General features: G+C 37.2%; 3 protein-coding genes across 5 annotated transcripts; all 3 read left to right on the top strand.

Moving 5' to 3' along the window:
* Positions 1-66,338: 66,338 nt before the first annotated feature.
* On the top strand, positions 66,339-70,267 carry LOC149205818 (putative 12-oxophytodienoate reductase 11). Of its 2 annotated transcripts, XM_089395169.1 has the most exons (6): positions 66,339-66,518; positions 66,613-66,753; positions 66,877-67,007; positions 67,270-67,449; positions 67,612-68,037; positions 69,913-70,267. In XM_089395169.1, exons 1-6 carry the CDS (start codon positions 66,424-66,426, stop codon positions 70,005-70,007), a joined length of 1,068 nt encoding a protein of 355 aa, XP_089251295.1. In that variant the 5' UTR covers positions 66,339-66,423; the 3' UTR covers positions 70,008-70,267. The 2 variants fall into 2 exon arrangements, with proteins under 2 accessions (XP_089251295.1, XP_089251294.1); XM_089395168.1 differs by lacking the exon at positions 69,913-70,267 and having other exon boundaries at positions 67,612-68,996.
* A 486-nt stretch (positions 70,268-70,753) lies between these two features.
* On the top strand, positions 70,754-131,474 carry LOC149205817 (putative 12-oxophytodienoate reductase 11). 2 transcript variants are annotated; one of them, XM_089395166.1, is made up of 6 exons: positions 70,754-71,165; positions 71,260-71,400; positions 71,524-71,654; positions 71,917-72,096; positions 72,259-72,687; positions 131,089-131,474. In XM_089395166.1, the coding sequence occupies exons 1-6, from the start codon at positions 71,071-71,073 to the stop codon at positions 131,181-131,183; spliced, it is 1,071 nt and encodes a 356-aa protein (XP_089251292.1). In that variant the 5' UTR covers positions 70,754-71,070; the 3' UTR covers positions 131,184-131,474. The 2 variants fall into 2 exon arrangements, with proteins under 2 accessions (XP_089251292.1, XP_089251291.1); XM_089395165.1 differs by lacking the exon at positions 131,089-131,474 and having other exon boundaries at positions 70,755-71,165; positions 72,259-73,107.
* A 683-nt stretch (positions 131,475-132,157) lies between these two features.
* On the top strand, positions 132,158-134,515 carry LOC149205816 (putative 12-oxophytodienoate reductase 11). Its single transcript, XM_089395167.1, has 5 exons — positions 132,158-132,337; positions 132,432-132,572; positions 132,696-132,826; positions 133,089-133,268; positions 133,431-134,515. The coding sequence occupies exons 1-5, from the start codon at positions 132,243-132,245 to the stop codon at positions 134,015-134,017; spliced, it is 1,134 nt and encodes a 377-aa protein (XP_089251293.1). The 5' UTR covers positions 132,158-132,242; the 3' UTR covers positions 134,018-134,515.
* Positions 134,516-144,179: the final 9,664 nt, after the last annotated feature.

The following is a 144,179-nucleotide window of genomic DNA, read 5'->3' as shown; positions in this document are numbered from 1 at the left end:
GCATGATTAGGGCCTACCCCTTCACTTGTGGGCGGAGGCATGCAATACTGCAATATATGTGCAGAACTGTTGTCCTCACAAGATACTTGGCATGAGTACACCCGATGAGGCTTATTCTGGTAAGAGGCTTGATATTTCCCATTTGAGGATTTTTGGTTCTCTTGTTTACATGCATGTGACGAAGGATGCCAGGAAGAAGCTGGAGTCGACCGCAGAGGTTGGGATATTTTTGGGGTACACTGATACGCCCCACAACTATCGTTTGTATTTTCCAGACAGTCGCAAGACAGTTGTGCGACGGGATATCAAATTTCAGGAGGAGAAAGGCATGAAGTGTTTGCTTGAGAGGGAGCCATACTTGCATGCAGATGAGGAGCTATTAGTTCCTAAGGATGAGCTTCAGGATGTGGATCAGCCACAAGATGAAGTTCATGGAGTGGAAGAGACCACTCATGCAGCGCCAACCATCAGAGGGCGAAAGCGCACTACAGAAGCTAAGCGACCGGCTCAAGATGCAGAGAAGGTTGTAGGACCACCTACACCACAGCGCAGACAGAGATAGTCACCTAATCGGTACACTGGATACATGGCTCTTGTGAGCAAATGTATCATGACTGAGCCATCCTCTTTCGAGGAAGCTGTGGAGGATCCTGCATGGGTAGATGCCATGGTGGAAGAGTATGATTTGATTGTCAAAAATAGTGCATGGGAGATTGTCCCAAGACCGGAAGGGAAATTAGTGGTGGGTTCGAGATGGATCTACAAAGTGAAGCAGGCAGCTGACGGGAGTGTGGAGAAGTACAAGGCAAGATTTGTTGCTAGAGGCTTCTCACAGATAGAGGGGATCGATTATGAGGAGACCTTTGCACTTGTTGCAAGGTATTCTTCCATACGAACGATTCTTGCTCTCTCAGCGCAGATGGGGTGGCACATCCATCAGATGGATGTGAAGACTGTGTTCCTCAATGGAGTCATTGAGGAGGAGGTGTACATAGAGTAGCTCGAAGTTTTCGAGATCTTCAACAGTGAGTCACATGTGTGCAGGCTCAAGAGAGCGTTGTATGGGTTGAAACAAGCACCTCGTGCTTGGTACACACGGATAAACAGTTATTTCACCAGACTTGGATTCTCCAAGAGTTTGGCGGATCCTAACCTATACCAGATTGTGGTGGAGGGTAAGTTGTTGATCATTGTACTTTATGTAGATGATTTGATTTTGACGAGAGATGAGATGTTGATACTTTCATGCAAGGAGGATCTTGCTAGAGAGTTTGAGATGAAGGACTTGGGCCTCCTTCATTATTTCCTGGGATCGGAAATTTGGCAGCGCAGTGATGGACTATTTGTTTCTCAGGGTAAGTATGCCCGGGAGATACTAGAGAAGTTCAACATGCATGGTTGCAAGCCTATTGATACTCCTCTTCCTGGAGGTTGGAGGAAGGAGGATGCTACTTCAGCAGAGGTAGTGGATGCCACTGTTTATCGATAGTTGGTAGGGTCGCTTATGTATCTGGTCAATACACAACCCGATATTTGCTATGCTGTTAACCAGCTTTCACAAGCTATGGTTAAGCGAACCAAGCTCTTCTGGAAGGCAGGCAAGCATGTATTGCGTTATCTCAGAGGCACATCGGAATATGGATTGTGGTACAGAGAGGAGGATGAGGTGAAGCTATGTGGCTTCACAGATGCAGATTGGGCAGGGAGCCTAACAGAAAGAAAGAGCACATCTAGAGGGATCTTTAGTATCGGGTTGAAAACAGTTTCTTGGTACAGCAGGAAGCAGAGATTTGTGGCACTCAGTTCAGCAGAGGTCGAGTATATGGCAACAAGTTTGGCTACATGCGAGGCTATATGGTCACACTTGGAGCCTACTGTGATTTATTGTGATAACTAGACTGCATTAAACTCTCGGTTAATCCAGTATTTCATGATAGATCCAAGCACATCAACATCAGGTACCATCATATCAGAGATTGTGTGCAGCAGATAATCATGTTACTTTCATACATTCCCACAGAGGATCAGGATGTTGATATCTTGACGAAGGCTCTCACCAGGAGAAAATTCGAATACCACAGAGGCAGGATAGGGGTTGCAGATAATCCATATCTTGTTGAGAGGGAGTGTTGAAAATGCAACAAGATGATGGAGCTTAGTGAAAATAATTCGCCTTCACTAAGTGGGCCTGCAGGCTATTTTTGGCGCAAAGTCTATTTTTAGACATATGGATCATGGTCTATGAGTTGCAGGATGCTATTTATGGATGATTTATCATGTTGGTAAAAATAGACGGACCTCTATTTTTAGACATATGGGCAGAGTCTATTTTTAGATTGCCAGTCAAAAAATAGAACAGTCGAATATTATTAGCTCTTAGTAATATTTGGACTATAAACATTATCTTATCCTCTTGCAGCACTTCAGTTTGAGCTACGGATGTGGCACATGCAACTGCCAGAAGGAAATACGCTTTTCCTATGGGTTAGTTGAGTTATTGCATAATGGACTTCAGTTAGAACTCAAGTGATTGAGTTTGGTGGAGTTGATTGAGGAGTTGATGGAGTTGTGTTCAGTTTGACTTAGTTGAACTAGTTGTATTTAGTCTAACTACCAAATACACTAGTGATGAGTGATGTGAATTAATTATTAATTAATTCACTAATTATTAACTCATAAATCAACTAAATAATACATCAGTTAACTCAGTGCATGGACAGTTCAGTGGAGACAAGTGTTAGAGGTGGTGAAAGGGTGAGACTACTATCAGTTGTGACTATAGCTGTGCATGAGATTTGCACAATCATTGATTGAGATTTCCAATGAGGATTGCGCAGCACAAGCCAAGGGAATTTGAACTTGGATCTGATCCATTCTCAACTTGGATTGCGCATTAGAGGCAGGCAAACAGTGGAGGAGATTTGAACCTGTGACTTGTTCAGATCTGAGCTAGTTTGTGTGTAGCATGTGGAGATAGTACTGAGTACTTGTGAGGAGTATTGTACTATGTATTGTTACATGTTCTCTATCATTATAATATAGAGATAGTTGGGGGTTTTCAGCTGTATGCTTTCCCCATTACAAACTGTGTTGATATGTGTGATTGATGTTTCACTGTGCACATGCGATTGTTTTTTTTTTAATTCCGCAAATTAATGATCAATGGTAGAGGAGGTTATGTATTATGCATGCATTCCGAAAATAGTGTATAATCAGGATAATCTCTGTGAATAAGTGTTACATTATTCAAATTTCTACACTAGACCCCTGAGAAGAAGCTCAAAGTTTACTTCCACTGTAGAGTGTTATCAGAAGCAAGCTTCAGAGGCATCTATGAAAATTTGGTTGAACACTTCTTTACAGTCATCTTTCACATGATATTTGAGATTGATCCTCCTTGCATGAATGATCAAGTAAAGGAGTCACTTTGTGATATTGCGAACCAGTTTGCAACTCCTTAGGGTACATACATCAGGTGCTTCAATTGTCATATATCCCCTCATCTTATGTCACGATATGTGACCAACAAGGTGGTCATGAATAAATAGCAAATCAATTGGACAAGGGATTATCATGGATTCTTCGCAGGGGAAAGAAATCCCCTTGGCCTATCTTTCCATTGAGGATCAGACTGTATGAGTTAAAGAGCCACAAGGCAAAACCAACAAATATATAGAAGTTGGATTGCCAATTTTTTGTTACTAAATGCTTTCATGGATATGATCCTAGGCTAATTTTTAGGCAACATTGTCAAAGGATCAGTCATAATACGGGGTACTCATTGATGTCCATAGTAGAATATGAGAAGATAAAGAATTGGTACAATGCCAACATGAAGACACATCCAACAATGGAGATTAGTTCACCCCACGATCCACCAGCTCAAGACTTTCAAGTGTAGGAGGAGGAGGAGATAACACCTCAAGCAAATAAAGTAGCTCCCAAGAAAAGGATCAGGTATTCCTTGACAGATGACAACAACAAGAAATGAAAAGTTGATACTTTAAAATTAGGAGATATTCAAGCAGAGTAGGTGAGGAGAGAAGCAAAAGAAGAAGATAGGAAGAGTCAGCGGGATGAGTTGTTGGAGAAGAAACAAGAAGAAGAAGAAGAAGAGAAGAGGAGGATAGAAGAAGAACAATAGAGGTAGTCCCAGGAGGAAGAAGTAGCATAAATATTGGAAGGAGAACAATTGAATCAAGAGCTGGAAGAGGAATTGTTCGAGGAAGAAGATACTAGCCAACTAATGGAGGAATAGCTAGGTACTCCAGTAGATACAATGGTTTTTGGCTTCGTGTTCCACTATTGGATACAATGTTTCATCCATGTAACAATGCACTTGGGATATTGCACTTATAATCAGAAGCTTAATGATCCGACACTTCTTCATACATGTATCGTAGATGTAGTTTGACTATTCTGGTTATGTTTATGGTATATGTTGCTTTATTTACACACTAAGTTAATGAACTAATTTATTTCTTAGCTATGGCTATTATTGAATGAGTGTTGTTATGCTTTAAGGATTGTTGTTTATCATGTGGACTAATCTACATGTATTCAACAAGTCTTTATTTTTATCCCCGGATCCCCCTTTAGGATAGTACTATTACTTTTCTAACTGGTGGCTCATTCCTCTCACCTACCATGGAAATCTCCCTCGTATGCCTTACATTGGGTGTCTCACAAAGCTCACATTCTTGCTTCCCCAAATTAGTGTGTGTTATCTTGTGTTGATTGATAACCAAGACATATCTTTAAATCATTCCAATGGTGGTTGGACTGTATGACCGAATAGGACTCCTACACCAAACGGTGTGAGGTCTAATTGGGACTTCACATCGGGGAGATCCCCTTACAATGTTGGCTGCATCCAGCACCATCAACATAGGGAAAAATGACAAGTTGAGCCTGTGAAGTCTGTTTGAGTCTCTTACTTTTAATGGCTTCATCCCAAATCATTATCTTGAGGTGTTTTTTTAAAGCTTTAAATATTTCAATCCCCGCAAACTTTTTACATAACTTGTCGCATTTTAAATTCGATAGCAAGGGTATGGAAATCATCTTTGATTAGTGATGGAATTCATTCAATTTTTTTCAAGTGTCATTTATTCTGAAAAAATCCTCGCGCGGTTGTTCACCCTTACATTGAATGGTTTTCTGAAGCAATGGTGCTCCTTTCTACCCACTGCTTTCATCAAATCTTTCATGCATTTGGTTAATGATATTCATCGCGTATGTAACAAATACAAATATCAAGATGTTTTTAATGAAATCGATCAACTTAGAATGGAACCCAATGAATCTCTTGAGGACTTCGCTAATCGATTCCTTCATCTTTGTTACGAATTCCTAGACAAGGATGTGGACTAACAATTCTTGGATGAGAAATTTTGTTTCTTAGTCCAAATGTCTAGGAAATATTTTGAATCTGATTCACCATGTCCTTCTGACCCAAAATAATTTCAACATCCTGAGGAAGAACTCGACTTGCCTTTTGTTCCATGTCCTACTCCTTTTGATGTTTCGTGTTTTGAACCTCACTCGATCTTTCAATCGAAAGGTCAATTAGCAGATGAAGAATTGATTTTTCTCTCTCATCTTTCCCTTGGTTGTGATTCATTTGACCTTATCAATCAACCACCTTTTGATCTTGATATTCTACAAGTCAATCTCCCCCATGTTAATCAAGTTGAACTCTTGGATGACCATGACCCCGATGATTTCCTTTTCTCTGAATTACATTGTCATTATTATTCAAGTAATATGGATGAATCTTTGTTCTTACATGAAGATTTGTATTTGCAACAATTCCAAATGGAGTTTGATGAAATTATCTACAACTTTTTACAGGTATATCTCTGTTTGATCAATAAAATAATATGTTTATCCTTGAATATTTTTGCAGTAATCTTGAAAAATATATCCTCTATTGAAACTCGTCATTTAAATTGTTATCAATTATCAAGTTTTCTTGGCTATAACAGAAAACTCCTTAAGGTAACCTTTTGAAACCGAGCTTGTAAATTGAAGGCTAGCCCCTTCAATCCATTGAGGGCTCTCTCTGACAACCTAATCACTAAGCTTATTGTATAAATTCCCACTGCAGATCACCTGCTAATGCAATAGACTAAAGAAAAATACTTGATATACTTTTACAACCAATTTAGCGGAAGCTTAATCGAACATGAGCAACATCAACAAGAACACATATAACTAACAAGAAGGAATCAATCACACATAACACAGAAGATATAACCCGGGGAAAGCCTCAGCCTAAAACCCCAACTCTGTATTATCATACAAGTGGAAATATAGCCAGTACTACAAAAGAATCAGCTCAAAAGCTATCTTGCTCTCTCTGCAATACCTACGCTGCTCATAGACAGTCAAAGGCCTCTATCTAACCTCTGGCCTGCCCTCCAAGTCTCCTATTTCTTTGCGCAATTCTGATTGGGGTCTAGTGCAGCCACTTGTGTGAATTGACCTCTTCACACACTCACTAACCTCTGAACCAACTACGCAGTCCTGAAGGAGATAAATCCTTATCATGGATGAGCTTCCTTTATAGGAAAAATATTCATCCAACTGATAGTACACTGTTCCTTCTTTGATCTCAACTGGGTCTCTGTCTGAACTGACATGCATGAGTTATTCATGAGAGAATCTTCAGTTATCTGAAGTACAACAGTTATATGCTAGCATGATTTGACTAATTGAACTTACTTAATTTAAATAAATTGTTTAAATCAAATATAATTGGACTTGACTCAGTTAATTGAGCCAACTAGTTACTACTCAAATTAGAACTCATCCTTATCTCTTTAACTGATGGATAAATTCCTCAATTAATGGAGAAATTGTTGCATGTCATCACATAGACTTCATGTTTGATTTTTCACAACTAATTAACTCATGGTGAATTAATTAATTTATTTTCAAATAGCCGTTAAGTTCAAATTCGAATTTTACTTCCTATTTTTAGTCCATGGACTGTCTAAAACAGGAATCCATCCTGAACTGCTAAAAATAGAATGTTATTTTTAGCACTTCCATTTTTCATTCCCTGTTGCTCAATCCAACACTCGTACCCAAACTGCTATTTTTAGTAGTGTTATTTTTAGCACTTCTATTTTTAGCATTTCTTGTTGCCATTTTCAACACTCCCTCTCAACAAGAAAGGCTTCAACTCGAACCCGATCCTGTACCTATGGAATGTTCTGCATGCAACACTCCTACCAAGTGTGGTTGCTCCAGCAACTCTAGGAACAAAAAAAACTCCCAACTGACCTCTCTGTTGGGCTAGAAACATACTCTGATGCTGAAGCTCTACATGCTGCTGACAAGTGCTCCCTCTCTGACCTCTGAGTTGCTGCAACACTCCATGCATCTCGCACCGTTGTACACCACTCTGTGCCATCCTACACTGGTGCAACACTCTTGTGCCTCTCGCATTGTTGCAACCTGCTAGCTCTACACAGTCCTGGGACTCTTGCACTGTAGATCTCTTTGCCACTCCATCTGCATCTTTCTCTATCCAATCAGCCAGTCCTGCTACTCCTCATCGGGGCTCCTGTAGCAAAGTAAAATCAAAGAGGTTGGGTACCTCAAGGATCCTGCCCCCATATCAGCCTCCGTGGGACGATCACCCCACATTGCCCCACCACCTACCAGGAAGTATGGCTGCATGTGATCCCTCTACCCACCTGGCTCGAAGTTTCCCCTACTGGAGGTCTCTGCATGACTAGATGTCTCTACTCGATCTCCTCTCACCTTCACCTGTTGTGGTTGCTCCACAACCTCCTGAAGCTGCTTCACCAATCGTGGCTCCTCCACAATCATCTGAGACTTCTTTTGGCGCTGCATGTTGAGAGGTAATATGCTCTCCCTCTCAACCACCAAGTATCCATCAGTTGCCTTGCTCCTCAAGGCTTCGCATGCATCTTGAAACTCAAGAGCATACAGGTTCTTGACCTGTGAACTGATCTGCTTCACCTGTCTAGTGATGATGTGCCTAAGGAAAACCTTTCCCTTCCTGAAGACTACATCATAGCCTCTGTCTTCCAACATCGCGATCGACACCAAGTTTCTCTTCAGTCCTGGTACATACTTGACATCGGTCAAGGTAAGGCAAGCTCCATGCTCCCTCTGAAAAATAACGGTGCCTACACCTGAGACACTGTACTTTTCTTCATTACCCATTGCTATGAGTATCTAGAGATCTTTCTCCTCCAAAGTATTGAACAAACTCTTATCGTCGGTCATGTGGAAAGAAGCTCCACTGTCAAGAAACCAACCACTTCCCACCATGGATGAAACCATGCATGCGAACAGTGTGAAATCAAACTCGAACTGTGAGGCTAGTGCCTCACCTTTAGATCCTTCCACGGATCCCTTCTTAGATTTCCTCAGTGGACAATTTGTAGCAAAATGGCCCACCTCATGACAATGAAAGCATCACACTTTCGATTTATCAAAATTCTTCCCATCATGGGAAGAACTGGATTCGGAAAGAGAACCCTTCTCCTTCCCCTTCTTCGCCTTACTCGCTAAGGCATAGTTTTGTTCATCCTCCATGGATGAAGAACCATCTCTGGTGCTTCTTCTTATCTCCTCCTGCATCAAATCCGACCAAAGTCGTTCCCAATCTGGCAGTTTCACTGTTCCATTAACTGAGTCCTGGTAGCTATGCCATCTCTTAGGAAGACCGAGGAGTGTAAGACTCACCATGTCATCATCAGTTGTCATGATCCCTACACTTCCAAGCTCATCCCTGCATGAGGTGAGCTTGTTCAGATACATAGAGATCGTGTCACCCTTTTCACACTAGATCTTTTGAAGTTTATCCTTCAGTGCCAGCTTCCTCTGATCATTGCTATTTTGATAAAGATCTTTCAATGTTTTCCACATCGAAAACGGAGTCTCCTTCCCATGGAGGCTCGAGACAATGTGATCTCGAACTCCCTCCAGGAGGATTCTCCTTGCTCTAGCCACACATTTCTTCCATTGCGCCAGTTCAGTAGCATCAGTCGACTTGGGGACTTCGTGATCAATGAAGTCCTTTAGACCGTTATCCTCTAATACTGCTTCCATGCGATCCTTCCAGGCTATATAATTTGAACTGCCATCAAGGGAATATTCGAGTCTTAAACCATTGAATGCCATAGGTGAAATAGAGATGTGATAAGAACTCGATTTCTATATTCAGGATCACAAACTTCAAACTTATCCCTTCTTGTATACTGTTCTTCCTTGATCACCTTTGCTCTGATACCGTGTAGAATTTTTCTACAAATCAGCTACCTCTGATACCATGTAGAATTTTTCTACAAATCAGCTACCTCTGATACCATGTAGAAATTCCCACTGTAGATCACCTGATAATGCAATAGACTAAAGCAAAATACTTGATCTACTTCTACAACCAATTTAGCGGAATCTTAATTGAACATGAACAACATCAATAAGAACACATAAAACTGATAAGAAGGAATCGATCACACATAACACAAAAGATATAACCTGGGGAAAGCCTCAACCTAAAACCCCAACTCTGTATTATCACACAAGTGGAAATATAGCTAGTATTACAAAAGAATCAGCTCAAAAGCTATCTTGCTCTCTCTGCAATACCTCTGCTGCTCATAGACAGTAAAAGGCCTCTACCTAACCTCTAGCCTGCCCTCCAAGCCTCCTATTTCTTTGCACAATTCTGATTGGGGTGTAGTGCAGCCACTTGTGTGAATTGGCCTCTTCACACACTCACTAACCTCTAATCCAACTACGCAGTCCTGAAGGAGATAAATCCTTATCATGGATGAGCTTCCTTTATGGGAAAAATATTCATCCAACTGATAGTGCGTTGTCCCTTCTTTGATCTCAACTGGGTCTCTGTCTGAATTGACATGCATGAGTTATTCATGAGAGAATCTTCAGTTATCTAAAGTATAACAGTTATATGCTAGCATGCATTAACTAACTGAACTTACTTAATTTAAACAAATTGTTTAAATCAAATATAACTGGACTTGACTCAGTTAACTGAGCCAACTAATTACTACTCAAATTAGAACTCATCCTTATCTCTTTAACTGATGGATAAATTCCTCAATCAATGGAGAAATTGTTGCATGTCCTCACATAGACTTCATGTTTGATTTTTCACAACTAATTAACTCATGGTGAATTAATTAATTTATTTTCAAACAGCTGTTAAGTTCAAATTTGAATTTTACTTCCTATTTTTAGTCCAGGGACTGACTAAAATAGGAATCCATCATGAACTGCTAATAGAATGCTATTTTTAGCACTTCCATTTTTCATTCCCTGTTGCTCAATCCAGCACTAGTACCCAAACTGCTATTTTTAGCACTTCTATTTTTAGCATTTCTTGTTGCCATTTTCAACACTTACCAACTAGTTGTGTCTTCACACAATGGCTAGATCTTCGGTAGGTTTTTTTGGATTTTGAGTGTGGTGTTTGGGATGAATCAATTAATACATTGGGTATTGGGGTCAACAAATCAATTTTCAGATGTAGCTACCAAGATCTTGATTGTATGAATCAAGAGGGCCTGATGCAGGATATATGATAAATTGTAGACATATCAAACATCATACGAATGGTAGTAGAAAAAGAAAACAGTCCGCTATAGTAGGGCATGGAACATGAATCTTGCACGCTTTAGGAAAAATAGTGTAGATGCCTAAATCATATGAAGTATAGCATTAAACTAATGAATTATGTCACATAATCTCATTTAAACACCAGAAGATGACAAATAAATGATATCACATAGAAAGTAAACTATCACAGAAGAAAAATGACTAAGCATGCCATCACATCTTTGTAACATCAACATAACATTTTATTCCTCTTTGCACTTGAAAGATGAATATTTTGATCACACACACATCGAACGAATACTTTGTTTCAAAGGCCAACCCTTCTTCCTGCTTTTTTTCATTCATTATATAGGGAAAATACATAAATCTAAGATCCACAATGTTTGGGAAAGTATTAATTACAACAACCATCCAGATCCAGAAGAAATGGATCTGAAAAACCTCTTCACCCATATTTAGTATGATCCCCAATTCGAATTTTATGAGGTGGCTTTCAGCTGTTCATTTGGCATTTTTATAGGAAACAAATTTCGAAAAAATAGGCAAATTTATGAAAAATAGGCCTCAAAGAGGAATTCATATCTCCCAAACCTTGAGATTTACGTAAAACACAAAAGAGGTTTTCTTAAATCATCTCATTCCTCACAAAATCCTCTTTCATATTTGGAAAATTAATCTTCATATTCTCAAAAACCGCTCTCAAAGTTGATGGCTAAAATAGGAAATAATTAGATATTTAAATCATGAAAAAAAGGTTGCAAATATTCCTTCATATCCTTCAAACATGCTAGCTGGGTAAAAAATTAGAGAGGATTTTTTAAATTGGTATGTTACCAACGATTTTTATTTTGGTTTTTACAAATTCATCTCCATATGTTCGGAAACTGCAATTGAAAATAGTGACTAAATTAGGAAAATATCAGAATTATAAAATCTGGAAAAATATGCCTCAATGATTCCTCTGTAATTTCCAAACCATGATGTTTGGGTAAAATCTGAAGAAGGTTTTTATAAATCATCTCATTCCCAGCAAAACCACCTTTTTATTTTTTGAAATTCAGCACCACCTGTTTGAAATGTGTGTTTGAACATAGTGACTAAAATAGGAAAAATGTTGGAGACTGTCATTTTAGGGCAAACTGTCGTTTTAGGGTTTAATTTAAAATACCTCTCTTAGGATTGAAAACTCTGCCAAATTCCATATCAAGGTTGAATAAGGGTAAATATTCTTGAAAAATGGTTTGGGCACTTGAAAATCAGTTTGGAAACTCATATTTTCAAAATTTCATAGCGCTGCTATAGCCATTTGATAGGCTCTGATTTGCAACAAAACTTAGGGAAAGCTTAGATATAACTTAAATAAACTCCTTTGAAATATTTCTAATATTTATGTCACCCTTCCATAATAATAATAATAATATTAAAAATTAAAATAATAATAATAATAATAATATATATATATATATATATATATATATATATATATATATATATATATATATATATATATATATATATATAATCATAAGTCATTACATAACCCCTTGCACAATGAACTAATCATAAGCCATTACATAACCCCTTGCACAATGAGCTAATGACCATAACCTTTGGACTTTTAGGAAAGGTACAAACTTGTTGCTAACAATTGGCTCCAATGGGGATATTGTCTCCCTAGGAGGTAGTAAGAACACATAAACCCTATGCCTGAACCATTGGGTCGGTCCCAAGTTTTACCCTGCAATTCGTAACTTGATTTGTAACTGAAACCAAACTGAAATCCATGTTGTACACTACTACAAACTAAAAAACTTACGAAACTGAACTCAAAACTTTCTGAAAGAAATGCTTGCCCGTACAATCTTATTGCACACCCCTATCTACTCTTATCTACTGAAAGTATCTGCTCAATTAGATGATACAAAATTTCCAGTGCAACCAAGCAAGGAGATGACCACTCGCTGGAATTTTGCTCACACCTTCTTTGAGAAGACAAAAAATATTTGAAAGTGGCAACTCACTTTGATACTTGAATCCATAGTCTATAAATATCACAAAATCTACCCTCACTGATGTTCCCAGTAAGGTGGCAAAATAATCTTGAAAAGAATGCAAACTCACCTCTTCTTGATGAGCAATAAGAGGAAGAAAATCTCCATTCATAATTGCTTCTTGTTCTAGTTTTATACCTTGATTGTTAACATCATTCTCAAAAAACATGGCAGCAATATGCTCATTATTCACATAAAAAAAAAAAAAAAAATGTACATTCTTGAACATGTTCAAATATGACAGCCACATCATGCTCATTGAAAACATTCAAAATTAACCTTTTTGTGATTCAATGAGAGTTGTTTTGGCCCTTAAAAATTTATGAGTTTGTCAATTACAAAGGCATAAAATTATAGATAACTTCAGTGTCATTCAAGGTGTTTAAATCATCCTGCTTTGATTTAGTTTCTCCTTCTAGTTCTAGGTGACTATAATCATGAAATGGTTCACGGCTTAAGGTTTCCATACATGCATTTTCAAAAATCGGATTTTCACAAGTTTCTTCGTGATACAAAATCTCAGAAAATGAATGAGTCGAAAAAACAATTTGAATTATTCTTCTCATATTTTTGACTGTATAAAGATTAATAATGTTGCAAATCTTCATGGTATGTAACTTGACTGTCAAGACGTATAATTGTTTCACCTCCATCAATTTCAAGAGAAGGATCATAAATTTTTGATCTAAGATCTTGATATATTTTACTTCCAGCCAAGGAAGAAACTAGTGTTTGTTGTTGGGATGAAAATGCATAAATGGATTCCATAATTTCCTCATCCATACACTCTTCATTACCATAAAAATCTTCAAAAAATGAATGAAGTCTTCACAATATTTACAACAATTTCCAAACAACAATAAGGAAGGGTAACTTTCTTTATAATATTCAAAGAATATTGTGTGGAAATCCTTCAGAGAATGCAAGCTACCAGGTTGCAGTTTTCATACCATGATCTTGCATCTTCTTCCAGGGTAGCCATAAACATCTTCATCAAACAATTTTCATGAAACTTAACCCCAAGCTTATGTACATGCATATGAAATTTAATCAAATGAAGTGCAACATACTCCCCATTTTGATCTCTAAATTTTGGCAAATATGATTGTTAATTTATGCACGGAATGTGATTTGGAAAACCTAGTATATGTTCACAATTCATCGAAGCATACCTTTTCATCTTGACTAATTAGGCCATTGGATATGCAATTATGCTCTGGATTCATTGGACAGTGGAGTCACCATTCATGTTTCGAGTTCAACATCGTTTGACAATGGAGTTTCTGTGGAAAATTTGAACCTTGGATTCTTGAAAATTGATTCACCAGAGCAAATTAACAACCAATTGTGTCTAAATTTGTGCTTTCCCCAATGAATCAGATCTAATCAATAAGAATAATTCTCGGGAAAATGAATCATTTGTATCCCCAATATGGTTGCTAAGATGTTATCACTCAGCAAGCTTTCTTGGCTATAACAAAAAACTCCCTACGATAACCTTTTCAAACCAAGCTTGTAGATTGAAGGCTAGCCCTTTCAATCCAGAGAGGGCTCTCTTTGACAACCTAATCACTAATCCTAGAAGCTAGTTGTGCCTTCACACAATGGCTAGATATTAGGTAGTGTTTTTGGATTTTGAGTGTGGTAGTTGGGATGAAGTAATTAATCCATTGGGCAATGGGGTCAACAAATCAAGTTTCAGATGTAGCTACCAAGATCTTAACTATATGAATCAAGTTCTACCTGCTGCTGACAAGTGCTCCCTCTATGACCTCTGAGTTGCTGCAATACTCCATGCATCTCGCACCGTTGCACACCTCTCTGTTCCATCCTACACTGGTGCAACACTCTTGTGCCTCTCGCATTGTTGCAACCTGCTAGCTCTACATAGGCCTGGGACTCCTGCACTGTAGATCTCTCTGCCACTCCATCTGCATCCGTCTCTACCCAATTAGCCAGTCCTGCTACTCCTCATCGGGGCTCCTGTAGCAAAGTCGAATCAAAGAGGTTGGGTACCTCAAGAATCTTGCCCCCATATCAGCCTCCGTGGGACGATCACTCCACATCGCCCCACCTCCTACCTGGAAGTATGGCTGCATGTGATCCCTCTACCCACCTAGCTCGAAGTTTCCCCTACTGGAAGTCTCTGCATGAGTAGATGTCTCTACTTGATCTCCTCTCAGCTTCACCTGTTGTGGTTGCTCCACAACCTCCTGAAGCTGCTTCACCAATCATGGCTCCTCCACAATCATCTGAGACTTCTTCTGGCACTGCATGTTGAGAGGTAATATGCTCTCCCTCTAAACCACCAAGTATCCATCAGTTGCCTTGCTCCTCAAGGCTTTGGATACATCTTGAACCTCAAGGGCATACAGGTTCTTGACCCGTGAACCGATCCGCTTCACCTGTCTAGTGATGATGTTTCTAAGGAAAACCTTTCCCTTACTGAAGACTACATCATAGCCTCTGTCTTCCAGCATCGTGATCGACACCAAGTTTCTCTTCAGTCCTGGTACATACTTGACATCGGTCAAGGTAAGGCGAGCTCCATGCTCCCTCTGAAAAATAACGGTGCCTACACCTGAGACACTATACTTTTCATCATTACCCATCGCTATGAGTATCTGGAGATCTTTCTCCTGCAAAGTACTGAACAAACTCTTGTCATCGGTCATGTGGAAAGAAGCTCCACTGTCAAGAAACCAACCACTTCCCACCATGGATGAAAACATGCATGTGAACAGTGTGAAATCCAACTCGAACTGTGAGGCTAGTGCCTCACCTTTAGATCCTTCAACAGATCCCTTCTTAGATTCCCTCAGTGGACAATTTGTAGCAAAATGGCCCACCTCATGACAATGAAAGCATCGCACTTTCGATTTATCAAAATTCTTCCCACCATGGGAAGAACTGGATTCGGAAAGAGAACCCTTCTCCTTCCCCTTCTTTGCCTTACTCGTTAAGGCATAGTTTTCTTCATCCTCCATGGATGAAGAACCATCTCTGGTGCTTCTTCTTATCTCCTCCCGCATCAAATCCGACCAAAGTTGTTCCCAATCTGGCAGTTTCTCTCTTCCATTAACTGAGTCCTGGTAGCTATGCTAGCTCTTAGGAAGACTGAGGAGTGTGAGAATCACCATGTCATCATCAACTGTCATGATCCCTACACTTCCAAGCTCATCCCTGCATGAGGTGAGCTTGTTCAGATACATAGAGATCGTGTCACCCTTTTCACACTAGATCTTTCGAAGTTTCTTCTTCAGTGCCAGCTTCCTCTGATCATTGCTATTTTGATAAATATCTTTCAATGTTTTCGACATCGAAAACGGAGTCTCCTTCCCATGGAGGCTCGAGACAATGTGATCTCGAACTCCCTCCAGGAGGATTCTCCTTGCTCTAGCCACACATTTCTTCCATTACACCAGTTCAGTAGCATCAGTCGACTTGGGGACTTCTTGATCAATGAAGTCCTTTAGACCGTTATCCTCTAATACTGCTTCCATGCGATCCTTCCAGGCTATATAATTTGAACTGCCATCAAGGGAATATTCGAGTCTTAAACCATTGAATGCCATAGGTGAAATAGAGATGTGATAAGAACTCGATTTCTATATTCAGGAATCACAAACTTCAAACTTCTCCCTTCTTGTATACTGTTCTTCCTTGATCACCTTTGCTCTGATACCGTGTAGAATTTTTCTACAAATCAGCTACCTCTGATACCATGTAGAAATTCCCACTGTAGATCACCTGATAATGCAATAGACTAAAGCAAAATACTTGATCTACTTCTACAACCAATTTAGCGGAAGCTTAATCAAACATGAGCAACATCAATAAGAACACATATAACTGATAAGAAGGAATCAATCACACATAACACAAAAGATATAACCTGGGGAAAGCCTCAGCCTAAAACCCCAACTCTGTATTATCACACAAGTGGAAATATAGCCAGTATTACAAAAGAATCAACTCAAAAGCTATCCTGCTCTCTCTGCAATACCTCTGCTGCTCATAGACAGTAAAAGGCCTCTATCTAACCTCTGGCTTGCCCTCCAAGCCTCCTATTTCTTTGCGCAATTTTTATTGGGGTCCAGTGCAGCCACTTGTGTGAATTGGCCTCTTCACACACTCACTAACCTCTGATCCAACTACGCAGTCCTGAAGGAGATAAATCCTTATCATGGATGAGCTTCCTTTATAGGAAAAATATTCATCCAACAAATAGTACGATGTCCCTTCTTTGAACTCAACTGGGTCTCTGTTTCTAAACTGACATGCATGAGTTATTCATGAGAGAATCTTCAGTTATCTAAAGTACAACAGTTATATGCTAGCATGCATTAACTAACTAAACTTACTTAATTTAAACAAATTGTTTAAATCAAATATAACTGGACTTGACTCAGTTAACTGAGCCAACTAATTACTACTCAAATTAGAACTCATCCTTATCTCTTTAACTGATGGATAAATTCCTCAATCAATGGAGAAATTGTTGCATGTCCTCACATAGACTTCATGTTTGATTTTTCACAACTAATTAACTCATGGTGAATTAATTAATTTATTTTCAAACAGCTGTTAAGTTCAAATTTGAATTTTACTTCCTATTTTTAGTTCAGGGACTGACTAAAATAGGAATCCATCCTGAACTGCTAAAAATAGAATGCTATTTTTAGCATTTCCATTTGTCATTCCCTGTTGCTCAATCCAGCACTAGTACCCAAACTGCTATTTTTAGCATTTATTGTTGCCATTTTCAACACTTATCAACTAGTTGTGTCTTCACACAATGGCTAGATCTTCGGTAGGTTTTTTTGGATTTTGAGTGTGGTGTTTGGGATGAATTAAATAATACATTGGGTATTGGGGTCAACAAATCAATTTTCAGATGTAGCTACCAAGATCTTGATTGTATGAATCAATAGGGACTGATGCAGGATATATGACAAATTGTATACATATCAAACATCATACCAATGGTAGTAGAAAAAGAAAATAGTCCACTATATTAGGGCATGGAACATGAATCTTGCACGCTTTAGGAAAAATAGTGTAGATGCCTAAATCATATGAACCAGAGGATTAAACTAATGAATTATGTCACATAATCTCATTTAAACACCAGAAGATGACAAATAAATGATATCACATAGAAAGTAAACTATCACAAAAGAAAAATGACTGAGCATGCCATCACAGGAATCTTTGTAACATGAACATAATATTTTATTCCTCTTTGCACTTGAAAGATGAATATTTTGATCACACACACAACAAACGAATACTTTGTTTCAAAGGCCAACCCTTCTTCCTTCTTTTTTTCATTCATTATATAGGGAAAATACATAAATCTAAGATCCACAACTTTTGGGAAAGTATTAATTACAATAACCATCCAGATCCAAAAGAAATGGATCTAAAAACCCTCTTAACCCATATTTAGTATGATCCCCAATTCGAATTTTATGAGGTGGCTTTCAGTTGTTCATTTGGCATTTTTATAGGAAACAAAATTTCAAAAAATTGGCAAATTTATGAAAAATAGGCCTCAAAGAGGAATTCATATCTCCCAAACCTTGAGATTTACATAAAATACAAAATAGGTTTTCTTAAATCATCTCATTCCTCACAAAATCCTCTTTCATATTTGGAAAATTCATCTTCATATTCTCAAAAACCGTTCTCAAAGTTGATGGCTAAAATAGGAAATAATTAGATATTTAAATCATGAAAAATAGGTTGCAAATATTCCTTCATATCCTTCAAACAAGCTAGCTGGGTAAAAAATTAAGAGAGGATTTTTTAAATTGGTATGTTACCAAAAATTTTTATTTTGGTTTTTACAAATTCATCTCCATATGTTCGGAAACTGCAATTGAAAATAGTGACTAAAATAGGAAAATATCAGAATTACAAAATCTGGAAAAATATGTCTCAATGATTCCTCTGTAATTTCCAAACCATGATGTTTGGGTAAGATCTGAAGAAGCTTTTTATAAACCATCTCATTCCCAACAAAACCACTTTTTTATTTTTTGAAATTCAGCACCACCTGTTTGAAATGTGTGTTTGAACATAGTGACTAAAACAAGAAAAATGTTGGAGACTGTCATTTTAGGGCAAATTGTCGTTTTAGGGTTTAATTTAAAATACCTCTCTTAGTATTGAAAACTCTGCCAAATTCCATATCAAGGTTGAATAAGGGTAAATATTCTTGAAAAATGGTTTGGGCACTTGAAAATCAGTTTGGAAACTCATATTTTCAAAATTTCATAGCGCTAGCTATAGCCATTCGATAGGATCTGATTTGCAGCAAAACTTAGGGAAAGCTTAGATATAACTTAAATAAACTCTTTTGAAATATTTCTAATATTTATGTCACCCTTCCATAAAATAATAATAATAATAATAATAATATTAAAAATTAATATATATATATATATATATATATATATATATATATATATATATATATATATATAAAATCATAATTCATTACATAACCCCTTGCACAATGAGCTAATGACCATAACCTTTGGACTTTTAGGAAAGGTACAAACTTGTTGCTAACAACTGGATCCAATGGGGATATTGTCTCCCTGGGAGGTAGTAAAGAACACATAAACCCTATGCCTAAACCATTGGGTCGGTCCCAAGTTTTACCCTGCAATTTGTAACATGATTTGCAACTGAAACCAAACTGAAATCCATGTTGTACACTACTACAAACTAAAAAACTTACGAAACTGAACTCAAAACTTTCTGAAAGAAATGCTTGCCCATACAATCTTATTGCACACCCCTATCTACTCTTATCTACTGAAAGTATCTGCTCAATTAGATGATACAAAATTTCCAGTGCAACCAAGCAAGGAGATGACCACTTGCTGGAATTTTGCTCACACCTTCTTTGAGAAGACAAAAAATATTAGAAAGTGGCAACTCACTTTGATACTTGAATCCATAGTCTATAAATATCACAAAATCTGCCCTCACTGATGTTCCTAATAGGTTGGCAAAATAATCTTGAAAAGCATGCAAACTCACCTCTTCTTGATGAGCAATAAGAGGAAGAAAATCTCCATTCATAATTGCTTCTTGTTCTATTTTTATACCTTGATTGTTAACATCATTCTCAAAAAACATGGCAACAATATGCTCATTATTCACATAAAAAAAAAAAAAAAAATAAAAAAAAATAAATAAAAATAAAAAATAAATTTGTACATTCTTGAACATGTTCAAATATGACAGCCACATCATGTTCATTGAAAACATTCAAAATTAACCTTTCTTGTGATTCAATGAGACTGTTGTCTTGGCCCTTAAAAATTTATGAGTTTGTCAATTCCAAAGGCGTAAAATTATAGATAACTTCAGTGTCATTCAAGGTGTTTAAAACATCCTGCTTTGATTTAGTTTCTCCTTGTAGTTCTAGGTGACTATAATCATGAAATGGTTCACGGCTTAAGGTTTCCATACATGCATTTTCAAAAATTGGATTTTCACAAGTTTCTTCATGATACAAAATCTCAGAAAATGAATGAGTTGAAAAAACAATTTGAATTATTCTTCTCATATTTTTGACTGTATAAATATTGATAATGTTGCAAATCTTCATGGGATGTAACTTGACTGTCAAGATGTATAATTGTTTCATCTCCATCAATTTCAAGGGAAGGATCATAAATTTCAGATCTAAGATCTTGATATATTTTACTTTCAGCCAAGGAAGAAACTAGTGTTTGTTGTTGGGATGAAAATGCATAAAGGGATTCCATAATTTCCTCATCCATACACTCCTCATTACCATACAAATCTTCAAAAAATTGAATGAAGTCTTCACAATATTTACAACAATTTCCAAACAACAATAAGGAAGGGTAACTTTCTTTATAATATTCAAAGAATGTTGTGTGGAAATCCTTCAGAGAATACAAGCTACCAGGTTGTAGTCTTTCATACCATGATCTTGCATCTTCTTCCAGGGTAGCCATAAACATCTTCATCAAACAATCTTCATGAAACTTAACCCCAAGCTTATGTACATGCATATGAAATTTAATCAAATGAAGTGCAACATAATCCCCATTTTGATCTCTAAATTTTGGCAAATATGATTGTTAATTTATGCACGGAATGTGATTTGGAAAACCTAGTATATGTTCACAATTCATCGAAGCATACCTTGTCATCTTGACTAATTAGGCCATTGGATATGCAATCATGCTCTGGATTCATCGGACAGTGGAGTCACCATTCATGTTTCGAGTTCAAAATCGTTTGACAATGGAGTTTCTATGGAAAATTTGAACCTTGGATTCTTGAAAATTGATTCGCTGGAGCAAATTAACAGCCAATTTTGTCTAAATTTGTGCTTTCCCCAAGGAATCAGATCTAATCAATAACAATAATTCTCGGGAAAATGAATCATTTGTATCCCCAATATGGTCGCTAAGATGTTATCACTCAGCAAGTTTTCTTCGCTATAACAAAAAACTCCCTACGATAACCTTATGAAACCAAACTTGTAGATTGAAGGCTAGCCCTTTCAATCCAGAGAGGGATCTCTTTGACAACCTAATCACTAATCCTAGAAACTAGTTGTGCCTTCACACAATGGCTAGATATTAGGTAGTGTTTTTGGATTTTGAGTGTGGTAGTTGGGATGAAGAAATTAATCCATTGGGCAATGGGGTCAACAAATCAAGTTTTAGATGTAGCTACCAAGATCTTAACTATATGAATCAAGAGGGATAGAGGCGGGATAGATGACAAACTGTAGACATATCAAACATCATATGAATGGTAGTATAAAAATAAAACAATCCACTATAGCATGGCATGAATACTTAATCTTGCAAGCTTTAGGAGAAATAGTACAGATGTCTAAATCATATGAACCAGAGCATTAAACTAATGAATTATGTCACATAATCTCATTTAAACACAAGAAGATAACAAATAAATGATATCACGTAGAAAGGAAACTATCACAGAAGGAAACTGACAGAGCATACCATCACAGGAATCTTTGCATCTTGAACATAAAATCCTAATCCTCATGGCACTTAAAAGATGAATAATTTGATCACAAACATAACAAAAGAATACTTTGTTTCAAAGTCCAACCCTTCTTCGTTCTTTTTCATTTATTATATAGGAAAAATACATAAATATGAGATCCACATTGTTTGGGAAAGTATTAATTTCAATAACCATCAAGATGCAAAAGAAATGGATCTGAAAAACATCTTCACCCATATTTAGTATGATCCCCAATTCGAATTTGATGAGGTGGCTTTTAGTTATTCACTTGGCATTTTTATAAGAAACAAAATTTCGAAAAAATTGGCAAATTTATGAAAAATAGGCTTCAAAGAGGCATTCATATATCCCGAATTGTGATAGATGTTTAAAAAATGAAAGAGGTTTTTTTAAATCTGCTCATTCCCCACAAAACCTCTTTCATATTTGGAAAATTTATCTTCATCTTCTAGAAAACCACGCCCAAAGTGAATGACTAAAACAGTAAATAATTAAATATTTAAATCCTGAAAAATAGGCTGTAAATATTCCTTCATATCCTTCAAACCATGCTATCTGGGTAAAACATGAAAGAGGCTTTTTAAAACTGGTATGTTACAACCAACAACCTATTTTTGTTTTTACAAATTCATCTCCGTATGTTCGAAAACTGCATTTGAAAATAGTGACTAAAATAGGAAAATTACAAAATCTGGAAAAATGTGCCTCAAGGATTCCTCGTAATTTCCAAACCATAATGTCTAGGTAAAATATGAAGTATGTTTTTGTAAATCATCTCTTTCCAAACAAAAACCTATTGTTTTTTTAAATTCAACACCACCTGTTTGAAATGTGTGTTTGCACATAGTGACTAAAACAGGAAAAATGTTGGAAACTACCATTTTCGGGCAAACTACTCCTTTAGTGTTTGATTTAAAATATCTCTCTTATGCTTGAAAACTCTGACAAATGTCATATCAAGGTTTAATAAGGGTAAATATTCTTGAAAAATGGTTTGGGCACTTGAAAAACAGTTTGGAAACTCATATTTTCAAAATTTTGTAGCATGCTACGAAATATTTTCATAGTGCTAGTTGTAGGCATTCGGTAGGCTCCAATTTGCTAAAAAACTTAGGGAAAACTTAGATATAACTTAAATAAAATATTTTGAAATATTTTTAAGCTTTTTGTCACCCTTCCATTAAAAAAAAAAAAAAGAACAAAGAAAGAAAGAAAGTTTAAATAAATAAATCAAAATAAAAATAAAAATAAAAATAAATAAATAAAAGAATAGGCCATTACATAACCCCTTGCACAATGAACTGATAATCATAGCCTTTGGACATTTAGGAAAGGTACAAACTTGGTGCTAACATAAATGTCGACTCTTGTTTTGATAAGAAACTGACGTGTTTTCCTTGATTGGTTATCAATCTTGTCAGGGTTCAAAGCTAAGTCAAGTGAGTAGGGAACTTCAGCCTATGCTGATGATTATGCCAGGTTCCTATCATCATGATGATATTTGTGATTTTGGTCAGCTCATGATTCTTTTGCATAGTTTTATCATTCAAGTCATCATATGGGATGTTGACTCTCTCTTGAGGGGTGCTTATTTTATCCACATAAAATTATTCAACTTCCAGGGGAGGAAATTTAATTTGACTATCGAACTTCCACTGTTACACTCCATCTTAAGCAAGTTTGTAATCTGCAATGAACTTTTTTCATCTTCCATCAAAGAATCTGACGTGCACAACAATTTGGATTGTGGACAACCTGATAATAATGATTATGGCATGGATCTGTCTTTGCTCAGTCTTTCCTGTTTATCTTTTCCCAAAGGTTGTTTCCATGATCCCATTGCAGACCCACTAGAAGTCTCTTTCCAGTTTGGACCCATGTCTCGTGGCTTGTATTGCACTCTCTTCGCAAAGTCTTGTATGGACATGGATTGGGTAGTTTTTGTTGTTGTGGAGTTTATTGCTTGAAAGAGAAATTAAGTGTAATACACCATTGTGGTTGCACTTCCTATTTATGTCGGTCAGTGCAGATGTTTGCACGGTTTCTCTTGTTCACTGCACTACTTTCTGTTTTGATTCTCCACAATCATATCTTTTGGTCCAAAGGTCAGGAGCAGATTTTATGGATGCATTGGAAATTTCACTTTACATGACCCAACCCTACATTGTCTAGGTTAGGTTAGGATAGGTTGCATGTAGTTAGATGCACTGCATTCTTGTTGAGTGTTTTGGTCTTTCATGTTTCGACTTCATTCTTTTGGTTTCCTTTGTTTTGAATAAAGTCGGTTTTGAGCTTCAAGATGATATGGCTAATGTTTGTTAATATAAAGTTGTAGTAACACACAACGCTTGTCTTATCTATTACCCTCTTCCTTGATTTGGTTTATCTCTTTTGAGTCGATGCTTTTTCGATGGAAAATACAATCCTTTAGTTAGGAAGTTGTAAGCAAAACATTAAGCCCGCATCCATTTAGCATTCTCCTTCCTATGCTCAGTCCTGTTATGAATAATGTGTTCTTTCTTATCTATCTTTGTAGAGTAAGATAAGGAGAGAAATTTTAGTGAACAAACCATCAGAGGTCTAAACTTGTCTCTTAAGGAGAAACCTCCTTAGATCTCAATAAGTCAGGATGTCTCTTCCACCAATTGAAAAATAATAAGTGCCTATGCATAGTTCTATTAAAAAATAAAAGAAAATAAATGGTGAAAGAATAGAAAGGCTTCTTGTTATAGCTCTGATACCACTTGTTATAGATCTGATCTTCAAATATAAGATAATGCAAATAAACCCAAGAAATAACAAGATCTGAATAGATAGAAATGATTCTTTATTGATATCAAAACCCTTAAGGTAGGGCAACACCATACATTCACTCCTTAAGGAAGGAGAATACTCCACAAGCCATATGCCTGTTCATACAATAATCCTTAACATCCCTCAATCTGGATTATCTAGCATCTATATAGGCCTCATACATACAATACCATGGGTCATTACCATGGTTCCCTCAATACCATCTATATAATAACATGGGCCCATTACATTATTACTAACTACTTGTGGTCCCTTACATGATACGGGTTAACCACCTTATTTATTACTATGGCCCATCCCATTATTCCATTATTCCCTTGGGTACCTCCCTTTGTACCCCATATTATCCCCCCTAGGTATACTACATTCCACCCCCCTTAACATGTTTCGTCCCTGAAACATGGGAAGAACACAAATAATAAGATCTACTCAAAAGAGTAGTCCACTGGTACCATGCACGTGCATCTAGCCATCCAAGAGAAAGGTGAACCCTTGATCCAGCTGGTGCCTCGCTCGCTTGAGATGGAAGTTGACCGTGGCGGCTCTTCTGTGTTGATGTGTAGTAGGTGGATCGCCGCTCCTTTCTATCTATCATGTGGGGGTTGTTGTCCTTGTGGCTAATTCATTGCCATCTTGTTGGTTGTTTTCTTGCGGGGTGATGTGGGTGGTGATATGCTGAAGTTTTAACCAACAATGGAGCCTGAGTGGTATCTGGTACATGTTGTGGTGCCTGTTGTTGTTTCTTATCTTCCAATATTACTTCAACCACTGAGTCCTCATCTGATGTATCAGTACCTGTAACCTTTTCTGCTTCAACCTCTGTTTGTGTTTGATTGTCGATCATCAAAGGCTCATCATCTGATGTGTAAGTGTCATTAGAGCTTTGTGCTTCTGCCTCCATAGTCTCTGCTTGGGTCTTAATGGAAATATCCTGCAATGTAATTTTCTTCTTTTTATACCAGAGCTTCAGGAATTTCTTCTGCACATTAATATTGACAGTACCCACAGATTCCATCCAAGGATATCCCAAAAAAACATCCATGGTATCCATATTTGAAGTATAAAAATCACTATGCAACACATATTTATCCATAGAAAGCTTAAAATCCTTATAAACTTGAACATCTTCATCATCAACCTATGTGTTTTCAATGTGTTTTGTTGGAACTTGCAATTTTTTTGCCAAATTAACATTGATAAAATTATACTTGCAATTAGGATTTATAGACACAATGATCTTCTCCTTCTGAATCGATCCATGAACCTACAATAAGGAGATACCTGCAATAATTAATTAAAATAAACAAATAATTAAAATTTATACAATTAAAACAATTATAGAATCAATATAATTACAACAATTAAAATTAAAATAAATAACAATTAAAATTAAGATTAATAATTAAAAGAATTATAATTAAAATAAGAAATAATTATAATTAAAATAAGGAATATTAAAATTAAATTAAAATAATTGAAATAGAAATAATTAATTAAAATTAAATTAAAATAATTATATAAATTAGAAAATTAAAACAAATATAATTAGTATAACCATAAACCTAAAAGTAAAAAAGAATAATTAAATTAATTATATATGTCGGCTAAGCATCTCTATATATATAATTGGAAAAATAAGACCAGTCTTTCAATATTTTTTTCAGATCCTGAAGATGAACCATCATTGCTGGTTCGAAACGTCGATGAAAAAGAATCCTTATGCGATGGATCCGGAAGATAATCTAAACAGAAAATAACCCTTTAGGTTTCTTGGTTTCCTTCTTTCTTGCAAAAATAAAATCTTTGCTAGGTTGTGTGCCTATCCGTCTGAGCTTAGTAAGAGGTCCCAAAAAATTATATTTAGGTTTAAAGCAGTCACAAATAGATTTTGCGAACATATGCCAAGTAATTGTCTTTGGATAGCATTTAGAATGCCCCTACCACCGTTGCCATGTTTCTTGGTTCAAGTAAAGGTTTCCCAAACTTAGTTTAGTTCCATCATCTACAATGCGCTCCAGAAAGAAATATTCTTCCATTAGTGCTACCCATATTTCTGGATCAGAGCCATCAAATTTTTATATCTTCCTCAAATTCTAATCTAGGCCCGCCATCACAAAAAAATTTGAAAAAAGAGCTGATTTTAAATCAACGATATCTCCCTCATCCGGACTCCAATTCGACTGATTTTTTTTTTTTTTTTTTTTTGGGTATTTTTTCACAAATAATCGAGATCTACAATTAGATTCTGCATATTTTGCACCAGAACATACAGATCTGTGCCACAAACTTGCTGCCCCAAAAAATGTCTACAACAGCACTAATTTTTAAATCAACGAAATCTCCTTCCTCTGGACTCCGATTCGACCGATTTTTTTTTCCAACTTGGGTATTTTTTCACAAAAAATCTAGATCTGCAATTAGATTTTGCATATTTTCCCCCAAATCATATAGATCTGATATGCAAATTCGCCGCCCCAAAAAATGTATGCAACACCACTGATTTTTAGATCAGCGATATCTCCTTCATCCAGACTCCGATTTGGCCGTTTTTTTTTGAACTTGGGTATTTTTTCACAAAGAATCCAGATCTGCAATTATATTTTGCAAATTTTGCCCCAAATCATACAGATTTGATCTGCAAATTCGTTGCCTCGAAAAATGTCTACAACACCACTGATTTTTAGATCAACGATATCTCCTTCATCTAGACTCTGATTTGGCCGATTTTTTTTTGAACTTGGGTATTTTTTCACAAAGAATCCAGATCTACAATTAGATTTTGCATATTTTGCCCCAAAACGTACAGATCTGATCTGCAAACTTGCCGCCCCAGAAAGTTCCTGCAAAAAATTAAAAAAAAAATCTCCACTTTTGCCCAAGAAAGTGCTATGATACCATTTTTTATAGCTCTGATACCACTTGTTATGGATCTGATATGAAAATATAAGACAATGTAAATAAATCCAAGAATAATAAGATCTGAAAATATAATATAACAGAAATAAACCCAAGAATAACAAGATATAAATAGATAGAAATGCTTCTTTATTGATCAAACCCTTAAGGTAGGGCAACACCATACATTCACTCTTTAAGGAAGGGGAACACTCCACAAGCCATATGCTTGTTCATACAATAATCCTTGACATCTCCCAATGGGGAGTCTCTAACCTCTATATAGGCATCATACATACAATACCATGGGTCATTACCATGGTTCCCTCAATACCATCTATCTAATACCATGGGCACATTACATTATTACTAACTACTTGTGGTCCCTTATATGATACGGGTTAACCACCTTATTTATTACTATGGCCCATCCCATTATTCCCTTGGGTACCTCCCTTTGTACCCCATATTATCCCCCCTAGTTATACTACACTTCTTGCGCAAGGAGGTGAAGCGAGTGGCTTCGTTGGGGTATTGTCCAGGCTCGCTAGCAGCGAAGCAATGTTTTTGTTCCTTAAACAAATTTGTCAGGGTGCTATCTAGGCCTGCTGGCAGTAGATCAATTCCAGAGAAGTAAAAATCACACTCTAATTTCCTTTAATTCGCCATGTTATATTACCCTTACTTACATCGACAAGATTATGATACGACTTGCTATATTGTTGTGTTGCGTCGAGTAATGGAACAGGGAAGACTATATCTTTAACTGGGAACGAATGGGGAGCTAAGGTAACCCACTAATCGAATCAATACTTCCTGAAGAAATGATACTTTGTGCTTACAACAAAACCATTTCAGAGAAGTTGGGGTTCTCCCAATGTGTTTCCAAGTGTTGTCATTGCGACAACGACCCTCCAAAACTTTTTCCTATGTCAATTTTGGATCCTACAATAACTTATGTTTAAAGCCCCCTTGAGTCATTATGTTGTTTGATTTGTCATCTACGTGTTTTCTCCTAGTGTCACATCCTCCTAATTTGATGTTTCCTAAGCGTCGTCACCTAACAATTAGAAGCGCTTGAGTTCATTAGTCCATGGTTAGGTGAACTCGTGATCTTTCTTGACTTAGAAACTTGCCTTATCACCACGCACACACTTGAAAAAACACTCAAAAGCATGAAAATGAAAACAAAAGCAAGAAAAACACTCAGAAAAGCTAAAGTGTACTCCAAGTTGATGGAGACATGTGCTCAACTTGAGCGCACTCCTTCGAGCCAAAGAAGTGCGCCCTCCTTGAGCGCACTCCATGTTGAACAAGTGTGCCCTCCATGGGTGCACTCCTTCGTGACAAAGGCATGCACCCTCTCTGGATGCATGCATGTGCCATCTAGTTGCATGTGGGCACACTCCTAGAAAATACGAACCCACTTAACTTCCCTTATCTAATCCTTTCATGTGACGACAAGTGGCACTTATACATGAATAAATTTTTCATGTAAACTTCTTTAAATCAACTCAGATAATCATTCTTCTTGCATAATAATTCCATATAAGTTAGGCGCATATCTCGGAATCAGGAGTCTCTTCATCAACCAGTGTAGCAAGTCAGTTTTGAATGACAAATATCTTCATTGTATTCCATGATTTCACTGTCATTCTTGTTGTTGATTCTTTGTTTTTTTGGTTTGTTTGTTGGCGTTTATGTTGAATCTTCATGTTGTAAGTGTTAATCTGTTGCCGCATGCAGAAACTCTTCATATTCTTGAAACCTTTCATCTTCCACCTTGGATGCAACAACGACTATAAAGCCTTATAGATCTTTCTTTTCCTCATCCTAGCATCAAATCTTGTTGTTCAAACTTGCTTCTGAGCTTCCAACAGGTAGAGCACACTTCTTAAGTTCGACGCCCAATCAGCCTCGAAAATTGCACCCTGTTTAATCAAGTTGTTATGAAACCAGCTCACAAAAAGATAGAAAAGATAGATCAACGCCTTAGAAATCAGCCTCTTCGAGGGGGAAACCTCCTTTACATTACAAAAATGAACAATTCTTGGATGGTACAAATGACAAGACCTCCTTTCTATATATAGGATTCTAAGGGGTCATAATGTAACGAGAGTTAGCATAACAATAATAATGTAAGGGCACAACAATAACAATAGTTGGCTTCTATGAGGCACAATAATAACAATATGGGGACTACATGGGCACAACAATATAATAAGGGGGTTGCACTAATAACAATAAGGGGTTACGCTAGTAGTATAGGGACCTAACATGCCCCTCTCCTTCAAAAGGTGTTGTCCTCAATGCTTGAGTAGTTATGGATGCTTCTGTATAAAATTCTCGTCCTCCCATGTCGAATATTCAACGGGTAAGTTCTTCCACTTGATGAGATACTCTGAACTTGATAGATTTCGTAGTTGTCGGGTTATTGTTTCCGTGACTGCTTTAGGTTCCAATATGAGTTTTCCTTCCTCGTCAAGTTCCAACAATATTGTTTGAACTGGGAGCTTGTCACCTATAAACTTCTTTAAGCATGAAACATGGAAAACTGTGGGCACTCGGGAAGATGCAGGAAGCTCCAATTTGTATGCCATAGTACCCATCTTTTGCAGTGCCTTGTAAGGACCATGGTACTTTGGTGATAATTTATTATCCTTCTTAGCTTGCTTGAGGGGCATTTTTTGTATGGTTGTATTCGTAAAAATACCCAGTTGTCTATATCAAAACTTCTTTCGCTGTGATGTTGCAAAGTGAGGTTATCCTTTAAGAGTTGGAGAACTTGTTGTTGTTGAGGGTCTACCTTAACACCTTAATGAGATATAATATGACCCAAGTATTCCACCTCTTGTACTCCAAAGAAACATTTGGAGGTTTTTGCATATAATTGTTTCTCGTCCAATAGTATGAGCACTCTATCAACATGTTGAACATGATCCTTCCAACACTTGTTGTATATTAATATATCATCAAAAAATACTAACACAATTTTTTTAAGGAAGGGTTTGAAAATGGAATTCATCAAACCTTGGAATGTAGAAGGTGCATTGGTAAGGCCAAAAGGCATGACCAAAAATTCATAATGACCCTCATGAGTTCTAAATGTTGTTTTCGGAATGTCTTCAGTATTCATTCTAATTTGATGATATCCTGCATGAAGGTCCAACTTGCTGAAGTAAATTTCTCCATGTAATCGTTCAAATAATTTATCAATGAGAGGAATGGGAAATCTATCTTTATTAGTGAGCTTGTTGAGCTCTCTATAATCTAGACACATGCGCCATGATCCATCCTTCTTGTGCACGAATACTACTGGAGCAGAAAAATAACTTTGACTAGGTTGAATTATACCAGCCTCTAGCATTTCTGCAACCATGCGTTTAATTTCACCTTTTTGTGCAAAGGGATATCTGTAAGGCCTAATGTTTGGAGGTGTTAGCCTCCTATACCAATAGGTTTTCATTTCTCATGATTGACAGTGGAAGTGCCAAAAAATGTTCATCTTCCGTGCTACTAAGGTTCCATTTTTGTGAAAGAAAACATACAGTTAAAAAATGTAAAGAGGGTATGCCTTAAAAGAATAATCAAAAGGCAAGAAAATGAACTGGTCAAAGAAAAAATAAATGAAATGAACCCCAAATAAAGACCGTGAAAGTGGCTAATCCAAAATGCCACTGCTACTTTGATGGGTGGTCCAACAGCTCAAGCTGGGCCACTCCATGTTTTAAATTGCATGTTGTAGACTAGAAAGGAAGTACCTGCTCAAACAGTTCAAGCTTGACAGATGACTAGGTGGATAGAGAAAGGAAGGAGCCCAACTGCTTAATCTGGGCCCTTGGAAGTTATAAGGGCAGATTTAGATAGGAGGACAGCAAAAAGAAAAGAGAATTATCAGGGTTTGCAAGGCTAAGTGCACCCATCCAAAGGAAGAAAGAATGTTAGGCATATTAGGCAGGGTAGGCAGTTGAAGGTTGCAGAATACAAGATCTAAGCATATGACATGAGAAAACTCACATCTGATCTCAACAGCAGGAGAAAGGCAAGAGAAATGGCCTATTTGGCAAGCTACCATACCATCACTAACTTCCCTCATCCCCTTCAAAAGTTTCTTACTAACATCCCCTTGAGGACTGCAGGATCTGCCTAAACAGTCCTCCTTACATCTACCATTTGTAGATATCATGTCAAGTTGTGACTTCTCTCTCTGAAAAGAAGCCACATTTCCTGTGTAAAATCATTCTTCACTCCCATCTGCTTCTAAATCTAAGTTTACTCATTAAACTTAGCTCTCTATTCCTCTCTCACATCCCCAATTCATATTAATTTCTAATTTTACTATATAAATCCCTAAGTGCTACCCCTCCCCCTACTATTATAGCATTCTATGCAAAGAACCCAGAAAATGTATAAATATCCCCTCCCTTTAGCACTATAGCTAATTAGCACTTATATGGGAGACATTAGTCCATCAGGGACTATAGTCAACCCTTACTTGGGAATTACTCTAACCCCTGGTTAGAATAATAGCCTACACTAAACCCTCTCCTACCCTTTTTTCCGAAAATACATATGAAAACCCCTTCCCCCCGCTCAAACCTAATGATAAATATTTGGTTGAAACCCCGACATATTAACCCACATATGTTTAAAACCCATTAAAACCCCCTAACCAAAGTTTTTGACCCCGCCATATTAAATATTATTTAATTGTCTGGCGGTCCCCACCCAAACTTGCACGCTGGGTCGGGGCGCCCGCCAGCCGCCGATCTTCTGATGTCCCCGATCCAAAGGTGGGCGGTCATTCTCCCCTGTGGACTTGCTGCGCTTTAGCGTCCGGGGAGCAGGTGGTTTTGCTCCCGTACGCTGGACGCGTGGCGGCCCCCGGGGTTGTTTGGAGCCCCTCTCCCCTTTACCGCCTTTTTCCAATAGCAGTGCGGGGAGACCAGAAACCGCTCTCCCGCAAACCGCCTCCCCTGTCATGTCACTCCCGCGTCATGATGACGTCAGGCCCAAGGCCCCCACCACCTTGCCACCTCGCCCTCCACGCCATCTCGTCGCCCCCGCGCCCCTCCACCGTGTCCCGCCATGCTGGCCTCCAACTCAGCACCCACGTCATCATCCGTACCCAGGCCCGCTGATGATGTAATGCTGACGTCATCGGCGGAAAAGCGCCAAAAACCCATATTTGCCAAATTTTGCCGTTATAAACGCGAAAATCAACTGTTTTTGTCATTTTCGATGGAAAGAAAGAGAGCCGTTTGACTCGTTTACTCCGAAAATTTGCCTCCACTCGTCAATTCAACTGCATTCTCCGTCCATCGCTCAACCCGGTAGCTCTCGACGTTAATTATCCAGGTATTTGCCAAAATTTACCCATTTGCCAGTGTTCTTGCCATTTTTCTGCAAAATTCTCCACTAAATACCTGGTAAATCCTAAATTAAACACTGGCATTCAGTAAATGCTGGCCCAAAACAATCCACATTGTCCCCTTGTTCAAAATTCACTGTTGAACAATCATTTTCGGCCTTAATTTGCAATTTACCCTCCAAACTGCCCGACATTGTTCCCTTTTGCCGAGTACATAATTGAAGAACTACATTTCACCAGCTCATAGTCCTTCCCCCCCTCTGCAATTTATCCTCACTGTTCATAATCCTTGTGAATTTACCACAGCAAAGCAGAGGCAAGTCTGTTCAATCTACTTAATCCTCATTGAAGATATATTTGGCATCACCTACATTCAGTCTGCCACCTGACTTCTGAAAAGATTTACAAGCTATTACCTTTACATTGTTACATTCAGAAACTGCATTTCAAAGATAACACTTGAGGACTATACAATGGCTGCACCTGCACCCACAGCTCTCAGTGTTGCCCCCATGAATCCACCTAACAAAGAGCTTGAGGCCATGCCTCTTGCTGACAGAGACTACCTCATCCAAGACCTTATGGGTGACAGGAACCATTTGCAGACCTTCCGGGAATTGAGGGACAACTATTTGAGCAACAATGACACATATGGGATATGGGAATCCAATCTGCCTCATTACTTTCTCCCATCTGTTAACATTTTTCCAGAAATCATCCGCTTATGTGCTGAGAATTATGATCCAAATCACAGAGCTGTCAAGTCTCCATCTGGGAGCATACTCTTCCACATTAATGCTGAATCCATCAACCGGATGCTCAACTTCAAACAAACTCAGCTGCTGTATCCCTTCTCCATGAACTATCTACTGGATATAGGTGCCAAGCTTTCCGCTGCTGACATTGAGAAGATCACCAGGACATTTATCAGAGCTAACTGCCAACCCACAGGGCCACCTCCTTTCTTGCATGTCTATTTTACTGATGTAGGCCAACTTCTGGTTGACATGATTTCCTATGTGTTGGGCTATAAAACCAGTGAGTTCATTGATGAGACAGTGTTGGTGTTATTAGCTGCTTACAGCCCAGGCCAACCTCCTGCCTACAAATATAACTTTGCTAAATTCATAGCCAACAAGATACATGACCAACTTTTCAAATTGGACAGGGAGGGTATATTCAAATATTCATCATACATCTACCACTTGTTCATGTATTATCAATCCGAGGCCTTTCAATGCCCTATCAAGAAGCTGGATTCTAGAGGAGAAAGAAGGTCTGTCGTTTTCTGGTCATCAGTTTTCCACCAAGTCCAAGATTCACCATATTCATACTGTGAATTTATTGATCAATTTGTCTACCCGGTCTCTTGCCTATTGATGAGGTCCCCTCCTCCCAGAGTGTCATTTGAAATCCAAAAAACTCTGCAGCTGTCCAAAAATTATAAAATAGGTGATTGGTACCTATACCAAAATCATACAGTCATCAGAATTTATGGCTGCGAGCTCTGTCCATATAGGCTCCCGAGATATGTACCAATGAGACTGTTTGCCTTGGAGTACTATAGGCAGCTTATTAACTCTGACCTCACCCACTTTCATAGTGCCAAGAAGAAAGCCCACCTCAAGTTCAAACACCACCTGGGCCCCTTTATCATGAACAAAAAAGAGGGATGGCAAGAGGCTGAGCAAATCCTCAGAGATAAATATAAGCTATCAAGAAGCTTCTGGTGGGTCCCTTATGACCCTGAAGGCTTCATCAGTGCTAGAAGAGTCAAGTACAGGCTACTAGGCTATGAGCACTGTAAAATTCCACAATTTGAGCAGTATGCTAATCAGCAAGAATGGTTGCAAGACACATTAGTTGAGGAACTAACTCAAGAAGAAATAATGCAAAGAAATGTCAAGGATTTGGAAAAAACTCTTGACTTAGATTCTGTGCAGCAGGTAATTTTCAAGCAGCCGCATCCAGTTGGAGAAGGAACCTCAACTACTACAACTGCACCAGCCACCCAGGCGCCATCTACAGCAGCATCAGGCACAGATAAGGGCAAGGGAATAATGGGGGCTGAAGAAGAGATAGTAAAAGAAAAGCCTGCCTCCTCAATTGGGCAGCAACAAGAGCAAACCCCTCCACCACAAACAGAACCACCAGCAGTGCCTGCATTGTAGACCCCTGCACATGAGGAAAGGGGCAAGAAACGAGACAGAGAAGAGTCCACTCCTGCTAGTGGATCCTTCCAGCTACCGGAAGCCAAGAGGCAAAAGGTTGACTCCCCAGTCATAGAAGAAATAAGTGAAGAAGTTATTGAAAGTCCAAGGAAGGAAGGAGGAGACAGTCAGCAAACGGCTACAAGCTCTTTTCAGCAAGAGCAGGGATTACAGCTTGGCATGGAGGTGTCCTCCTCCACTCAGCAGAGCAAGAAGCCTTCAAGCACCAAGGCTTCCTTCAAAGAGATAAAAGCACAAAATGAGCTGTTGAGAGTGGAGGTATACAAGCAATTCCTCAAGGCAACACCAGCTAAGCAAGAGAGGCTGATGTCAGTGTATGACATACAAGAGGAAAAGATAATCCTCAACCACTTCAAACCCAAGGTGCCGCAGCCTCACTCAGCTGCAGATTTTGTAAAAACAAAGCTGGAAGTCATGGCAAAGGACATTCACCCCATGGACCAGATAGAGCTGCACAAACAAACGGGGGAAATGGTCTATGCCACCTTGGTAGACAGGGCCACAATGGCCCATGAATTGAAAGAGTCGCTGAAGAACACCAACATTCAGTTAGATTTTGAGAGAATGTCCTCCACGGCCAAGGACAACAGGATTAAGACACTGGAGGACATCATCATGGACCTAGGACATGATCCTAAGGACCCAAAGGGTGTGAGGGCCCTCATGAAAAAGAAGGAAGATGATATTGCTGCATTGAAGAAAAGGCTGAAACTGCTTCCTACTGAGCACCCCCAAACAGCAGAACTGCAAAAGGAAAAAGAGTCTGAAGATCAGCTTGATCTAATAATGCAGCTGAATCAAAAAGTCATTGATCTAGAGAAGGAGCTAGAAGAGGCACTGCAAGACAAACAGGGAGAATCAACCTCCCAACCTCCTCAAACTACCTCAACCACTGCCACCACTACAGAGGCAGCAGTAACCCCTGCAACAACTACAGCAACAACAGAAGCAGCAACAACAACAACAACAGCTCCTGACTCTAGCTTAAACATGGATGATTTGACAAAGGCTATCAAAGAGCTGGAACTTCAGGCAACCGAGATCAAGCAGGCCAAGGAAAAATTGGCAGAACTAGAGGCCAAATATGACAAATCAAAGATGACTGTAGCAGAGCAGTCTAGAGAAATTAAGGCCCTCAAAGACAAAATAAAGGCCTTAGAAAAGGAGCTCAAACTTGAAAATACTCTGGCAGAAATAAAGAGAATTTTGTGGGCCCGGATTGACTACTCCCTTACTAGACAATGGAAGTCAATCAAGACAGTGCATGAACAAATGGAATTGATTGGCCAAGCACAAATTGAGATCCAGAAAGCCAGAACAGTACTAGGGAACAGGCCTGAGCAGGCCAACAGAATGATAAATTTTCTCAACAATCAGACTAAGGAGGAGCTGGCAGCCCTGAACATCATTAACAGAACAGATGCTGTCCTTACAGCTAAAAAAGTGCTCACCCTCAGAAATTTTGCACAAACTATAGAAAGAAAATGTCATGAAATGCAGGCTGAAGTGGATGAATACAAGCTCAAAATGGGAGCACTACAAGAAAAGGGATTGCCCAGCCTATTAACTAGCACAGGAAGACTACTCCCCCGTGAGCAATATGCTACCAGGATGACAAATTTTATTGAAAATCAAATCATTGCATCCGCCAGTACTTCTGAGGAAACAGGGCCTCCAACAAGGCAGGGCCTCTATGATAAGCTTGAAAATCTGTTTTTTATTGAATATGAGATCAATCACCTATTTGAGGTTCCTCCAAATTTCTATAGGTATACAGAGGCAGATGAAACCCTGGTAAAAATACGAAGACACCAACTGCCCAAAGAGGATTGGTGGCAGGAAATGCTGCAAATTTTGCCTCAGTAATTTCAATTGATCAATCCTAGTCAGCTTCAACCCAGTCAGAGGCAAAAAGCAGAATCTGGACCGCATACAAGGCAGCTGAAAAGGGTGACTCAGCATGAAGACAGCGACAGCAAGCCAAAACACAGGAAATGCGCAAATTTTGGGCAGCACGACTTCAGCCGACTCCATCGGTCACAAAGTCAAAATTCTCTGACCATTTTGGACAGCTAATACACTAAGAAGTTACTACAACATTTACTTTCTCAGCTGCAACGCTCCAGGAGTTGGCACGATATTAATGAGCCATTAACTCACCAGCTAGATATTTTCTGATGTAAATTTTGTATATATACCTCCCCTGGCAACGTATTTGGGGTTGGTGATTTTCACTCTAAGGCAAATGTATTGTATATTTTCAGATAATCTAATACAAAAAGCTGGAAAAGCTCAGTGTTTCTCGGATGCTTGATGTCTCAATGATGCTCTGCGTGCTGTTGTAGAATTCCTGTGCTGTCTAATGGAACAATAAGTCTTCTTAATCTATGTTTCATATTCCTATGTTTGTTTGAATCATATGCATGTTTCACCAATCTAATAATAGAGAAAAAGAATAGTATAGGATATGTTTGTATACACCCTGTATTCAATCTCTCTTGTTGAAATGTTTTCTTCAGAATTAATCATGAACATGAATTCTTAATTGCTCATGTTTGTATCAATTCTGTATATATGAATGTTATGTAGGAATTCTTCAGTGCTCCTAATTAATATTCCCACTGTTCTCCATATTGTTGGCATTTTGGCACAGGTGTGGCACTACGGTACAGGTGTTGTCCTTGATGGAAACTCTCTTTGATGACAGATCTCAGTCCAAACTACAAGAATGAAGATCAATTTCATATACGCAGGTTCATTAAGCCCAAGTTGCGTATACACGCTGGTACGCTATATACTAAGTCACGGATACGCAGTCTCGCTATATACGAAGTCGCGTATACACGCAGTTTCATGAACAGAAAAGAGCGTACATGTCGAGAAGCTTCCCTTTGGTCCGTGGTAGTTATTCCTCGGTACTTGAGCCTATGTTTTTGGACCAAGGTATCTCGACAGTCGTGTTGATCCCGAGTTTTGAAGTTGATGGTATTGTATTACTATGGTTTTGGACCGTGGTATTGAGAAGGGCCTAAGACTATATAAGGAGAAGAAGATCATTAGGCAATTGTATCGAAAAAGTCTTGAATATCTAATGAAGAAAGAGTTCTAGTATGCAGGTTCTGGGTTGATGATACATTGCTTGATCTGAGCTAAGGAGAGATCACACCGGTTGATGGAAGACTAGATCTAAGGATAGATCGGGATCAAATTGTTTGAAATGAACTATCTTTATATGGTTGATTATGCATATTTTTAGATCTGCATACTGACGCAATGTTATGTTCTGGGTATGACTGATGTCTGGTACAGGTGCAAGTTATGAGAAATTATTTTTAGATCTGTACGCAGGTTGTCTTTGGTAAAAGCGCGTGTATACGCGGGTTGGTTTCATTGAAGTAGCGTATATCTTTTGAAGCTTAATTTTTGGGGTTGCAGTTGGGTCTGATTGTTATTGCAGAGTTCTGTAGTCTGCTCTGTGTTCTGGTGACTGGGTGTTGACAGGGTTTCAGTGGTTCAGTGATTCAAAGATTGATGATGCTAGTATTGGTTGTTTTGTGCTTCAATGATTTGTTATGAAAAGTGAATGAATCGTGGTCTTCAGATTGTAATGTTGTGCTTCAGGAGTATCCAGTCTGAAAATTGATGAAAAGTGGTACCTGAAGGAAAGAAGATTGTAGGCCAGCACCTACGTACTAGTATCTTAGCTAGTACAAGAGCAAAGGGGGTTGGAGCTCCCTTCCAGGAGAATTTGGAAAACAAGAGAAGGTTGTAGCCTTCTGCAGGTTGTAGCCTGCGTACTGGTATAAGGCTGCACCAGTACAAAAGATTGTAAACTGAAGTTTCTTATTAAAGAAAGATAGAGACGACTTGCAGCAGGTGGTTTTCACCCACATTGGGTTTCCACCTTATATCATGGTGTTCATATGTGTGGCTTTTGTGTGATGATCTGTTCTGTTATACTGCACCTGTTTACTTTTAATATGGTTAATAATGTCCTGATGCATTTACCGAAGATAAACTAACTGAATCATAAGATTTCTGGTTATACGCTGGTTGCTTTAGACACAGTAGCGTGTACACGCTGGTTCACTTAACTGAAGTAGCGTATATATTTCTGAGTATTGAAAAAGTTTTATTGATCTGATAATACTGATTCACCCCCCCCCTCTCAGTATTATTTCCAACAATTGGTATCAGAGTAGGTCCTTCAGAGAAGCTTGATCGCTTGAAGGTAGATCGTTCATCATGAGCAACTACGAGAGAGAAGCATCAATCAGGCCACCGGTTTTTGATGGGACAAACTTCAATTATTGGAAGGTAAGAGTTACTGCCTATCTTCAATCTCTTGGTACAGAAGTTTGGGACATCGTAGAGACAGGCTACACTTTTCCTTCAGCTACTCCTACAGATCCATCCGAGAAAAAGAAATATGAAACAAATGCGAAAGCAGTCAGTACTCTATTAGGATGTATATCCCAATCGAAATTCATGAAGGTAATGCACTATAAATCCGCAAAAGAAATATGGGACAAAATTGTCACAAGCTATGAAGGAGACGAACAGGTAAAGCGTGCTAAACTTCAAACTCTCAGGATTAAGTATGAGACTCTCAGAATGTATAATGATGAAAGTGTGGCTAACTATTTCCCTAGGGTAGATGAGATTGTTAATTGCATGAAAAACTTGGGTGAAGAAATAAAAGAGGCTATTGTGGTTGAAAAGGTTCTAAGATCATTGTCCCCCAAATTTGAATCTAAAGTGTCTGCAATAGAAGAAAAGGAAAATCTACGAATTATTACTATGTCTCAGCTTCACGGAATTCTAACTGCTTATGAAATGAGAAAAGGAGGTCCATCAGACAGAAGAGAAGCTGCTTTCAAGGCTTCAGGCAAAGAAGATTATTATGAAGCAAGTCACGTGCCAGAAGATGAAGAAGAAGAATCAAATTTTGTCAGAAATCTTCAAAGGGGTTCTGGAAGGTTCAGAGGTAAGTTACCTTTTAAATGCTTTGCTTGTGGAAGAGTAGGTCATTATGCTGCCAAATGTCCTCACAAAGATAAGAATGACAAGGGAAAGGAACCTGTTAAATGGAACAAGAAACATAATGAAAAGAAGAAAAGCTATTACACTCATGAAGATAGTGATGGTCTTTCAAATAGTGACGAAGATGAACAGGGTAATAGATATAAACTTTTAATGGCTTTTGAAGATGATGACTACATGGATGCTATAGATGTAGAAGGCTTTTGTGAAGAAATGAATAATCTCAAAATTTGCTTAGAAGAGAAAAATGCTATTATTGATTCTCTACAATGTCAACTGGCGGAAAAGGAAAAACATCTTGAAAAATTGGAATGTGAGATTGTTTGTCTTAGAAAGGAGATTGAGAAAACAAAAGTGATTAATCTTAAATTTGTTAAAGGATCTGAAACCTTGGATGAGATTATCAAGGTGCAGCGTTCTCCTCTGATCAAGACAGGTCTGGGATATAATGGAGAAACATCTCAAGCTTCTACCTCTAAAAGTTATCTTGATGCAGCAAGGAGGAGCGAGCAAAGACCAAATAAAAGTCATCAGGTGAATCAGGGACAGTTTACCTCAAGAACAAATAAAGACTATCAAGAAATTCGGGGACAAGCTGCCTTAAGGACAAACAAAAGCTACAATCAGCCACAGGTAAAATCTTCCCAATTTTCCCCAAGAATGGATGTCAATAGAAGCTACAATCGGTTGGATGATAGAGCTGATTATCGCAAAAATTTATTTAATGGCCAATGTTTTTCTTGCCATAACTTCGGTCACAAAGCAGCTCAATGTGTTGCCTACAAGACAATCATGACTAGAGAAGCTCAAAAGCAAAGAAGTATGACTGGAACCATGAAAAGGACTTATAACAACTTTTCGGTTCTTGAAAATGAAGTTGAATGCTCTATTTGTAATAACTTTGGTCATGAAGACTCTGAATGCAGGAGCAGGTTCTGGAAGACAACTCAGAAGGAACAAACCTCAAATGTCAGAACATGGAGAATAAAGGAACCGCAACCAGAAAGATGTGGGATAGCCTTTTATGCAGAAGGTCAAGAAAGTCTATGGTACATTGACAGCGGATGTTCGAAGCATATGACAGGGGACAAAGAAAAACTTGAATCATATACCGCATTAGAAAAGGGAAAGAAAGTTTCTTTTGGAAACGATATCTCTACAGCCATAAAAGGAAAAGGCGTTGCTCCGTTGAAAGAGAAGGTCAAAGATGGAAATGTTTTGTATGTTGATGGATTGAAGCATAATCTTCTGAGTGTCAGTCAGATGTGTGATCAAGGAACAGAGGTAATATTTAGATCAAATGGATGTTGTGTTCGTGATCTTGATACAGGTGAAACAATGATCAAAGGAAGAAGGACTCCAAATAATCTATACATATTTGAAGAAAGACAACAACAATGCTATTTGAGCAAGGATGATGAACACTGGCTATGGCATCGGAGGTTGGGGCATCTAAGATTTCCACAAATAAGGAAAGCATGCAAATATCAGGCAGTTCGTGATCTTCCAGATATCAAAATTCCAGACAACACCATATGCAAATCATGTCAGTTTGGAAAGCAAACCAGAACTAATTTTCCTGAGAAGGAAGGATCAACTAGCATGCCTCTTGAGCTAGTACATACAGATACATGTGGTCCATTCAGAAAAAGAACACCTCGAGGAGAAGAATATTTGATATTATTCATTGACGATTTCTCCAGGTTTGTCTGGTTAGGACTTATGAAGCACAAAGATGAAGCATTCGAAAAATTCAAATCCTTCAAAGCCTTGGCTGAAAATGAATCAGGACACAAAATTAAGTGCCTCAGATCTGACAGAGGTGGGGAGTTTACCTCGAATGAATTTTTCGATTTCCGTGAAGAACATGGGATAAGAAGAGAATTATCTACAGCTAGAACTCCTCAGCAAAATGGAGTTGTGGAAAGAATGAAAAGAACAATCCAACAAATGGCTCGTGCTATGCTTGATGAATCAGGTACTCCCACAACTTTCTGGGGTGAAGCTGCACATGCTGCGGTTATTATTCTCAACAAAACAAATGTCCGAGTAAACAGCACTCAAACTCCTCATGAGCTCTGGTGTGGTAAGACTCCTTCGGTGAAGCACTTCAAAATCTTTGGGAGCAAATGTTATATTAAGAATACTGATGAGAAACTTGGCAAACTTGAACCAAGAGCAGATGAAGGCATTCTTCTTGGTTATTCTCCACATAGCAAAGCATACAAGTGCTACAATAAAAGACTTGGCAGAATTGTTGACAGCATTGATGTTGTGGTTGATGAGAAGGGATACATTCCTAGGCAAGTTCATCATGAAGACATCGAAGAAGATGAAGGCTACCCTCAAAGACAGAATGATGAAGAAGAACCTCAAGAAGAAGAAGAACCTCAAGAAGAACCAGAGGAGCAGACAAGAATAGAAGAAAAGACTCCATCCAGATATGTTCAGAAGAATCATCCAGAATCTCAGATTGTGGGGCAGAAAGAAGCAGGAGTACAAACAAGAAGAACAATTGCAGAAGCTTCAAGCTATTTGGCATTACTCTCTTCCACTGAACCACAAAATATGAAAGAAGCATGCAAAGATGAATGTTGGGTCAAAGCAATGGATGAAGAGCTTGAGCAGATCGAAAAGAACAACACTTGGGAATTGGTTCCTAGACCAAAAGATAAGAATGTCATAGGGACAAAATGGGTCTTCAAAAATAAATTGAATGAAAATGGAGAAGTAATTAGAAACAAGGCCAGACTTGTTTGTAAAGGGTATGCGCAGCAAGAAGGAATAGATTTTAAAGAGACCTTTGCTCCTGTTGCAAGACTTGAGGCCATCTGAATGTTCCTTGCTCTCTCAAGCTTTCAAAACTTCAAGGTATTTCAAATGGACGTGAAATCAGCCTTTCTGAATGGAGACTTAGAAGAAGAAGTATATATTGAGCAACCAGATGGTTTCATCCTTGGGAATGATCCAAACCTTGTATGCAGATTGAAAAAGGCTCTCTATGGTCTCAAACAAGCTCCAAGGGCTTGGTACTATCGTTTGGACAAATATCTTCACCAACAAGGTTTTTCAAAAGGATCAGCAGATAGCAATCTCTATATGAAAGTTGAAAATAACAAATTGCTAATACTTATTGTGTATGTAGATGATATTATCTTTGGCAGCAATGAAGAGGCTATGAGTCAAAACTTTGCCTTGGTTATGCAGAAAGAATTTGAAATGTCATTACTTGGAGAATTGACATACTTTCTTGGATTGCAAATCCAACAAAATGAAGGAGGTATTTTCTTGTCTCAAACTAAGTACCTCAAGCAGATCTTGAAGAAGTATGGCATGGAAGATTCAAAGCCAGTGTGTACCCCCATGGTTACAGGATGCAGCCTCAGTGCAAATGATGAATCAGCAGCAGTTCACCAACCAACTTATAGATCCATGATTGGGAGTTTGCTTTATTTGACAGGTACCCGACCAGATATTATGCATGCAGTAGGAATTGTTGGAAGATTTCAAGCCAACCCAAAGGAAACTCATCTTCAAGCAGTCAAAAGAATCTTCAAGTATCTTCAAGGGACTCAAAACTATGGCTTATGGTATCCTAGAGATACAGATCTCACTCTTCATGCGTACACAGATGCAGATTGGGCAGGAAGTGTGGATGACAGGAAAAGCACAAGTGGTGGTGCTTTATTCATGGGTTCCAGATTAGTATCTTGGTTCAACAAGAAACATAGTTCGATTGCTTTATCTACAGCTGAAGCAGAATATGTGGTTGCGGCATCTTGTTGCACACAACTTCTTTGGATGATGCAGACCTTGCAGGATTTTCAAATCACTTGCACTCCACCTGTCTCTATCTTATGTGATAATACAAGTGCAATCAGCATTTCAAAGAATCCAGTCATGCATTCAAAGACCAAGCACATACCAATCAAGTATCACTTCCTCCGGGAACAAGTGCTTGAACAAAAGGTCAAGTTGGAGTATGTTTCTTCTAAAGAACAAGTTGCTGATATTCTCACAAAACCACTGCCCAGGGAGACTTTTGAATATCTCAGACAAAAGCTGGGAGTAGTTGATGCTTCATCCTGCTGTTGAAGCTTGTCTGTTCTAAAGAAAAGTTGGTATATGTGAGTTGTGTAAGGGATATCCGTGTACATACGCTGATTTATGCAGGTGAAGTCGCGTATATGGAGTTCTGAACAGCAAGGGCAGATTCTGGTTGGAGAAGGTCTGAGATGGGTATGCCAGAGTCCTTCAGGCACAGTTTCAGGGGGAGCAGCTTAAAGCATTGTTGGCATTTAGATGCTTTTGGTTCTAGTTCACAACTGTTGGTGGTTTCAGGAGAAGGAAATCTTGGTTGCTGATCTAAAAGATGATTATCAGATGCTGTTGGTGACTTTCATAAGTCTTGGTCTAGATTTTTTCGTCTCTATGTCATGTATCTCTTTTGTGATATCTCTTCTATGGTGTCAAGGTCATGTAACGGCCTATGTTGGTTTCCCCACTATGCCTGGGATGAATGATGTAATGTAATTGGTTGTTATATGTAAATTTCTGATGTATCCCCTCTTGGTTGGGAGTATGGATGTATGTATTGAGTCTTTTGGTGATAGGAAGGTCCTTTATGATGTATAAGTCTTGGTTCTTTTTGAAGAACATCTTTTGCAGATCTTGCCTACAGTTAGGGGGAGCATGTTCAGCACAACAGAGCAGAGATATCAGCATGTTCACAGGGGGAGCACAACCCTTTGCCCTTGATGACAAAGGGTGAGAATGATTCTAAGGATCTTGGGGTTGCCATCAAGTCCAAAGGGGGAAATTGTTGGCATTTTGGCACAGGTGTGGCACTACGGTACATGTGTTGTCCTTGATGGCAACTCTCTTTGATGACAGATCTCAGTCCAGACTACAAGAATGAAGAGAAATTTCATATACGCAGGTTCATTAAGCCCAAGTTGCGTATACACGCTGGTACGCTATATACTAAGTCGCGGATACGTAGTCTCGTTATATAGGAAGTCGCGTATACACACAGTTTCATGAACAGAAAAGAGCGTACATGTCGAGAAGCTTCCCTTTGGTCCGTGGTAGTTAGTCCTCGGTACTTGAGCCTATGTTTTTGGACCAAGGTATCTCGACAGTCGTGTTGATCCCGAGTTTTGAAGTTGATGGTATTGTATTACTATGGTTTTGGACCGTGGTATTGAGAAGGGCCTAAGACTATATAAGGAGAATAAGATCATTAGGCAATTGTATCGAAAAAGTCTTGAATATCTAATGAAGAAAGAGATCTAGTATGCAGGTTCTGGGTTGATGATACATTGCTTGATCTGAGCTAAGGAGAGATCACACCAGTTGATGGAAGACTAGATCTAAGGATAGATCGGGATCAAATTGTTTGAAATGAACTATCTTTATATGGTTGATTATGCGTATTTTTAGATCTGCATATTGACGCAATGTTATGTTCTGGGTATGACTGATGTCTGGTACGGGTGCAAGTTATGAGAAATTATTTTTAGATCTGTACGCAGGTTGTCTTTGGTAAAAGCGCGTGTATACGCGGGTTGGTTTCATTGAAGTAGCGTATATCTTTTGAAGCTTAATTTTTGGGGTTGCAGTTGGGTCTGATTGTTATTGCAGAGTTCTGTAGTCTGCTCTGTGTTCTGGTGACTGGGTGTTGACAGGGTTTCAGTGGTTCAGTGATTCAAAGATTGATGATGCTAGTATTGGTTGTTTTGTGCTTCAATGATTTGTTATGAAAAGTGAATGAATCGTGGTCTTCAGATTGTAATGTTGTGCTTCAGGAGTATCCAGTCTGAAAATTGATGAAAAGTGGTACCTGAAGGAAAGAAGATTGTAGGCCAGCACCTACGTACTAGTATCTTAGCTAGTACAAGAGCAAAGGGGGTTGGAGCTCCCTTCTAGGAGAATTTGGAAAATGAGAGAAGGTTGTAGCATTCTGCAGGTTGTAGCCTGCGTACTGGTATAAGGCTGCACCAGTACAAAAGATTGTAAACTGAAGTTTCTTATTAAAGAAAGATAGAGACGACTTGCAGCAGGTGGTTTTCACCCACATTGGGTTTCCACCTTATATCATGGTGTTCATGTGTGTGGCTTTTGTGTGATGATCTGTTCTGTTATACTGCACCTGTTTACTTTTAATATGGTTAATAATGTCCTGATGCATTTACCGAAGATAAACTAACTGAATCATAAGATTTCTGGTTATACGCTGGTTGCTTTAGACACAGTAGCGTGTACACGCTGGTTCACTTAACTGAAGTAGCGTATATATTTCTGAGTATTGAAAAAGTTTTATTGATCTGATAATACTGATTCACCCCCCCCCCCTCTCAGTATTATTTCCAACACATATCCGCTTACTGAAAGATCCTTAGCTGCCTTTCACGCCCTGATTCCATCACATCCATTTACAGATTTAAAAAATTGTTCCTTGGACACTTATCTGGCTCTGTAGCATCACTATTGTATCAACACAGACATATCAAGCAATTAAACATCATTGACTCCATGCCCAATGGCCTAGATCACCCTGTAAACATACATCTGTTTTGACTGAAATCATCATCCAGCAAAATCCAAAACAAAACCTTGAGCATCATAACTAGCCTAAAATATTATACAAACAAAGTTAAATCATAAAGAGAGAGCCCTCTCTGGTCATAGGTAGGCTAGAACCTGTGACCCAAAGATTGGTTAGTGGTTACCTCGGCCGTATTCCCTTGGGAGTCAAAGGGAACAACCTGAGTGTTAACATAAATGGCGACTCCACTGGGGACCAGAGCGTATTTTGCAACAGCTGTCTATCTTTAGACAGTGGTTCCAAAAACTTGAACGGTTCCTTAAAAAACAGTTCTGAAAATATTCTCAAAAATACCAAAAGCAGGTTCAGAAGCTGGCTCCTAAAAAGAGAACTAGGCACACCAGGTCAAATCCTGACCCAAATCCCCCACCTGTTTTCGATAATCCAAATTTGATCCATAAAACTCTTAGGAACCAGAAGGAACCAGAACAATCTCCTGAATCTAGCCCTGAGGCAGTTCAGCAAAGTTTTATTCCAACCCCTGCTAAACCATCAGTCCACCTTCATACAACTCATTCTTCCCCCTCTTCATCATCCACTTCACAAAACATATTGTCTACACCCAATACACAAACTGCTGTTGCTGTCCCTGTTGTTCCAGTTGTTCCCTTTCTACCAGTTGCCCCACTTATCCCCCCAAATATGGCTAATCGTTATGCTCCCCTTCAGTTACCTGGTAATCCTGGGGCCATGCCTCAGGACTACCAAAGTAAGATCACTTACTTTGATGGAACCAATACATACACTGCCTTACAACATACCAAGAAAATGCAAGATTACTTTGAAAATTATGAGATAGATGATGATGATGTTAGAATGAAGATTTTCGTGCAAAGTCTGACAGGTGAAGTAAGAACTTGGTTCAGGGCACTGGCTGCAAATTCTATAGCTGATTCGGGTGCCCTTTATCAGTCCTTCCTGAACAGATGGGAAAAGAAAAAGGACCCTCTACACATTTTATCTGAATATGACACCATAAGGAGAGGCCCTCAAGAAACTGTCTTGGACTATTGCACTAGGTTCAACACTATCTATAATGCCATTCCTCAAAATCTTAGGCCTCCACCTGATTTAGCATTGATTAAGTTCCCTGATGGGTTTGATGCTGATATGGCATATCAACTAAGAGAAAGAGCCCCTGCAACCCTAGCAGACATGCAAAACATAGATGTAAGTGTAGAGGCAAATCTGATTGCTAAGAGAAACCGGGCAAGGACTGAAAGAAGAACTACTTTCAAAGAAGAACCCTCATCATTTGAGCAAAATCTAGATGCAATCATCAAAGGGATGGACAGACTTGGAGACAGGCTGGAAACCATAGAAAGAAAATCATCATGGGAAGGTCAAACAAGCAATATTAGAAACCCAAACTTTAGAAAGAATCAAAATCCCAATGTTGGAAAGACTGATCCTGACCAGCATGTCAGACCTCCTTTCCAAGAAAACTATGTTGAGGCTTCCACATCTAGTGAACGTAATAAGGATCCTCACATCAACCTAATGGGTTTGGACAGTGAAAATCAAGTCTTTTTGACACAAGAAGACCAAGAGGTTTACAATCACAATCAATTCCACACTAAGTCAGGAGAATCATTTGATTTCAGAGAAGGTTATGATGCAGCTGTGTATGAGGTACACAAACAGTACAAACTAAGGACAAGAACAATAGATGTACCTGAACCTCTTAAAAAGGATAATAAGCAACCAAAAAGAGTCAATGATAAGAGTACTCCCCCACAATTAGCTGGCAATTCAAACCCAAGCACCACAGAAGTTACTGTGGAGGATATTTCAGAGCATCAGACATCTGAAAACCAGCCAGCCTCACCCCAACCAGCAAAAGTAAAGTCAGATAATACCCTTGGAAGCAAACATGGTACCAATTTTACTCAAGATAATATCAACCATGAACAAAAGATCATTGATAACTCAGCTGAAAAGGAAAAATCTGTTGCACTTAATGCCAAAATTCAATTGGAAAAACCTTTTAACCTGGAAACCGAAATAAGTAAACTAAAGATATCAGTCCCTCTTTCGGAATTGGCTAAACATGAGGTATACAGGCAACAGATTAACAAGTCACTCCAAGTGTCAGACAATAAAGATGCGGTGAATGTCCTAGATGACCAACCTGAGTTGCTATTCGGACCTGAGGTTAATGGAAAAACAGAAAATGGAGGGGTTCCACCCTTTTATGTAAGTCTAAACATTCATGACAAGGTCCTACATAACGCAATGTTCGATTCTGGGGCCTCACACAACTTAATGCCCAAATCTGTAATGGAAAAACTCGACCTAGACATCACAAGACCTTACAAAGATCTATTCTCATTTGATTCAAGCCAAGTCAGGTGCTTAGGATTGATTAAAGACTTATGTGTTTCCCTGGTTCAATACCCAACCAAAACTATCTTGATGGATGTAGTAGTAGCTGACATACCCCCTAAGTATGGCATGCTCTTGTCCAGATCCTGGGGGGCCAAACTCCAAGGATCTTTGCAATTGGATATGTCCTATGCAACTATCTCAGTCTTTGGGCAGCCAAAGAGATTATACCGTGAAACTTTGATGAAATATGTGGTAAGCAGTCAAGAGAAGCCCCAAAATTTCCCAATCTATTCAATACACTCTGACATGGATTCATTTATTCTCTACAATGCCGACATCTGCAACAAAGCTTATTCTGAACTATTAATGACAGTAGAGACAGAAAAATTAAATGAACAATATGCTCCACAAGACCAAAGAACTGTAGGCATAACCGAGGTAACAACTGAACACAATGTATCAACCAATCTGCAGGAAACAAATCTGCCCATGATCCAACTCACTAAAAATCTCAATTCAAATCTTGATCATGAAACCTTATGGTATTTAGAATTTGATGGCTCTGTAAACAAGTTAGGAGCTGGGGCAGGAGTGTGGATTCACAATATGCATAATGACCAGGCTGAGGGTCATGCATACAGGTTAAACTTCCGATGTACAAATAACATGGCTGAGTATGAAGCCCTTTTGCTAGGTCTCAAACTTATTAAAAATTTGGGGGCAACCAAAATTTCAATCTTAGGGGATTCAGATCTAATCATACAACAAATTAAAGGAAACTTTACCACAAATGATCTGAGGTTGAGAGCATATAAGGGAGTAGCTATTCAACTACTTGAGAGCTTCTCACAAACACAGTTAACTAAAATTTCCAGAGAACTCAATCTACATGCTCACAGCTTGGCAACTTTTGCCAGCACTTGTAAGTTGCCTTTCAAAACCAATCATACATTTACTGCTGAAATCAAACACAGACCTTCAGTTCCGGATAACATCAAGAATTGGCAAGTCTTCGAGAGTAACACTCAGATAAATAACTTCCTCACTTTAAAGGAAGAATTTTCCGGCATGAACATTGACACTAGCACTAAAGATGATCAACCACAGGCATGCACAATTACACAGGAAATATCAGCTGAAACAGCTGATCTAGTTTTACATCCTACCACTTTTGACAAGGAAACTATACGGGAGTTGAAACAACCAGATGGAGAGGAAATGGCTGAAACAGAAGCAGAGGTAATTGAGCTAAAGGATAATTTTCTGCCCACAGGTTTAACCCCTTTGGAGGATCTGTTCGATTCAAATGATATCTCAAGAAAACCAAAAATGCAACCATTGAATGCTGAAATAGAAGATTGTAACATTGGGACTCCTGAAAATCCCAAAATGGTTAAGTTGTCCAAGGCATTACCACCTGAGCAGAAACTGAAATACATTGAGTTATTCAAAGAGTTTCAAGATGTCTTTGCCTGGAGCTATGAGGACCTTAAATCTTATGATACATCAGTTATACAGCACATTATACCTTTAAAAGAAAACCAAAAGAGTTTCAAACAAAAACTCAGGAGAGTCAATCCGGTCCTCCTCCCCCTCATTGAAAAAGAGGTTAAACGTATGTATGAAGCAGGAACCATTACCCCAATCAGATTCTCAGAATGGATTTCAAACCTAGTGCCTACTAGAAAAAAGACAGGAGAAATCAGACTGTGTGTTGACCTAAGAAATTTGAACAAAGTCTCTCTCAAGGACCATTACCCCTTACCAAAAATGGATCATATCTTGCAAAGGGTAGTGGGGGCCGCTAGGATCTCTTTACTAGATGGTTTCTCAGGATTCAATCAGATTCTAGTGCACCCGGATGATCAAGACAAAACTGCCTTCACAACACCTTGGGGAACATTCAAATATGTCAAAATGCCTTTTGGGCTTAAAAATGCAGGGGCCACATTCCAAAGAGCAATGGATATTGCCTTCGCCAAGGAAATTCATGATTTCCTAGTTGTCTATCTTGATGATCTCACTGCCTTTTCAAAATCAGATCAAGAACACTTAGAACACTTGAGGCAGGTTTTCACAATTTGTAGAAAGTATGGCATATCTTTGAACCCAAAGAAGTCACTGTTTGGGCTGGAGGAAGGTAAACTCCTGGGGCATATAATCTCAAAAGATGGTATTAGGATTGATCCTGACAGAATTCAAGCTATCCTACAAGTACCACATCCAAGAAACATCAAAGAACTACAAAGCTTTCTAGGAAAAATTAACTTCTTGAGGAGGTTCATTCCCAATTTGGCTGAACTCATAAGACTGTTAAACAATATGCTGAAAAAGGATTCCAAGGTCAAATGGACCATGGAAGCTAGACAAGCCTTTGAGGATATCAAAAGGGCATTGACAAACACACCAGTCCTAACAAGCCCTAGATTTGATCAAGACTTTATCATTTTTTCTTTTGCATCTGAGCATACAATTGCTGTTGTTCTGCTACAAAAAGATGACCAGGGCTATGAAAAACCCATTGCATTTTTTAGCAGAGCCCTTAGGGATGCTCCCTTGAAATATCAGATCATGGAAAAACAAGCCTATGCATTGGTAAAATCCATCAAGGACTTCAGAATCTATATCCTGTACTCTCATATAATTGCCTATGTTCCTAATGCAGTGGTCAAAGACATTCTAACCCAAGAAGGAATTGAAGGCAAGAGGGGCAAGTGGATTGCCAATATCTTAGAATATGACATTGAGATTAAACCTACCAAACTGATAAAAGGACAAGGCCTAGCCAAACTGATGACTGAAACCAATTTTCAAGCCCTTGACATCAATGAACTGGACGACGAACAGGAGATGGCGACTCCACAGATCAATCAAGCCTTTATGCAATCTCCATGGTATGCTGATATATGTTTTGTATTATTAAACCTGCAAGCTCCTCCAGGGTTGTCCAGAACCAAGAAAAGATTCTTGAAAATGAAAACATCAAAGTTTTGTATTATTGACAGTGTTTTGTTTTGGAGAAATCATTAAGGGATCTTACTCAATTGCTTAACATTAGAAGAAACTGACAATGTCCTCAAAGAATTTCATGCAGGTGACTGTGGAGGACACTTATACTGGAAGTCCACAGCTGATAAAATCCTAAGGGTTGGATTTTATTGGCCCTCCTTGTTTGCTGATGTGAAGAAATTTGTAATGTCTTGTCACAAATGCCAAATTTTTGAGGGCAAGAGAAAGCTATTGCCTTTACCACTCAAACCAGTTTCAACTGAGAGACCATTCCAGCAATGGGGTTTAGACTTCATTGGTGAAATTCACCCTCCATCCTCTGGCCAGCATAGGTGGATTCTCACTGCCACAGACTATTTTACCAAATGGATAGAAGCCATCCCTTGTAGGCAAGCCAATGACTCCATTATTATACAATTCCTAGAAACCAACATCTTGTCCAGGTTTGGCTGTCCAGATAAAATTATTACAGACAATGCTGCTGCTTTCAAATCCAAAAAAATGATCAACTTTTGTCACAAGTATCACATGACCCTGGGTCATTCCACTGCCTACTATCCTCAAGGTAATGGCCTAGCTGAGTCTTCCAATAAAAGTCTCATCAATATCATTAAGAATGTTTTGGAAGAAAACAAAAAGAATTGGCATAAGAAGTTGGTCAATGCATTGTGGGCAGACAGACTAACCACCAAGAGATCAATTGGCATAAGTCCATATGAACTGGTCTATGGGCTAGAAGCAAAGTTTCCTTCATCTCTAGGAATTCCTGTGATCAAATTGCTGCAAGAAATGCAAGCTAAGCCCAATGACCTCAAAGACAAAATAAAGGCCTTAGAAAAGGAGCTCAAACTTGAAAATACTCTGGCAGAAATAAAGAGAATTTTGTGGGCCCAGATTGACTACTCCCTTACTAGACAATGGAAGTCAATCAAGACAGTGCATGAACAAATGGAATTGATTGGCCAAGCACAAATTGAGATCCAGAAAGCCAGAACAGTACTAGGGAACAGGCCTGAGTAGGCCAACAGAATGATAAATTTTCTCAACAATCAGACTAAGGAGGAGCTGGCAACCCTGAACATCATTAACAGAACAGATGCTGTCCTTACAGCTAAAAAATTGCTCACCCTCAGAAATTTTGCACAAACTGTAGAAAGAAAATGTCATGAAATGCAGGCTGAGGTGGATGAATACAAGCTCAAAATGGGAGCACTGCAAGAAAAGGGATTGCCCAGCCTATTAACTAGCACAGGAAGACTGCTCCCCCGTGAGCAATATGCTACCAGGATGACAAATTTTATTGAAAATCAAATCACTGCATCCGCCAGTACTTCTGAGGAAACAGGGCCTCCAACAGGGCAGGGCCTCTATGATAAGCTTGAAAATCTGTTTTTTATTGAACATGAGATCAATCACCTATTTGAGGTTCCTCCAAATTTCTATAGGTATACAGAGGCAGATGAAACCCTGGTAAAAATACGAAGACACCAACTGCCCAAAGAGGATTGGTGGCAGGCAATGCTGCAAATTTTGCCTCAGTAATTTCAATTGATCAATCCTAGTCAGCTTCAACCCAGTCAGAGGCAAAAAGCAGAATCTGGACCGCATACAAGGCAGCTGAAACGGGTGACTCAGCATGAAGACAGCGACAGCAAGCCAAAACATAGGAAATGCACAAATTTTGGGCAGCACGGCTTCAGCCGACTCCATCGGTCACAAAGTCAACATTCTCTGACCATTTTGGACAGCTAATACACTAAGAAGTTACTACAGCATTTACTTTCTCAGCTGCAATGCTCCAGGAGTTGGCACGATATTAATGAGCCATTAACTCACCAGTTAGATATTTTCTGATGTAAATTTTGTATATATACCTCCCCTGGCAACGTATTTGGGGTTGGTGATTTTCACTCTAAGGCAAATGTATTGTATATTTTCAGATATTCTAATACAAAAAGCTGGAAAAGCTCAGTGTTTCTCGGATGCTTGATGTCTCTATGCTCTGCGTGCTGTTGCAGAATTCCTGTGCTGTCTAATGGAACAATAAGTCTTCTTAATCTATGTTTCATATTCCTATGTTTGTTTGAATCATATGCATGTTTCACCAATCTAATAATAGAGAAAAAGAATAGTACAGGATATGTTTGTATACACCCTGTATTCAATCTCTGTTGTTGAAATGTTTTCTTCAGAATTAATCATGAACATGAATTCTTAATTGCTCATGTTTGTATCAATTCTGTATATATGAATGTTATGCAGGAATTCTTCAGTGCTCCTAATTAATATTCTCACTGTTCTCCATATCAGCTTACTGAAAGATCCTTAGCTGCCTTTCACGCCCTGATTCCATCACATCCATTTACAGATTTAAAAAATTGTTCCTTGGACACTTATCTGGCTCTGTAGCATCACTATTGTATCAACACAGACATATCAAGCAATTAAACATCATTGACTCCATGCCCAATGGCCTAGATCACCCTGTAAACATACATCTGTTTTGATTGAAATCATCATCCAGCAAAATCCAAAACAAAACCTTGAGCATCATAACTAGCCTAAAATATTATACAAACAAAGTTAAATCATAAAGAGAGAGCCCTCTCTGGTCATAGGTAGGCTAGAACCTGTGACCCAAAGATTGGTTAGTGGTTACCTCGGCCGTATTCCCTTGGGAGTCAAAGGGAACAACCTGAGTGTTAACAGGAGGAACACTTCCTGGAAAATGAATAGCATGATCATGATCACAAATAGGTGGGAGACCTTTGGGAGTCTCAAATACCTTGGAATGATTGTCCAAGACTTTTTGCAGATTTGGATAAATAGATGATTTCGACGTGGGAACCTCTAGTGAACATAATTGTGCAATTACACCACGTTGTTCTTCCTTTAGAAGCTTTGTCATGATGTTAGAGTTGATTATCTTTCCTAGTTTCCCCAAATATTGTAGCCGTTGGTCTCCTAGTACAACATCAGCACCACCCATTGGAATGGAAAGCATTGGACTATTCAAAAGATATTCTCCCATGGATAGCTTGATATTATGACACTTTCCAAAGCAATTTATGGTTCCTCCACTTGCAACCGTCAATTGACCCTTTTGTGTTGGATATAGGAAGCAATTCAATTCCTTGGCTATCTTACAATAAATAAAATTATGGGTACTACCCGAATCAATCAACACTATTACCTTTTTCTTCTTGATATGTCCTTCTATATTTATAGTTTGAGGAGTGGTAATTCTGGCCAATGCATTACAAGATATGGTCAGATTTATTTCTTCTTTCTCTGGGTTGGTTCCTTGTGAGTATGCTTTTCTTTTGACGTTTCTTGATCCTTTTCTTCCTGATATTCATTGCTTGAACCTTCTTGTTCTTGATATGTCCTTCTATTTTGAGAGTTTGGGGAGTGGTAATTCCAGCCAATGCAATACAAGATATGGTCGGATTCATTTGTTATTTCTCTAGGGTTGGTTCTCGGTGTATATCCTCTTCTTTTGACATTTCTTGATCCTTTTCTTCCTCCTCTTCACAATCTATGTAAAATAGTTTCTTCTCAACACACTTATCGCCTTTAATGTATCTATCACAATTGTAACAAATTCCTTTTACTCTTTTTTCTTCCAAGTGTTGTAGTGTCAACTTTGTAGGTTGTGGAAGGCTAGGAGAAACAACACTTCCACATTTATAGTTGTGAGGGGTAGACTTCCTTGTTGCCATAATTTTTCTTTCTACTTTTCTTGCCAATATGTATGCCTTCTCCAATGAATCAAGTTCCCGAAGGTGAACCTCATGTTGGATATTATCTATTAAAGTCCCTATGAAGACATCAATCCTCTGCTTCTCTGGAATATCATTTACCCTTATATTCAATTTTTGAAAGTCCTCAATGTGCTCTGCCATTGAACCCTTTTGTTTGAGATTTAAAGAAGGTGTTGCTCTTTGTATCCTCATAATGTGCTATCATTTCCTACGTGAAAATTGACCACGTGACAAGTGGTTTACGAGAAAAAAGCCCTTTATACCATAAAAATTGATTCGGTTCTAAATATAAATATGAAATACATACCTTTTGTAATAGATTCACCTCATGTAGATCAAAATATTGCTCCATCTGTAGTATCTAATTTACCGGATCTTTGTCATCAAACTTCCTCATATCGTCTTTTCTTGATTTTAGGAGATCGATCTTGAAACAACTGTAACTCTGTAATTTTGGATCTCCAGGGTCTGAAATTGTGACTTGCAGTAGCCCTCTACGTCCTCTTTCCAATTCCACTAGTTTGATTGAAATTGGATTCTCCAAAAAAGAGTTATGCCCAATCTCCCAAGATGACTTGCTTATAAACTTTTTCAATAGAGCGAACTTGTACAAAGTGCCAAGTGTTACTGTTTCAACCTTCGGACCTAAAAACAATACAAAGAAAAGTACAGTGCATCCTCTTTCTGTAGCTTCTATCGAAATTTCAATCTGATGTTTAGAGAGAAAGTTATGATGATTTTCCCAAGGTCACCTGTTTAGAATGTAATTCAGGAGTCTACAAAAACCCTAACCTCCTCAGATCATGTCTCTGAAAATATAGCGGGAAAAGATATGAAATTCAAACTCGAGGTTCATAAAGATGTTGGATCAAACGGGTTTTTTTTAAGCTTCTGACACATCGTAGAAAAAACGTTATAGAGAAAATTTCACAATGACTTGTTTGGAGGAGCAAAACCCTAGAATCCAAAGCTCTGATACCAAATGTTATGAAACCAGATCACAAAAAGATAGAAAAGATAGATCAACACCTTAGAAATCAGCCTCTTCGAGGGGGAAAACTCCTTGACATTACAAAAATGAATAATTCTTGGATGACACAAATGACAAGACCTCCTTTCTATATATAGGAGTCTAAGGGGTCATAATGTAGTGAGAGCCGACATAACAATAATAATGTAAGGGCACAACAATACAAATAGTTGGCTTCTATGGGGCACAATAATAACAATATGGGGACTACATGGGCACAACAAAATAATAGGGGGTTTGCACTAATAGCAATAAGGGGTTACACTAGTAGTATAGGGACCTAACACAAGTTTTCCTCTAGAGTGTACTTCTTCACCACAAAGAACTACACCCTTTATATTTTTTCATGTTTCATCATCTATGATGTCTCTTTTTACGTGATTTATAAGTATTGCAACATAAGTAGGTTGTTTTAAGCTAATATTGTCACTATGAGTGTGTTACCCCAAACAAGTGTTCATGCTACGGGTATTACCACCTTGTCGTCATCTGTTGCAACCATGTTGCCTCACAAAGTGACCTCCAAAGAATCTTCAGAAGCAAGTGCTAATGAAATTGTAGAAGATACAACGCCAAATATTCCCATATATGCAGATACACAATGCTTAATTGATAAGGCTACAAAGGTCACATGGAGCAAGATTTACAACACAAACATGCAAGAAAGGTTTACTAAGAACTTAGAATATTTTCATGCATACATCAACTTCAAGAAGTCCATAATGCAAATGATCGCATGTAGATTCCTAGTCATGCCATGTGTAGAGGTGATTGAGTTGATCATTACACATATGGATGACTCTCACCTTGTTCTACACAATGAGAGTAGCGATCAACTCACTACCTATTCTGGTGAAGACATGCAGACATATTATAAGATGTTTAAGCCCAATGAATATGAAAATGAAAACTTCTACACAAGATGGGCAACCCTTGACACTAGTGACATCATCAAATCATGGTGTCGAGAACGTGCCAAGTTTCACCATCGCCCATCCGCAATCTATACGACAAAGATTCTCAAAGACATATATCAGTACTTGATAGCTATGTATTTTTGGTTGTGTGGACGTAAGAACGTTGAGGTGTTTGAAGATAATTGGATATACACACTCAATATAGTGGTGAACCATGGTAGAACTTTCAATTGGGAGGATATCTTACCATTTGAGTTGCAACGTCAATTGGGGCAGGAAAAAGCATCTTTATGGGCGAACCAGGCATATGAATTTTACATGTTTTCATTTCTCTTAGACAGAATTTGTGCACAGTATGTGTTCCCAAGAATGAACTGGAATTGGACCCCTAAGGAGAAGTTCCCATTTTAATTCCACTATAGAGTGTTATCAAAAGCAAGCTTCAGAGGTGTATACGAAAAATTGGATAAACACTTCTTTGCAGTCATCTTTCACATGATATTTGATATCGATCCTCCTTGTGTGACTGATTAGGTAAAGGAATCACTTTATGATATCACAAACTGGTTTTCAGCTCCAAAGAGTACATTCGTCAGGTGCTTCGGTTGTCAGATATCCCCTCATCTTATGCCGCGATATGTGACCAACAAGGTGGTCATGCAAGTAGTAGAAAATCAGTTGGACAAGGAGTTATTAAGGATTATTCACAGGAAGAAGAAAACCCCTTGACCTATCTTTCCATTGAGGATCATATTGTATGAGTTAAAGAGCCACAAGGCGACAACAATAGAGATATAAGATTTGGACAACCTACATTTTGTTACTAAATACTTTCATGGATATGATCCCAAGCGAATTTTCAGGCAACATTGTCAAAGGATTGGTCACATTACAGGGTACTCATCGATGTCCACAACAGAAGATGAGAAGATTAAAAACTGGTACAATGCCAATATAAAGATACATTTATCAATGGAGACAAGTACACCCCACGATCCACCAACTTAACACTTGTAAGTGCAGGAGGAGGAGATAACACCTCAAGCAAAGAAAGTATATCCCAAGAAAAGGATCAGGTATTCCTCGATAGGTGAGAGCAGCAAGAAATGGAAATTCAGTCCTTTAAACTCAGGAGCTATTCAAGCAGAGCAGGAGAGGAGAGAAGCAGAGGAAGAAGAGAGGAAGAGTCACCAGGATGAGTTGTTGGAGAAGAAACAAGCAAAAGAAGAAGAAGATAAGAAGAGGATAAAATAAGAACAACAGAGGCAGTCCTAGGAGGAAGAAGTAGCACAAAGATTGGAAGAAAAATGGTTTACTCAAGAGTTGGAAGATGAACAATTCGAGGAAGAAGATACCATCTAGCCAATGGAGGAAGAGTTAGCTACTCTAGGAGAACATCCTCTCATAGGTGGTCATCTTCCATTTGGAGAGATGGGGATCACACCTCCTCTAGTAGACAAAGTCATGTATGTATGCAGTGTAACGTTCGATCAGCTGAAGAAGAGGATCATGCAATAGAGGCATAAATATTTCTCAAAGGATCCCCATAATCTAGTCTTAGTGTCTACAGAGAAGGTAATAATTGCCAACGCCAGAAGGAACGCTAGGGCGTTCATGGTGGTAAATTTTGCATTTGCTACAACGACATAAGATAACTATGAGTACTTGTTGAACCAGAATGTCAGGCTGAGAAGAAAACTTGCCGCAGTGAAGCAACAAGAAAAACATCTTGTGGCAGAGAATCAACGACTGCCATCAAATAACTTCAACACTAAAGAATGACAATCAATCATTCTAGGGCCAATGGAGGACACCATTATGCGACTATATGATGAGATGATACTTATACAACAGGTTATGGCTCCTCTCATTAGCATTCAGAACAATGCACAGGAAGTGTTGAAACTCCTGATGATAGAAAATAGAGCATTTGATTAGATGCAGGAGTGGACTGCCAAATATCCAGATGCTCCACAACACTTGTAAAAAAAGGACAAGATTGTGGCAGAAAAAGACAGAGTTCAATTGATATTCCACCTATAGAATTAATCGCATCTTGGAGCATAGTCAGTTAGCACTATGGTTGCATTTAATCAACTAGATAATGGGTTATAGTCTCTAACACAAAAACATGGGATGCTCGCCATTGGATCTCTTGAATCAATCAGAGGAAAAGAAGTCATATTCCAGGAAATCAGAGAATATATTGAACAAATCAAACAGGCAACAAAACAGGAAGGATTGGAGGTTACCAAAGACATTATTCTACAGTATGCCTTTGTGCCAGTCAAAGTGAACATGAAGCTCTCATGGCTATGGAATATTGTACAGTTGAGCTCCAAGAACATACTGAAGGAAGCACTGGAGGTGAAGATGTGCTACAAAGGGGACTTGGTAGTTCAGGTCGAAGCCATCTCACAAGAGTTCAGAGCATGGCACACTTACATTACAAGTGAACTCCATGAAGAAGCAAATTATTTATCCATTTGATGAGTCTTTGTCCCATTGTAAGTTTTGTCTTATTATTCCATCATCTTATTTGTAAATTGTATTATGTAATAAGTGATATGTAAGGAAGTCCAAGGGACGCGTGGAATATGAATAGCCACACATGGAATGTAATAAGTCATGTATAGAATATGAATATTCATATAATTATAAGAGTCATGAGTAAGCTCAAAGGTCATGATATTTGTTATAAATAGCTCCTCATAACTCAATTAAAGGGATTTTTGGAAGGCTTAGATTCTAGATGTCTTGCCTTGGCTTCTCTTGCAAGACATAGGAGTTAGATCATTCTTTGGAGAAACAAGTTGTGGCTTCATCTTCCACTATCTAATACAATGTTTCATCCATGTAATAGTGTACTTGGGATCTGTCACTTATAATCAAAAGCTCAATGAGTTTGCACTTCATCACACATGTATCATAGATGTAGTTGGACTATTATGGTTATGTTTATGGTATATGTTGCTTTATTTACATACTAAGCTAATGAAATAATTTGTTGCTTGGCTATGGCTATGGCTATTATTGAATGAGTGTTGTTATGCTTTAACGATTGTTGTTTATTATGTGCACCGATCTGTAGGTATTCAACAGGTCTTTCTTTTGTATCCCTGGGTCCCCTTTAGGATAGTACTATTACTTTTTTAACCAGTGGCTCGTTCCTCTCACTCGTCGTGGAATTATCCCTTGTATACCTTACATTGGATGTCTCACAAAGCTCACATTCTTGATGCCCCAAAGTAGCGTGTGTTCTCGTGTGTTGGTTGATAACCAAGGCATATCTTTAAATCTTTCCAAGGTGGTTGGATCGTATGACCGGATGGGACTCCTACACCAAATGGTGTGAGGTCTAATTGAGACGTTACATCGGGGAGATCCCCATACAATGTTGGTGGCATCCAGCATTGTCAACACTTCCATTATTAGATCCTTTGTTATGTTTTCTACTTCCATTTCATCTTGTAATATCTCCATTTGCTTCTTCAACTCCTCCTCTTGATTTAGATAAATATAGTTATTCTTGGCCCATTCTTTTAATATTTCTTCAATGCTCCAAGCTTATGTTCCCATATATATATGGGGGATTAAATAATCCCTTTGTTTCATTATCTAGTAATTATATCCATAGCGACTTGCTTTTAAAGCCATAAAGAATTAAACCTAAATGGGATAGGACAATAATACATGGTTTCTTCTCTCTGAAGCACAATAGGTTGATGATATAAAGTCAACAAAGGGAGAATTCTAGAGTAAATAGAATGTTTGTTTAGGGGGAAATCACTTTTAATTAGGAAGTGTTCTAGGTGTGGAATGAAGTATCCCAAGTCAATCCTTCAATGCATCCAGGTGTAAATTCTTACAATCAAATTGATTTCCACCATATCCTATATGAAGACTAAGTCCTCTAATTTTTCCATGAATGGATCCCTAAGAAATTCCCTCCCTTTTTCCTTATGACTCAACATGATATTGAAGTCCCTAGCGATTGTGTTATTTTGGAAGCATTCTAACAACATTCTTCCCCTCTATGCACCATTGATGTATAGACATTTATGATATTGATTTTTTATCCAATTTGTTGACTAGTGGAACTTGTTGGGATCTAATGTTGAGCTTGACAAAAGAAGTCAAGATGAAAAATAAGACTTTCCATATTGTACATGTAACACCCAGTCATTAATCCCCACAGATATTGTATTTAATTATGTTAATCATGCCTATGGAAGCAAGTAAATGTAAATGGGTCAGAGATCTGGAACAATTGTATGATACATTAATTAATATATTTCCAAATTTTAAGAGGGTATGGGGGGGAAAAAACACAGGTACTGATTCCTGGTAGGAGAGTTTTCTTAAGGAGAAAGTTGTAAGGTGGAATTGGGAAGTTTCCTATCTTTTTGAATTGGGAATTTTCCTATGATTTTTCCTGATTTGGTATTTGAACTTCCCAAACTACCAGCAATTACGAGGAATGGGGGAAGTGGTACCAAACTTCCATGAGGGTATGGGCCATGTACCTCCTTTTTGGATAATTCATATGCTCATGTAACATAAGGAAGGTAACCAAATTTTAGAAGGTGGACAACATATGGGTAGAAGAGAGAGTTCTAAATGCAAGGGGAGAGAGATAGAGAGAGAGTGGAGCAATGCGTGTGTGCAAAGAACACAAGGCGGAGAGGAGAACAAACCCAAGAGTGTCTAATAGAGTGGTACTGAATGGTAGGAAGCTAGAGAGAATAAAACCTATAAGAATATGGTAAAATGTGTGAAGTAAATGGGATTTGATTAGGACATTAGTGTGGAAACCTTAATTATGAGTGAGGGGAAATAAGAATTGCTAGGATATTATGCTTGAGGCGATAAATATAATGCAAGAGGGAAGTGTTGAGGGAAATATTAAGCCAAGCAACATCCTTCTAGGCTTTGACATGGAGCCATACATAGCAGGTTTTGGGCTAGAAAAGCTACTGGACACTGCCAATGTCAAGTATAGTAGCTCTGCTATCCACCTAAGGAACCTTGAAGGTATATTTTCAGGGAGCAAACGATGAGAGGTTGTATCCTCCATGGTCACTCTAGAAATCCTTATAAACCCATGTAAATATGGTCTTTGATTAATATAAAACCTTAAGTTACAAAATCTCTCTCTCTCTCTCTCTCTCTCTCTCTCTATATATATATATATATATATATATATATATATATATATATATATATGTATGTATGTCTCATTGATAACAAAAAATGTATATATTATTTAGACGTATCTTTCTCTCAATTATAAAATCTCTTAGATTTTTAGCCAATCTTGCTTTAAATTATAAAAAATTGTGAAATATTGGCCAATCTTTTGTTAAAATATTATACCTTATAAATAATAGGAAAATATTTTCTACTAAAATATAATTTGCTCATTTTCCACACTAGGGAAAATATGCCTACATGCCTACTTTTCATCATCTAATAGGTTTTTATGATGCACTCCTGCAAATCTATTTGTTTGTTTTGATCCCTTTTACAACAAAGGTCATGTATGTGTTAATCTAACCTCCACTTCCCTCAATCTTGGGAGATATCAATGTGTTCACTCTCACTTCATGAATATCAACTCTAGTAATTAAATTACATCCATATCCTTGAGAGCTTGTGTTATCCATGTTGATGTAATTAGATGTAGCCTTAAACCTATTTATTTAAGGAGAAGCACCATTAGGAAATTTTAGGAAGCTTCTCTCAAGAGTAGTAAGTTCCCACAAATTCTTTTTTATTATTATTTTTGAATAAGAATTGATGTTTATCTTCTTTTTTTATTTAGTGACCTTATCTTCTTTAGCACATCTCTAAACATACTTAACTACTCTCTAAAATATCTTAATATGTTGTTAACATGAAATCTATATAGGATTCTTTATAAAAGTTGTTACTACACTTTTCCCAAGCTACCTTATCCTGTTCATTAGCAAGCATCTCTTTTGTAACATTGAGTCATTTGTGGAAGAATTTTCCTCTGTCTTTCTTTCTTTGATATTAAGTTTTTTCTACTGATTGGAGATCATATTACATGATGCATGATTAACAAATGCTTCTTATTAATACGAAAAATACACTGGAGATATAAAAGACTTAAGACACATGATAAATGAAGAGTTTGGTTTTATTTATCTAGATCACAATATCATGCATATGAAAATTATTTCACCATTTGAAAAACTTATTATTTCTTTATCCACTCACTATATGAGTTCCATTGGGAATGTAGAGCCTTACAACAATAATATATTAGTGCAATTTTCAAAATTTCATATAATCTACTAATTATTAGCGCTAAACTCTTTATAAATGAAGTTGAAACACTAAAAAACGGTGCTTGCCTTTTAATTTAAAAGAGAATTATCATGGTAAATTGGTATAAGAATATTAGTAGAAAAAATCACCTAGTCATAAACCTAAATATTGGCAAAGGCTAATTCTTCATGTGGCATAATCAATTAACCATGTGATCTTGCTACATGATGCAAAAAAAATGACCCATGGATCCTAATACTTTTTAGGGTTCTTTTTCAATTCAATAGACTTTTCTTCTTCTTCTTTCTGAGATGGTAAAGATAATGACTCAAGAATGACTCTAAGCTTACTAGATAACCAAATTCTCAGCATACCTTGCAATTTCCACACTAGCCACTTACAGATTTTCAATCAATGTTTAGATAATAAATAATGGATGGGCATAAAAAAAACATAAACATTAACACCAAAAATAATAATAATCACATGAACCTACTGAGAAAGTGGAAACACATAAGATATCATCTTCACATTGGATACTTTGGAGAAAGGCAATCTTGAGTACCATGATCAAATAAAGAAACACGGAAACACATAAGATATCATCTTCACATTGGATACTTTGGAGAAAGGAAATCTTGAGTACCACGATCAAATAAAGAAACACGGGAGAAGTGAGTGTTAATTTTTAAAATTTTGATATAAACATTGGTTTTCAAGAGAGATTGCAATTAACAATGTACAAATTACTGAATAAATAATTACCAATTAAACTTTTAAGTCACGTTTTAAAGGTGCAATTAAGTTGAGCTTTCATCTTGTCATTCAATTGATGGACACTGAATATTAAATATAACATAAATATATAGGAGTAGCATGTGAGTGTCAGTTTTATAAAGAAGATTCTTTTTATTATTAATAAAAATATAGATAGTCAGTTTCATTTTAAAGGGTTATAAATATGAGTTATAAATACAAGACTTAAAAGGTTGTAAATATGAGTTATTAATTGTTTTTACTCAAAACCTCATAAATAGCAATTTAGCAATTTCTTTTTAATTGAGTGACTCAAATTCATGTTTCTTTAGGTTGAAGATAAACCCACTAAAGTGGAAAAAACTCTGATGCTAATAATTAGAGGGATTTTCATCATGGGGTGATAAGAAATTTAATATTCCAAGAAGAGGAGGCAGTAGTAGATTCTAAATAAATTAGAAATGCAACAACATAAATGTTTGCAACGAATTTAGAGAGATCCACCATGTTGAATAATGCACACACTACATGGATGATGGATTTCCGCAATGCAGCAACATAAATGTTTGCAACGAATTTAGAGAGATCCACCTTGTTGAATAATGCACACACTACATGGATGATGGACTTCGGCACTTTATACTGCGTTTTCTTTGCAACATCTAATGCAAATGCTAGTAATATAAATTACACAAATTTACCTATCCAATTACAATAAGTTTATATAAATGAGTGAATAATTGACTAAAGAATTTCAATTCTAAAGCACATTGACTTGAGTTCCCAAAATCGTTAATTCAAACATGCTGCGAAAGAGCCTCTCATCAATTCATCTCGATCTATAATCAAACGTCCATCTTGTGAGATGACGCATGATCAAGTTAATTTAGAATGAAACTTCTGTAATTTGAAACGACTTGATGCCAATGATTCAATGTACCATATCAAAATTTCTAGAAGCTCCTGGTACAATGTACCTAGTCACACCTAATCAAAATTTCTAGAAGCTCCTTGTACAATGTACCTAGTCACACCGAATCAAAATTTCTAGAAGCTACTTCTACAATGTACCTAATCACAAGCTACGCGGGGCTAACAACATTTCGCCAGAGTCTGACTTTTCAACCAAAACATGGTTTACAACTTTACATGGTTGTCAAATATGTTTGTATGGTTAATCCTTCCGCTTTGAAAAATCAGCAGTGACGCACCCGCAGCGTAAAGTATTTGAATTCCACATCAATAGCAATCATACTCCCGAGTATGCCGTTTCATTTTCTTGTAAAAAGGACCATAACCTCTTAAAAACAGTTGGAATTTGGAATGCAACTGTAAATTGTTTTTCAAATGAAAGCGACTACTTGATTACTGTTCGTCACCCATGACGTAGTCACATCGAAACACATATTGGAATGCAACTCTAAATTGTTTTTCAAATGAAAGCGACTGCTTGATTAATGTTCATCACCCATGACGTAGTCACATCGAAACCCATATAAGCCCATAGAGGCAGTACAGTAAGAATCTATCAATCGTTCGTCCGCATCGTTCGGCCTATTTCTCCAAATTGATTGATCTCATTCGCTTATATTCTACAGAAAAAAAAGGGAGAGTAACGACACGAACTACAATGGCAGGGGAACAAAACACAGAAGAAAATCAATCAAAGCAGCCGATCCCACTGATAACACCTTATCAGTTGGGTCCCTTTACCTTGTCTCACAGGTATCAATCTTTTGCTGTCCCTTTTCTCATTTCCTATTGTACTCGTTTTGACAACATAGGTTGAGTTTGCTAATACTGGAGAGGGGTTTCGCAGGGTGGTTTTGGCACCGTTAACAAGAGTGAGATCCTACAATTACATACCACAACCCCATGCAATCCTATACTATTCCCAGAGAACCAGCCCTGGAGGTCTTCTCATTGCAGAAGCTAGTGGTGTTTCCGACTCTGCCCAAGGGTGAGCTAACATTTTCTCTCAAATACCCACATTCTTGGTTATAATAAGCCAAGTGCTTGTTATGAGACATTTTTTATTAGAAGACCAAATGATGATGACCATGATGTGGTGTGCAACTGACAGGTACCCGGATACCCCTGGAATTTGGACAGAGGAGCAGGTGGAGGCCTGGAAACCCATTGTCAATGCTGTCCATGAGAAAGGAGGTGTTTTCTTCTGTCAGATTTGGCACACTGGAAGGGTTTCCCATGTGGGTGAGTATCTATGTTTTTCATTGCATTGCTATCCATTAATTCCTTTCATGTACCCACTTGACAGATCTGTGCGGATTGGGTTCTGTCGATTTGTTTCCAAACCATGATTCCCAATATAATGCCACTGTTTGTTGGCTTCATTTGGGTAGTGACAACTCTTAGTTCTTACCCTAATAAATTTGCATTAGGTCAGTTTTTGTTTGAAAAATTGCTGTGTCAGCTACATTGAATTAAGATGGTTTAGTGGTTCTATGAAATGCAGATTATCAACCCAATGGCCAGGCACCCTTTTCCTCAACAGATCGAAAATTATCTGGACAGCTTGTCTTACCCAATGGCAAAGATTTTGCGGATTATTCCACTCCTCGAGCTCTGAAAATTGAGGAGATTCCACAGATTATTAATGAATTTCGTCTTGCCGCCAGAAATGTTATCAAAGCAGGTAACAGTTCTTAAAGAAATCGCAAATTTGGCATTTACATATTTGCACACATATTACATAGGCTACACCAACTATTTTTATCCAAGGAAGATTTCGATTTTTGTCAAACAAATAAGAAAGTACTATCTTTTTCCCTTCATAGTTTTGATGGTTTTGTGGCAGGTTTTGATGGTGTTGAAATTCATGGTGCCCACGGATATCTTCTTGACCAATTTATGAAAGACAGCATAAATAACAGGAGCGATGAGTATGGTGGCACATTGGAGAACCGCTGCAGGTTTCCTCTGGAGGTTGTTGAAGCAGTGGTGGAAGAAATTGGAGCCGAACGAGTGGGAATACGGCTCTCACCATTTACACATTATTCAGAATCCAGTGATTCAGATCCTGACGCCCTCGGGCTTTACATGGCCGAGGCCTTGAGTAAATACAACATCCTGTATGCCCACTATGTAGAGCCCAGGCTGGTAAATTCATTTGATCCTGTTGCAACAGACAAGAGCCTGTTTCCAATAAGGAAGGCATTCAAGGGATCATTCTTGGTTGCAGGCGGCTATAACAGAGAAGATGGAAATGAAGCAATTGCAAGTGGTAAGGCTGATCTTGTAGTTTATGGCCGACATTTTCTGGCCAACCCAGATTTGCCTAGAAGATTTGAGTTAAATGCTCCCCTCAACAAATATGACAGAAACACGTTTTACAGTCCTGATCCTGTAGTTGGTTACACAGACTATCCATTCCTGGAGTGAACTGTCCATGGATATAAACTTCAATCACATCTTCCACAAAACCTACCCTTCTTGTTATAATTTTCCATAATCAAATAGGGCCTCTTCAACAACAACCTTTTACACTACCTCACTACCTCAAACCAGTAAGAAAGGTACCTGTGTTTTCAGTAGTTGTTCCGGTAGCGTCAATATGACGGAAAGCCTTATTTCCAACCCTATTGCATAGTAAATACGGCGTGACATGGGACCGATATAACACGCTGGTGATGAGAGAGGAAAAAAAATAGCGACATGTTATATGTTAGTATATACGCTCATGAGTATGTAAGATAAGGCCTGTTTAGCAGTTATTTCAGGCTTTACCATCTTTATGACGGAGATTATTCGAAGGTCAAGGATATCTAGTCATTGTTTGAGAAATAAGCCACCTTGTGCACTTAGAGAACTTAAACCCACCACACTCACCACCCTCATCTCCAACAACCCACAAATGAATCCCTTGACTAACCCAATATACTCTCGAGAACTTTCATGAGCCTCGTGAGAAATGAAACTTTCCCAATAGGCTTGATGAATATTAATGACGCATGGTGGTAGGATTAATGTCCTTATGCTATATAACCAATTGCCCATTTATCACCCCATCCAAGAAAATACAAATTTATATTAATAAAAAAATAATTTTATACTCATAATGTAAAAATTAATAAAAACATATAACACATGGTATTTAAATAATGGTTAGAATTAAAAGTCAAATAAGCAATTTAAGAAAACACTAGTAATGAAAAATTTACTTGACCATTAGAAATGTTCGTCAAATTTATACCCAATTCATTACTTCTTAAACAATTTCCTTATCATATTTTATCCTTAATCTAATAATATAAATTACACAAATTTACCTATCCAATTACAATAAGTTTATATAAATGAGTGAATAATTGATTAGATAGTTTCAATTCTGAAGCACATTGACTTGAGTTCCCAAAATCGTTAATTCAAACATGCTGCCAAAGAGGCTGTTATCAATTCATAATCGATCTATAATCAAACGTCCGTCTTGTGAGATGACGCGTGATCAAGTTATTTTAGAATGAAACTCCTGTAATTTGAAACGACTTGATGCCAATGATTCAATGTACCTAGTCACACCGAATCAAAATTTCTAGAAGCTCCTTGTACAATGTACCTAATCTGACTTTTCAAACAAAACATGGTTTACAACTTTACATGGTTGTCAAATATGTTTGTACGGTTAAAAATGTTTTAATTTTGTAAATATTTTTACAAAATATTGGGTCAGAATAATGTTTAAATTTTGTTTTTTCAATTGTAAAAGTAGATTTAGCACCATCAAAAATTTTAAAATATTCAAAATCTGATTATAAAAATAGATTAGCACCATAAAAATCTTTAAAATTCCTAAAATCTTAAAATTTATAAAAATTCTTATCAAAATTATACCAAAATTTCCATAATTTCCTAAACAAATTTAAAGCGTATTTACTAATAACTGTCGCGTTTACATGTCCTTCCGCTTTGAAAAATCAAAGCCTAATAATCAGCAGTGACGCACCCGCAGCGTGAAGTATTTGAATTCCACATCAATAGTAATCTGAGGAGGAGACAAACTTTCACATGTTCTTCAAATGCGCGGCCTCCCAACAAATCTGGTATGATTTGGCTATTTCTTTTCCTTTACCTCACCTGGGTTTCATTTCTATTCATGCAGCGTTCGATTGGTGGGGAAGACAAGAGGAATCTAAGCGTCCAATCCTTCCCATTGCGTTGGTGTGTCTGGAAATGGAGAAATCTCAAGATTTTTGAAGACACAAATCTCCCTTTCAACTCTGTTTTGTTAATCATCTCCATTCTCTATGAATCGATCCAAAGTTAGGATTAAGATCTGAGGAGGTTCGAGGTTCTTGGTTGGAGTGGAGCGGAGCGCCTTCGACGTGGGTGACCAGGCGAACTACCGGCATCCTTCACCTGGGGTCTTCTGCTGCCCAGTTCCGACCCATCTGCATTGACGTAGTTCCTCCGGCGGATGTGCGAATGGCTGCTGAATAAGTTCTGAGTGATTACAGGTTTCAGGCTCAGCTTTTTTGTTGTTTTGTCTACGCTTGTTGTAACAGAGCATCTAACAGCATGCTTAGGCGTTTATATGTTTTTGTGCTCCGCTTAGTACAATATGTTCCTATATGGATGCCCAATGTTTATATGTGATTCTCATTTATTTCCTTGTTAAATCTGTACAAATCTGTTTTTCTAGAGACTGATCACCATTTTTATGGGAACCACAAACTACTTTGTACTCTTCATGGGAACCACAAACTACTCTGTACTCTTCAGGTTATGTTGCATATATTGACTCAATATACATATATTGCTTTTTCTTCCGAAAAAAAACAATCATACTCCCGAGTCGGACTCCATGCCGTTTCATTTTCTTGTAAAAAGGACCATAACCTCTTAAAAACAGTTGGAATTTGGGATACAACTCTAAATTGTTTTTCAAATGAAACCGACTGCTTGATTACTGTTCATCACCCATGACGTAGTCACATCGAAACCCATATTGGAATGCAACTCTAAATTGTTTTTCAAATGAAAGCGACTGCTTGATTAATGTTCATCACCCATGACGTACTCACATCGAAACACATATTGGAATGCAACTCTAAATTGTTTTTCAAATGAAAGCGACTGCTTGATTAATGTTCATCACCCATGACGTAGTCACATCGAAACCCATATAAGCCCATAGAGGCAGTACAGTAAGAATCTATCAATCATTTGTCCGCATCGGTCGGCCTATTTCTCCAAATTGGTTGATCTCATTCGCTTATATTCTACAGAAAAAGAAGGGAGAGTAACGACACGAACCACAATGGCAGGGGAACAAAACACAGAAGAAAATCAACCAAAGCAGCAGATCCCACTGATAACACCTTATCAGTTGGGGCCCTTTACCTTGTCTCACAGGTATCAATCTTTTGCTGTCCCTTTTCTCATTTCCTATTGTACTCGTTTTGACAACATAGGTTGAGTTTGCTAATACTGGAGAGGGGTTTCGCAGGGTGGTTTTGGCACCGTTAACAAGAGTGAGATCCTACAATTACATACCACAACCCCATGCAATCCTATACTATTCCCAGAGAACCAGCCCTGGAGGTCTTCTCATTGCAGAAGCTAGTGGTGTTTCCGACTCTGCCCAAGGGTGAGCTAACATTTTCTCTCAAATACCCACATTCTTGGTTATAATAAGCCAAGTGCTTGTTATGAGACATTTTTTATTAGAAGACCAAATGATGATGACCATGATGTGGTGTGCAACTGACAGGTACCCGGATACCCCTGGAATTTGGACAGAGGAGCAGGTGGAGGCCTGGAAACCCATTGTCAATGCTGTCCATGAGAAAGGAGGTGTTTTCTTCTGTCAGATTTGGCACACTGGAAGGGTTTCCCATGTGGGTGAGTATCTATGTTTTTCATTGCATTGCTATCCATTAATTCCTTTCATGTACCCACTTGACAGATCTGTGCGGATTGGGTTCTGTCGATTTGTTTCCAAACCATGATTCCCAATATAATGCCACTGTTTGTTGGCTTCATTTGGGTAGTGACAACTCTTAGTTCTTACCCTAATAAATTTGCATTAGGTCAGTTTTTGTTTGAAAAATTGCTGTGTCAGCTACATTGAATTAAGATGGTTTAGTGGTTCTATGAAATGCAGATTATCAACCCAATGGCCAGGCACCCTTTTCCTCAACAGATCGAAAATTATCTGGACAGCTTGTCTTACCCAATGGCAAAGATTTTGCGGATTATTCCACTCCTCGAGCTCTGAAAATTGAGGAGATTCCACAGATTATTAATGAATTTCGTCTTGCCGCCAGAAATGTTATCAAAGCAGGTAACAGTTCTTAAAGAAATCGCAAATTTGGCATTTACATATTTGCACACATATTACATAGGCTACACCAACTATTTTTATCCAAGGAAGATTTCGATTTTTGTCAAACAAATAAGAAAGTACTATCTTTTTCCCTTCATAGTTTTGATGGTTTTGTGGCAGGTTTTGATGGTGTTGAAATTCATGGTGCCCACGGATATCTTCTTGACCAATTTATGAAAGACAGCATAAATAACAGGAGCGATGAGTATGGTGGCACATTGGAGAACCGCTGCAGGTTTCCTCTGGAGGTTGTTGAAGCAGTGGTGGAAGAAATTGGAGCCGAACGAGTGGGAATACGGCTCTCACCATTTACACATTATTCAGAATCCAGTGATTCAGATCCTGACGCCCTCGGGCTTTACATGGCCGAGGCCTTGAGTAAATACAACATCCTGTATGCCCACTATGTAGAGCCCAGGCTGGTAAATTCATTTGATCCTGTTGCAACAGACAAGAGCAGCCTGTTTCCAATAAGGAAGGCATTCAAGGGATCATTCTTGGTTGCAGGCGGCTATAACAGAGAAGATGGAAATGAAGCAATTGCAAGTGGTAAGGCTGATCTTGTAGTTTATGGCCGACATTTTCTGGCCAACCCAGATTTGCCTAGAAGATTTGAGTTAAATGCTCCCCTCAACAAATATGACAGAAACACGTTTTACAGTCCTGATCCTGTAGTTGGTTACACAGACTATCCATTCCTGGAGTGAACTGTCCATGGATATAAACTTTAATCACATCTTCCATAAAACCTACCCTTGTTGTTATAATTTTCCATAATCAGATAGGGCCTCTTCAACAACAACCTTTTACACTACCTCAAACCAGTAAGAAAGGTACCTGTGTTATTTCAGGCTTTACTATCTTTATGGCGGAGATTATTCGAAGGTCAAGGATATCTAGTCATTGTTTTAGGGTTAGTTTTATTTTTTCTTTTGTGTGTGTTTTATGGTTAGTTTTATTTTTCTTAGATGGGTCTTCATGAAATAAGATTGATAATATAAGATTTGTGATTTATAAGTAATTGGTGTAGACTTGTGTGATTTTTGTGTGTGTGTTTTATGGTTAGTTTTATTTTTCTTCGATGGGTCTTCATGAAATAAGATTGATAATATAAGATTTGTGATTTATAAGTAATTGGTGTAGACTTGTGTGATGAATATTAAATTAGGTTAGTTTTATTTTTCTTCGATGGGTTTTCATGAAATAAGATTGATGATATAAGATTTGTGATTTATAAGTAATTGGTGCAAATTTGTATGATAAATATTAAATTAAGTTGGGTTACATTAAAATTAATTATATAATTTAAATTTTTTATTTTAATATTAGTTATCAATTTATAATAAGCAGTGGTCCATTTCTAATGGAGGCAATAAATAATTCCCAATTAAATATAATATATACTCAATTTAGTATGATGCATAATTTTGTTGGCCATGTACTTATATACCAATTCAGTCTTTTGTATTTGTGTTAAAAACTAGTAATTTAATTATAGTGAAATTGTTTTATTTGAATGCTACATCATAATTGTTTATATTATGATACTTGAGATATAAGTACAGCGATAATTCTATTTTTGAGATATAAGTACAATTATAATTATATTTTCTTTCTATATTATAGGAAATTTTGATTAATAAAATGTTAAATAATTTCGTCATAAAAATTTATTTAGAAGATTTTTTATTTATATTTATCTCAGCTAAAATACATTAATATTTTCATAAAATTTCTGGAGATAAATTTTCATACATTTAAAATAAATAAATGTTTATATTTGATATTAATATATATGCTATGGTTATTCTTTTGCAAGCTAATTCTAGATTTTTTTTTCCTTTTTTATTTTTTATTTTAATTTCACTCCACGAAAAAATATAAAATATGTCAAACAAAACCTGTTATGAATGCATAAACAAAGTGTAATGTTGGGACCTATACCTACTTTTTATACAAAATAAAAATAAAAATTAATAATAATAATAAAACATATATCTAAATTAAACATACTTTAATATAATTTTAAATTAATATAATATTAAAAATTAATATAAAAATTTAATATGATAATAGCTTAACAAACTTCATAGAATCTATTTAAAAATTTCAAAACTAATTAAAATAAAATAATTTTGATTTTAAAATGAGTTATAGTTTCTAGGCAAATGATATTGATAAGTCATGGTACTATAATATCCATTGTAAAATATGGATAAATATCCAAGGTTAAGAATATTGTTATATCGTAAGTATTAAGTCTCAATTTAAGAAATATTATAAAATTAAATTAAAATAGTATATTTATAAAATATTTTGATTTTGAAATGAGTTATAGTTTCTCGGCATGTGGTATTGATAAGTCATAATATTGGTTGTTGATATTGTAACAAAATATTATTATGACACCTCCTAAATATAATTTTTTATTGTTTTAAAATAATTTTTATATATGACAATTCAATTTAAAACTACATAAAAGTAGTCATCAACCAATTAAAAAAAAGTTACATTTAAAAAAAATTAAAAACTTATTTTTTAATTTTCAAAATATTGAGTTTAATATTTATTTTTTTCTAAAACATTCATAAACTTCATAGAATTTGTTTAAAACCTTCTAAAGTGATTGAAATTCAAAAAAATTTCAACAAAATAAAAAAGAAGGTACAAAAAACATCATATTGAAGAATAACAATGGAGTATAAGGAGAAACCTAAGTTTTAGAAATGAGAGTATCAACAACTCATTTGTGTTAGTACAAAGGACTATTTTATACCATGAAATTAGGAAGCAATATATCTTCAACAATGCTCTAAATAAATTACTTCTTGTGAATTTCAATGTTAGCACTCCTTAAGAATTTCAAGAATTCTAGTTTTGTCATGAATTGTGAATTGCATGGCCTTTCTTAACTCAAACTGAAACTTACAACTTCAAGATTCCACATCCAACATATGACCCACTCTTTTGATACGGAGCAACCCCCTATCAAGACTATACAATCATTAATAATCACACACCACTCCAAGTCTTTATTCATATATCATTTTAAAGCATAATACAACTATATACATTATAATGATGAATTACAACAATCTCTGAACCCTACAAATGTTGATCCTCTAACTAAATTTAATCTTATTACATATCTCTTACAAAATGGACATTCTTGAAATAATGTATGCTTCATCATTATTCTTCACAAAGGCCCATGAGCAAGTTAGGTCATCAATATTAAGAATGATACTTTCAATTGTGCATATTCCCATGTCACCTAAGCATTATGGATGAATAAACCAAATTGATGCATATTTGGTTCCTTAGGGTTCCTCAAAGTTTTGACACTTTGTATAAACTATAAGAATATTGAATTCTCATGTGAACACTTATCAATGTCATAAGACACACTATCATGTTTACCGTAGTATGTCCCTGGTAATATTGAATGCAATATGTTTTCTTAAGGTCACAACCAAGCAAAAAAATAAATTTGGGTATGAGACCCCTTGCTTTTGGGACAAGAGACCCATCTCCACTTAGTGATTTGACTGCTAAAGTCTACAAAGGTGTACATATTATACCCCCTCTAGTTTTGGACATTGACCTCTTACAAGGAAGCACATACGTGCTCTTAACCATGAAGCCTACTCAAAATACATGTGTGTAAGAGAGTGAATCTTGATTGTTTCACCTACACGACTATCATGCAAAAAATTGACCTAATTAACAATTTCTAAGTTCTTGCCATTAATTTTGAGTCTTTGCAAATATAAAAAAAATTCAATTTGTCCCCACCACTTCTCAAGTATTGAACCCATATGTGAATCCATTCTCAATTCAAGTGAGTTCACACAGATGAGAAATTTTAAATAGAGGAATTAATCCTTAATCATAAGTGGAAGTGTTTTGAGTGAGTTGACAAAGATGATAAATTTTGAATAGAGGAACTAATACTTAATAATAGGTGGAATATATTAGATCTCAGATGGTTTTGACTTTGCATAACATCTCAAACTAGTTTTTCATAACATCCAGTTGGCATGCGTAAAGAATTTGTAGGCTTCTTTACACTAATGGTCAATGATGGTGTAATGTGTCACTACATAGTGCATCACAAAATCTTTTTAAATGTTGCTACAAATATCATTAATATGCAATTACTTCTTATAATGAAACTAAAGCACACTTTCAACATAATGAGCACAAAATGTACGGTAGTACATCAAAGGTGGGAAGACCTAGAAAGAAAATGAAGGATCAATTCTTTCTCTTTTCATCTCAAATTTAAAAACACCTACTTATTTTCTCTATTCAACTATCACTCAATTAGTTATATTCCTTTCTTCACTTCGATTATAATTTGTACTTGGTTGTCTAGAGATAGCAACAGGTTTTCCATACACTTCAATTTGCACTGATAACTCATATTATCCACATTCATCATTGAGTAAATGAGCATATTTGGTTGACTTAATAAGAAATATGACTTAAAAATGAGAACTATATCCCTAAAATCTTACTTGTTTACATGAAAAGAAAATCAAAATCCACCCACAAATTGAAAAGTGGTGCTACTAGCAGCATACAATTTTTGCAAGGTTTGTAGTAGCAAGTTATGCATCCATCGCTTAAAAAGACATAATGTTGCTAAATAAAGATGTTAAAATAAACCCATGAAATGAGAAATGTTGCTATCAATAACACTTCTTTTTATTTGGTTCAAAATTATAATTGTTTAAAACCATAGTCTTAAAAACTATTATTATATATTAGTTCAAACCTTAAAATCAACCCATGAATTAAATGTAGAAAATTTCTACAAATCCATCTCTGATACCATGTAGAAAATCTGCATGTAGGTTAACCCGATAATGCAATATAAATCAAAGCAGAATACTATAACCTACTTCTACTATCAATTTGTGGAAGCTTAAAGATCGAGCTGAACAAATATAACCAGAAGAAGAAGAATCAATGCACAATACACATGAAAATACTTTGGGGAAAATCTCAGCTAAAAACCCCATTATCTGTGTTATCATACAAGGTGGAAATACATAGGAATTATACAAAGCCTTAGCTCTCACAGCTAGCCAGCTCTTAGTACAATCCTCACAGATGCTCATAGGCAATCCTGGCTTCTCACAAGCCTTCCTCTCTGCCCTCGAAGCTCTTATTTCCTTGCGTTGTTCCTCTGGGATGATTCTCCTTCAACAAAGTGGAAAACCTCTTCTACCTAGTGGATGATCACCTGATCTCACACACTTTCACAACCACGCAATCCTCAAGGAATGATTCCTTATGCATGAATGAGTTTTCTTTATAAGAAAACACGTGCAACTGATAGTACATTGTCCTTGTCTTTAATCTCAACTGGGTCTTTCTCATAATAGACATGCATGAGTTTCTGATGAGGGAATCTTCAGTTAACTGGAGTACACTAGTTGAGTGCATGCATGCATCAACTGATTGTAAACTCTATATTAGTTCCTCAAATAGTTTGGAACTAATTTAACTAGAATTAACTCAATAAATTGAGTTAACTAATTACAAATCAAATATAACTCAATTTTATCTCCTTAATTTAAGGCTTATCTCCTTAATTTAAGGGATAACTCTTGCACGACTTTAGAAAGACTTCTAACTTGAACTTCTCCAACTAGTTAAGTCAAAATAACTTAATTAATTATTTCCAAGTAGCTGTTAAGACTAAATTCGATTTTAATTCACAATTTAATTCAAGGAAAAATTAAATTGGAATATTCTTGTTGCCACATTTCAACACTCCCTCTCAACAAGAAAGGGATTATCTACCACCCCGATTATGTCTCTACGGAACTCGAATTTACATTATGACAATGCCTTTGTCAAAATGTCAGCATCTTGCTCCTCTGTCGAAATATACTGCAACAACATGATCCTCCCATTATCAACAGCTTGCTTTACCTTGTAAAGCCAATGGGAACTCACAACTGACTTGTTCTTTGGTCTCGGAACCACATCCCAAAAATTGTTACGAACTATGGAGTCATACTCCACCATAGCATCAACCCAAATCGACTGTTGTACTGCTTCCTCAAAGGAAGATGGCTCGGTCTAAACACATTCCCCAGCAAGGGCCATGTATCCCATGTACCTCTCAGGTGACCTACTCTGTCTATGCTAAGAATATGGTGCTCACTGTAGAAATTTTGAATAATATGACACTTATTCATAGAGATTACCCAATTATACACTATTTGCGAAATGCATGCATAATACATAACCTCCTCTACATTGATCATCAATTTGCATAATCAAAACATTCGCATGCGCACATTGAAACACATCAATAACACATATCAACACAGTATGTAACCCAGGGAAAGCATACAGTTGAAAACCCCACACTATCTGTATATTATAATGATTGAAAACATGTAACAATACATAGTACAATACTCCTCGCAAGTACTCAGTACTATCTCCACTTGTTACACACAAACTAGCTCAGATCTGAATCAATCACAGGTTCAAATCTCCTCCACTGCTTGCCTACCTCTATGCAATCCTGCATGAGAATGGATGAGAATGGCTAATCCAAACTCGTATTTCCCTTGGCTAAACCACGGAATCCTCATTGGCAATACTCAATCCATTGATTGTGCAAATCTCATGCACAACTATAGTCACAACTGTCAGCTGTCTTGCCCTTTCACTCACCTCTAACACTTGTCTCCACTGAACTGTCCATGCACTGAGTTAACTAATGTATTCTTAGGTTATTTATGAGTTAATAATTAGTGAATTAATTAATAATTAATTCACATCACTCATCACTAGTGTATTCTGCAGTTAGACTAAATACAACTAGTTCAACTAAGTCAAACTGAACACAACTCCATCAACTCCTCAATCAACTCCACCAAACTCAATCACTTGAGTTCTAACTGAAGTCCATCATGCAATAGCTTAACTAACCCATAAGAAAAGCGTATTTCCTTATGACAGTTGCATGTGCCACATCCATAACTCAAACTGAACTGCTCCAAGAAGATAAGATAATGTTTATAGTCCAAATATTATTAAGAGCTAATAATATTCGACTGTTCTATTTTTAGCCTGGCAATCTAAAAATAGACTCCGCCCATATGTCTAAAAATAGAAGTCCATCTATTTTTACCAACATGACCAATCATCCACAAATAGCATCCTACAACTCATAGACCATGATCCATATGTCTAAAAATAGACAGTCTAAGATTTGTGATTTATAAGTAATTGGTGTAGACTTGTGTGATGAATATTAAATTAGGTTAGTCTTATTTTTCTTCGATGGGTTTTCATGAAATAAGATTGATGATATAAGATTTGTGATTTATAAGTAATTGGTGCAAACTTGTATGATGAATATTAAATTAAGTTGGGTTACATTAAAATTAATTATATAATTTAATTTTTTTATTTTAATATTAGTTATCAATTTATAATAAGCAGTGGTCCATTTCTAATGGAGGCAATAAGTAATTCCCAATTAAATATAATATATACTCAATTTAGTATGATGCATAATTTTGTTGGCCATGTACTTATATACCAATTCAGTGTTTTGTATTTGTGTTAAAAATTAGTAATTTAATTATAGTGAAATTGTTTTATTTGAATGCTACATCATAATTGTTTATATTATGATACTTGAGATATAAGTACAGTTATAATTCTATTTTTGAGATATAAGTACAGTTATAATTATATTTTCTTTCTATATTATAGGAAATTTTGATTAATAAAATGTTAAATAATTTCGTCATAAAAAATTTTTTGGAATTTTTTTATTTATATTTATCTCATCTAAAATACATTAATATTTTCATAAAATTTCGGGAGATAAATTTTCATACACTTAAAATAAATAAATGTTTATCTTTGATATTAATATATATGCTATGGTTATTTTTTGCAAGCTAATTCTAGATTTTTTTTTTCCTTTTTTTATTTTTTATTTTAATTTCACTCCAAGAAAAAATATAAAATATGCCAAACAAAACCTGTTATGAATGCATAAACAAAGTGTAATGTTGGGGCTTATACCTACTTTTTATACAAAAATTAAAATTAAAATTAATAATAATAAAATATATCTAAATTAAACATACTTTAATACAATTTTAAATTAATATAATATTAAAAATTAATGTAAAAATTTAATATGATAATAGCTTAGCAAACTTCATAGAATCTATTTAAAAATTTCAAAACTAATTAAAATAAAATAATTTTGATTTTGAAATGAGTTATAGTTTCTGGGCAAATGATATTGATAAGTCATGGTACTATAATATCCATTGTAAAATATGGATAGATATCCAAGGTTAAGAATATTGTTATATTGTAAGTATTAAGTCTCAATTTAAGAAATATTATAAAATTAAATTAAAATAGTATATTTATAGAATATTTTGATTTTGAAATGACTTATGGTTTCTCGGCATGTGGTATTGATAAGTCATAATATTGGTCGTTGATATTGTAACAAAATATTATTATGACACCTGCTAAATATAATTTTTTATTGTTTTAAAATAATTTTATATATGACAATTCAATTTAAAACTACATAAAAGTAGTCATCAACCAATTAAAAAAAAGTTGCATTTTAAAAAATTAAAAACTTATTTTTTAATCTTCAAAATATTGAGTTTAATATTTATTTTTTTCTAAAACATTCATAAACTTCATAGAATTTGTTTAAAACCTTCTAAAGTGATTGAAATTAAAAAAAAAATCAACAAAATAAAGACAAGGTACAAAAAACATCATTTTGAAGAATAACAATGGAGTATAAGGAGAAACCTAAGTTTTAGAAATGAGAGTATCAACAACTCATTTGTGTTAGTACAAAGGACTATTTTATACCATGAAATTAGGAAGCAATATATCTTCAACAATGCTCTAAATAAATTACTTCTTGTGAATTTCAATGTTAGCACTCCTTAAGAATTTCAAGAATTCTAGTTTTGTCATGAATTGTGAATTGCATGGCCTTTCTTAACTCAAACTGTCACTTACAACTTCAAGATTCCACATCCAACATATGACCCACTCTTTTGATACGGAGCAACCCCCTATCAAGACTATACAATCATTAATAATCACACACCACTCCAAGTCTTTATTCATATATCATTTTAAAGCATAATACAACTATATACATTATAATGATGCATTACAACAATCTTTGAACCCTACAAATGTTGATCCTCTAACTAAATTTAATCTTATTACATATCTCTTACAAAATGGACATTCTTGAAATAATGTATGCTTCATCATTATTCTTCACAAAGGCCCATGAGCAAGTTAGGTCATCAATATTAAGAATGATACTTTCAATTGTGCATATTCCCATGTCACCTAAGCATTATGGATGAATAAACCAAATTGATGCATATTTGGTTCCTTAGGGTTCCTCAAAGTTTTGACACTTAGTATAAACTATAAGAATATTGAATTCTCATATGAACACTTATCAGTGTCATAAGACACACTATCATGTTTACCATGGTATGTCCCTGGTAATATTGAATGCAATATGTTTTCTTAAGTTCACAACCAAGCAAAAAAATAAATTTGGGTATGAGACCCCTTGCTTTTGGGACAAGAGACCCATCTCCACTTAGTGATTTGACTGCTAAAGTCTACAAAGGTGTACATATTATACCCCCTCTAGTTTTGGACATTGACCTCTTACAAGGAAGCACATACGTGCTCTTAACCATGAAGCCTACTCAAAATACATGTGTGTAAGAGAGTGAATCTTGATTGTTTCACCTACACGACTATCATACAAAAAATTGGCCTAATTAACAATTTCTAAGTGCTTGCCATTAATTTTGAGTCTTTGCAAATATAAAAAAAAAATCAATTTGTCCCCACCACTTCTCAAATATTGAACCTATATGTGAATCCATTCTCAATTCAAGTGATTTGAGTGAGTTCACAAAGATGAGGAGGAATTAATCCTTAATCATAAGTGGAAGTGTTTTGAGTGAGTTGACAAAGATGATAAATTTTGAATAGAGGAACTAATACTTAATCATAGGCGGAATATATTAGATCTCAGATGGTTTTGACTTTGCATAACATCTAAAACTAGTTTTTCATAACATCCAATTGGCATGCGCAAAGAATTTGTAGGCTTCTTTAAAACAATGGTCAATGATGGTGTAATGTGTCACTACATAGTGCATCACAAAATCTTTTTAAATGTTGCTACAAATATCATTAATATGCAATTACTTCTTATAATGAAACTAAAGCACACTTTTAACATAATGAGCACAAAATGTACAGTAGTACATCAAAGGTGGGAAGACCTAGAAAGAAAATGAAGGATCAATCTTTCTCTTTTCATCTCAAATTTAAAAACACCTACTTATTTTCTCTATTCAACTATCACTCAACTAATTATATTCCTTTCTTCACTTCGATTATAATTTGTACTTGTTTGTCTAGAGATAGCATCGGGTTTTCTATACACTTCAATTTCCACTGATAACTCATATTATCCACATGCATCATTGAGTAAATGAGCATATTTGGTTGACTTAATAAGAAATATGACTTAAAAATGAGAACTGTATCCCTAAAATCTCACTTGTTTACATGAAAAGAAAATCAAAATCCACCCACAAATTGAAAAGTGGTGCTACTAGCAGCATACAATTTTTGCAAGGTTTGTAGTACAAAGTTATGCATCCATCGCTTAAAAAGACATAATGTTGCTAAATAAAGATGTTAAAATAAACCCATGAAATGAGAAATGTTGCTATCAATAACACTTCTTTTTATTTGGTTCAAAATTATAATTGTTTAAAACCATAGTCTTAAAAACTATTATTATATATTAGTTCAAACCTTAAAATCAACCCATGAATTAAATGTAGAAAAATTCTACAAATCCATCTCTGATACCATGTATAAAATCTGCATGTAGGTTAACCCGATAATGCAATATAAATCAAAGCAGAATACTATAACCTACTTCTACTATCAATTTGTGGAAGCTTAAAGATTGAGCTGAACAATATAACCAGAAGAAGAAGAATCAATGCACAATACACATGAAAATACTTTGGGGAAAGACTCAGCTAAAATCCCCACTATCTGTATTATCATACAAGGTGGAAATACATAGGAATTATACAAAGCCTTATCTCTCACAGCTAGCCAGCTCTTAGTACAATCCTCACAGATGCTCATAGGCAATCCTGGCTTCTCACAAGCCTTCCTCTCTGCCCTCGAAGATCTTATTTCCTTGCGTTGTTCCTCTGGGATGATTCTCCTTCAACAAAATGGAAAACCTCTTCTACCTAGTGGATGATCACTTGATCTCACACACTTTCAGAACTACGCAATCCTCAAGGAATGATTCCTTCTGCATGCATGAGTTTTCTTTATAAGAAAACGCATGCAACTGATAGTACATTGTCCTTGTCTTTAATCTCAATTGGGTCTTTCTCATAATAGACATGCATGAGTTTCTGATGAGGGAATCTTCAGTTAACTGGAGTACACTAGTTGAGTGCATGCATGCATCAACTGATTGTAAACTCTCTATTAGTTCCTCAAACAGTTTGGAACTAATTTAACTAGAATTAACTCAGTAAATTGAGTTAACTAATTACAAATCAAATATAACTCAATTTTATCTCCTTAATTTAAGGCTTATCTCCTTAATTTAAGGGATAAATCTTGCATGACTTTAGAAAGACTTCTAACTTGAACTTCTCCGACTAATTAACTCAAAATAACTTAATTAATTATTTCCAAGTAGCTGTTAAGACTAAACTCGATTTTAATTCACAATTTAATTCAAGGAAAAATTAAATTGGAATATTCTTGTTGCCACATTTCAACACTCCCTCTCAACAAGAAAGGGATTATCTACCACCCCGATTATGTCTCTATGGAACTCGAATTTACATGCTGACAATGCCTTTGTCAAAATGTCAGCATATTGCTCCTCTGTCGAAATATACTGCAACAACATGATCCTCCCATCATCAGCAGCTTGCTTTACCTTGTAAAGCCAATGGGAACTCACAACTGACTTGTTCTTTGGTCTCGGAACCACATCCCAAACACTGTTACGAACTATGGAGTCATACTCCACCATAGCATCAACCCAAATCGACTGTTGTACTGCTTCCTCAAAGGAAGATGGCTCGGTCTAAACACATTCCCCAGCAAGGGCCATGTATCCCATGTACCTCTCAGGTGACCTACTCTGTCTATGCTAAGAATATGGTGCTCACTGTAGAAATTTTGAATAATATGACACTTATTCACAGAGATTATCCCGATTATACACTATTTGCGGAATGCATGCAGAATACATAACCTCCTCTACATTGATCATCAATTTGCATAATCAAAACATTCGCATGCGCACATTGAAACACATCAATAACACATATCAACACAGTATGTAACCCAGGGAAAGCATACAGCTGAAAACCCCACACTATCTGTATATTATAATGATTGAGAACATGTAACAATACATAGTACAATATACCTCGCAAGTACTCAGTACTATCTCCACTTGTTACACACAAACTAGCTCAGATCTGAATCAATCACAGGTTCAAATCTCCTCCACTGCTTGCCTACCTCTATGCAATCCTACATGAGAATGGATGAGAATGGCTAATCCAAACTCGTATTTCCCTTGGCTAAACCACGGAATCCTCATTGGCAATACTCAATCCATTGATTGTGCAAATCTCATGCACAACTATAGTCACAACTGATAGCTGTCTTGCCCTTTCACTCACCTCTAACACTTGTCTCCACTGAACTGTCCATGCACTCAGTTAACTGATGTATTTTTTAGTTGATTTATGAGTTAATAATTAGTGAATTAATTAATAATTAATTCACATCACTCATCACTAGTGTATTCTGCAGTTAGACTAAATACAACTAGTTCAACTAAGTCAAACTGAACACAACTCCATCAACTCCTCAATCAACTCCACCAAACTCAATCACTTGAGTTCTAACTGAAGTCCATCATGCAATAGCTTAACTGACCCATAAGAAAAGTGTATTTCCTTATGACAGTTGCATGTGCCACATCCATAACACAAACTGAACTGCTCCAAGAAGATAAGATAATGTTTATAGTCCAAATATTATTAAGAGCTAATAATATTCGACTGTTCTATTTTTAGCCTGGCAGTCTAAAAATAGACTCCGCCCATATGTCTAAAAATAGAAGTCCATCTATTTTTACCAACATGACCAATCATCCACAAATAGCATCCTACAACTCATAGACCATGATCCATATGTCTAAAAATAGACATAGTCTAAAAATAGAATTTGCGCCAAAAATAGCCTGCGGGCCCACTTAGTGAAGGCGACTCCTTTCCACTAAGCTCCATCATCTTGTTGCATTTTCAACACTCCCTCTCAACAAGATATGGATTATCTGCAACCCCTGTCCTACAACTCTGGAATGTTCTGCACGCAACACATTTGCCCGATCCATTTGCTCCAACAACACTTGGAACAAAAACACTCCCAACTGACCACTATGTTGGGCTAGGAACATACTCTGATGCACAAGCTCTACCTGCTGCTGACAACTGCTCCCTCTCTGACATCTTCTCTACTATAACATCTCCATGTATCTCGCACCATTGCACACTTCTTTGTGCCACCTAGCACTGTGCAAAACACTTGTGCCTCTCGCATTGCTGCAGCCTGCTAGCTATGCGTTGTCCTCGGATTCCCTACACTGTCGCTCTCTCTGCCGCTCCATCCGCATCTGTCTCTACCCAATCAGTCAGTTCCTGCTACTCCACATCGGGGCTCCCATACCAAGGTCTCATCCAAGAGTTTGGGTACCTTAAGGATCATGCCCCTCCTCCTTGGGACGATCAATCCACATCACCCCACCTCCTACCTGAAGGTATGGCTGCATGTGATCCCTCAGCCCACCTGGCTCGAAGTTTCCCCCTAGTGGAGGTCTCTGCATGAGTATATGTCTCTACTCGATCTCCTCTCAGCTTCCCTTGTTGTGGCTGCTCCATAACCTCCTGAAGTTGCTGCACCAATCGTGGCTCCTCCACAATCGTCTGAGACTTCTTTTGGCTCTGCATGTTGAGAGGTAATATAAGCTCCCTCTCAACCACCAAGTCTCCATCAGTTGCCTCACTGCTCAAGGCTTTGCATGCATCTTGAACCTCAAGAGCATACAGGTTCTTGACCCGTGAACCAATCTACTTCACCTTTCTAGTGATGATGTGTCTAAGGAAAACCTTTCCCTTACTGAAGACTACATCACAGCCTCTATCTTCCAGCATCGCGATCGACACCAAGTTTCTCTTCAGTCCTGGTACATACTTGACATCGGTCAAGGTAAGGCGAGCTCCACGCTCCCTCTGAAAAATAACCGTGCCTACACCTGACACACTATACTTCTCATCATTACCCATCACTATGAGTATATGGAGATCTTTCTCCTCCAAAGTACTGAACAAACTCTTGTCACCGATCATGTGGAAAGAAGCTCCACTGTCAAGAAACCAACCACTTCCCATTGTGAAGCAAGTGCCTCACCTTCAGATCCTTCCCCGGATCCCTTCTCAGATTTCCTCTGTGGACAATTTGTAGCATAATGTCCCACCTCATGACAACGAAAGCATCACACTTTCGATTTGTCAACCTTCTTCCCATCATTGGAAGAACTGGATTTGGAAAGAGAACCCTTCTCCTTCCCCTTTTTTGCTTTGGCAGCCAAAGCGCAATTTTCTTCATTAGATGCCTTTGATGAAGATCCATGCCTAGTATTCCACCTGATCTCCTCTTGCACAAGATCCGACCAAAGTCTCTCCCATCCTGGCAATTTCTCCCGACCATTGACAGAGTCTTGATAGGAATGCCAACTCTTCGGAAGACCAAGGAGAGCCAAGCTGACCAAGTCCTCATCATCGACAGTCACCCCCACACTTCCCAGCTCATCCTAGCATTGAGTGAACTTCGTGAGATACTCGGGCATACTATCTCCATTCTCACACTTAATGTTTCTGAGTTTATCCTTGAGCGCCAACTTCCTCTGGTCGCTCTTGCTTTGGAATAAATCTGTCAATGCTTTCCACATCAAGTATGGAGAAGCATTTCCATGCAGGCTAGATACAATGTGATCCTTCACGCCCTCCAACAGAATCCTTCGACACTTTGTTGTCTTCTTTTGCCAAACCTCAACGTGAGCAACATCAGTAGGCTTTGGGACCTCAGCCTCTATGAACTCCTTCAACCCATTGTCATCTAACACCGCCTCCATCCTGTCTTTCCATGCAATATAATTCGAGCTGCCTTCAAGAGCATACTCCAATCGCAATCCGTTGAAAGAAATTTCAACTTTGACACCAAGAAAACACTGCTGCAAATTTGAATTCCACCATCTCAAAAACTCAACCGCTTCTGATCTAAAATTCGTTAAACACGAGTTAAATTCGGAGGCGGATCATGAGGCCGTTTAAAAATTAATGCAAGGTTCATGGAGAAATCATGTAAAGCTCCTGGAGCGGTTATGGAAGCTATCAAAGGTTAATATTTACATATAATGGAGTCGTGGTTTCATAACTATATAGAATGTGCTTTTTTAAAAATGCTATTTGAAATAAATCTTGCTCATACCCTAGAATTTTTGCCACTTTTGTCCATTATCTTTTGATTCGCTGCTTCCTGTTGGTGCTTTAGGTGATTTGTATCTTCAAAATATTTTTCTTTGTCATACTTGCACTTGGTTCTCATCATCATTTGGCTAACATATGACTATCAGTGCTAAATAATAGAGTGTTAGTTGTGGAATCAATCAACTGGCTGCGGAATCAGTTTCTAGCTGCGGAAACTGACATAGTGAACATATAACTGAATGGAGATGGATGAAATGAATAATGACTGAATGAATGATATAGGAAAACTAGTCATGAAAGGAATTTTATTGGCAAAATGAGATGATGAAATGAAATGAAGTGAAATGACATGAAACTATGAATACAATGAGGAAAGATTGATTTCTTTTTATTTATTTATTTTTTTAACATAAAAGAACAAAGACTAGGCTGGTGGAGAAGAAGGATTCTTCTTCACCAGCCTTATTGCATAACTATCTTGAAAGATTTTGACAAATTCCTCTTTTGAGAGTGGCTTATGATAGATCTTTAATCTGTGGCCATTCACAATAAGAGGATTTTGATGTTTATCAATGGTTTTGATTCTTACCACTCCATTACTAAATATTTTGTCAATCTCATATGGCCCAAGCCAATGAGTCTGGAATTTTCCTTTGAAATCTTTAAACTTGGAATCAAATAGCAATGCCCAATCTCCTTCTTGAAACTTTTTCCCCTTGATGTATTTGTCATGCCACTTAGCTCTTTGATATTGAACTAGATCAATTCTTAGGATTGCTTCTTGTCTGATCTCATCTAGCTCATTCAACTGCTCCATTCTAAGCTTTTGGGCGTCTGATAGATCCATTCCCAACTGAACTGCCATCTTGAAAATTTTGACTTGGAACCCAATGGGGAGTAGGACTTCTTTCCCATAAACAAGTCCATAGGGAGAATGTCCTGTTGTATTCCTCCATGTAGTTCTGTAGGCCCATAATGCTTGAGGAAGCCTTTCTGCCCAATCTCTTCTATGTAGATGAACAGTCTTGGTAATGATGCCTTCAAGAACTTTGTTTGTAGACTCCACTTGACCATTTGCTTGCGGATGGTAAGGAGTAGATTTTCTGTGCTTGACCTTGTACTCTTCCATCAGCTTCTCCACCAGTTTGGATGTGAATTGTCCTCCCTGATCTGTCACAATTTCTCTTGGAACACCAAAGTGAGTAAATATATCCTCTTAAAGAAAACTAACAACTGCATGCTCAGTAGTAGAAAATAATGCTTTGGCTTCTACCCATTTAGTGACATAATCAATACATACCAATATATACTTTCTTTGTTTAGATGGTGGGTTAATAGGTCCAATAAAATCTAAAGCCCATTTTTCAAAGGATTTGATGAGTACATGTGGTTGTAATGGCATTTCATTTGAAAGGGTAGGTTTCCCTACTCTTTGGCAGCTGTCACACCTTTTGACATATTGTTTTGCATCTTTGAAGAGGGATGACCAATAATATCCTAAAGAGAGGATTTTATAGACTGTCCTTTTGTCAGCAAAGTGTCCGCCGCATGGTTCATCATGGCATGCTTTGAGAATATCAGGAATTTCATCTTCCCTAACACATCTTCTGATCACAAAGTCTGGCCCTGTTTTAAATAATTCGTTAGAAATCCATGAATATTTTGAACTCTCCTAAATAATCTTTCTTCTTTCACCAAGAAATAAATGTGGAGGTAGGTTCCATGTAACCAAATAGTTAGCTATATTTGCATACTAAGGAGTCTTAGTAGTTACTGCAAATAAATATTCATCAGGAAACTTGTTCTCTACAGGAGAATCCTCTTTAGAATTCTGAATCCTAGACAAGAAATCAGCTACTGTGTTTTGTTTCCCTGGTCTATCTAACACAGTAATATTGAATTCCTGTAAAAGTAAGAGCCACCTTGTAACTCTGCCATTAGTAATGGGTTTGTTCATTAGATATCTAATTGCAGAATGATCAGTATGAATAAAAGTTTCATAGCCTGTTATATAATGTCTAAATTTACTGATTGCATAAACAACAGCTAAGAACTCTTTTTCAGTCACAGTATAGTTCAACTCCGTAGGAGTTAAATTTTTACTGGTATAGTAAATGGCATAAGGAACTAAATCTTTCTGTCCCAATACAGCCCCTAGAGCTATATCTGAAGCATCTGTAGAAATATGGAAAGGAAGTTTCCAATTTGGTCCTCTCAAGATAGGCGCTTCAGATATTCTTGTTTTCAAAGTTTCAAATGTTGATTGGCAATCAGGATCCCATTTGAATTCACAGTCTTTTGTAAGCAGTTTGAAGAGTGGAGATGCTATTTTAGTGAAGTTTTCTATAAATCTTCTACAATATCCAGTGAATCCCAAAAAACGTCTAACATCTTTTTGACAATTTGGAATAGGCAACTTGGAGATGACTTCAACTTTTGATCTATCTACTTTAATCCCATCCCCTGAAATATGATGTCCCAAAACAATACCTTCAGTAAACATCATAAAACATTTTTCATGGCTTAGTGAAAGGTTTGTTTCTTTACATCTTATAAGGACTTTTTTCAAATTTTCTAATGCCTCTTCAAACGAATCACCATAAACTGTAAAGTCATCCATATAAACCTCTACACAATCATGGATTAGATCAGAAAAAATTCCTAGTACTACTCTTTGGAATGTTGCAGGTGCATTACATAATCCAAAAGGAAGCACTCGATAAGCAAAAGTTCCCCATGGACAGGTAAATGTGGTCTTGTCCTGATCTTCAGGTGCTACCTGAATTTGATTATAACCACTAAAACCATCCAGAAATGAAAAGTACTTTTTGCCTGCTAATGTATCTAATACTTTATCGATAAAGGGTAAGGGAAAGTGATACTTCAAAGTTGCTTTATTCAATTCCCTATAATCAATGCATACCCTCCATTTACCATTCTTTTTTGGTACTATAACCAAAGGAGAAACCCATCGGCTATCTGAAATTGGGTAAATGAAATTTACATTGAGTAATTTTTGGAGCTCTTCTTTCACTATCTCCCAAGATTTGGATTCATCCTTCTCTGAGGTTGTCTGATTGGTCTACTGTTTTCCTCAATATAGATATGATGGATGCAAGTCTTAGGATCAATACCTTTCATATCAATATACTCCCATGCAAATGTAGTAGAATGTTTTTTGCAAGATTTTGGTTAGCTCTTCCTGTTGTGACTTTTCCAATTTTTTGTTGATATTCAGTGTTTTTCCAGGAAAAATCTCAATGGTAGAGCTACCAAACTCTTCCATAGAGTAAAGAGACATTTGTCTTGATGATAGATATTCAATATCAAAATCTAACTGAAATTGTGTGTGGTCATATTCTGAAGATGTTTCAAAATTTTCTAATGTGTTCAGAATTTGACTATCTTCACTAATTTCCAAAACAGTAAAGACAGGTTGTATAATATCTTCATCATCGACCCATTCATTGTCTCCTACTTCTGTAATTGCCTTTGTTGGAGGATACAAATTGAATTTCTTTGTTGAACTACCATCAGAAATGTACATATCTCTGGATCTACAACTAATGAAAGCATTAGCTGTGGCTAGCCAAGGTCTTCCTAAGATGAGTGGATGCCCTCCTAAATTACTCTTGGGAGTCAAAATCATGAAATCTACTGGATATTCCCAAGAATCTAAGGAGATTGAAATATCTTCTAGTACACCATCTAGTTTGATTATTGATCTATCTGCAAGTTGCAGTAAGGTGGGTGCAAAAAGAAGATTAGGAAGTTGAAGCTGCTCCATAGTCTGTCTACTCATAATGTTGATAGCAGCCCCTAAGTCAATCAAAATGTTTGGAATTTCTATTCAATCACTTTGATTGACTTAGGGGCTGAATTTCTATTCCATTTCTTCTCGATATGAAAATCAATCATGGTCAACCATGGTCCAACGCCGCATTGTGACAAGGATTGTCTAAATATGGAAATCAAACATGATCAACAATGTTTATTCTAGGGTTTAGAATATTCATCGCAGGGTTTATATACCTTGCATTTATAAATTTTACCCCTTGGTTTTATTATTCGCTTGGGTTTATAATATCAATCCCCTGGGTTTATTGGTATAAGGGTTCATATTCCTAGGGTTTGATATTATTTATTTAGGTTTCTTATCAATCATGGTCAAGTATGGTAAACCATGGTCAATCATGGTCAACCATGGCCAACCATTGTCTACCATGTTTTATAAATTCAATCATAGTCAACAATGGCCCAACGTTGCACTGTGACAAATATTATCTCAATATGAGAATCAAACATGGCCTACCATGGTCCAATGTCACATTCTGACAAAGATTCTCTCGATTTGAAAATCAGTCATGGTCAAGCATGGGCCAACGTCACATTTTAACAATGATTGTCTCAATATGAAAATCAACCATGGTCAACCATGTTTATTTTAGTGTTTATAATATTATCTTAGGATTTATATACCTTGGCGTTATAATATTAGTCCCTTTGGTTTAATATTATTCAACAAAGGTGAACCATGTTTTATAAAATCAATTGTGGTCAACCATTGGAAAGTGTCACATAGTGAGAAAAATTGTTTCAATATGAAAATCAATCATTGTCTCAACCATGGTCCAACGTCGCATTATGATAAATATTGTCTCAATATGATAGTCATGTTCAGCAATGGTCAATCATGGTCAACCTTGGTCAAGCATGGTCAACCATGTTTTATAAAGTTAAACATGGTCTTCCATGGTCAATCATGCTCAACCGTGGTCGAATGTCGCATTGTGACAAAAATTGTCTTGATAGAAAAATTAACCATGGTTAAGCATGGTCAACCATGGTTCAACCTCACATTGTGACAAGCATTGTCTCTATATGAAAATCAACCATGCTTATTTCAGTGTTTAAATTTTTTATCTTAGGGTTTATATACCTTGGGTTTATAATATTAGTCCCTTGGGTTTAATAATATTCCCTTGGGTTCATAATCCCTTGAGGTTTTAGTATTAATCCCTTGGGTTTATTATTCCCTCGGGTTTACAATAACAATCCCTTGGTGTTATAATATCAATCATGGTAAACCATGTTTATTTTAGTGTTTACAATATTTATCTTAAGGTTTATATACCTCGGGTTTATAATATTAGTCCCATGGGTTTAATATTATTTGCTTGGGTTCATAATCCCTTAGGGTTTTAGCATTAATCTATTGGGTTTATTATTCCCTTGGGTTTATAATATCAATCCCTTGGGTTTATTATTTCCTTTGGTTTATAATATCAATCATGGTAAACCATGGCCAATCATAGCCAACCATCATCAACCATCGTCAACCATGGTCAAATGTCACGTTTCGACATAGATTGTCTCAATATGAAAATCAACTCTAGTCGAACATCACCAATAACCATGGTTACATTGTGTCAAAGTTTTTCTCATGGTCCAACGTCACATTGTGACAACCATAGTCAACCTTAGTCCAACATTGCATTCTGACAAATATTGTCTGAATATGAAAATCAACCATCGTGAACCATTATCAATCACAGTTAACCATGCTCAACTAGAGTCCAATGTTGCATTTTGAGAAAAATTCCTTCAATACAAAAATATATCATGGTCAACCATGTTCTAATAGCGCATTGTGACAAATACTGTCTCAATATCAAAATCAACCATCATCATCTGTGGTCAAACATGTTTATTTTAGGGTTTATAATATTTATCTCACGGTTTATATAGCTTGGGTATACAATATTAATCTCTTTGGTTTATTAGTGCCTTGGGTTTTTAATATCAATTCCTTGGGTTTACTAATCTAAGGTTTCATATTCCTAGTGTATTATAATATTGATAGGGTTTATAATACTATTCCTAGGGTTTGATATAAATCCCTTAGGTTTATAATATAAATTCATAGGGTTTATTAATCCCTTGGGTTTATATGCCTTGGGAATATAATATTATTCCCTTGGGTTTAATAATATTCACTTGGGTTCATAATCCTTTGGGGCTTTAGTATTACTCCCTTAGCTTTATTATTCCCTTTGGTTTATAATAACAATCCCTTTAGTTTATAATATCAATCATGGTCAAACACAGTGAATCATAGCCAACAATGGTCAATCATGGTTAACCATGTTTGTTTTAGTGTTTAAGATATTGATCTTAGGGTTTATATACCTTGGGTTTGTAATATTAGTCCCTTGGGTTTAATATTATTCGCTTGGGTTCATAATCCCTTGGGGTTTTGGTATTCATCCCTTGGGTTTATAATATCAATCCCTTGGGTTTATTATTCCCATTGGTTTATAATATCAATCATGGTCAACCATGGTCAAATGTTGCATTTCAAAAAATATTGTCTCAATATGAAAATGATCCATGGTCAACCATGGTCACATTGTGTCAAAGATTCTCTCATGGTCCAATGTCACACTGTGCCAACCATGGTCAACCTTAGTCCAATGTCGCATTCTGACAAATATTGCCTTAATATGAAAATCAACCATCATGAACCATCGTCAATCGAGGTCGACCATGGCCAAATAGGGTCTAATGTCACATTGTGAGAAACATTCTCTCAATATGAAAATCAATCATGGTTAACCATGGCCCAATAACACATTGTGAGAAATATTGTCTCAATATGAAAATCAACCATAGTCATCTGTGGTCAACCATGTTTGTTTTAAGGTTTATAATATTTATCTAAGGGTTTATATAACTTGGGTTTACAATATTAATCCCTTGGGTTTATAATATCAATCCCTGGTTTTATTAATCTAAGGTTTCAAATTCCTAGGGTATGATAATATTGATAGGGTTTATAATATTATTCCTAAGGATTAATATAAATCCCTTGGGTTTATAATCCATTAGGTTTATACTATAAATTCATTTAATTTACTAATCCCTTACATTTATAAGAATGCCAATATGGGTTTGTGACAAAGATTTGTGACACCCATAGTCAACTATGGTCAACCATGGTCCAACCTTGCATTGTGACAAATATTGTCTCAATATGAAAATCAACAATGGTCAACCATGATTAAATATTATCCAACATTGCATTGTCTAAAGGTTGTCTCAATATGGAAATAAATCATGGTCAACCATTGTCCAACGTCACATTCTAACAAAGATTATGTCAATGTGAAAATCAACCTTGGTCAACCATGCTTATTTTAAGGTTTATAATATTTATCTTAGGGTTTATTTACCTTGGGTTTATAATATTTATCCCTTAATATTATTTCCTTGAGTTTATAATCCCTTGGGCTTTTAATATTAACCTGTTGGGTTTATTATTCCCTTGGGTTTACAATACCTTGGGGTTTTAGAATTAATCCCTTGGGTTCATAATATCAATCCCCTTGGTTTATCAATCATGGTCAACCATGGTCCAATGTCACATTGTGGAAAATATTTTCTCAATATGAAAAGCATCCAATGTCACATTGTGACAAGGATTATATCTATATGAAAATCAACCATGGTCAACCACGTTCCAATGTCACAATGTCTCAAATATTGTCTCAATATGAAAATCAAACGTGGTCAACCATAGTTAACCATGGTGAATCATGGTCAACCATGGTCATTAACCATGGTGACATTGTGACAAATATTGTCTCTTTGTCCAACATCACATTGTGACAACCATGGTCATCCATGGTCAACCATGGTCCAACATCGCATTGTGACAAACATTGTCTCAATATGAAAACCAATCATGGTCAATCATGACCAACCATTATTCAATGTCACAATGTGCCAAAGCTTGTCTCAATATGAAAACTAATCAGGATCAACCATACTCCAACGTTGTATTGCGACAAAGATTGTGTTAATATGAAAAAAAGCTAAGGTCAACCATTGTCAACCATGTTTATTCAAGTGTTTATAATATTTATCTTAGGTTTTATATACCTTGGGTTTATAATATTTATCCCTTGGGTTTAATATTATTCCCTTCAGTTTATAATCCCTTGGGTTTATATTATTTATGTTGAGGCTTATATACCTTAGGTTTATAATATTAATCCCTTGGGTTTAACATTATTCCCTTAGGTTTATAATATGTTTGGGTTTTAGAATTAACCCCTTGGGTTTATAATATCAATCCCTTGGGTTTATCAATATAAGGGTTCATATCCATTCGTTTTATCAATCCCTTGGTCCAACGTCACATTCTGACAACCATGGTCATCCATGGTGAACCATGGTCCAACGTCGCATTGTGACAAAGATTGTCTCAATATGAAAATCAACCATGGGCGACCATTTTCCAACATTGTATTGTGCCAAATGTTCTCTCAATATGAAAATAAATCATGGTCAACCGTCGTCCAACTTCACATTGTAATAAAGATTGCGTCAATATGAAAATCGCCCGTGGTCAGCCATGGTCAACCATGATTATTTTAGGGATTATAATATTTATGTTTGGGTTTATATACCTTGGGTATATAATATTATTCCCTTGGGTTTCATATTCCTAGGGTATAATAATATTGATAGGGTTTATAACATTATTCCTAGGGTTTAATATAAATCCCTTGGGTCAATAACCCATTGGGTTTATAATATAAATTCATTGTATTTATAAATCTGTTACGTTTATAATAATTCCAATATGGGTTTGTGACAAAGATTTTCTCAATATGGATATCAATCATGGTCAACCATTTCCAACCAAGGTCAATCATGGTTACCCATGGTCAACCATGGTCAATCATGGTCCACATTGCTCAAGCATGGTCGACCATGGTCATTTATGGTCTACCATGGTCCTGCACCACATTGTGACAAAGTTTGTCCCAATATGAATATCAAGAATGGTCAAACATGGTCAACCAAGGTCCAATGTCATATTGTGAGGGATTTCTCAATATGGAAATCAATCATGGTCAACCATGGTCAACCATGATTAATAAGCATGGTTACATTGTGACAAATATTGTATCGTGATCTAACATCACATTTCAACAACCATGGTCAACTATGGTCAACCCTGGTCTAACCTCGCATTGTGACAAATATTGTCTCAATATGAAAATCAACCATGGTCAACCATGGCCAAACATTATCCAGCGTTGCATTATGCCAAAGGTTATCTCAATATGAAAATAAATCATGGTAAACCATTGTCCAATGTTGCATTGTGATAAAGATTGTGTCAATGTGAAAATCAATCGTGGTCAACCATTTTTGTTTTATGGTTTATAATATTTATCTTAGGGTTTATATACCTTGAGTCTATAATATTTATCCCTTAATATTATTTCCTTGGGTTTATAATCCCTTGAGATTTTAGTATTAATTTGCTAGGTTTATTATTCCCTTTGTTTTATAATACCTTGAGGTTTTAGAATTAATCCCTTTAGTTTATAATACCAATCCCCTAGTTTATCAATCATGGTCAACCATGGTCCAACGTCACATTGTGACAAATATTTTCACAATATGAAAAGCAACCAATGTCGCATTGTGACAAGGATTGTCTCTATATGAAAATCAACCATGGTCAACCATGTTCCAATGTCACATTGTGTCAAATATTGTCTCAATATGAAAATCAACCATGGTCCTGGAATTTCTTGCTTGCTTGACCTTTATATTAGTAGAGCAAGCTTCCAATTCCTCAACCATGGTCAATAACCATGGTAACACTGTGAAAAAGATTGTTTCTTTGTCCAATGTCAGTCACATTATGACAACCATGGTCATCCATGGTCATCCATGGTCCAACGTCGCATTGTGACAAACATTCTCTCAATATGAAAATAACGCATGGTCAACCATAATCAACAATTGTTCAACGTCGCATTGTGCTTAAGGTTGTATCAATATGAAAATTAATTATGGTGAACCATAGCCCAACATTTCATTGTGACAAAGATTGCGTCAATATGAAAATCAATTGAGCTCAACCATCGTCAATCATGTTTATTTAAGGGTTTATAATATTTATCTTAGGGTTTATATACCTTGGGTTTATAGTACTTATCCCTCGGGTTTGATATTATTCCCTTGAGTTTATAATTCCTTGGGTTTTTAGTCTCAATCCCTTGTGTTTATATTATTTATCTTGGGGTTTATATACCTTTGGTTTATAATATTAATCCCTTGGGTTTAATATTATTCCCTTGGTTGTATAATATGTTGGGGTTTCAGAATTAATCCCTTGAGATTATAATATCAATCCCTTGGGTTTATCAATCTAAGGGTTCATATTCATTCGGTTTATCAATCCCTTGGTCCAACATCACATTTTGACAACCATGGTCATCCATGGTCAACCATGGTCCAACGTCATATTGTGACGAGTATTGTCTCAATATGAAAATCAACCATGGCCAACCATTGTCCAACGTTGCATTATGCCAAAGGTTGTCTCAATGTGAAAATAAATCATGGTCAACCATCGTCCAACTTCTCATTGTGACAAAGATTGTGTCAATATGAAAATCATCCGTGGTCAACCATGATTATTTTATGGTTTATAATATTTATGTTTTGGTTTATATACCTTGGGTTTATAATATTTATCGCTTGGATTTTAATTATTCATTTTGGTTTTTCGTATTAATCCATTGGGTTTATTGTTCCCTTGGATTTATAATATTTATCTTAGGGTTTATATGCCTTGGGTTTATAATATTAATCCCTTGGGTTTAATATTATTCCCTTGGGTTTACAATACCTTGGGGTTTTAGAATAAATCCTTTGGGTTTATAATACCAATCCCTTGGGTTTATCAATCTAAAGGTTCATATTTCTAGGATATAATATGACACATAAGATATCTAATAATAATCCTAAGGTTTAATATAAATCCCTTGGGTTTAATCAATATTAATATTGATATTAATATTAACATTAATATTAATATATTAAGAATATATTAATATATTTACAATATTATTATTATTATTATTACTATTCCAGTTGAAGACACTGATGCGTCCAGTAGTTTAAACCCAATTTCAAATTCGGTTCCCATTCCTTCCCTCACCCCTGAGGCTGAGTACTTTTCATCAATTGTGCTCAAGGAGGCCACCGCCGCCCTGTCTGCCTTGATGGAGCTGCAGCCTGAGAAGGCCGTACAAAGATCGGCGTCGTTAGCGTCATCATGAATATATTAATGATATTATTAATAATATTAACATTATTAATATTTATATTAATATTAATTTTAACTTTAATTGTGTAATATTAATATTAGTATTAACAATATTACTATATTAATTTTGCATATTAGATTTATAATATAGCATATATTAAGTTGACACCTATAGTGTATATCAACCATATTTATTAATGTGGTTGTGCTAGTAAAGTAATACTTACAATAACAAATAAAAAAATAGTAATAACAAAAACAAATTAATGTCGACTATAAATAAAATACTTCAATTTCAACTTTAATTTTATATCCACTGTATATAGAGATAAAGTATTTGAAAGTAAAGAAACAAATGAATTTACTTTTTAATATTAAAGAGATATATACATTATATGTAATTTACTCTATGTTTTATTAGTTAAAATAAAAATATATTAATAATAAAAAAAATTATTATTATCACCCATATCAAATATTGCAATTTCTATATTAAATGTCAAAGTTTTATATCAAATTTGAATAAAGAAAATCAAATTAATTTAAATATTAAAAAAAAAAAAATCTTATGTGACTTTTCATTGCGAGGAATATATGTAATTTATTGTATTCATAATATAAAGTTCATATATCCCCAGTTGCGGGTGTTTAAAATAGGATTAATGTGGATGAGACGTTGGGCTGGCAGGTGGCATGGCTACAGGACCACTTGCATTCTCATCTGCGGTGATTTAAGGCGAGCCTCTATCACCCAGTCGTTGCCATTAATCTGGTGCATGGGTCGAGACCTCCCCTGCAGTTCTAAAACCATGGATCCGGATCGTCTGCCACACCTTGCTCTACCTCCATTAAACTGCTCTTGCCACCCTGCCACCGCGAAGCCAAGCTCTCGCACGACGACAGGAAGGCACTGCAGTATCCTGAGTTGTGTAGACTTGGGGAATGGAATTCATTTCTCCCATACTGCTCTTTGCACCCTGCAACTTAATTCCTCAGCTCCTGTTTCCATCTCTGGTTTGGGAAATTCGGTTATCTTCAGCGTAGAGTCTGCCACCCATTCCCATCTCATAGATAGCAATTCAACCTTTTTGGCCCACACCAGCTTACACCACCCCACCCATAAAACTATGTTGTGGCTTTGTCATCACATGCGTAGCAAGAGAGGCAGCAATTGAGGCCGAGCCATCCACCCCCCCTCCACCTCCCTTTGTGTTGGCCTCTCCTTTGTCCTCCCCATCGTCCATTCCATCCACGAGCCACTACCTTGCCACCCGTAGCGGAAGAGGTCGCGCTCATCCAGTCGAAGCTCAAAGGATCAATTCTGCTACCCAGGCGATCAATCTCCCTATGTCCCCTCACCAGCCCCATCAATTTGCTCAATTTTGCTTCCTCAACACTTTGAATAGACCTGTCATAATAGCCACTGTGTCTGTGGAATTAAGAGAGGAGACCTGCCCGCAATCTGTCCTAGCCTACAACACTGGGAAGACCCCGGTTCAAACACCTCTCGCCTTTGCATAGGAGAAGCCGAGCACCAACGCTCAGAATATGGCTCAGATGAAGCCGGCGACCTGCAAGCCGAAAGCCTCGGGTAGCAGTGACACCAGCAAAGGCAAAGGCAAGAAGACTGATGACACTCCTTGTGGCAAGAAGGTAGTTGAGTACGATTGGGAGGAATACAGATGCTTAATATTGGAGGAGCTGCCACCACAAACCGACACCTAGCACATCCATGCAGACAGGTTACGCCACTCAGCTCGGTTTTTTGATGGTATATTTTAATGTTTTCTTTTTAAAATATGTGGTTATCTTGAGGATCCTGCTATAATGGACTATTTTGTTTTGAAAGATAGCAACCTTGCGTGGGTAGCCTTTTCCAATATTTTTCGGACTGGTTTTCCCCTTGAGTAGTCTCGACTCAGTTTTTTTGATGTTTAAACTTGTTATATCTCTGTTCCATACTGGCAAAGGCTAGAGCCTCATTGTAATTTTATTATTACTATAATAGACTTAATTTTACTTAGAAAAAATAAAATATAAAGTTCATATATAAAATTTTAAAAATATCAAAAACAAAAAATCACTTTAATATGGATTATTTATATATAAATAGACGAAATTACTATGTAACATTTAAAAAAAATACTTATAACATAAATAATTATATATAAAGAGAGAGTCTTACTAATATCTGCTTTTAATGTCTAAATTGTGAATCATAAATAAGATATTTCAATATCAACTCTCTCTCTCTCTCTCTCTCTCTCTCTCTCTCTCTCTCTATATATATATATATATATATATATTATTTCATTAACAGGTTAAAGGAGATTTGTAATTCACTAGTTTTTTAACATAGAGTTAACATGTATCATTTTAAATATTAATAATAATACAAAAATATTTATATATAGTCATATGGATATATGTTTTCTATTTCTAAATATAATTGGAGTGTGCATTAACATGTTAATATGTACCATGTGAACCATAAATAAAATATTTCAATGTCAATTATGCATATACTTTTTAAAAGTATAAAAAAATTATTCCAATAATATGTTTTTTTAAAGGAGATTCATAATTAATTCTTTTTTTAATATGGAGTTGAAATGTAATATTTAGAAAATATTATATGGAGAGAGAGTCCTCCTGGATATGTGTTTTCTACTTCCAAATATGATTAGGACATGTATTAACATTTTAATATGTAGATTGTGAATCACAAATAAAATATTTCAATACTAGTTATGTGCATACTATATGAAACAAAAGGAGTATATATTATTATTATATTATTATCCAATTTTAAGGTCACAACAAAGCTAGACATCAAATTGGTGTATGAAACCCCCTTGTTTGTGGGATAAGGGACCCACCTCCGAGTAATGATTTGACTACTAAGTCTATGAAGGCATACATACCCTACTTCTTAGGAGGAACACATGCTCTTAATCATTAGGTCCACTCAAGCTATATATATATATATATATATATATATATATATATATATATATATATAGAGAGAGAGAGAGAGAGAGAGAGAGAGAGAGAGTCATCTTGGATATGTGTTTTCTACTTTCAAATATGATTAGGACATGTATTAACATTTTAATATGTAGAATGTGAATCAGAAATAAAATATTTCAATACTAATTATTTATATAGTATATGAAACAAAGGGAGTATATATTATTATTATATTATTATCCAATTTTAAGGTCACGACGAAGCTAGACAGCAAATTGGTGTATGAGACGCCATTGTTTGAGGGATAAGGGACCCACCTCTGCACAACAATTTTACAATTAAGTCTATGAAGGCAACACATGCTCTACCCCCCTCTCATTTTGAACCTGTGACCTCTTACGAGGAAACACATTCTCTTAATCATTAGGCCCACTCAAGCTATATATATATAGATAGATAGATAGATAGATAGATAGATAGATATATATATATATATATAGAGAGAGAGAGAGAGAGAGAGAGTCATCTTGCATATGTGTTTTCTACTTCCAAATATGATTAGGACTTGTATTAACATTTTAATATGTAGAATGTGAATCACAAATAAAATATTTCAATACTAATTACTTATTTAGTATATGAAACAAAGGGAGTATATATTATTATTATATTATTATCCAATTTTAAGGTCACGACAACGCTAGACAACAAATTGGTGTATGAGACCCCATTGTTTGTGGGATAAGGGACCCACCTCTGCGCAACGATTTGACTGTTAAGTAAATGAAGGCAACACATACTCTACCTGTTAGCTTTGTTGTGCAAAAGCATCAAAAATGGATTCAAACACTCTCAAAGTCTCCAAACACACTTATAATCATGCCAAAGGAACCATTGATGCTGTCGCAATCCTCAAATTTTGGCTAAAAGTCTTCCACTGATCAAAAAATTTACAAGAGGAAAGCCCTTTGGAGGGCAGAAATACACTATCGAGAGACGAAAATACCCCAAAAAACCATGTAAAAATCAAATTACAGGCTTAAGGATCCGCATTAATCTCAGTCGTTGGATCTGGCCAATCAACGGTCCAGATCGCGTTGGCATATCGCAAGTCGGGGGAGGCAGCGGCAGCGACATGAGACATCACCGATGAGCGATCGCCGATATCGCATCGGCGTATCGCAATGGAGGATTTACAAAGGGGCTTTATTATTGTGCGATGAGCGATCGCCGATATCGCATCGGCGTATCGCTATCGACGTTTCCAATGGAGCATGGCCTTTTGCATATATATGAGCGATCGCCGATGGGCCGGACCCGATGTCGTTATAAGTTATTTCTCATAGATTATCGGGTCTGCGGCAATATCGCATCGGCGCTTTCAAAGGGGGAAGGGCCTTTCGCACATATATGTTTTTGACCCAATGGGTCGGACCCGATATTTTATGAATCATTTCTTATAAAATTTCAAGTCCACGCTTAAGCCATTTTCAATGGTTTTGGGTGCATTTTCTGTGTATAAGGAAATATAAGAAAATATAAAGGAAGCCTGGGCAGGTGCCGATTGCGATGAGTCTCGGATCCGAAAGGGTTCGGAAGTAAAATATATATATTGTTCAAGTCCGCCAAAGCCATTTTTCATGATTTTGCAGCAGTTTTATGTGTATTTTCAAATGTAAAGAAACAGAGGATTGGCCAGTTAAGATATGCATTGCGGCCTGAAAGGCAGACCCGATAGATGATTGAACCAGGCTTGAGGACTTTTAAAGTCCAAATGAAGCAGAAATGGGCGGGATTTAGCGGTATTGCAGCGTTTTCGTTGTTTATGACCCAAACATACACAATAATAGAAAAGAAACATTTGCAGCTATTGTCTGAAAGGGACCGGTGCAGGGATTTCATAGGAACGATAGCCACTCCATTGTAGGTTCAAGCGGCAAGCCATCCTTAAAGAAATCGTGCAGTTATGATTACATACAAGAAGAAGGATTCGGCAGAGGGACGGCGGCCGGCAAACAAAACCCGGAAAGGGAAGGAGAAGGGCCACTACACGCCTCAAACCAAATCAAATAAAATCATGGAGCTTAATGACCCTGCCAATGCAATAGTCATCCTAACAAACAGATGGGGTATCTTTGGCACGAGGGAGCTCCCATACATCATAGCAGGCTGCCCAAAATATCTGAGTATGGTTATTCCTCTGTCAGAAGAGGAAAACCTCTGAGCCATGCTTGCCTATTGAGGGAATCAAACGGTTATGGGACAGATCAGACAAGTTTAAGACTTCGAGCCTTCTAGAGAAGCTCAGGAGCATTGTAAAGGGCCTATAAAAGGCAGAAACTAAATGTAATAAGGGTTCAACTTTTTGAGATTATTCCTCCCCTGTTTTCTCAAGCTTCTCATCTGCAGTCTTTAGTAATACAAGCTTCTTTTGTTGCTACATGTTTAATGTCCATTTCTCTTCTGTTCTATGCTTGCACTTGAACAGTTTGTTCAGGTTTTTTGTGTGTTTAAGGCCAGATAACTGTCATCTTATCTCTGCTTTGATATACTAGATTTGCAAGCTTCTTTGATGCCTATGGCTAGCCATTTATATGTGTGATTATGTGTGCATCTGCCAGTATAGTCAGTGAGTTCTTTTACTGCCTGTAGCTAGTCGTTCATATAGGTCCATGTATGCTATCTATCGGCATAGTCAGTGTTCTCCATCTATCCATTAATCTACAAACTATTGAGCATTAGCAGTCTAAAGCCTTGTGTTGTTGGGGGTGTTCATGCATGTCTTGAGTGTGAATAGAGCTGGAATGGTTATCCGACTTGATCCAAACCATCTTTCATTCCAATAGTTCAAAGAACAATATTGAAGATTATATGTTACCAGGCATCTCTGATTTACAACCTCAGAGAGTTTCCTGGAGTGATAACATAATTGGTGTCGTTGCCGGGGAACTGGAAAGTGAAGCTCAGCTTCCCTGGGAAACAACACAGACCCAACTTTGATGATAGACAAAGTCTAGACACGTTTTTTGTTGTAATCATCTATCTGGCGACTCTACTGGAGGCTGAACCTCTTGGCGACTCCACTTCATAATTTTGGCTCAGTTTGTGAGGCATACTCGGAGAAATCCTCAGAAATCGCAAGCTGACCCAGCACCTGACCCGGGAAAGACCATCAAGGAGAAGAAAGTATTGCAGAAAGGAGCATTGGGTTCAGGTAAACCTAAATAATACTCTATATCTCTTCAGCAAGATCTTGCAATAGAACAAATACAGGTTGAGAGTACAGATTCAAATACTAGCAGTGAAGAAAAGCTCTTAGAAATTCATAAAGTTCCTTGTTCTATAATTTCTCCTTTTGTTGTTAGCCCAAAGGGAACCCCACCTCCTATTCACCATACTCCTTTGGTTTTACCAATCACTCCTCCTCCTTCCATCTTTCAGACTTCTGGTACCCTTTTAGCCACCACAGTTATGGCAGGTCCGCAAGCACCCACCAAAATGGAAAGAATCATAGTCGCTAGGTATGGACCTCTAATACTGCCCGCTCCTTTGAATGCTATGCCCACTGGAGAATATCAGAAGTATATGCTTAAGTTCATTGGGACTGAAGGTGTCACTGCTGAAGAACACCTAGAGTCATTTTATAGCTATGCTGATAATATCGATATTAGTGAAGATGATGTGTGGATGAGAGTCTTTGTCCAAAGTCTAGATGGGGAGGCTAGGAAATGGTTTAGAGAACAAGCCCCAAGATCTATAGCAGATATCGAAGCTTTAGATGATACGTTCCTAAAACATTGGGGAGATAAAAAGGACCTGCTATACTATCATACGGAGTTTGGAAACCTGAAGAGGGAAAATGGGGAATCCTTGTCTGATTTTAATAAAAGATTCAACCGTATGTATAGTAAAATACCAGCCGAGGTAAATCCTACCCCCACCTCTGCCAAACTTGCCTACGCCAGTGCCTTTGACTCTGATTTCTGTTTGCTGTTAAGAGAAAGAAGATGTGCTACCCTAGCTGAAATGCAGGATGCGGCACTAGAGGTCGAATCTAACATTATGGCTGCAGAAAAGCTCAAAAGCCACACTGATAGGAGGAGGCAGAGAGGCGAGGCTTCTTCTTCCTCTGCTCCATCCTCAGATACCAAACTTGATAAAATGACTAGAATGATCGAGTCACTGTCTGCTAAAATTTCTAAGCTGGAGATTGAGCAGAACTCTGGGAAGACAAGGCTCCCAGGCACATTTGCACCAAGAAATCCGAATCCATTTAGAAGAACCAGCGAACAATTGCAAATCATTCAGAGGGGTAAAGAAACTAACGAAGATCAAAAAGTTAAGGCTCCTTTCCAAAATGTGGTCATGGAGGAGGAACAGATTGAAGATGAGGGTTTATTAATCCCTTGGGTTTATATGCCTTGGGAATATAATATTATTCCCTTGGGTTTAATAATATTCACTTGGGTTCATAATCCTTTGGGGCTTTAGTATTACTCCCTTAGCTTTATTATTCCCTTTGGTTTATAATAACAATCCCTTTAGTTTATAATATCAATCATGGTCAAACACAGTGAATCATAGCCAACAATGGTCAATCATGGTTAACCATGTTTGTTTTAGTGTTTAAGATATTGATCTTAGGGTTTATATACCTTGGGTTTGTAATATTAGTCCCTTGGGTTTAATATTATTCGCTTGGGTTCATAATCCCTTGGGGTTTTGGTATTCATCCCTTGGGTTTATAATATCAATCCCTTGGGTTTATTATTCCCATTGGTTTATAATATCAATCATGGTCAACCATGGTCAAATGTTGCATTTCAAAAAATATTGTCTCAATATGAAAATGATCCATGGTCAACCATGGTCACATTGTGTCAAAGATTCTCTCATGGTCCAATGTCACACTGTGCCAACCATGGTCAACCTTAGTCCAATGTCGCATTCTGACAAATATTGCCTTAATATGAAAATCAACCATCATGAACCATCGTCAATCGAGGTCGACCATGGCCAAATAGGGTCTAATGTCACATTGTGAGAAACATTCTCTCAATATGAAAATCAATCATGGTTAACCATGGCCCAATAACACATTGTGAGAAATATTGTCTCAATATGAAAATCAACCATAGTCATCTGTGGTCAACCATGTTTGTTTTAAGGTTTATAATATTTATCTAAGGGTTTATATAACTTGGGTTTACAATATTAATCCCTTGGGTTTATAATATCAATCCCTGGTTTTATTAATCTACGGTTTCAAATTCCTAGGGTATGATAATATTGATAGGGTTTATAATATTATTCCTAAGGATTAATATAAATCCCTTGGGTTTATAATCCATTAGGTTTATACTATAAATTCATTTAATTTACTAATCCCTTACATTTATAAGAATGCCAATATGGGTTTGTGACAAAGATTTGTGACACCCATAGTCAACTATGGTCAACCATGGTCCAACCTTGCATTGTGACAAATATTGTCTCAATATGAAAATCAACAATGGTCAACCATGATTAAATATTATCCAACATTGCATTGTCTAAAGGTTGTCTCAATATGGAAATAAATCATGGTCAACCATTGTCCAACGTCACATTCTAACAAAGATTATGTCAATGTGAAAATCAACCTTGGTCAACCATGCTTATTTTAAGGTTTATAATATTTATCTTAGGGTTTATTTACCTTGGGTTTATAATATTTATCCCTTAATATTATTTCCTTGAGTTTATAATCCCTTGGGCTTTTAATATTAACCTGTTGGGTTTATGATTCCCTTGGGTTTACAATACCTTGGGGTTTTAGAATTAATCCCTTGGGTTCATAATATCAATCCCCTTGGTTTATCAATCATGGTCAACCATGGTCCAATGTCACATTGTGGAAAATATTTTCTCAATATGAAAAGCATCCAATGTCACATTGTGACAAGGATTATATCTATATGAAAATCAACCATGGTCAACCACGTTCCAATGTCACAATGTCTCAAATATTGTCTCAATATGAAAATCAAAAGTGGTCAACCATAGTTAACCATGGTGAATCATGGTCAACCATGGTCATTAACCATGGTGACATTGTGACAAATATTGTCTCTTTGTCCAACATCACATTGTGACAACCATGGTCATCCATGGTCAACCATGGTCCAACATCGCATTGTGACAAACATTGTCTCAATATGAAAACCAATCATGGTCAATCATGACCAACCATTATTCAATGTCACAATGTGCCAAAGGTTGTCTCAATATGAAAACTAATCAGGATCAACCATACTCCAACGTTGTATTGCGACAAAGATTGTGTTAATATGAAAAACAACTAAGGTCAACCATTGTCAACCATGTTTATTCAAGTGTTTATAATATTTATCTTAGGTTTTATATACCTTGGGTTTATAATATTTATCCCTTGGGTTTAATATTATTCCCTTCAGTTTATAATCCCTTGGGTTTATATTATTTATGTTGAGGCTTATATACCTTAGGTTTATAATATTAATCCCTTGGGTTTAACATTATTCCCTTAGGTTTATAATATGTTTGGGTTTTAGAATTAACCCCTTGGGTTTATAATATCAATCCCTTGGGTTTATCAATATAAGGGTTCATATCCATTCGTTTTATCAATCCCTTGGTCCAACGTCACATTCTGACAACCATGGTCATCCATGGTGAACCATGGTCCAACGTCGCATTGTGACAAAGATTGTCTCAATATGAAAATCAACCATGGGCGACCATTTTCCAACATTGTATTGTGCCAAATGTTCTCTCAATATGAAAATAAATCATGGTCAACCGTCGTCCAACTTCACATTGTAATAAAGATTGCGTCAATATGAAAATCGCCCGTGGTCAGCCATGGTCAACCATGATTATTTTAGGGATTATAATATTTATGTTTGGGTTTATATACCTTGGGTATATAATATTATTCCCTTGGGTTTCATATTCCTAGGGTATAATAATATTGATAGGGTTTATAACATTATTCCTAGGGTTTAATATAAATCCCTTGGGTCAATAACCCATTGGGTTTATAATATAAATTCATTGTATTTATAAATCTATTACGTTTATAATAATTCCAATATGGGTTTGTGACAAAGATTTTCTCAATATGGATATCAATCATGGTCAACCATTTCCAACCAAGGTCAATCATGGTTACCCATGGTCAACCATGGTCAATCATGGTCCACATTGCTCAAGCATGGTCGACCATGGTCATTTATGGTCTACCATGGTCCTGCACCACATTGTGACAAAGTTTGTCCCAATATGAATATCAAGAATGGTCAAACATGGTCAACCAAGGTCCAATGTCATATTGTGAGGGATTTCTCAATATGGAAATCAATCATGGTCAACCATGGTCAACCATGATTAATAAGCATGGTTACATTGTGACAAATATTGTATCGTGATCTAACATCACATTTCAACAACCATGGTCAACTATGGTCAACCCTGGTCTAACCTCGCATTGTGACAAATATTGTCTCAATATGAAAATCAACCATGGTCAACCATGGCCAAACATTATCCAGCGTTGCATTATGCCAAAGGTTATCTCAATATGAAAATAAATCATGGTAAACCATTGTCCAATGTTGCATTGTGATAAAGATTGTGTCAATGTGAAAATCAATCGTGGTCAACCATTTTTGTTTTATGGTTTATAATATTTATCTTAGGGTTTATATACCTTGAGTCTATAATATTTATCCCTTAATATTATTTCCTTGGGTTTATAATCCCTTGAGATTTTAGTATTAATTTGCTAGGTTTATTATTCCCTTTGTTTTATAATACCTTGAGGTTTTGGAGATCAGCTAGGATTTAGAAATCCACGATCGATTCCGGAGATGGCCCATTTCGATTGCGACTGCTACCTTTCGGGCTCAGTTGGCGGTATAGCGCATGGAGGAACCAGCTCCACGGCCGTATGTTGGCATCTACAGCCTGGGGCTCAAGCGAATTCTGATCAAAAGAAACCCTCGGTCCGCCAAAATCTGCCAGAAACGAAGACAAAGGCCGCTGCAAAGCTTTGGATCGAAACAAGGGTTTTATATGACCATTCTGGATATCACCAGGATTCAGCAGGCGAGAACAAGCTCGGCGGCGAGGGGGTTATCTGCAACAACGGAACGCGCAGAAAGGCAAACAGTAGCTTTTGTTCAAGGTATGGCAGAAACACCCCCTTCACTGAATATCAGAATGATGCTCTGTATTTTATCGGCGTAGATCTGGTTTTTCTCCTACCTTGGAGCTCCGAATGGGTTTCTTTCCCATCGATCCGCGGCACCCGGTACAAAGCAGGCCCTAAATTAACAGATCTAGACCCTATCATGGCATATCGACCCTATCTCGTACAGATCCAGGGGAATATGCGCAGATCGAGACTTGGGTCTGTCGTACCAGATACCAACAAAAGAGCTCAGATCTGTGGACAAGCAATCGCCATACAGCGACCCCAGCAAGGCTCGGACTCCCCACTGCCAGGGGACCTGCATAAACCAGATCTGGAAACCCCATGGGATGGACAAAATAAAAATAACAGGGGAGCGAGGGTTTATTATCAGAAAACAACCAATTTACCGAAGCTCAGCCATAAAGAGGCCGAGACACTCTGCCAGGATAACGATTGGATCCAAATCTTCATCAAACAAACAGGAGGCAGCCACCGCTGTATGAGGCTAAGCAAGAGTTTAAACATACAAGAGTTAAAAAGCAAAATACAGAATCAACTCGGAATTCCCACCAGACACCAGAACCTGATAAGTGCAGGACGTAGCCTACAGGACCATCTTACTCTGCAGGAATATGGGATCTGCCAGAACACCACCATATTTCTTAATTTAAGACTGCGTGGAGGTAGCAACGGATCTGGTTCAAAGGCTTCAGGCTCCTTTCGAGATGCAGTAAAGGGGAAAGAAAAAATGCAGGACAAACAAAAGTTACCATCAGAGCAACCCGGACCACATATAGTAGAACAAAAACTGGAATATGCAATGCTCAAAGTTACTATTCCAGAGGTAACTGCAATACACTCTGACTTCTCAAAACATGCTGTTATATGTAGATTTAATGGTTTCTGGCCAAAATCTGATGCTTTACATCAATGGATATTCTCCCGCTGGACACCAGAATGTAATATATACCTTGTTTCAAAAGGTTTTTTTATTGTACACTTCCACACAGAGGAAGAAAGGGATAGAATCATCAATGAGGGGCCTTGGTTTTGGGGTAATGCAGGTCTCTTTGTTACCCCTTGGTTTGCTGAATTTGACCCAAACACTATGAAAATCTCAACAACGCCGGTTTGGGTGAGGCTTCACAACCTCCCATTACATTTCTAGCATCCCACAGTATTATATGCCATTGGGAACTCCTTAGGGAAATACCTAAAAGCTGATGATGACAGATATAGCAGAGGAATTTACACTTTTGCCAGAATATGCGTAGAAGTGGACCTGAGTCAGGGGCTGCCTGATCGAATTTCATTAAACTATAACAATATTGAATGGTTACAACCCCTAGACTATGAAAACACTGCATTCAGATGTCGCAGTTGTAGGCAAACAGGACATCTCCAAAATTCGTGCCCACTGGCCAGAAAGCATGCAAAAGGAAACAAGAAACAGCAAAAAAAGCCAAATGGCTGGCAGAATACAGAACCGCTGGAAGAAGAGGACTTTCAGCCGGAGAATAGAGTGAACCACGAGGAACCTGATACAAATATGGAACAGAATGGCACACAGGAAGAAAAGGCACTAGACCCTCAATCGGAAGACCATTTTAGGCAGCAGGAAAGGCCACAGCTGGAAGCTAGCGGCAACAAAAGAACTCATGGATCAGAAGGATCAGAATCCGACAAAGAACCACCACTGAACACACAAGAATACACACAGGCCATCATTGTTCCCCCTTCTGACTCTCAGGGTTGGCGTAGGGTGGAGAAAAAGAAAGGCAGAAAAGTATAGGCTTGATGTAATTGTTAAACTTTTTTTATTTTTTTATCAGAGTACTTGTCCTATTCATGGACAGCTATCTGCATATGCTCAAAGCATCTACAAAATGTAATTTATTTCAATATGAATATAAATTGCGACTTTTTTCCATGTGAAAAAAAAAAAAAAATACCTTGAGGTTTTAGAATTAATCCCTTTAGTTTATAATACCAATCCCCTAGTTTATCAATCATGGTCAACCATGGTCCAACGTCACATTGTGACAAATATTTTCACAATATGAAAAGCAACCAATGTCGCATTGTGACAAGGATTGTCTCTATATGAAAATCAACCATGGTCAACCATGTTCCAATGTCACATTGTGTCAAATATTGTCTCAATATGAAAATCAACCATGGTCCTGGAATTTCTTGCTTGCTTGACCTTTATATTAGTAGAGCAAGCTTCCAATTCCTCAACCATGGTCAATAACCATGGTAACACTGTGAAAAAGATTGTTTCTTTGTCCAACGTCAGTCACATTATGACAACCATGGTCATCCATGGTCATCCATGGTCATCCATGGTCCAACGTCGCATTGTGACAAACATTCTCTCAATATGAAAATAAAGCATGGTCAACCATAATCAACAATTGTTCAACGTCGCATTGTACTTAAGGTTGTATCAATATGAAAATTAATTATGGTGAACCATAGCCCAACATTTCATTGTGACAAAGATTGCGTCAATATGAAAATCAATTGAGCTCAACCATCGTCAATCATGTTTATTTAAGGGTTTATACTATTTATCTTAGGGTTTATATACCTTGGGTTTATAGTACTTATCCCTTGGGTTTGATATTATTCCCTTGAGTTTATAATTCCTTGGGTTTTTAGTCTCAATCCCTTGTGTTTATATTATTTATCTTGGGGTTTATATACCTTTGGTTTATAATATTAATCCCTTGGGTTTAATATTATTCCCTTGGTTGTATAATATGTTGGGGTTTCAGAATTAATCCCTTGAGATTATAATATCAATCCCTTGGGTTTATCAATCTAAGGGTTCATATTCATTCGGTTTATCAATCCCTTGGTCCAACATCACATTTTGACAACCATGGTCATCCATGGTCAACCATGGTCCAACGTCATATTGTGACGAGTATTGTCTCAATATGAAAATCAACCATGGCCAACCATTGTCCAACGTTGCATTATGCCAAAGGTTGTCTCAATGTGAAAATAAATCATGGTCAACCATCGTCCAACTTCTCATTGTGACAAAGATTGTGTCAATATGAAAATCATCCGTGGTCAACCATGGTCAACCATGATTATTTTATGGTTTATAATATTTATGTTTTGGTTTATATACCTTGGGTTTATAATATTTATCGCTTGGATTTTAATTATTCATTTTGGTTTTTCGTATTAATCCATTGGGTTTATTGTTCCCTTGGATTTATAATATTTATCTTAGGGTTTATATGCCTTGGGTTTATAATATTAATCCCTTGGGTTTAATATTATTCCCTTGGGTTTACAATACCTTGGGGTTTTAGAATAAATCCTTTGGGTTTATAATACCAATCCCTTGAGTTTATCAATCTAAAGGTTCATATTTCTAAGATATAATATGACACATAAGATATCTAATAATAATCCTAAGGTTTAATATAAATCCCTTGGGTTTAATCAATATTAATATTGATATTAATATTAACATTAATATTAATATATTAAGAATATATTAATATATTTACAATATTATTATTATTATTATTACTATTCCAGTTGAAGACATTGATGCGTCCAGTAGTTTAAACCCAATTTCAAATTTGGTTCCCATTCCTTCCCTCACCCCTGAGGCTGAGTACTTTTCATCAATTGTGCTTAAGGAGGCCACCGCCGCCCTGTCTGCCTTGATGGAGCTGCAGCCTGAGAGGGCCGTACAAAGATCGGCGTCGTTAGCATCATCATGAATATATTAATGATATTATTAATAATATTAACATTATTAATATTTATATTAATATTAATTTTAACTTTAATTGTGTAATATTAATATTAGTATTAACAATATTACTATATTAATTTTGCATATTAGATTTATAATATAGCATATATTAAGTTGACACCTATAGTGTATATCAACCATATTTATTAATGTGGTTGTGCTAGTAAAGTAATACTTACAATAACAAATAAAAAAATAGTAATAACAAAAACAAATTAATGTCGACTATAAATAAAATACTTCAATTTCAACTTTAATTTTATATCCACTGTATATAGAGATAAAGTATTTGAAAGTAAAGAAACAAATGAATTTACTTTTTAATATTAAAGAGATATATACATTATATGTAATTTACTCTATGTTTTATTAGTTAAAATAAAAATATATTAATAATAAAAAAAATTATTATTATCACCCATATCAAATATTGCAATTTCTATATTAAATGTCAAAGTTTTATATCAAATTTGAATAAAGAAAATCAAATTAATTTAAATATTAAAAAAAAAAAAATCTTATGTGACTTTTCATTGCGAGGAATATATGTAATTTATTGTATTCATAATATAAAGTTCATATATCCCCAGTTGCGGGTGTTTAAAATAGCATTAATGTGGATGAGACGTTGGGCTGGCAGGTGGCATGGCTACAGGACCACTTGCATTCTCATCTGCGGTGATTTAAGGCGAGCCTCTATCACCCAGTCGTTGCCATTAATCTGGTGCATGGGTCGAGACCTCCCCTGCAATTCTAAAACCATGGATCCGGATCGTCTGCAACACCTTGTTCCACCTCCATTGAACTGCTCTTGCCACCCTGCCACCGCGGAGCCAAGCTCTCGCACGACGACAGGGAGGCATTGCAGTCTCCTGAGTTGTGTAGACTTGGGGAATGGAATTCATTTCTCCCATACTGCTCTTTGCACCCTGCAACTTAATTCCTCAGCTCCTGTTTCCATCTCTGGTTTGGGAAATTCGGTTATCTTCAGCGTAGAGTCTGCCACCCATTCCCATCTCATAGATAGCAATTCAACCTTTTTGGCCCACACCAGCTTACACCACCCCACCCATAAAACTATGTTGTGGCTTTGTCATCGCATGCGTAGCAAGAGAGGCAGCAATTGAGGCTGAGCCATCCACCCCCCCTCCACCTCCCTTTGTGTTGGCCTCTCCTTTGTCCTCCCCATCGTCCATTCCATCCACGAGCCACTACCTTGCCACCCGTAGCGGAAGAGGTCGTACTCATCCAGTCGAAGCTCAAAGGATCAATTCTGCTACCCAGGCGATCAATCTCCCTATGTCCCCTCACCAGCCCCATCAATTTGCTCAATTTTGCTTCCTCAACACTTTGAATAGACCTGTCATAATAGCCACTGTCTCTGTGGAATTAAGAGAGGAGACCTGCCCGCAATCTGTCCTAGCCTACAACACTGGGAAGACCCCGGTTCAAACACCTCTCGCCTTTGCATAGGAGAAGCCGAGCACCAACGCTCAGAATATGGCTCAGATGAAGCCGGCGACCTGCAAGCCGAAAGCCTCGGGTAGCAATGACACCAGCAAAGGCAAAGGCAAGAAGACTGATGACACTCCTTGTGGCAAGAAGGTAGCTGAGTACGATTGGGAGGAATACAGATGCTTAATATTGGAGGAGCCGCCACCACAAACCGACACCTAGCACATCCATGCAGACAGGTTACGCCACTCAGCTTGGTTTTTTGATGGTATATTTTAATGTTTTCTTTTTAAAATATGTGGTTATCTTGAGGATCCTGCTATAATGGACTATTTTGTTTTGAAAGATAGCAACCTTGCGTGGGTAGCCTTTTCCACTATTTTTCGGACTGGTTTTCCCCTCGAGTAGTCTCGACTCAGTTTTTTTGATGTTTAAACTTGTTATATCTCTTTTCCATACTGGCAAAGGCTAGAGCCTCATTGTAATTTTATTATTACTATAATAGACTTAATTTTACTTAGAAAAAATAAAATATAAAGTTCATATATAAAATTTTAAAAATATCAAAAACAAAAAATCACTTTAATATGGATTATTTATATATAAATAGACGAAATTACTATGTAACATTTAAAAAAAATACTTATAACATAAATAATTATATATAAAGAGAGAGTCTTACTAATATCTGTTTTTAATGTCTAAATTGTGAATCATAAATAAGATATTTCAATATCAACTCTCTCTCTCTCTCTCTCTCTCTCTCTCTCTCTCTCTCTATATATATATATATATATATATATATATATTATTTCATTAACAGGTTAAAGGAGATTTGTAATTCACTAGTTTTTTAACATAGAGTTAACATGTATCATTTTAAATATTAATAATAATACAAAAATATTTATATATAGTCATATGGATATATGTTTTCTATTTCTAAATATAATTGGAGTGTGCATTAACATGTTAATATGTACCATGTGAACCATAAATAAAATATTTCAATGTCAATTATGCATATACTTTTTAAAAGTATTAAAAAATTATTCCAATAATATGTTTTTTTAAAGGAGATTCATAATTAATTCTTTTTTTAATATGGAGTTGAAATGTAATATTTAGAAAATATTATATGGAGAGAGAGTCCTCCTGGATATGTGTTTTCTACTTCCAAATATGATTAGGACATGTATTAACATTTTAATATGTAGATTGTGAATCACAAATAAAATATTTCAATACTAGTTATGTGCATACTATATGAAACAAAAGGAGTATATATTATTATTATATTATTATCCAATTTTAAGGTCACAACAAAGCTAGACATCAAATTGGTGTATGAAACCCCCTTGTTTGTGGGATAAGAGACCCACCTCCGAGTAATGATTTGACTACTAAGTCTATGAAGGCATACATACCCTACTTCTTAGGAGGAACACATGCTCTTAATCATTAGGTCCACTCAAGCTATATATATATATATATATATATATATATATATATATATATAGAGAGAGAGAGAGAGAGAGAGAGAGAGAGAGAGAGAGAGAGAGAGAGTCATCTTGGATATGTGTTTTCTACTTTCAAATATGATTAGGACATGTATTAACATTTTAATATGTAGAATGTGAATCAGAAATAAAATATTTCAATACTAATTATTTATATAGTATATGAAACAAAGGGAGTATATATTATTATTATATTATTATCCAATTTTAAGGTCACGACGAAGCTAGACAGCAAATTGGTGTATGAGACGCCATTGTTTGAGGGATAAGGGACCCACCTCTGCACAACAATTTTACAATTAAGTCTACGAAGGCAACACATGCTCTACCCCCCTCTCATTTTGAACCTGTGACCTCTTACGAGGAAACACATGCTCTTAATCATTAGGCCCACTCAAGCTATATATATATAGATAGATAGATAGATAGATAGATAGATAGATAGATATATATATATATATATATATATAGAGAGAGAGAGAGAGAGAGTCATCTTGCATATGTGTTTTCTACTTCCAAATATGATTAGGACATGTATTAACATTTTAATATGTAGAATGTGAATCACAAATAAAATATTTCAATACTAATTACTTATTTAGTATATGAAACAAAGGGAGTATATATTATTATTATATTATTATCCAATTTTAAGGTCACGACAACGCTAGACAACAAATTGGTGTATGAGACCCCATTGTTTGTGGGATAAGGGACCCACCTCTGCGCAACGATTTGACTGTTAAGTCTATGAAGGCAACACATACTCTACCTATTAGCTTTGTTGTGCAAAAGCATCAAAAATGGATTCAAACACTCTCAAAGTCTCCAAACACACTTATAATCATGCCAAAGGAACCATTGATGCTGTCGCAATCCTCAAATTTTGGCTAAAAGTCTTCCACCGATCAAAAAATTTACAAGAGGAAAGCCCTTTGGAGGGCAGAAATACACTATCGAGAGACGAAAATACCCCAAAAAACCATGTAAAAATCAAATTACAGGCTTAAGGATCCGCATTAATCTCAGTCGTTGGATCTGGCCAATCAACGGTCCAGATCGCGTCGGCATATCGCAAGTCGGGGGAGGCAGCGGCAGCGACATGAGACATCACCGATGAGCGATCGCCGATATCGCATCGGCGTATCGCAATGGAGGATTTACAAAGGGGCTTTATTATTGTGCGATGAGCGATCGCCGATATCGCATCGGCGTATCGCTATCGGCGTTTCCAATGGAGCATGGCCTTTTGCATATATATGAGCGATCGCCGATGGGCCGGACCCGATGGCGTTATAAGTTATTTCTCATAGATTATCGGGTCTGCGGCAATATCGCATCGGCGCTTTCAAAGGGGGCAGGGCCTTTCGCACATATATGTTTGTGACCCGATGGGTCGGACCCGATATTTTATGAATCATTTCTTATAAAATTTCAAATCCACGCTTAAGCCATTTTCAATGGTTTTGGGCGCATTTTCTGTGTATAAGGAAATATAAGAAAATATAAAGGAAGCCTGGGCAGGTGCCGATTGCGATGAGTCTCGGATCCGAAAGGGTTCGGAAGTAAAATATATATATTGTTCAAGTCCGCCAAAGCCATTTTTCATGATTTTGCAGCAGTTTTATGTGTATTTTCAAATATAAAGAAACAGAGGATTGGCCGGTTAAGATATGCATTGCGACCCGAAAGGCAGACCCGATAGATGATTGAACCAGGCTTGAGGACTTTTAAAGTCCAAATGAAGCAGAAATGGGCGGGATTTAGCGGTATTGCAGCGTTTTCGTTGTTTATGACCCAAACAGACACAATAATAGAAAAGAAACATTTGCAGCTATTGTCTGAAAGGGACCGGTGCAGGGATTTCATAGGAACGATAGCCACTCCATTGTAGGTTCAAGCGGCAAGCCATCCTTAAAGAAATCATGCAGTTATGATTACATACCAGAAGAAGGATTCGGCAGAGGGACGGCGGCCGGAAAACAGAACCCGGAAAGGGAAGGAGAAGGGCCACTACACGCCTCAAACCAAATCAAATAAAATCATGGAGCTTAATGACCCTGCCAATGCAATAGTCATCCTAACAAACAGATGGGGTATCTTTGGCACGAGGGAGCTCCCATACATCACAGCAGGCTGCCCAAAATATCTGAGTATGGTTATTCCTCTGTCAGAAGAGGAAAACCTCTGACCCATGCTTGCCTATTGAGGGAATCAAACGGTTATGGGACAGATCAGACAAGTTTAAGACTTCGAGCCTTCTAGAGAAGCTCAAGAGCATTGTAAAGGGCCTATAAAAGGCAGAAACTAAATGTAATAAGGGTTCAACTTTTGGAGATTATTCCTCCCCTGTTTTCTCAAGCTTCTCATCTGCAGTCTTTAGTAATACAAGCTTCTTTTGTTGCTACATGTTTAATGTCCATTTCTCTTCTGTTCTATGCTTGCACTTGAACAGTTTGTTCAGGTTTTCTGTGTGTTTAAGGCCAGATAACTGTCATCTTATCTCTGCTTTGATATACTAGATTTGCAAGCTTCTTTGCTGCCTATGGCTAGCCATTTATATGTGTGATTATATGTGCATCTGCCAGTATAGTCAGTGAGTTCTTTTACTGCCTGTAGCTAGCCGTTCATATATGTCCATGTATGCTATCTACCGGCATAGTCAGTGTTCTCCATCTATCCATTAATCTACAAACTATTGAGCATTAGCAGTCTAAAGCCTTGTGTTGTTGGGGGTGTTCATGCATGTCTTGAGTGTGAATAGAGCTGGAATGGTTATCCGACTTGATCCAAACCATCTTTCATTCCAATAGTTCAGAGAACAATATTGAAGATTATATGTTACCAGGCATCTCTGATTTACAACCTCAGAGAGTTTCCTGGAGTGATAACATAATTGGCGTCGTTGCCGGGGAACTGGAAACTGAAGCTCAGCTTCCCTGGGAAACGACACAGACCCAACTTTGATGATAGACAAAGTCTAGACACGTTTTTTGTTGTAATCATCTATCTGGCGACTCTACTGGAGGCCGAACCTCTTGGCGACTCCACTTCATAATTCTGGCTCAGTTTGTGAGGCATACTCGGAGAAATCCTCAGAAATCGCAAGCTGACCCAGCACCTGACCCGGGAAAGACCATCAAGGAGAAGAAAGTATTGCAGAAAGGAGCATCGGGTTCAGGTAAACCTAAACAATACTCTATATCTCTTCAGCAAGATCTTGCAATAGAACAAATACAGGTTGAGAGTACAGATTCAAATACTAGCAGTGAAGAAAAGCTCTCAGAAATTCATAAAGTTCCTTGTTCTATAATTTCTCCTTTTGTTGTTAGCCCAAAGGGAACCCCACCTCCTATTCACCATACTCCTTTGGTCTTACCAATCACTCCTCCGCCTTCCATCTTTCAGACTCCTGGTACCCTTTTAGCCACCACAGTTATGGCAGGTCCGCAAGCACCCACCAAAATGGAAAGAATCATAGTCGCTAGGTATGGACCTCTAATACTGCCCGCTCCTTTGAATGCTATGCCCACTGGAGAATATCAGAAGTATATGCCTAAGTTCACTGGGACTGAAGGTGTCACTGCTGAAGAACACCTAGAGTCATTTTATAGCTATGCTGATAATCTGGATATTAGTGAAGATGATGTGTGGATGAGAGTCTTTGTCCAAAGTCTAGATGGGGAGGCTAGGAAATGGTTTAGAGAACAAGCCCCAAGATCTATAGCAGATATCGAAGCTTTAGATGATACGTTCCTAAAACATTGGGGAGATAAAAAGGACCTGCTATACTATCATACGGAGTTTGGAAACCTGAAGAGGGAAAATGGGGAATCCTTGTCTGATTTTAATAAAAGATTCAACCGTATGTATAGTAAAATACCAGCCGAGGTAAAGCCTACCCCCACCTCTGCCAAACTTGCCTATGCCAGTGCCTTTGACTCTGATTTCTGTTTGCTGTTAAGAGAAAGAAGATGTGCTACCCTAGCTGAAATGCAGGATGCGGCACTAGAGGTCGAATCTAACATTATGGCTGCAGAAAAGCTCAAAAGCCACACTGATAGGAGGAGGCAGAGAGGCGAGGCTTCTTCTTCCTCTGCTCCATCCTCAGATACCAAACTTGATAAAATGACTAGAATGATCGAGTCACTGTCTGCTAAAATTTCTAAGCTGGAGATTGAGCAGAACTCTGGGAAGACAAGGCTCCCAGGCACATTTGCACCAAGAAATCCGAATCCATTTAGAAGAACCAGCGAACAATTGCAAATCACTCAGAGGGGTAAAGAAACTAACGAAGATCAAAAAGTTAAGGCTCCTTTCCAAAATGTGGTCATGGAGGAGGAACAGATTGAAGATGAGGATGAAATTCTCTGTATGGAAGATAAAGGCAGTGATGCCTTTTTGACATTAGTTGCATACGAAGAGTCTTTGCTGCAGGAGCAAGACAGTCAAAGGTGGGACAGAGAGGTTGTTCTATAAACTAGGGAGCAGCAAAGATATAATCTAAGGTCAAATGCAAATAATATCAAGGAGAATCCTACCCAAAAAGTTGTCGTCCAAATAGAGACCCAGAATGGCAGACAGAGAAGACCAGCAGCTGATCCAGTCACCCTCAAAGCACCAGTTCAAGAGGTAAAAGGTCTTGACAAGCTACCTCTCTCTTTCAGCTTCGAATCAAAAGTTCAGAAGTTAAAAATATATGTGCCTCTGACAGAACTGGTGAAGAGTGAAATGTTTAGAAAGCCTATCCTTGAGGCTCTCGAGCTGAAGATCACACGAACCTCCACTGACTTTGTCAATTTGCAAGACGATAGGCCTGCAGTTGTGCTAAGCCCAATGACTGAACCTACCAATGATAGTTCCCCATCTTTTTATGTCTCCTTGACCATTCATGACAAAATTCTCCACAACTGCCTCCTAGATACAGGTGCCAGTCACAATCTGATGCCCAAAACTGTCATGGAAGAGTTAGGCCTTGACATCACCAGACCATATCATGACCTATTCTCATTTGATTCGAGGAAGGTGAAATGTCTGGGATTGATTAAAGATTTAGCCATTTCCCTAACCCAGCTGCCCATGAAGAGCATAATGATGGATATTGTGGTGGCAGATGTCCCTCCTAAGTTTGGCATGCTGTTGTCCAGAGGATGGATTAAGAGACTAGGTGGGACATTGCAGAATGACCTATCTTATGCCACTGTCCCAGTTTTTGGAGGAGAAAGCAGGAGATTGTATAGAGAAGCACAGTTGGCGTACATCATCAGTGATGAAAAGAATCCTTCTAATCATCCTATTTACGCGGTGGACACTGATTTTGGAGCATGTATCCTCCAAATTGAAGAATCTCAGAAGGCCTCGTTGCAGCTCAAGAAACCAATTGTTCAGGCTGAGGGGAAGCAAGAAAATCAAGTTTGGGAGATGTTCTTCGATGGAGCATGTTCCAAGGAGACTGCAGGAGCAGGGGTGGTGCTGATATCTCCAAAACAAGAAAGCACACAGCTGTCTTTTAAGTTGGCCTTCCAAGTCACCAATAATATAGCATAATATGAGGCTCTGATACTGGGCCTTAATGCAGCAAAAGACAGAGGAATCCAGAATATGAAAGTATTTGGAGATGCTAATTTGATCATTCAGCAAGTAAATAAAACGTTTCAAGCGAAGCACCCAAGGCTGAAAGCATACAGAGATGAGGTATGGAGGATCAGAGACTCTTTTGATTATTTATGTATTTCATATATTCCTAGAGCCCAGAATCAGCTTGTTGATTCCCTTGCTGTGTCTGCTAGTCTATTTATCCCTCCCATGCCGCCCAGGTTGGTTTACGAAGTCCAAATGAAATTTAGACCATCCTTGCCTGATAATGTCCAGCATTGGAAAGTTTTTGATGATGACAATGAGATAAATAGGTTTTTGCAAGTCATTGATGAATTTTCCAAAATGCAAATTGACCAAGAAAACGAAGCCTTGCAAGAGAACCCCCAATCCCAGCTTAGAAACAAAATTGGCAAAGATAACATTGTTCAGCTTCCCAGCAATCATATTCCTAAGGGTCTAATTCCTCTAGAAAGACTGTTTGACCAAAACGATGTACCCTACATAGCTGCCCAAAAAGAAGATTCATCTGCAGTCTGTCAGCATGATATAGGGAGTCCAGGTCAGCCTAGATATATAAAGCTGTCTTCTCGTCTATCTGCTGACCAAAGTGCTGAATACTGCACATTAATGAAGCAATTTGCTGATGTCTTCGCCTGGGAATATAGTGACCTGAAAACCTATGATAAGAATATCATCCAGCATAAAATCCCTTTAGAGAAGGGCACCATACCTTTCAAACAGAAGCTGAGGCCAATAAATCCTATGCTTATCCCTCTGATCGAAAAAGAAATAAAAAAGTTGTTGGCTGCCAAAATCATAGTCCCTCTCAGATATTCCAAGTGGGTAGCCAACCTAGTAGTGGTGAGAAAGAAAAGTGGAGAAATCAGACTCTGTGTTGATTTCAGAAACTTAAATAAATGCTCCAAGAAAGACAATTATCCTCTACCCAAGATGGAGCACTTGCTGCAGAAGGTCTCAGAAGCCAAAATGATGTCTTTCTTGGATGGATTTTCAGGGTATAATCAGGTTGTTGTGCATCCGGATGATCAGGAGAAGACTGCATTCACCACTCCTTGGGGCACCTTTATGTATTCCAAGATGCCTTTTGGGTTGATGAATGCTGGAGCCACCTTTCAGAGAGCTATGGATATAGCATTTGTGGGAGAAAAGGATAAATTTGTCCTTATCTACCTGGATGATATAACAGTATACTCCAGCAGCCATCAAGACCATGTGCAACATTTGAAGAAAGTGTTTTTGAAGTGCAGAAGGTTTGGGATTTTAGTGAATCCTAAGAAGTCGCGGTTTGCATTAGAAGAAGGCAAGTTGTTGGGACATATTTTTTCTGCTGCAGGTGTCCGAATTGACCCAGAAAGAGTAAAAGCGATACAGACCTTGTCTGTCCCGAGATCGAAGAAGGACATCCAGTCTTTTCTAGGCAAGATTAATTTTGTAAGGAGGTTTATCCCAAATTTTGCAGAACTTGTGAAGCATATTACCTCTATGTTGAAGAAGGGGTCAGAGATCAAGTGGAATGGTGTAGCGAGAAGGTCATTTGAGTCCATTAAAAAGGCAATTATGGAGGCTCCCACTTTAATCAGTCCAGATTATAGCAAGGAGTTCCGCATATTTTCTTTTGCCTCTGACGACACCCTTGCAGCTGTCCTGTTGCAGCAAGATGAAGCAGGTCAAGAGCATCCAGTGGCCTTTTTCAGCAAGAATCTGAGGGATGTTGAACTAAGGTATGATATTATTGAAAAGCAAGCTTATGCTCTTATCAAATCTTTGAAAGCTTTCAGAGTGTACATCTTGCATTCCAAAATAGTTGCATATGTGCCTTCTGCTGCAATAAAGGATGTCTTAACGCAGCCTGATGCTGATGGAAAAAGAGCGAAATGGATTGCAAAAATGATAGAATTCAACATAGAGTTGAAGCCCACCAAGCTGGTAAGAGGTCAGGGGCTTGCTAAACTGTTGGCTGAAGAAAATTGCAGGTCTTTGGACATGGATTTCTTGTTCAATGTAGCAGAAAATGGTCAAATAGAAGAGCATGAAACTGCTGAAACGCAGAGAGGACAGTCAGTGGCCGAGAACCTAGCTTCATGTAGCTGGTATGCTGCAATAATTAATTTCCTGCTAAAGCTAGAAGTTCCTTCAGAATTATCTCAAAGTCAAGCAAGAACGTTAAAGCTCAAGGCAACGAAATATTGCATAAATGATAGCTTGCTTTATTGGAGGGATCCATCTGGAGTGCTTTTAAGATGCCTGGACAAAGAACAGTCAATAGAAGTTATGCAGCAATTCCATAACAGCATGTGTGGAGGACATCATTATTGGAGGACTACAGCCCAAAAGATTCTCAGAGCTGGGTACTATTGGCCCTCTTTATTTTCTGATGCATTTGCTTTTGTTAAATCTTGTGACAGGTGCCAAAGATTTGAAGGTAAGCAGCAGTTAAAATCCCTGCCCCTAAAGCCAATAATTGCAAAAGGACCTTTTCAGCAGTGGGGCTTGGATTTCATTGGTGAAATCAACCCACACTCCAGTGGCCAGCACAGGTGGATATTAGTTGCCACTGATTATTTTACAAAATGGATTGAAGCAATCCCAACAAGGAAGGCTGATCATAATGTGGTAATGAAATTTTTATCAGAAAACATTTTCAGTAGATTTGGTTGCCCACATAAGCTTATAACAGATAATGCAGCAGCCTTCAAGGCAAAAGAGTTGATGGAAATGTGTGATTCAATGGGCATTAAACTTGTTCATTCCACCTCCTATTACCCCCAAGGGAATGGTCTAGCAGAATCCTCTAATAAAAGTCTGATCAAGATTATTAAGAAGCTGTTAGAGGATAATAAGAAGAATTGGGATGCCAAGCTCAAATATGCACTTTGGGCAGACAGAGTGACCATCAAAAGATCCACAGGCTGCTCTCCTTTCAAGCTGGTATATGGTACTGATGCTATTTTTCCAATTCAACTTACCCTCCCTGTGGCAAAGTTGCTCCAAACAGCGCAGAATGAAGAAGATGTTATGGCCAATAGAATCACTGATTTAACAGAATTATATCAGATCAGAGAGCAGTTGATTGAAAAAGCTACAGCACATCAGCAAAAGATCAAGGAAGTCTTTGACAAGAAGGCAAAAAGAAATAATTTGCAGGTTGGAGATTTGGTTCTAAAATGGGATGCATTTAAAGAAAAGAAAGGCAATCATGGGAAGTTTGATGCTCTCTGGACAGGCCCTTTCATCATTTCACAGATTCAAGGAAACAACACCTTCATACTGAAAAGTATGGAAGAAGAACCAGTTTTTGATGGCCCTGTTAATGGGCGGTTTTTGAAAAACTATGTGATTTAAGGTCTTTTGGCCTTAAAAGCTGTAAATATTCTGCTTTTATCAGTTTTTAGTATAGTTGTAGTAGACTCCATGCCCAATGGAACACTAGGAATTTTGGCTAATTTGTTTGTTGCTGGAAAGGCATTGATCTGCAGGTTCTTGAGACCTCACAGGGAGGATCTCATCCCCAGAAGGAGCCAGTGTTAGCTTTGTTGTGCAAAAGCATCAAAAATGGATTCAAACACTCTCAAAGGCTGCAAACACACTTATAATCATGCCAAAGGAACCATTGATGCTGTCGAAATCCTCAAATTTTGGCTAAAAGTCTTCCACCGATCAAAAAATTTGCAAGAGGAAAGCCCTTTGGAGGGCAGAAATACACTATCGGGAGGCGAAAATACCCCAAAAAACCATGTAAAAATCAAATTACAGGCTTAAGGATCCGCATTAATCTCAGCCGTTGGATCTGGCCGATCAACGGTCCAGATCGCGTCGGCATATCGCAAGTCAGGGGAGGCAGCAATAGCGACATGAGACATCGCCAATGAGCGATCGCTGATATTGCATCGGCGTATCTCAATGGAGGATTTACAAAGGGGCTTTATTATTGTGCGATGAGCGATCACCGATATCGCATCGGCGTTTCCAATGGAGCATGGTCTTTTGCATATATATGAGTGATCGCCGATGGGCCGGACCCGATGGCGTTATAAGTTATTTCTCATAGATTATTGGGTCCGCGGCAATATCGCATCGGCGCTTTCAAAGGGGGCAGGGCCTTTCACACATATATGTTTGCGACCCGATGGGTCGGACCCGATATTTTATGAATCATTTCTTATAAAATTTCAAATCCACGCTTAAGCCATTTTCAATGGTTTTGGGCGCATTTTCTGTGTATAAGGAAATATAAGAAAATATAAAGGAAGCCTGGGCAGGTGCCGATTGCGATGAGTCTCGGATCCGAAAGGGTTCGGAAGTAAAATATATATATATATATATATATATATATATATATATATATATTGTTCAAGTCTGCCAAAGCCATTTTTCATGATTTTGCAGTAGTTTTATGTGTATTTTCAAATATAAAGAAACAGAGGATTGGCCGGTTAAGATATGCATTGCGACCCGAAAGGCGGACCCGATAGATGATTGAACCAGGCTTGAGGACTTTTAAAGTCCAAATGAAGCAGAAATGGGCGGGATTTAGCGGTATTGCAGCATTTTCGTTGTTTATGACCCAAACAGACACAATAACAGAAAAGAAACATTTGCAACTATTGTCTGAAAGGGACCGGTGCAGGGATTTCATAGGAACGATAGCCACTCCATTGCAGGTTCAAGCGGCAAGCCATCCTTAAAGAAATCGTGTAGTTATGATTACATACCAGAAGAAGGATTCGGCAGAGGGACAGCGGCCGACAAACAGAACCCGGAAAGGGAAGGAGAAGGGCCACTACACGCCTCAAACCAAATCAAATAAAATCATGGAGCTTAACGACCCTGCCAGTGCAGCAGTCATCCTAACAAACATGATGGGGCATCTTTGGCACGAGGGAGCTCCCATACATCACAACAGGCCGCCCAAAATATCTGAGTATGGTTATTCCTCTGTCAGAAGAGGAAAACCTCCGAGCCATGCCTGCCTATTGAGGGAATCAAACGGTTATGGGACAGATCAGACAAGTTTAAGACTCTGAGCCTTCTAGAGAAGCTCAGGAGCATTGTAAAGGGCCTATAAAAGGCAGAAAACTAAATGTAACAAGGGTTCAACTTTTGGAGATTATTCCTCCCCTGTTTTCTCAAGCTTCTCATCTGCAGTCTTTAGTAATACAAGCTTCTTTTGCTACTACATGTTTAATGTCCATTTCTCTTCTATTCTATGCTTGCACTTGAACAGTTTGTTCAAGTTTTCTGTGTGTTTAAGGCCAGATAACTGTCATCTTATCTCTACTTTGATATACTAGATTTGCAAGCTTCTTTGCTACCTATGGCTAGCCATTTATATGTGTGATTATATGTGCATCTGCCAGTATAGTCAGTGAGTTCTTTTACTGCCTGTAGCTAGCCATTCATATAGGTCCATGTATGCTATCTGTCGGCATAGTCAGTGTTCTCCATCTATCCATTAATCTACAAACTATTGAGCATTAGCAGTCTAAAGCCTTGTGTTGTTGGGGGTGTTCATGCATGTCTTGAGTGTGAATAGAGCTGGAATGGTTATCCGACTTGATCCAAACCATCTTTCATTCCAATAGTTCAGAGAACAATATTGAAGATTATATGTTACCAGGCATCTCTGATTTACAACCTCAGAGAGTTTCCTGGAGTGATAACACTACCCCTGTCTAGTTTTGAACCTGTGACCTCTTAGGAGGAAGCACATGCTCTTAATCATTAGGCCCACTCAAGCTATATATATATATATATATATATATATAGATATATATATCATTTTATTATTGTGTTATTCAAAATCAAAATAGATTTGCATCCCAAAAGATTTGATCCCTCTCCATGTTTGGTAGAACTGGAATTAACATGGATCTATGGTTGTATGGTCAAACATTGATTAAAATATTTATTAAAACAAAATACAAAATATATATATATATATATATATATATATATATATATATGTATGTATGTATGTATGTATGTATGTATGTATGTATGTATGTATGTATGTATGTATGTATGTATGTAAGCCAAAAATTTCTCTTAATTCTTCAAGGGGATTACATTATGGTAGTTTCATAATCAAAATGCCTCCTACCTCATTACTACTGGACTTGTTGGCTAGGAGATACCATAGAAAATATAGAGACAAAATTAAGATAAAACTAAAGGACTTCATGCATGCTGCCCACAATAAATAGAATTGTCCCAGAACTAAAAAACATGAGACTATCATCACTAAACATCAACATTACCTGGATCATGAGCATTGGGTCCATTTCCTCATGGCGGAGGTTGGCGAAATGACTCATGCACATGTGCCTCCATATGTGCCAACCATACGTCTAAGTGATCCTTCCTATCCTGTATTTTTTTTTTCCTGTGCCAAAGCGAAACCAACCTATCCATCATGTGCCATTGATTATGCTACAAATCATTCATAAAATCTATGAGCACATCACAATCATCGTGTTGATCTCGAGCTAATTACTCTATAAGTAGTGTGACCTAATGCAACTGAGCTTCAATAGAGTCAAATGGGGGAGGAAGGTCTACTCTACTTGAGAGTTAAAGTGTTGTTGGTCCACCTGCTCTCCAATGTCCCTCTCATCCACAGGATGCATTGCTCCCATACCTCGAGGGTTGGCACCCCTGCGGACACAACCTATTTGTCGAGATCTAACATCGTGTAGTCCACCTCAGGATAAGCTCCCTACAAGCCTAGCCCTCAGACTTGCGACACTTAATTGGCAGTTGACCCCTAAACCACCTCAGCCCCACATTCAATTCCTGCACAACCACCCCTCACACTGAGAACTGTGAAGCACCCATGACCTGAAGCCACCATCCAAGGTCGCTAGCCCACGCCCAACACAGATTGCCCACATGCACAATACACATAGGTTGACAAAGAGACTCGTTAAAGAGAATGTTGTTAGCCACAATGAAACCCAAACCTCCTACTATGTCTCTGAGGGTAGCAAAATGAGCTAAGTCATAACTACATGCGAGAAAAGCATCAAAGGAGAAAACCATGAGAATTTAATTGCATCGTAGAAAAATGGGATGTCCGGTGAGCGATGGTGTCGTCTTCTGAAGCTATGAAAGTTGTGCGAGACTCAAGATGTTCTGAATTCCCACATACCACTTCCATCCACAATCCCAAGGTCCCAAGTAACTACATTTTGAACTCGTAAATGTAGCCACTCTTAAAGAGCATGGCATGGCTTGGCTTGAGAAATAAGCCACCTTGTGCACTTAGAGAACTTAAACCCACCACACTCACCACCCTCATCTCCAACAACCCACAAATGAATCCCTTGACTAACCCAATATACTCTCGAGAACTTTCATGAGCCTCGTGAGAAATGAAACTTTCCCAATAAGCTTGATGAATATTAATGACGCATGGTGGTAGGATTAATGTCCTTATGCTATATAACCAATTGCCCATTTATCACCCCATCCAAGAAAATACAAATTTATATTAATAAAAAAATAATTTTATACTCATAATGTAAAAATTAATAAAAACATATAACACATGGTATTTAAATAATGGTTAGAATTAAAAGTCAAATAAGCAATTTAAGAAAACACTGATAATGAAAAATTTACTTGACCATTAGAAATGTTCGTCAAATTTATACCCAATTCATTACTTCTTAAACAATTTCCTTATCATATTTTATCCTTAATCTAATAATATAAATTACACAAATTTACCTATCCAATTACAATAAGTTTATATAAATGAGTGAATAATTGATTAGATAGTTTCAATTCTGAAGCACATTGACTTGAGTTCCCAAAATCGTTAATTCAAACATGCTGCCAAAGAGGCTGTTATCAATTCATAATCGATCTATAATCAAACGTCCGTCTTGTGAGATGACGCGTGATCAAGTTATTTTAGAATGAAACTCCTGTAATTTGAAACGACTTGATGCCAATGATTCAATGTACCTAGTCACACCGAATCAAAATTTCTAGAAGCTCCTTGTACAATGTACCTAATCTGACTTTTCAAACAAAACATGGTTTACAACTTTACATGGTTGTCAAATATGTTTGTACGGTTAAAAATGTTTTAATTTTGTAAATATTTTTACAAAATATTGGGTCAGAATAATGTTTAAATTTTGTTTTTTCAATTGTAAAAGTAGATTTAGCACCATCAAAAATTTTAAAATATTCAAAATCTGATTATAAAAATAGATTAGCACCATAAAAATCTTTAAAATTCCTAAAATCTTAAAATTTATAAAAATTCTTATCAAAATTATACCAAAATTTCCATAATTTCCTAAACAAATTTAAAGCGTATTTACTAATAACTGTCGCGTTTACATGTCCTTCCGCTTTGAAAAATCAAAGCCTAATAATCAGCAGTGACGCACCCGCAGCGTGAAGTATTTGAATTCCACATCAATAGTAATCTGAGGAGGAGACAAACTTTCACATGTTCTTCAAATGCGCGGCCTCCCAACAAATCTGGTATGATTTGGCTATTTCTTTTCCTTTACCTCACCTGGGTTTCATTTCTATTCATGCAGCGTTCGATTGGTGGGGAAGACAAGAGGAATCTAAGCGTCCAATCCTTCCCATTGCGTTGGTGTGTCTGGAAATGGAGAAATCTCAAGATTTTTGAAGACACAAATCTCCCTTTCAACTCTGTTTTGTTAAGCATCTCCATTCTCTATGAATCGATCCAAAGTTAGGATTAAGATCTGAGGAGGTTCGAGGTTCTTGGTTGGAGTGGAGCGGAGCGCCTTCGACGTGGGTGACCAGGCGAACTACCGGCATCCTTCACCTGGGGTCTTCTGCTGCCCAGTTCCGACCCATCTGCATTGACGTAGTTCCTCCGGCGGATGTGCGAATGGCTGCTGAATAAGTTCTGAGTGATTACAGGTTTCAGGCTCAGCTTTTTTGTTGTTTTGTCTACGCTTGTTGTAACAGAGCATCTAACAGCATGCTTAGGCGTTTATATGTTTTTGTGCTCCGCTTAGTACAATATGTTCCTATATGGATGCCCAATGTTTATATGTGACTCTCATTTATTTCCTTGTTAAATCTGTACAAATCTGTTTTTCTAGAGACTGATCACCATTTTTATGGGAACCACAAACTACTTTGTACTCTTCATGGGAACCACAAACTACTCTGTACTCTTCAGGTTATGTTGCATATATTGCCTCAATATACATATATTGCTTTTTCTTCCGAAAAAAAACAATCATACTCCCGAGTCGGACTCCATGCCGTTTCATTTTCTTGTAAAAAGGACCATAACCTCTTAAAAACAGTTGGAATTTGGGATGCAACTCTAAATTGTTTTTCAAATGAAACCGACTGCTTGATTACTGTTCATCACCCATGACGTAGTCACATCGAAACCCATATTGGAATGCAACTCTAAATTGTTTTTCAAATGAAAGCGACTGCTTGATTAATGTTCATCACCCATGACGTACTCACATCGAAACACATATTGGAATGCAACTCTAAATTGTTTTTCAAATGAAAGCGACTGCTTGATTAATGTTCATCACCCATGACGTAGTCACATCGAAACCCATATAAGCCCATAGAGGCAGTACAGTAAGAATCTATCAATCATTCGTCCGCATCGTTCGGCCTATTTCTCCAAATTGGTTGATCTCATTCGCTTATATTCTACAAAAAAAGGAGAGTAACGACACGAACCACAATGGCAGGGGAACAAAACACAGAAGAAAATCAATCAAAGCAGCAGATCCCACTGATAACACCTTATCAGTTGGGTCCCTTTACCTTGTCTCACAGGTATCAATCTTTTGCTCTCCCTTTTCTCATTTCCTATTGTACTCATTTTGACAACATAGGTTGAGTTTGCTAATACTGGAGAGGGGTTTCGCAGGGTGGTTTTGGCACCGTTAACAAGAGTGAGATCCTACAATTACATACCACAACCCCATGCAATCCTATACTATTCCCAGAGAACCAGCCCTGGAGGTCTTCTCATTGCAGAAGCTACTGGTGTCTCCGACTCTGCCCAAGGGTAAGCTAACATTTTCTCTCAAATACCCACATTCTTGGTTATAATAAGCCAAGTGCTTGTTATGAGACATTTTTTATTAGAAGACCAAATGATGATGACCATGATGTGGTGTGCAACTGACAGGTACCCGGATACCCCTGGAATTTGGACAGAGGAGCAGGTGGAGGCCTGGAAACCCATTGTCAATGCTGTCCATGAGAAAGGAGGTGTTTTCTTCTGTCAGATTTGGCACACTGGAAGGGTTTCCCATGTGGGTGAGTATCTATGTTTTTCATTGCATTGCTATCCATTAATTCCTTTCATGTACCCACTTGACAGATCTGTGCGGATTGGGTTCTGTCGATTTGTTTCCAAACCATGATTCCCAATATAATGCCACTGTTTGTTGGCTTCATTTGGGTAGTGACAACTCTTAGTTCTTACCCTAATAAATTTGCATTAGGTCAGTTTTTGTTTGAAAAATTGCTGTGTCAGCTACATTGAATTAAGATGGTTTAGTGGTTCTATGAAATGCAGATTATCAACCCAATGGCCAGGCACCCTTTTCCTCAACAGATCGAAAATTATCTGGACAGCTTGTCTTACCCAATGGCAAAGATTTTGCGGATTATTCCACTCCTCGAGCTCTGAAAATTGAGGAGATTCCACAGATTATTAATGAATTTCGTCTTGCCGCCAGAAATGTTATCAAAGCAGGTAACAGTTCTTAAAGAAATCGCAAATTTGGCATTTACATATTTGCACACATATTACATAGGCTACACCAACTATTTTTATCCAAGGAAGATTTCGATTTTTGTCAAACAAATAAGAAAGTACTATCTTTTTCCCTTCATAGTTTTGATGGTTTTGTGGCAGGTTTTGATGGTGTTGAAATTCATGGTGCCCACGGATATCTTCTTGACCAATTTATGAAAGACAGCATAAATAACAGGAGCGATGAGTATGGTGGCACATTGGAGAACCGCTGCAGGTTTCCTCTGGAGGTTGTTGAAGCAGTGGTGGAAGAAATTGGAGCCGAACGAGTGGGAATACGGCTCTCACCATTTACACATTATTCAGAATCCAGTGATTCAGATCCTGACGCCCTCGGGCTTTACATGGCCGAGGCCTTGAGTAAATACAACATCCTGTATGCCCACTATGTAGAGCCCAGGCTGGTAAATTCATTTGATCCTGTTGCAACAGACAAGAGCAGCCTGTTTCCAATAAGGAAGGCATTCAAGGGATCATTCTTGGTTGCAGGCGGCTATAACAGAGAAGATGGAAATGAAGCAATTGCAAGTGGTAAGGCTGATCTTGTAGTTTATGGCCGACATTTTCTGGCCAACCCAGATTTGCCTAGAAGATTTGAGTTAAATGCTCCCCTCAACAAATATGACAGAAACACGTTTTACAGTCCTGATCCTGTAGTTGGTTACACAGACCATCCATTCCTGGAGTGAACTGTCCATGGATATAAACTTCAATCACATCTTCCACAAAACCTACCCTTCTTGTTATAATTTTCCATAATCAAATAGGGCCTCTTCAACAACAACCTTTTACACTACCTCACTACCTCAAACCAGTAAGAAAGGTACCTGTGTTTTCAGTAGTTGTTCCGGTAACGTCAATATGACGGAAAGCCTTATTTCCAACCCTATTGCATAGTAAATACGGCGTGACATGGGACCGATATAACACGCTGGTGATGAGAGAGGAAAAAAAATAGCGACATGTTATATGTTAGTATATACGCTCATGAGTATGTAAGATAAGGCCTGTTTAGCAGTTATTTCAGGCTTTACCATCTTTATGGCGGAGATTATTCGAAGGTCAAGGATATCTAGTCATTGTTTTAGGGTTAGTTTTATTTTTTCTCGTGTGTGTGTTTTATGGTGGGTTTTATTTTTCTTCCATGGGTCTTCATGAAATAAGATTGATGATATAAGATTTGTGATTTATAAGTCATTGGCGCAGACTTGTGTGATGAATATTAAATTACGTTGGGTTACATTAAAATTAATTATATAATTTAATTTTTCTATTTTAATATTACTTATCAATTTATAGTAAGCAGCAGTCCATTTCTAATGGAGGCAATAAATAATTCCCAATTAAACATAATACATACTCAATTAAGTATGATGCATAATTTTGTTGGCCATGTACTTGTCCACGATAGTTTTATATTAATTCAGTCTTTTGTATTTGTGTTAAAAACTAGTAATTTAATTATAGTGAAATTGTTTTATTTGAATGGTACATCATAATTGTTTATATTATGATACTTGAGATATAAGTACAGTTCTAATTCTATTTTTGAGATATAAGTACAGTTATAATTATATTTTCTTTCTATATTATAGGAAATTTTGATTAATAAAATGTTAAATAATTTCGTCATAAAAATTTATTTAGAATTTTTTTATTTATATTTATCTCATCTAAAATACATTAATATTTTCATAAAATTTCGGGAGATAAATTTTCATACACTTAAAATAAATAAATGTTTATATTTGATATTAATATATATGCTATGGTTATTTTTTGCAAGCTAATTCTAGATTTTTATTTTTCCTTTTTTTTTTTTATTTTAATTTCACTCCAAGAAAAAATATAAAATATGTCAAACAAAACCTGTTATGAATGCATAAACAAAGTGTAATGTTGGGGCTTATACCTACTTTTTATACAAAAATAAAAAATAAAAATTAATAATAATAAAATATATCTAAATTAAACATACTTTAATATAATTTTAAATTAATATAATATTAAAAATTAATGTAAAAATTTAATATGATAATAGCTTAACAAACTTCATAGAATCTATTTAAAATTTTCAAAACTAATTAAAATAAAATAATTTTGATTTTGAAATGAGTTATAGTTTCTGGGCAAATGATATTGAAAAATCATGGTACTATAATATCCATTGTAAAATATGGATAAATATCCAAGGTTAAGAATATTGTTATATTGTAAGTATTAAGTCTCAATTTAAGAAATATTATAAAATTAAATTAAAATAGTATATTTATAAAATATTTTGATTTTGAAATGAGTTATGGTTTCTCGGCATGTGGTATTGATAAGTCATAATATTGGCCATTGATATTGTAACAAAATATTATTATGACACCTGCTAAATATAATTTTTTATTGTTTTAAAATAATTTTATATATGACAATTCAATTTAAAACTACATAAAAGTAGTCATCAACCAATTAAAAAAAAGTTACATTTTAAAAAATTAAAAACTTATTTTTTAATTTTCAAAATATTGAGTTTAATATTTATTTTTTTCTAAAACATTCATAAACTTCATAGAATTTGTTTAAAACCTTCTAAAGTGATTGAAATTCAAAAAAAATTCAACAAAATAAAGACAAGGTACAAAAAACATCATATTCAAGAATAACAATGGAGTATAAGGAGAAACCTAAGTTTTAGAAATGAGAGTATCAACAACTCATTTGTGTTAGTACAAAGGACTATTTTATACCATGAAATTAGGAAGCAATATATCTTCAACAATGCTCTAAATAAATTACTTCTTGTGAATTTCAATGTTAGCACTCCTTAAGAATTTCAAGAATTCTAGTTTTGTCATGAATTGTGAATTGCATGGCCTTTCTTAACTCAAACTGACACTTACAACTTCAAGATTCCACATCCAACATATGACCCACTCTTTTGATACGGAGCAACCCCCTATCAAGACTATACAATCATTAATAATCACACACCACTCCAAGTCTTTATTCATATATCATTTTAAAGCATAATACAACTATATACATTATAATGATGAATTACAACAATCTCTGAACCCTACAAATGTTGATCCTCTAACTAAATTTAATCTTATTACATATCTCTTACAAAATGGACATTCTTGAAATAATGTATGCTTCATCATTATTCTTCACAAAGGCCCATGAGCAAGTTAGGTCATCAATATTAAGAATGATACTTTTAATTGTGCATATTCCCATGTCACCTAAGCATTATGGATGAATAAACCAAATTGATGCATATTTGGTTCCTTAGGGTTCCTCAAAGTTTTGACACTTTGTATAAACTATAAGAATATTGAATTCTCATGTGAACACTTATCAATGACATAAGACACACTATCATGTTTACCATAGTATGTCCCTGGTAATATTGAATGCAATATGTTTTCTTAACGTCACAACCAAGCAAAAAAATAAATTTGGGTATGAGACCCCTTGCTTTTGGGACAAGAGACCCATCTCCACTTAGTGATTTGACTGCTAAAGTCTACAAAGGTGTACATATTATACCCCCTCTAGTTTTGGACATTGACCTCTTACAAGGAAGCACATACGTGCTCTTAACCATGAAGCCTACTCAAAATACATGTGTGTAAGAGAGTGAATCTTGATTGTTTCACCTACACGACTATCATACAAAAAATTGACCTAATTAACAATTTCTAAGTGCTTGCCATTAATTTTGAGTCTTTGCAAATATAAAAAAATTCAATTTGTCCCCACCACGTCTCAAGTATTGAACCCATATGTGAATCCATTCTCAATTCAAGTGATTTGAGTGAGTTCACACAGATGAGAAATTTTAAATAGAGGAATTAATCCTTAATCATAAGTGGAATTGTTTTGAGTGAGTTGACAAAGATGATAAATTTTGAATAGAGGAACTAATACTTAATAATAGGTGGAATATATTAGATCTCAGATGGTTTTGACTTTGCATAACATCTAAAACTAGTTTTTCATAACATCCAATTGGCATGCGCAAAGAATTTGTAGGCTTCTTTACACCAATGGTCAATGATGGTGTAATGTGTCACTACATAGTGCATCACAAAATCTTTTTAAATGTTGCTACAAATATCATTAATATGCAATTACTTCTTATAATGAAACTAAAGCACACTTTTAACATAATGAGCACAAAATGTACGGTAGTACATCAAAGGTGGGAAGACCTAGAAAGAAAATGAAGGATCAATTCTTTCTCTTTTCATCTCAAATTTAAAAACACCTACTTATTTTCTCTATTCAACTATCACTCAACTAATTATATTCCTTTCTTCACTTCGATTATAATTTGTACTTGGTTGTCTAGAGATAGCATCGGGTTTTCTATACACTTCAATTTGCACTGATAACTCATATTATCCACATGCATCATTGAGTAAATGAGCATATTTGGTTGACTTAATAAGAAATATGACTTAAAAATGAGAACTATATCCCTAAAATCTTACTTGTTTACATGAAAATAAAATCAAAATCCACCCACAAATTGAAAAGTGGTGCTACTAGCAGCATACAATTTTTGCAAGGTTTGTAGTACAAAGTTATGCATCCATCGCTTAAAAAGACATAATGTTGCTAAATAAAGATGTTAAAATAAACCCATGAAATGAGAAATGTTGCTATCAATAACACTTCTTTTTATTTGGTTCAAAATTATAATTGTTTAAAACCATAGTCTTAAAAACTATTATTATATATTAGTTCAAACCTTAAAATCAACCCATGAATTAAATGTAGAAAATTTCTACAAATCCATCTCTGATACCATGTAGAAAATCTGCATGTAGGTTAACCCGATAATGCAATATAAATCAAAGCAGAATACTATAACCTACTTCTACTATCAATTTGTGGAAGCTTAAAGATCGAGCTGAACAATATAACCAGAAGAAGAAGAATCAATGCACAATACACATGAAAATACTTTGGGGAATGACTCAGCTAAAAACCCCACTATCTGTATTATCATACAAGGTGGAAATACATAGGAATTATACAAAGCCTTAGCTCTCACAGCTAGCCAGCTCTTAGTACAATCCTCACAGATGCTCATAGGCAATCCTGGCTTCTCACAAGCCTTCCTCTCTGCCCTCCAAGCTCTTATTTCCTTGCGTTGTTCCTCTGGGATGATTCTCCTTCAACCAAGTGGAAAACCTCTTCTACCTAGTGGATGATCACCTGATCTCACACACTGTCAGAACTACGCAATCCTCAAGGAATGATTCCTTCTGCATGCATGAGTTTTCTTTATAAGAAAACACATGCAACTGATAGTACATTGTCCTTGTCTTTAATCTCAACTGGGTCTTTCTCATAATAGACATGCATGAGTTTCTGATGAGGGAATCTTCAGTTAACTGGAGTACACTAGTTGAGTGCATGCATGCATCAACTGATTGTTAACTCTCTATTAGTTCCTCAAATATTTGGAACTAATTTAACTAGAATTAACTCAGTAAATTGAGTTAACTAATTACAAATCAAATATAACTCAATTTTATCTCCTTAATTTAAGGGATAACTCTTGCATGACTTTAGAAAGACTTCTAACTTGAACTTCTCCAACTAATTAAGTCAAAATAACTTAATTAATTATTTCCAAGTAGCTGTTAAGACTAAATTCGATTTTAATTCACAATTTAATTCAAGGAAAAATTAAATTGGAATATTCTTGTTGCCACATTTCAACACTCCCTCTCAACAAGAAAGGGATTATCTACCACCCCGATTATGTCTCTGTGGAACTCGAATTTACATTCTGACAATGCCTTTGTCAAAATGTCAGCATCTTGCTCCTCTGTCAAAATATACTGCAACAACATGATCCTCCCATCATCAACAGCTTGCTTTACCTTGTAAAGCCAATGGGAACTCACAACTGACTTGTTCTTTGGTCTTGGAACCACATCCCAAACACTGTTACGAACTATGGAGTCATACTCCACCATAGCATCAACCCAAATCGACTGCTGTACTGCTTCCTCAAAGGAAGATGGCTCGGTCTAAACACATTCCTCAGCAAGGGCCATGTATCCCATGTACCTCTCAAGTGACCTACTCTGTTTATGCTAAGAATATGGTGCTCACTGTAGAAATTTTGAATAATATGACACTTATTCACAGAGATTATCCCGATTATACACTATTTGCGGAATGCATGCATAATACATAACCTCCTCTACATTGATCATCAATTTGCATAATCAAAACATTCGCATGCGCACATTGAAACACATCAATAACACATATCAACACAGTATGTAACCCAGGGAAAGCATACAGCTGAAAACTCCACACTATCTGTATATTATAATGATTGAGAACATGTAACAATACATAGTACAATACTCCTCGCAAGTACTCAGTACTATCTCCACTTGTTACACACAAACTAGCTCAGATCTGAATCAATCACAGGTTCAAATCTCCTCCACTGCTTGCCTACCTCTATGCAATCCTGCATGAGAATGGATGAGAATGGCTAATCCAAACTCGTATTTCCCTTGGCTAAACCACAGAATCCTCATTGGCAATACTCAATCCATTGATTGTGTGAATCTCATGCACAACTATAGTCACAACTGACAGCTGTCTTGCCCTTTCACTCACCTCTAACACTTGTCTCCACTGAACTGTCCATGCACTGAGTTAACTGATGTATTCTTTAGTTGATTTATGAGTTAATAATTAGTGAATTAATTAATAATTAATTCACATCACTCATCACTAGTGTATTCTGCAGTTAGACTAAATACAACTAGTTCAACTAAGTCAAACTGAACACAACTCCATCAACTCCTCAATCAACTCCACCAAACTCAATCACTTGAGTTCTAACTGAAGTCCATCATGCAATAGCTTAACTGACCCATAAGAAAAGCGTATTTCCTTATTACAGTTGCATGTGCCACATCCGTAACTCAAACTGAACTGCTCCAAGAAGATAAGATAATGTTTATAGTCCAAACATTATTAAGAGCTAATAATATTCGACTGTTCTATTTTTAGCCTGGCAATCTAAAAATAGACTCCGCCCATATGTCTAAAAATAGAAGTCCATCTATTTTTACCAACATGACCAATCATCCACAAATAGAATCCTACAACTCATAGACCATGATCCATATGTCTAAAAATAGACATAGTCTAAAAATAGAATTTGCGCCAAAAATAGCCTGCGGGCCCACTTAGTGAAGGCGACTCCTTTCCACTAAGCTCCATCATCTTGTTGCATTTTCAACACTCCTCTCAACAAGATATGGATTATCTGCAACCCCTATCCTACAACTCTGGAATGTTCTGCACGCAACACATTTGCCCGGTCCATTTGCTCCAACAACACTTGGAACAAAAACACTCCCAACTGACCACTCTGTTGGGCTAGGAACATACTCTGATGCTGAAGCTCTACTTGCTGCTGACAAGTGCTCCCTCTCTGACATCTGCGCTATTGCAACATCTCCATGCATCTCGCACCATTGCACACTTCTCTGTGCCACCTAGCACTGTGCAAAACACTTGTGCCTCTCGCATTGCTGCAGCCTGCTAGCTATGCGTTGTCCTCGGATTCCCTACACTATCGCTCTCTCTGCCGCTCCATCCGCATCTGTCTCTACCCAATCAGTCAGTTCTGCTACTCCACATCGGGGCTCCGTACCAAGGTCTCATCCAAGAGGTTGGGTACCTTAAGGATCCTCCCCCTCCTCCTTGGGACGATCAATCCACATCACCCCACCTCCTACCTGGAGGTATGGCTGCATGTGATCCCTCAGCCCACCTGGCTCGAAGTTTCCCCGTAGTGGAGGTCTCTGCATGAGTAGATGTCTCTACTAGATCTCCTCTCAGCTTCCCTTGTTGTGGCTGCTCCACAACCTCCTGAAGCTGTTGCACCAATCGTGGCTCCTCCACAATCGTCTGAGACTTCTTCTGGCTCTGCATGTTGAGAGGTAATATACGCTCCCTCTCAACCACCAAGTCTCCATCAGTTGCCTCGCTGCTCAAGGCTTTGCATGCATCTTGAACCTCAAGAGCATACAGGTTCTTGACCCGTGAACCAATCTACTTCACCTTTCTAGTGATGATGTGTCTAAGGAAAACCTTTCCCTTACTGAAGACTACATCATAGCCTCTATCTTCCAGCATCGTGATCGACACCAAGTTTCTCTTCAGTCCTGGTACATACTTGACATCGGTCAAGGTAAGGCGAGCTCCACGCTTCCTCTGAAAAATAATCGTGCCTACACCTGAGACACTATACTTCTCATCATTACCCATCACTATGAGTATCTGGAGATCTTTCTCCTCCAAAGTACTGAACAAACTCTTGTCACTGGTCATGTGGAAAGAAGCTCCACTGTCAAGAAACCAACCACTTCCCACTGTGAAGCAAGTGCCTCACCTTCAGATCCTTCCCTGGATCCCTTCTCGGATTTCCTCTTCGGACAATTTGTAGCATAATGTCCCACCTCATGACAACGAAAGCATCACACTTTCGATTTGTCAACCTTCTTCCCATCATTGGAAGAACTGGATTTGGAAAGAGAACCCTTCTCCTTCCCCTTCTTTGCTTTGGCAGCCAAAGCGCAATTTTCTTCATCAGATGCCTTTGATGAAGATCCATCCTGGTATTCCACCTAATCTCCTCTTGCACAAGATCCGACCAAAGTCTCTCCCATCCTGGCAATTTCTCCCGACCATTGACAGAGTCTTGATAGGAATTCCAACTCTTCGGAAGACCAAGGAGAGCCAAGCTCACCAAGTCCTCATCATCGACAGTCACCCCCACACTTCCTAGCTCATCCCAGCATTGAGTGAACTTCGTGAGATACTCGGGCATACTATCTCCATTCTCACACTTAATGTTTCTGAGTTTATCCTTGAGCGCCAACTTCCTCTGGTCGCTCTTGCTTTGGAATAAATCTGTCAATGCTTTCCACATCAAGTATGGAGAAGCATTTCCATGCAGGCTGGATACAATGTGATCCTTCACGCCCTCCAACAGAATCCTTCGACACTTTGCTGTCTTCTTTTGCCAAACCTCAACGTGAGCAGCATCAGTAGGCTTTGGGACCTCAACCTCTATGAACTCCTTCAACCCATTGTCATCTAACACCGCCTCCATCCTGTCTTTCCATGCAATATAATTCGAGCTGCCTTCAAGAGCATACTCCAATCGCAATCCATTGAAAGACATTTCAACTTTGACACCAAGAAAACACTGCTGCAAATTTGAATTCCACCATCTCAAAAACTCAACCGCTTCTGATCTAAAATTTGTTAAACACAAGTTAAATTCGGAGGCGGATCATGAGGCCGTTTAAAAATTAATGCAAGGTTCGTGGAGAAATCATGTAAAGGTCCTGGAGCGGTTATGGAAGCTATCAAAGGCTAATATTTACATATAATGGAGTCGTGGTTTCATAACTATATAGAATGTGCTTTTTTAAAAATGCTATTTGAAATAAATCTTGCTCATACCCTAGATTTTTCGCCACTTTCGTCCATTATCTTTTGATTAGCTGCTTCCTGTTGGTGCTTTAGGTGCTTTGTATCTTCAAAATATTTTCCTTTGTCATACCTGCACTTGGTTCTCATCATCATTTGGCTAACATATGACTATCAGTGCTAAATAACAGAGTGTTAGCTGTGGAATCAATCAACTGGCTGCGGAATCAGTTTCTAGCTGCGGAAACTGACATAGTGAACATATAATTGAATGGAGATGGATGAAATGAATAATGACTGAATGAATGATATAGGAAAACTAGTCATGAAAGGAATTTTATTGGCAAAATGAGATGATGAAATGAAATGAAGTGAAATGACATGAAACTATGAATACAATGAGGAAAGATTGATTTTTTTTATTTATTTATTTATTTAACATAAAAGAACAAAGACTAGGCTGGTGGAGAAGAAGGATTCTTCTTCACCAGCCTTTTTGCAGAACTATCTTGAAAGATTTTGACAAATTCCTCTGTTGAGAGTGGCTTATGATAGATCTTTAATCTGTGGCCATTCACAAAAAGAGGAGTTTGATGTTCATCAATGGTTTTGATTCTTACCACTCCATTACTAAAGATTTTGTCAATCTCATATGGCGCAAGCCAATGAGTCTGAAATTTTCCTTTGAAATCTTTAAACTTGGAATCAAATAGCAATGCCCAATCTCCTTCTTGAAACTTTTCCCCTTGATGTATTCGTCATGCCACTTAGCTCTTTGATATTGAACTAGATCAATTCTTAGGATTGCTTCTTGTCTGATCTCATCTAGTTCATTCAACTGCTCCATTCTAAGCTTTTGGGCGTCTGATAGATCCATTCCCAACTGAACTTCCATCTTGAAAATTTTGACTTGGAACCCAATGGGGAGTAGGACTTCTTTCCCATAAACAAGTTCATAGGGAGAATGTCCTGTTGTATTCCTCCATGTAGTTATGTAGGCCCATAATGCTTCAGAAAGCCTTTCTGCCCAATCTCTTCTATGTAGATGAACAGTCTTGGTAATGATGCCTTCAAGAACTTTGTTTGTAGACTCCACTTGACCATTTGCTTGCGGATGGTAAGGAGTAGATTTTTTGTGCTTGACCTTGTACTCTTCCATTAGCTTCTCCACCAGTTTGGATGTGAATTGTCCTCCCTGATCTGTCACAATTTCTCTTGGAACACCAAAGCGAGTAAATATATCCTCTTAAAGAAAACTAACAACTTTTCTAGAAAATTCATTAGCAACCGGGTGTGGTACATATACATGGACCCGAACCGTCCCTCACATGTAATAAACTTCTGGATTATCAATAATAGACTGGC

This window comes from Pinus tabuliformis, chromosome 1_2 (assembly GCF_031772625.1).
Source record: "Pinus tabuliformis cultivar Carrire ecotype Pingquan chromosome 1_2, CPIR1, whole genome shotgun sequence".
NCBI lineage: Eukaryota > Viridiplantae > Streptophyta > Pinopsida > Pinales > Pinaceae > Pinus > Pinus tabuliformis.
The sequence above is the reverse complement of the archived record's forward strand: the minus strand, read 5'-3'. Positions and strand labels throughout refer to the sequence as shown.

Bases quoted from the DNA above. Each gene is read 5' to 3' on its own strand.
- LOC149205816 (XM_089395167.1), top strand. From the start codon at position 132,243: ATGGCAGGGGAACAAAACACAGAAGAAAATCAATCAAAGCAGCAGATC. The intron at 132,338-132,431 runs GTATCAATCTTT...GGGGTTTCGCAG, and splicing joins CCCTTTACCTTGTCTCACAG to GGTGGTTTTGGCACCGTTAA. The intron at 132,827-133,088 runs GTGAGTATCTAT...TATGAAATGCAG, and splicing joins TGGAAGGGTTTCCCATGTGG to ATTATCAACCCAATGGCCAG.
- LOC149205818 (XM_089395168.1), top strand. From the start codon at position 66,424: ATGGCAGGGGAACAAAACACAGAAGAAAATCAATCAAAGCAGCCGATC. The intron at 66,519-66,612 runs GTATCAATCTTT...GGGGTTTCGCAG, and splicing joins CCCTTTACCTTGTCTCACAG to GGTGGTTTTGGCACCGTTAA. The intron at 67,450-67,611 runs GTAACAGTTCTT...GTTTTGTGGCAG, and splicing joins CAGAAATGTTATCAAAGCAG to GTTTTGATGGTGTTGAAATT.
- LOC149205817 (XM_089395165.1), top strand. From the start codon at position 71,071: ATGGCAGGGGAACAAAACACAGAAGAAAATCAACCAAAGCAGCAGATC. The intron at 71,401-71,523 runs GTGAGCTAACAT...TGCAACTGACAG, and splicing joins GTTTCCGACTCTGCCCAAGG to GTACCCGGATACCCCTGGAA. The intron at 72,097-72,258 runs GTAACAGTTCTT...GTTTTGTGGCAG, and splicing joins CAGAAATGTTATCAAAGCAG to GTTTTGATGGTGTTGAAATT.